At 38.7% G+C, this 121,896-nt stretch overlaps 2 protein-coding genes and 1 long non-coding RNA gene across 10 annotated transcripts; 2 read left to right on the top strand and 1 right to left on the bottom strand.

Annotated features, from left to right (window-relative positions):
* Window positions 1-1,130: 1,130 nt before the first annotated feature.
* NGLY1 (N-glycanase 1) lies at window positions 1,131-29,529 on the bottom strand. Of its 2 annotated transcripts, XR_016467719.1 has the most exons (13): window positions 29,331-29,529; window positions 28,988-29,102; window positions 26,666-26,908; window positions 21,578-21,737; window positions 18,266-18,488; window positions 17,420-17,541; window positions 16,865-17,010; window positions 16,527-16,637; window positions 13,456-13,620; window positions 12,003-12,191; window positions 9,734-9,911; window positions 8,899-9,233; window positions 1,131-2,232 (listed from the first exon to the last, which is right to left on the bottom strand). XR_016467719.1 is itself a non-coding variant. In XM_031590238.2 (12 exons), exons 1-12 carry the CDS (start codon window positions 29,456-29,458, stop codon window positions 9,058-9,060), a joined length of 1,956 nt encoding a protein of 651 aa, XP_031446098.2. In that variant the 5' UTR covers window positions 29,459-29,529; the 3' UTR covers window positions 8,426-9,057. The 2 variants fall into 2 exon arrangements, 1 of the variants encoding a protein (XP_031446098.2); XM_031590238.2 differs by lacking the exon at window positions 1,131-2,232 and having other exon boundaries at window positions 8,426-9,233.
* Window positions 29,530-29,632: 103 nt separating this feature from the next.
* On the top strand, window positions 29,633-37,638 carry OXSM (3-oxoacyl-ACP synthase, mitochondrial). Of its 6 annotated transcripts, none has more exons than XM_090142545.1 (5): window positions 29,649-29,746; window positions 29,907-29,967; window positions 30,825-30,888; window positions 32,219-33,236; window positions 36,037-37,638. In XM_090142545.1, the coding sequence occupies exons 4-5, from the start codon at window positions 32,254-32,256 to the stop codon at window positions 36,437-36,439; spliced, it is 1,386 nt and encodes a 461-aa protein (XP_089998671.1). In that variant the 5' UTR covers window positions 29,649-29,746; window positions 29,907-29,967; window positions 30,825-30,888; window positions 32,219-32,253; the 3' UTR covers window positions 36,440-37,638. The 6 variants fall into 6 exon arrangements, with proteins under 6 accessions (XP_031446099.1, XP_089998671.1, XP_089998667.1 ...); XM_090142541.1 differs by having other exon boundaries at window positions 29,907-30,032; XM_090142542.1 differs by having other exon boundaries at window positions 29,907-30,032; window positions 30,825-30,931.
* A 743-nt stretch (window positions 37,639-38,381) lies between these two features.
* Window positions 38,382-86,835, top strand: LOC149917454 (uncharacterized). Of its 2 annotated transcripts, XR_016467453.1 has the most exons (4): window positions 38,382-38,978; window positions 85,375-85,449; window positions 85,926-86,001; window positions 86,423-86,835. It is a non-coding gene; the product is annotated as an uncharacterized LOC149917454 (long non-coding RNA). The 2 variants fall into 2 exon arrangements; XR_016467452.1 differs by having other exon boundaries at window positions 85,926-86,835.
* Window positions 86,836-121,896: the final 35,061 nt, after the last annotated feature.

Here is a 121,896-nt window from a genome sequence, read left to right as displayed (position 1 = left end):
ATTTAGCAAAGATCCACTTTGTGATATACTGTGTTCTTATATAACAAGATTATTTTTTTTTTTCTTGTACTGTGTCTCATGGTAAACATGCCAAAATTGTTACCATTCTGCTATAGAATTCTAATAGCAACTCACCTTCTTCTTGAGTTAGTTGGCTTTTGCTGAGCTTTATTATTCCACATATGTCCTTCTGCTGGAACCTTTTACATCAGAAAACCTTTGAAAAGTGGGAGTAGCTCTTTAAATTTATCTGGAAGCAGTGGGGTTTCTTTTACAATTGGCTGTTACTGCTCACGTAGTTTTATTTGTTTTATTTCAAGGTAGTAAATGCTATGGACTTGTCAGATCTTCATTAGAAGACATCCTATCCATAAATTTCCAACACAGTATCAACTTCCGTTCATTCAACATTTTCCTTCTTGTAACATCTCTTTCAAAGTTAGAAAATGCAATTTATGCGTCAATGTATTTTCTAACATTTTTGGAAACTTCATTTGATGCTGAGTGTCAGAATCCTACTTACCTTGTAGCAAGTTCTAAAATGTCAGCTCTTTAACACAAAAGGACAGCTTACAGGTTCCCTGCGTACCTGTACTTTTAGAGACATACCATATACTCTGAGTATGACATTTTTTCTGCTGAGATCATCTTTTTCTTGCGAATCAGAATGGAGAAGCAAGGAAGCTCCTAACATCTTACCCATAGTTTATTGATAACGTATTTGTTAATTCCAAAGACATGCACATGAATTTCTCAGGTTTGTTGCTTTTTGTTTGTTTTCCCACTTATTATTTCCGATCACTCCTCTCAAAATGCTCTGAACCAAATTCTCTGGGACGTCCAGCATCGTTGCTTATGAGTGCACTAATATAAGGTCTGGAAAGGACAGTGAAATCACTTGAAGCCACAGAGCAGCTCAAATTCGAGAGCATATTTAGAGGTATTGTTCTTGGTGATATTAAATGCTCAAAATAGAACATAAAACATTTTTTTCATATTTCTAGTCAGAACAACTGTTTCCTGAAATAATGAGAGAGAGATATATATATCTCATTATTTCAGGAAACAGTTGTATATATATATACATATATATATATATATATATATATATATATATATATATAATGGTGAAGCACAGTATAGCATTAACAGCATCAACTCTCAGAGCACCATAAAGACAGAGTACAGTTACAAGCAATAGAGGAAGGCATGTTAACCACCCCGTGAGAATGCAGCACAAGCTAAAACGATCAAACAGAACACAAGGCACATGTTTTAGCTCTCAGTTACTTCACCAAACCAGCACGGCTGCTTTCAGCTGCAAAGCCAAATGGCTGCACGGCATGGCACAGCATGCAGTGCTCCCAAACCTCCCATTAGGATAAACACTCCCACTGAGCACACATGCAAAACACAGCACTCCCAAGCCTCTCTCCAACTTCTGCTTAATGTTGAAATCTTCCCTGCTACTTTATGATTGCTTATTAAATGCTGCATTTCACAAACAGGACGATTGCAGTATCTCTCATCCTGCCCTGATCTATGCAAGTCCCACGTTGTTCATAAGGGGCTGCCACACAATTGGCAAAGTATGTCCCCCCCCGGGGTTGCTAACTATGCCTGGGCCAGGCCTTGCTTAACAGGTTCTGTAAGACAGTAAGATGAAGATGCAAGCAAGAGAAACTACTTTCTACATTCCCTCTAAATTAGCATGTTAATATGTTGGATGCTGTGCTTTGCATTTTCCCTCCTGCAAGTCTTTGCAGATTATAAAAAGCAATAGTTAATCCTTCAAAGGAAAGAAAAAAAACATTCTTTCTAATTCCTTATGTGCTTGTATCATCCTACGGAGTTAAATTGGAAGTTTAATAACATTAAAATCCTTACAATAGAAATCTGTAGCATAGCATGTAAACAACATTTAATCCTCCATTTGGTTCTTTAGGTTTCTTTTGCAATTTCTACAGCTGTCCTTCCTGTAGTTTTTCTATGATATGCCATGAAGAATATTCCCCATACAGTCTGTTGTTTTATTCTGTTGGGAACCTCACTGCCATTTTGAATTAAATACATAAACATGCTAAAACATAAGGTTCTTACCTTGCTGATACTAACATCCTTCCCTTAGAAGGACGGCTGCTTCTCCTTCCCCTGTCCTGTGGACCCCTTACAACACCTCCCTTACCTTTCAGATTTCTGATGTTAGTCGACCTGCTGGTAACAGCAACAACACTAGGAACATGGGAGAATAAGAGAGTGAAGGGCAGTTACTGAAGGTGATATTGGAATGATACTAGCTGAAGATTCAGTTGTGAATATTCTGTGGGTACGGAAGTGCTGCAGACAAAAAGCTGGGCAGTCTCCAGCCACAAGGGTTAGCAAATTCAGGAGACATTGAAGGAAACTCACTCAGCAGACTATGTTACTCTTACCCTCATGGCTTACTTTCTCTGATTGCCTATTAGAGAATAAATAGCAGCTCTACTGAGCTCAGAATGCACGGACACATTATGGGGCTGGGGTATCAGCCTGTGATACACAAGGGAAACAAGAGAAAGATAGAACACAGTGCTGGCATCTAAACATCCTATACCTTACCTTGTGACTCAGTGAAAGTTGCCTTGAACTCTATTGCAGAAGCTGCTTCCAAGGATGAAACCCACTGATTTAGAAGGGAAATTTAGAAGGATTTTTAATTGTGAAGAAAACAGGAAGGGATGACATGGGAGATAACTGAGATATCACACATTGATCAAGGAACATCTGAAACTGTAGAAAGGCTAACAGAAGTATTTGGCTAAATTTAAGATAGTCCAAAAGATGACTACGCCGTACATTACATCTTACTACTGACGTAATGACTCCTGTGTCACAGAGCTGTTTTTCTAATGTTCTTTCTAATACGCATGAAATACAAAATCCATCAATCAGTACTGTTAGTGGTGACTCCAGCTTGACAAGTAACACTGTTACTGGAGCGCCTCTTCCATACAACCTTTTAAGTAAAATGTTCTCTAGTTATGGAATTGATGTTAAATTCTTGATGTACAACAGGTTCTAGCTGACTTCCACTGAATTCATCATCCACCAGTAATTCTGCTCTTTAAAAATAGATTCTTTTCTTTCCACATCTTTCCCAGTCTTTGCATCACTGTTTCACCAGTACACATTCCCTCCATGCTCTTTGTCTTTCTCACTGAATATTTACAAAGGGCTGAATTTCCTCGCAAGATTGGTAATGAGTACAGTATGTGAAATAAATGCAATAAAATACCAAGTTTTAAAAAAGCACATGTAATCTGGCAAGTGCTGGTTTCTCTTTAGCGTCTGTTTCCTATCACGAATTTTGACTGCATGAGCCAGAAATGCATGCAGATCTTCCTGCCTCTTCTGAAGTTTATATATTTGGACTGAATGAATGCCCATTTCTTTATATCATTTTTGTCATCCAAAAATCCATTTCAGCAATAAACTAATGTACATATATGAATTACTGGTGACTAAAATTCTGGTGACAAAACTATAAAGTTGCAGAATATAGCTAGTTGGTGTAGAATCAAATAAAATTGCAGTGTCCTTTTCACTGAATGCAAACTCTAGGTTTTCATCCCTGTTTAAAAAAAAAAAAAAAAAGAATTTGTACTAAAGCAGAAAATTCTTGGCTTCTCCCCTTTCCCTCTTCCCCCCTAAAAAAAGAAAATCACCTCAAATATTGACTTTGAGTTCAAGAAATAACTGGTATCAGTAGCAATATTGTCAGGGGCTGAGACAACTTCTTACGAAGGAAGTTCATGCTTATCTCTGACAACTGAGCAAAAATTTAATTAATTTGCATTCATAAGGCTCCATTTTAATTCTTTCTAGACTGATTTGATTTATAAAAATTGAAACAACTGACGTTGCTTGATAAGCAAACATCAAATAATGCAAATTTAGCATTCATTTCTCAGCATTAACTTGATCTTACATTTTTCTTTCCTCAGATATGAAACTTAAATCATAGCCCCCGACACTTCTTGTTTGTACTGATATTGCCACTGCAGAGTTTTTGTGGAATTCCAGTTTGTTATTTTAAAATTTTCCTTTTGCCCATTTTCCTTGAAACCATCTTTGCTAATGGAAACTGTAAGCATACTTTTCCAGGAGCTCCTTGCTTTAACAACAGAACAAAAAAAGCCACCTGAATTAGAAACAGTTTTCTGACATGTTTCTTACTACAAGAAAACAGAATACCTTCAGAATTCTTAATACAGTCCATCAAGGGACACTTTCCTTTCGGCCAATAAAATTTTACATCTTTTGGCCAGTGTTGAACTTTGTTTTGAATGTATCATGTATTTCACTGATGCTTTGGATAAAAGCAAAAGCTGCTACAGTGCAAGCATGGACATACATATTCTGTTCTATTACCTTCACAAGAGTAACCCAAGGAAGAGGCTGTAACCTCTTTCCATTCTGTACGTTGCTGCTCTTTCCATCAGCTCTAAGAGCCTGTTACCAACTGTTCCACCTACCTTACTAAGATTTTGCTTAAACGTTGATCTTGGATGCCTTCACTTTCTTACATTTGCTGGTTTCCTTATAACTACTGCACAAGGAAGTCTGTATAATGTTATCTGAAGTGTGTATCTAAAGTAAGTCTGCTATTTCCTCCTGATTGTGACAATTAAGCTGTTAGCTGATTCTCTGGGAGGGAAAGTATGATCCCCTAGGACTTCAGGGACATAGGAAACGTACATTACATTACTAAAATTCTAAAGATATGAAATAGCACACAGAATTGTGCAGTAAAAGGAACACATTAATGGAACATGCTTTGAAATATTACATTTAATGTAGAATCATAGAATGGCCTGGGTTGAAAAGGACCACAATGATCAGAGAGGCCTCAACCACCCTGCTATGCGCAGGGTCACCAACCACCAGACCAGGCTGCCCAGAGCCACATCCAGCCTGGCCTTGAATGCCTCCAGGGATGGGGCATCCACAGCCTCCTTGGGCAACCTGTTCCAGTGTCATCACCCTATATATAATATATATTCTTCCTTTCATAAGATATTCAGACAGTCATTGGCTATGCAGTGATTAGACCCAGTCCTTCCAATCTATGCCAGCACTCACTCACACTGAAATCTCACGCTCATTAAAAATAGTGTTCTCTTAAAGGTGTTTGTTACAATAGGTCACTAAATACTTTCTAAATACTTTCTTTCCCCCCAAAAAAGAAACAAAACATTTTCCAGAATAAAGAAAGGAATTAACCTACATCAAGCAGGAGGAGTCTGCTGTTAATTTTAAAATGATTGACAGCTTAGACTAATAATAAAAAAAAATTAAGAGAGTGGATGTAACTTAAATCTTTTACTGCTTCTCAGAAATGCTGTCCCCTATTCTGAGCACTTTTCTCAGTAACCTAAATATAAATGCACAAATAGGAAAATACCTCAGTGTAAAGGGTCACTAGCTTATGAGTAGTCCATTAAATTATTTTTCCTCATTAAATGTTATTAAGCCCTGCCATTTTTGTTGGTTTATGGGTATCATCAACTTTAATGACTATTGCTTTTTTTTTTTTGCTGAGTTTGAGTATCTTTATCCCTTTCGTTTCCTTGTAGAATATAAAAGTGAATAAACTAACTTAATTTTTGTCAAAGAATATTTATCATACAGTTGTAAACCTCTATATAAATAAAAGCAAATTAAGATGTATTTTAAATTAGATAGAAAATGTGTAGAAAAAAAGACAGCACTGCAGAATCTGAAGTAGGCTAACCATAAAATAAGCTAATAGCTTAACTACAAAACTTAAGTAAAAAAAGGCAAAGTGCAGGAATCAACATAAAAATCTAAACAAAGGAAAACAAACAAACCCAAAACGGTCCTCTTATTAAGACAGGAAGGTACATTTATACTCTTACATATTTCACAACACCTACGAACATAAAATACAGATAGTTGAAGCTGCTTGACCTTGGCTTGTTACTTTACCATTCCTAGGTGCCATATTGTAGGATAGGAGGTCTCAAAACTCTGCTCCAGTAGCTCCTTGCTTCTTGAAACTAGTAACTTCAGAGAAGAAGCTGTACTGAACTAGTAAGACTTCTTCTTAAGTTAAATTGCTTATAATAGGAGCAAACCAGATGTTTGAACCCGAAGTGGGAACAGGAGATTTAAACTAAATATCTCTGTTTACTAAATGCTACTATGTTGACAAATAGTAAGACGACACGCTAATTTAACTGGTACCATACTTCCATTTTTAGCTTAAGCAACTGTGGGTAAAGAGTGTGAACACAGATAAGCAGACAGAGATCCCAGTATCTGCTGGGCACAATCTCTGTCTCCCCTTGGTGTTCCTTTGTTTTGGTTTGTTTTGTTTTAAGCTGTAAGAACTCTGTAAATGGGTGTTCCCAGCTGCTGGCAGCCATATGTGCTGCCTACCATCTGTTTTCATTCCATTGTGCTATGGAGACAAACATACTTTATTTTTAGTGTTCTACATTTCCTGATGTTGCACACAGTGTGGTTTAGACATAAGACATAACCCCTATTATGTGAAAAATCTATGGAAAACTGATGAATAAAGGTGACATCACACAGGATCAGATAACTTTCTTTACCTGCATCTTAGTGCAAATACATAATTTATAATCAAGATTGTTCGCTTGATTCTTGTATGTATACCTGTGCTTTTTACCTGCACTGCCTATAAGGGGCTTCCATAATGTTTTAAACATTTTCTTCCCACCCTCCTCGCAGGTTCCTTGGATATAGAAAATTACTCCTAAAATTTCTTGTGCTACTAGCTAGCATTTGCTATTCTGCACACAGCATTCAGAGCTTAAACAGGATATGAAGAAATAAACATCTGTACGATCAACTGTAGAGAGACAACAGTACAATAAAGCACAATCGTTTAAAAGTTACATATGCCCTGATCAACATCACCCACAACTCAACTAGAATCATAGCATTGCCAGCTTAACCTAATATCCACACTTGTAGAGTACATCGCAGTACAGATGTCTCCACCACATATTATTGCAAATTCAGGATGCTCTAAGTTATTAAGCAACTATAGATGAAAGCAAGCAAAATATTAGAGTAATTACCTTTGGTTTCAAAAATTAAAATTATAATCATTTTTGATTTGCAGTGAAATAAATATTGAAAGAAGAAATACACACCTTTAAAACAGCTCACGCATGAAGAGACTGAAAATGTTCACTTTTACAGAGTACCTCAAAAGTCATCTAAGGGGATTTAATTTTTTCTTCTTCAAATTAGGTCTATTCAATCAGGTTTCTATCAATAATTAATTCCTAGAATAAGCACTTTTATTCACTGCATGCAATCTTACAAGTACAGAAAGTACTTATTGTTTAACTAGATTAGTGGAGCTTTTTTTTTTTTTTAATTCATTCAAATAGTTTAATAATGAACATTACCTGCTCTCCTGCTTGAGTGGATGACTTTAATAAGTTATCTGAAGTTATTACTCTTCCCCCAAAGGTTCCAACCAAAACTGTGAGAAAATTACTTTCATATTACTACTATTAAAATTATTCTGCCTTCTGTTTTCAAATTACAAAATGCAGTTAAGCTCCTTTACAGTTCCTGATAGTCCTCTATTTTAAGTAATAAAATAAAGGAAATAACTTGTCACAATTAAGAAACAGAAAGGTGAGGGTTTCTTTCTAACTACTTTCTTCCACTATTGCATAAAGACTAGACTGTAGTGCTTATTTGTTTGATTCCCACACAAATTCTGAGCTACCATTTAGCTGAAACTAAAAGCAGGAGGAGTTTTGAATGAAATGGCCAAATTCACTTGGCATTAGTCGAGTATAGACAACATCCTTCCATACAGCTACCTGTCCCTCAGTCGTTCTATTAAGGGAGCAAGACAGTGATTGGAAGAGTAAGATTTAAAAACAAAAAGGAAGAAAAGCAAAAGAAAGAAAAAAAGCTTTAAAATCACACTGACCTTAGGGATATCATCCCTAATTTTCATTTATTTTAAAATAAAACTATAGCTCAAACTTTATATTATAATCTTATAATAGAACTACTCTCATACGTTCCAGCCATAGCCTTCCTTGAATTCTCTGATAAAGACTATCTATGCAGAACACTCACTCCACACTTTATTCACAGCACTGCTACATCTGAAATCTCCTGGGTGGTGGTTTTATTGTATCCAATGCAAAGAAACTTAAACATTGTACACAGTAACAAAAAATTGTATGCACTTTTACACCAAATTTGGGAAGAGTATTCAAAGCACCTCAAGACAATAGCTTAAAAAATGATTTCAACACCTACACACTACATTAATCTTTTTAAAGGTGCATAGATTTGAATTTATATTGTAAAAGAGTATGTATAATAATAATCTTTTTCATAGAAAAAAATCTGATATTCATTTTTAAGTCTCAATTTCATATCAGAAGCCAGGACAAAATCTTAGGTACATAATGAACATTTCTTTCAAAATTAGTCTATTATCATACCTCCAAAGATCATTTTAAGATTGCTTCCATATTTCTCTTAATTTCAGGTAATTATTACACAAAATCAGATCTATCCTTGAAAATATTTGTCTTCTATTATTTTTAAAATATTTTAAAATCAGCACAATGCATTTGTTGTAATCAAATAATGTAATTCACATTGTTTTTGCAAGAAGTAGATTAAAAAAACAAAACAAAAACCCCAATAACCAGTAAGCCAACCACAAAACTCCAAATTAAAACTGTTCTGTGCTCCTATGATCACATTTTGGTTTCTAAAAAATGCTTTCTTTTCTTTAGAATTTAAGAAAAGAGCATTAATTTAATGGTTCAATCCTTAATTTTTGAGTTTCAAAGCAAAGAAAGCTTTCATTGTGATGGTTACCTATTCAGTACCCGTGCAGTTTCCATTTGGCAAAATGGAAGGATTGAAATAGGAATAAGCTGTCTGCAGGATAGTCAGGAACTGCCAACCAAGACTTTGTGTTGTTTCCACGTATGACGTCTTCAAGAGAACTTCTGTGGATTCCTTGACTTCAGGTTCTCAAAGGTCAGCAAGTTTTATAATCATCTCCAGGCAATTTTCTCCACATCCTGTTAAATTGTTTCTGAACAGCTGCGTGTGTTGCCACGCAGCTTTACCATCCCCTCCACTTAGAGTTGCTTCCAGTGTAACTTCTGTTGCACCACAAAAATCTGAATAGGAGGAGAGATTTCCATCTATTGGAAGAAAAAGATAAACAAGTAAGGGTCCGCTCCAAACAGCATACAGTGCTAGAACACATATTAAAAGGGTAATGTATCGTGAATGTTTAAGAATCCAAGTCAAAACTGTACAAATCAATTTATCAGCAGCAGAAATAAAACAGATGCAGAACTGCAGTTTATTTTTCATGCTCAAAGGATCTAGTCAAGATTGACCACCACACACACACACACGCATCTATTCCTCCCTGTAAAACACACAGCTTTTATTCACTGTATTTTTGCTAACCCCACTATGCTGCAAGTAGTATTTAGATTACTAAAACTTGCTTTCCTTCCTTTTTCTCTGCCAGTTTTGATTAAACACAGTGTTTTTTTGACCTTGTTAAGAAAGACTGAATTAGAAATGTCAACATATGTTTACATTTCATTTTTAATATTTGCCCAGTGGTCTCCCCATATAAACTACACATATGCAATTACACTTTTGCTGCATGATGTAATTTCACACTTACCTCCTACCAGAATAACTTCTGTTGTGGGAGAGTAAAGTCTCCACTTGATTCTTCCACTATGAAATGTCTGACTGCTTGTCTTAATTGAAATGTTATCTATTTTTAGACCAACTGATTTGCACTCAAACTTCCAGCTGATGGAAGCAGAGGATGACCCCTCCTTTCTGGCTAGATAAACCTAAATAAAAATAAGACATAGTCACATCAAAAATTGAGACCATCAACACACATTTAATTAATCCCTGTAACAAGGTTATTAAATCTTAAGAGTATACTTTCATCCTTTATTAAGCTTTAAAACTGCTCACATTACAGTTTTTTTTATATGATCTCTTTCTAAATCATTAAGTCTATTCAACAGTTAGGTAACTGTACATGATTCATAGCCCTTCACTAGGAACACTAATCTATTTCAACATGCTCATTAAAGCTCACTGTATTAAAAAAACAGACTTCTGGCTTTTATATAAAAACCATAGGTCCACACACTCAGTTTCATTTTTGTTGGTCAGTATTCTGGATTCTGCAGATGTGGCTCCTTGCCACACAGCACTTTTTCCAGGACTTCACATGACTTGATTAAGGCAAATCATACATGCCAGCCATAAATACATCCTGTACTAACACTAATCGGGCTGTTAAAAATCTGCATTTGTCCCAGTGCTGTTCTGAACATCACATGGCTGCACAGTTAAGCTCACACATCAACATTCACTGAAGAGTTACAATGAACCCCCAAAAGGGTTGCGAGTTCATAGACTCATAGAATGGCCTGGGCTGAAAAGGACCACAATGATCAGAGAGGCTTCAACCTCCCTGCTATGTGCAGAGTCGCCAACCAGCAGACCAGGCTGTCCAGAGCCACATCCAGCCTGGCCTGGAACGCCTCCAAGGTTGGGGGCATCCACAGCCTCCTTGGGAAACCTGTTCCAGTGTGTTACCACCCTCTGTGTGAAAAAACTTCCTCCTAATATCTAACCTCAACCTCCCTGTCTCAGTTTAAAACCATTCCCCCTTGTCATCATCCACCCTTGTAAACAGCCATACCCCTCCTTTTTATATGCTTCCTTCAAATATTGGAAGGCCACAATGAGGTCTTCCCAGAGCCTTCTCTTCTCCAAGTTAAACAAGCCCAGTTCCTTCAACCTTTTCTCATAGGAGAGGTGCTCCAGCCCTCTGATCATCTTAACAGTCCTCCTCTGGACCCGCTCCAAGAGTTTTATGTCTTTCTTGTGCTGGGGACCCCGGCCTGGAAACAGTACTGCAGATGGAGCCTCACAAGAGCTGAGTAGAGGGGAACAATCACCTCACTCTCCTGCTGGCCACCCCTCTTTTAATGCAACCCAGAACACAGTTGGCTTCTGGGCTGCAAGCGCACATTGCTGGCTCATGTCCAGTTTCTTGTCCACCAGGACCCCCAAGTCCTTCTCTGCAGGGCTGCTCTCAAGGGGTTCTTCTCCCAATTTGTATAAATACCTTGGATTGCCCTAGTTGTTATGTACAGATCTAGTACAGAAAATGTTAGAAGAGAATTTTGCCCTTGCTCCATTTTTCATTACTGAAAAGCAAACTATTCCTTAAGGTAGACAAACATTTGGCCAGAGATCCTTTAGACCAGCAAGATGAGAGAGGGAACAACAACATCCTACAGCAGCTGACAGGAATGCTCAGTTGCACCATTGGTAGCTGTTGCTGGAAAAGCTTGCTAGTAAGTGACCCCTTCCTATTCTACAGGCATCAATTCTTTTCTTCCTAGAGTAAGAGCATATGATTCTTCTGCTGTTCATTGTCCTGACAGATGGGAAAGAGTCTGGGCAGGGCATACAATAATCTGGCTGATAAGGTTTTTGTCTTATTGCAACCATAATGTTTAGGATGACAACTTCTTCCTTTGGCTGTGCATCAAAGAGACATGATACACATTATAAAGCTATTCCCCAAAGCCAAAAAAAAAAGGGTTTTTTTTGGAGAGAAGTACTGCTTTTCAATAAAGCAGTATCACACATTTGCCCAGAAGCATAAGAAGGAAACAAGTTTTTAAGATTTGGTGCTCTAGCAAGGATTCTAACATTCTGAAAAGCAAGCTAAATTTATCTGCAATTTCTTAAATCATCTGGCAATCTTACCTGAAACTTTCCAGTAATATTCATGAGCATCAGCTAAATTGTGTAGACACCAAGAGAGGTTTTGATGCAGAGACAAGGATTTTCTACTTTACTGGCACTGTCATACTTTCACAGTAGATTTAACACTGTTAATAAATCCTTACCATTTTCCAATCTGTTTCAACCTTTCTCCAAATAGACTCTGCCTTCCAAACACCTGTTCCCCAGCCAGTTATTTTTTCACTATTATTGGAAATCCGTGTATAACTATCTTCTACAACATTGTAGATGAGGTGGAAAAGTTTAGAAGACTTCTCTTTTTCAGAGGGAATAAAAACTACTTCTTTTCTCTCCTGAAAAAGGCATAAAGACAAGCACATTAATTTTCCAAAATATTTCAAGTGAGATGACGTTGCTTTTAATCAGTGTACCATACTTTCCCTTCTCAGTTATGTCAACTGAAAAAAGCCCCCAAAAAATCACATGGCATTTATGCAAAACAAAGACTTCTGAGCTACTTTCCTACAGCAGACTTGTCACTTTTCCAGACAGGAGCAATAATTCCATTTTTAAAATTTTCATATTATTAATTTTGCAACTAAATTATTAAAGAAATAACAACATCTGCAAATTTAAGGAAAAGAGAGTAACTTGTTAAGAGCAGAAAAAATATTGAGTATATTTCTATTTCTTGTACAATCAACAAGTAAATGGTTATCTGGAATATCAAATGTAGAGTCTGTGACTATCATATACAGGTGTTTGTACATGGTAGTTTACAAATCCATTTCAAAAAAGCTAACTTACAAACTCCACAACTTCATAGTATTTTTAAAGATTTCGCACTGTTCTTACCAATTTCAGCAAAATAAAAATTATATCTTCTAAACTGAAATAAACTTAGTTCCTCAAACGTAACGATAGGAAACATGCTAATTTCACCTAACCACTTTAGGATTGACAGTTGTTCCATATATAAAGTGATGGGGAAAGTCACTCCTTTCCACACTAGCTCAAACTAAATATGGCTGAGGTTATGGGAAACTCTCTTATAATAAAAGAATTCAAGATAACTGAAACAGTCAAAGAGATTGACAAGAAAACTGTTCAGGCTTATTATTTGAGAGGTTGTTCCATTCTCACAGTCCTATCTGTTTCTGCATATTTTTGTTAATAAAACTAATTGGTCAAAACCTGCTATTAGTCTTTAATCAACAGTACCTAACTATATAACCACATACTTCTTAAAGTTTTCCCAAAATCTTCTACCTGCCCTACAACTTACTAGTTTGTTGCATCATAACAAATCAAAATGGAATAAATACTTATTTTATTTATTTTATTTTATTTATTTTAAGTGCAAAACTTAATACTTCAGCATGACTCAGTTATTCCCAAACATTTTTTGAATCAATGGACTGCCACCAATCTTCAACTTCCTAGTGTACCATTACTCAATTCAACCAAACTTGCCCCTAATGTTTTTCCAAGTTTCAATGAACATAATGTTTAGTTCACCTACCACTGACTCACGAAGCACTATCCCTCTGCAGACCATAGTCACTGAACTTCTAATTAGCTACCTTTAGGATGGTCACCAGTGGAAAAATTAAATACCTCTGAACCAGTTTCACCTCTGGCTATTCTCCAAGCCATTGAACCCGATGTCCTTCCACCAAATTCTCCGGGTTTAGGTGTTTTAGGAGAAATGAATTCAGCAAGTTCCACAATTGTTCTTTCCAACAGCTCTTTTTTTCTGCTTTCTGACAAAGATTGTTGTTTCTGAAAATACATATAAGAAAGAAATAAAAAGTTCAGAAAGAAACGTATATTTAATACAGCCCTAGAGTGACACCAGCAGGAAAAAAAGAATTTGAAAAAACAGGCCAACACTTGAAATTCAGACTGATTCTAAGAAACATTAATCTTAATCCACATGTGCCAGTTATAACCAGTTCATAAATCAGTTATAACTGTATAATTATTTGACAAGTGTTTAGTGCTTTTTCCGTACACTTCCATGCCCTATGTGGGTTTATTTTAGAATAAGGCTTGTGCTGTATTTATATTTGCTTGGATGGTGAAATACTTAACATATTTTAGAGTTATTCATAGCTATTCTGTACCTCAGAGAGAAAACAAACATAATTATTGGGTCAAACTTTTCTTTCCTAAGGTGGAGTGATTTGGTTGGCAGCAGGCTTGCTTTTGTGATTAAATCCAAACAAAAGATTCAGCTGGTCTGTGAAAGAATTAATTCACAGTGACTGATTCCATCATAAATAAACTAATACATTCCTATTTTTGCAGGTATCAGAAAGCTGATTTAAAAATAATAATAATAATTCTTCCAGGTAAATTAAGCAAAACTTAGAGGAAAAGAAAGAATTTTATAACAGTCTTTAAGCACATTGATAACACTAGGGGTGTCTTCCTCATACACACACAAAAAAAATCATTAAGAGGCTAGGTTTCAGCTGCCACAGCTTTCATGTCAAACATACAGAGGTGATAGGTGAAGACTTTTTCCTTAACTGTGGGTACACCTGCACAGGAATGGAAAGTTTGCATTTTCCACTTCAGTGATCATACAAAGCATGCATGCTGAGCCCATTAAGACCTGAAACTTCTGGTCTATAACTATTCCAATCATCTCAAAAAGCAGTCCCGAACCTTGAAATTTTTGCTATTAGGGATCAGAAAAAATTTGATAGGCCCTTGTTCCAAAAAACAATGTAGAATTGGATGAAGAAATGGAAAGCAGATATAGAGAAATTATGAGTTGCAGAGATTCCAGCTGCCAACCAGCAATTCTAACATAACTAATGAATGATGAGCAGTGACTCCAGCACTCCTTTGTGAAATACCACATCTTCCTGAACCTGCCACTTGCCTAGGTATCTGGGTATCCACAGGTAGTACTACAGAGCTCACTCCAGCTCAAGAGGAACTCTGATATTGCTTACCCTAAGTTATTAATTCCACTCTACTATTTTCTTTCAGTCTCTTTGAGGGAAGCCCAGTGTCAGGGGTTACCACCACTGATACTGGTGATACCACAGGAAAAATTGCTGCTGCTGCTTTACAGCTGTCCTAACAGTTTCTGGAAATTGTTGACAAAGAACACTGCTTTTACACAAGCAGGGTGTTTCCAAAGGCAAGCCACAAATGACACAAGAATTTCAGGAGTCTCTAAAATGCAAAGAGTACAAGTATGCTAATTGTTGTCACCATTCCTTCCTCCCATACCTCCCAACAGACTTTTACATATAGCTGCTAATACCACTAAGATACGCATAATGCTCAGACTCAGCAGAAATGAACGCTGCATATAACTGGGAAAATCTGTAACTAAGTTTCCTATAAATGACACTGTTGGCAGTACATTTGTGAACTGAACTGGATTCCAAGAACTCCATTATTCATTATCATGGCTCAAGCTTCCTCCTTTTGTTTCTTTTATCCTGAAAAGCTACTGAGGAAAAAAAAATAAGTGGGAGGCACAGCGTGAGAATCATTTAACTTGGAGAAAGGGAGGGCAATTTATTCATCAAAATAAGAGATCATAAAAAATGATTGACAAAGGTGTTCCATTAGACCATTGAGAAAGCTCTAATATGAGACAGCAGTAGGGAAAGCGTGTGGCATAGCAAAAAAGGTCTGAGATCTCTGACGTGTGGAAAAAGATAGGAGAAATCCAGGGGTTTTGGGGAAGCATATCTATATTTCTTCCTTGTACTCAATTTTTAATGAAAATTTCATCTGAAACACAACAGGAACACTCGCTATTTCTTGTTCAAAAAAATGCTCACATCAGCTCATGAACTGCTTCCATAAAAACACAGATTGAATAATCAGACCAATAGACCAACACACATAGCAGTATCTGTTGGAGATGCCAACACACATCTTTTACTGGAATGCTCTAGACTTCTGAAAGTGAAACAGTGTGATCTTAAGAGTGACATCAAGAAGATAAGGAGGAGGCCAGGAAAACCAGCCAATGAGACATTCCAACAATACTGCATCCTTTTTTTCTTCCCCCCTCCCCACCCCAAAACTTCTGCATCAGTAACAGCCTCTAACACTTGGAATAGCACACTGCTTTCAAGATTCTCCTCAACTGATGGAGAAGAGGCAGAAGACTGATCAATGTAACCAGATTATCTGAAGAAAGGCCCCCACAGATCTGTTTTGTAGCCCCGAGGGTTTAATGATCAGAGGACTTCACCAAATTCCTGCAACCCTTTGAAGTGTATCCATTCTTCAATCTGAATTTCTGATCCTTTACTTCCCTAAATTTTGTTAATCCATGGTCACTCTTCTCAGTACTCCACTCTGCATGAGACTCATTTTTCATTACTGATGAAAGTTTTGAAGCTGGGCTTTGAAATAATCTCTTAACTCTTCACATTTTTAACAAAATTTGACTATAACCCCCAAGACAGCAGGCCTCTAAAAAGGGGTGTTTATTGAGCCATCAGCTTTACTTTATCATAGGAACTAACATTCTGATGCAAAGGAAATAGCCCAAGAAGGAAGTGAGGGACACAACTGAAACAGTAGATGACATTTATTTTCCAAAAAGCAAGGACATTCCTAACAGGTTACAGAACATTTCTTCATTCAAGGATGTCATATTCTGAAAATATACATTTCACTTGCAGTGGTCTACTTAAGCTACATACCTTTTTATTGATTGCATTAATTGTTTCACGCAGTTTAGCTTCACTGAGTGCTGTCCTTCTAGTCAGTACTTCTTGATGCTTACAGCTGTATCTCCATGTGACATCAACAACCTCAAACACAAGACGAAGAAAATAGAGCAATCAAAACTTCCTATCTTGATTTAAAGAGGTTAACTATTCAAAGTACTTTTTTAGATTTAATAATTCTGGAAATCACATTAAGATGGAATACTTCACACACTTGCCCCAGGGCAATGCATTGGGCTTTTTGTGGGGGGGAGGGAACAGGACTGGTTTGGTATGGATATTTTTTTGTTTCTTTAAATCACCATTCCTACCTCATCTTTGGAGAATGCAATTATGTAGGAAAGCTTCTTTCCCCAACCAATTTCATAGAGGAGAGGTTTATCACAGACATTTTCACAGGGATCACAGTGAAGCCATCTTTTCTGAGATGCAGAATATACTTCAGTCCATACATGATCTACATAACAAAGGCCAAAAGTAGGCAATGAATTACAGGAATAGATCCCTTCTAAAGGCCCAGAATAATGAAACTTTTCCTTACTTATGAAATAAAACGAACAGGCAAGAGAATATATTTCTGTTAATATCTATTCAGACAAATTAGCAGAGCTTTTTCTTTCTACCTTAGCATCATGTTCCCTTTGATTCAACAAAAGACTAACACTCTGAAGTCAGACATCTCTCCTTAGTTACACAACTATATTTCACTTTGTCAGACAAGAGGGGAAACAATTTATATTTCTTTGTTAGTTAAACTACATAACTTTACATGCTGCCTGATGGACTAACACAAACTTAGAACCATAACATTCTATCTCATTCTGCGTGTACTTGTATTAAAATAATATGTTCTCTTGTACTGTTACCTGTCCAATCCCTGACATATCTAGCTTCAAACCCCATAGCTCTGCAACACAGTGTAAAACAGTTAGCCCATTCGCCACAGCGTCCACATCTGGTTTCCAGAAGTTTCTCTGGGTTATTATACCTAGTGGAGAAAAAAAAAAAAAAAGAATAAAGGAAAACATATTTCATCTTTCAAAATATTTACATCATGATTGCCCTTGCAATGATTTGAACAGATTTTAGTGCCATTCAGTTCACAGAAGATAATGGGAATGATTGCTGCATTGAATAGAACAAGTATGAGCAGAATGCTACTTTCACTTTGACTCTGATGAGTCTATCACCTGTTCATAACAGTACCGAAATTAATCTGATTTTTTAGTTTTCTAGATTAACTCAGACTTCAGCTTAAAATATGACTGTTGTATGGTGGTCATTTTGATTGTTTGCAAAAGTATCTAAAAATAGGATATTTACTCTTCCGCTACAAAGTCAGCAGATCTGCTTTATCTTATCTGCAAGATCACAAAAGAAGTGAAACAGCATTTCTTGAAATACTAAAAAAAAAAGTAATAGCATGCCAATGTTAACATACTTTATTTAGAAACTGAACTTTATCAAAATAACAGTAAAAAAATATCAGGCATACATTCAGAACAAAGCCGTGTAAATGAAAGCAATATATTTTCTTTAAAAAAATTTTAAAAGAGATGTCACTGTTTCATCAACCATCCGATCACGTTACTTATAAAAGCTTCTCTAACATTTGATCCAACAACTTACCACTTGTTCATAAAATGCATAAGTGCAAAGCTGTTTCACAAAAGAAATGAAAAAAAAAGCAAAACAGATCTTTGTATGCTCACCTTGGGAATCTATTACAGAACTGACACTGGCTGCAGTAATGATTTTCCACTCTATCAGCATTCCACCTCAGATCATCATAAGTTGGTGAGAGGTAGTCTCTTTTAATTTCAGTCTGGCCACCACACCTGCTGCAAGGCAGATTATCTACCCAATGAAAGAAGTCATTCTTAAACCAGTTCAAGAGCTCCAACAACAAGAAGTCTTCTTCATTCACATGTTCACCTGTAGAATTTACACAAGGAGAGATCAAATAGTAAAACAAGAGTTTAGCTGAATTTTACAGTATCTACCCAGATCACCATTTCTTGGGCCTTTAGTACATTTTAGAAGTCTCATTAAAAAAAGGTTCATATGTTGCTTATTCACTCAAGAGAGAAAATCCAAGTGAAGACTGAATAATGGCAAACTGTATTTCAGGAACAAAAATCTGTACTCCCAGACACTACAGCTAGAGTGAGAATTAGGAAATTCTCAGAAGAACAAGTTAGACATACAGTGAAGCCAGGTGAACTTCCTCATGCCTCTCATGTTCCTCTAGGGCTATGAAAGAGATACTATACTAACTCTTCTTCTGCTCCTAAGTATTCTCTTTCTGTTCTTTGCTATTAACCTAAGAATAACAATTGCTTTTGATCTCAAATAATCAGATACCAGCAGCAGTATAGCCAGCCAGATGTAATATAAGCTGTCTGCAGGAAGTCAAGTACCACAGAACATGCATGCAGGTTAAGTAAATAAAGTTAAGCTTGTTTATAACCTCATCAAGAAACAGTTTTGTCAGCTTACTCAAAATGACACAGAATGTCTCTATTTTTCAACTCTGATTCTACCACGTCAGAACATCAGACTCTTCTGACTCTTTGTCCTGTGCTCACAACAGGTGTCTTCTCACATATCGTCAACTATTCTGCTGTTTGGAAATAATCCCGCTCCACCTGAAGTTATAAAATCCAGCCTTCTAAAAGAAGAGATCCACCTTTTAAACTCTTTATAGTCTTTAAATGTATATCCTGCTCTAATGTCCAAACATTAAAGGAAGTCTTCCTATTAACTCCACCATCTAGGTAATCACTCTGCAATCATAGGTACTAATATGTGGTTACTTTATGTACTACAGTTTGTTTATAGACACAGTGCTGACAGACTGCACTCATGAAGACAAAAAGTATTTAAGAAAAACACTGTTTAAAGGAAATTGTACCAAATTTGTGCACTCTTCTTTATCAGGATAGTGAAGGAGGAGTAGATGAGATGTATATTTTATCTAAATTCAATTCATATCTTCCTCTGAAGTACTCTGCCTGCTACAGAGCACTAGGGACTGCTAACTTCATTAAACACACACTGCCAAGAGAAGATCATCTGCTAATCAAAACCAAAAGAACTGAGACTTCAGACTGAATTTAATTAAGTAACAATGACAATTTTACTGTATTACTGCTTTCAAAATGTAGGCTTATGTGCTCAAACTTCCTTCTATGAGCAGAAGATTTTGAGCACAGGCAACATGCTCTTTTCATGGACTGCAACATGTAAACCAGAACCCTACAAAAATATAACCACTATTATATCAATATTCTTCTTCTTGTAAATAGGTCCTTCATGAAAAATTGCATGGAAAGAATGACAAAGAAGATGTACTTGAACAGAAAACAGCTCTCCGTGACGGCCAGCTATTTTCAACTGCACAATCAGTCCTTCTAATGGAAAGAGGTAAAGTGAAATAGTCAGAAATTCGTACTTCTGCTCAAATGACAATAGCCTTCCTAACACAGTCTTTAAGGACAAAATCCTAAGATGTCTGCTAAAAGAAGTCCTAAAAGCAAATGCCACCTAGCACCAAGCAGTTATTCCTGCAGGTAACAGCCTTAACCCAGCAATATACGAAAACAGAAGAAGCTGGAAGTGACAGTTAGCCATAAATCTCATAAGCAGTCCACTTCCAAAGGAAATTGTCTCTAAAGCTCTTAAAAATGGCTTCAAGTTGTTATAACTCCAGAATGGTGGAGTTCCATTCTGTGCCCCTTTATTTTTATCTAAATGAACTTCTGGAAATCATTTTGAATAGATCAGCTTGATGTCTAGGGAAGAAGCATCTGAAAATACCACCCTCCTTTCTTCCTTGCTTTCAAAATAGTGTATACAACAGAATTGAAACAGGGTCTAATATGAACATTTGTCTTTTTTTAAATAAGTGATAAATAAAAATTATTTAAATATCTGTATTTTACTTTAAATCACTGTATTTTACTAAAGTGCTGACTGAAAATGCTTTTTAATTATCTATGTAATTTACTACTCCCCAGAATACCTTTGCAAAAAAAAAAAAAAAAAAAAAGAGAAAAAAATATCAAGAAAGGTTCACTTATGTCAAAGGTATTACAGATTAATGTGGCTGTATCAGACAAAGTCATCCAGAAAAATGATGAGAAGAACTTACCTTTGGTTTGCAATCCCATTTGGTTTGCATTCCCATCAAGCTAGAATTTCTCTAAAGTCCTCTATCAAAGATTCACAGTGAAAAAGATCTTTTAAATCAAAACATAGTCTTGAACGCCCATTAAAAATATAAATAATCTTGTACAAATAAAATTTCACTATATTAATAAAATAAATCTAAACTTTAGTTAAAACGGCTTAGTGGCTTACTGGCAAACACTTGCACTTTCAAAAGAAATTAAGATTTCTTTTCTTCAATAAATAAATGACTACTGATGCTACAAATACTTATACTCATGCATAACTTTTGGTCGAAGATAATGGCATTTGAACAATCTTATTCATTTTAGCATTTGCAAGAATGGTGTTTCTTCTCATATCAGATTGTGTTTTGGAAAGGCCAAAAGCAAGATCTCACCAATAATATAATTCTAAAGAGAGAAACAATATTTTGGAATTCTTCTGAATTTGGAATTGTAGTACTGACAGAAAAGCAGTACTCTGACATTTCAAACTGATGACTATAAATAAAAATAGCTCACTTCCCTCTTGTAGTTATTTCACTCTAGATGCTCATTCAATTTGTCTGTCATAGCTTGCTGCTAATTCAGAAATTACGACTTCAAAATTTCCACATGAAAGTAGTAACAGATGGATGAATAAAAACAATCAGAAAAATAAAAATCAGTAGTAAATTAAATAGTAAAAAATATGAAAAGAATAGAAAACTTGAAAATTAGTAATGAGTAAGAGGGCAATTCTAACATAGAAACAGCACTTGGAATCTGCGTATATATGACCTAATACCCACACCTAAAGAATGGTAGATGTTTGAAAGAATATTTTTGCTTCCATATACATTGCAACATTACCTTTGTCCAGTCTTGCAGCTTGTGCTAGCTTTTTCTGAGCCTTCTCTTTCAATTGCTGGAGGGGAATCAAAGCTAGTGCTTTCCGCTGAAGAGAAGTATTCTCATAAGCTAATATAAGATGCTCACATTTGCTTTGAAGTGTTGTCAACATATCTGCAGCCTGCAAAGGATTTTCAGTTACAAAATGGCTTATAAGCCTCCTCTTTAAGCAGCAGAACCAAGCTCCTGCATCTAGCTCAAATCAGTCACAATCCTATACTCACAGTTGCATTATTTTTATCCTTAGTAAATAATGTAGAGTCAGGACAAAGAAGAATTTTTAAAAGACAATTCTGCTGACAAACTTCTGAACTTCCTTTAACCCATCCTCCTCCCCCCCCCCTTTGCAATATTTAAATATATTTAAAGTATAAAAATCACAGAACCACAGAGTTACAGGTGTTGGAAGGGATCCCAAGAGATCACTGACTCCAACCCCTTGCTAAAGCAGGTTGTCTACAATAGATCACACAGGCAGGCGCCCAGATGGGTCTTGAGTATTTCCACAGGAGACTCCACAACCTCTCTGGGCAGCCTGTTCTAGTGCCTTGCTGTAAATAAGTTACTCTGCCTTTTTATATGGAACTTCCTATGTTGAAGTTTTATGCCACTGCTTCTTGTCCTATCACTACTGAGAAGAGCCTGGCTTCATCCATTTGCCTCCAACCTCCCTGTAGATATTTATAAACATTAATCAGATCCCCACTCCCTTCCTCCCCCGTTTTCTTTTCCCCAGGCTGAACTGACCCAAGTTACTCAGCCTTTCCCATTCTCTAGCAATAGATCATGCTTCAGTTTTTAGTCTTATTAACTTTATTAACTAGCTTCTTGGCTTCATCAAAAATTCTGTTATTTCTTGAGATACGATACAATATAGCAAGACTCCCATGAATCACGGGTGCAACATATAAGAAATAAAAATGCTTTCACTAAAAAGACCATTCTAAATCTCTGATATCTAACAACACTGCATACAATAATACAACAGCTCACTGAAAAAACAAAACACCTCTTCCTGTGTGCACAAAATGGCAAAGCCAGAAGGTATCTCGCAGACTTCATTCTAATTAACACAATATATAGACCAAAATTCAATAGGTTCAGAGAGTTATTATTATAAGTCCTTGAAAAAAGAAAAATCAGAGATACAGATTTCTAATGAAGTACAACCATTGTAATATTTGTCTCTAAACTGTAGTTTTGGTCCCACCACTCATGCTGAATCACAAGAAACCTAGAAAAACGCACTGACTACAGCAAGTCTTTACAGAAGTTTCATAACCACTTCCAACAACCATTACAGAAGTGAATAAGTCAGTGAAACACAATAAGCAGACGTGAAATACCAAATGTAGAATGATTGGATGTACTTTATCTGCTTACTCACACCCATGCGGCATCATTTCCCTGACACAAATCTTTGGATAGGTAAGAAACAGCACATCTCAGTTCAGCATCCAACAACATGGGTTGCAGTGACCACGCTCTGGTCGAGTTCATGATCTCGAGGGATGTGGGCCTGGTGAAGAGTGGCGTCAGGACCCTGAACTTTGGGAGAGCAAACTTTAAGCTGTTCAATGGACTGTTGGCCGAGATCCCCTGGGATGCTGTCTTTAAAAACAAAAATGTTGAGGAGAGCTGGTTACTCTTTAAGGATGCCTTCCTAAGAGCGCAAGAACTCTCCGTCCCTCTGAACAAGAAAGCAGGCCGACGAGGGAGGAAGCCAGTGTGGCTCAGTAAGGACCTGCTGGGTGTGTTGAGGGCGAAGAAAGGTACGTACAAGCTCTGGAAACAAGGCCATGTCACCTGGGAAGAATACAGAGATGCCATCCGGACTTGCAGATGTGGATCAGGAAAGCCAAGGTGCAGGCGGAATTGAACTTGGCAAGGGATGTGAAAAACTTTCTACAGAAGACTTTCTACAGGCACATCGGCCAGAAGAGAAAGGCCAAAGCGAGTGTACCTCCTTTGGTAAATGTAAAAGGAGAACTGGCTACAACGGACAAAGAGAAGGCTGAGGTACTGAACGAGCTCTTTGCCTCAGTCTTCGCTGGCAGCCAGGATTCCAGTACTTCTCACGTCCCTGAGCCCTGCATCCCTACACCTCTGGGTGGGGATTGGGGTGGTAAATCCCCTCCCCGCTGTGAGGACAGAGCAGGTCCGAGACCGCCTCACGAGACTGAATGTGTACAAGTCTATGGGGCCGGATAGCATGCATCCCAGGGTTCTGAAGGAGCTGGCTGAGGTGGTTGCCGAGCCGCTCTCCATCATATTTGAAAAGTTGTGGCTGTCCAGTCAGGTCCCAGATGACTGGAGGAAGGGTCACGTCACTCCCATTTACAAGAAAGGGAGCAAGGAGGACCCCGGGAACTACAGGCCGGTGAGTCTCACCTCTGTGCCTGGGAAGATCATGGAACAGATCATCCTGGATGACAGGCTTGATCACATGAGGAAAGGGCCAGCATGGCTTCACCAGAGGAAGGTCATGCTTGACCAATCTGGTGGCTTTTTATGATGGAGTGACGGCATCGGTGGACAAGGGAAAGGCGACCGATGTCATTTACCTGGACTTGAGCAAGGCCTTTGACATGGTCCCCCACCACACCCTTATCTCCAAATTGGAGGGATGTGGATTTGATGGGTGGACCACTCAATGGATAAGAAACTGGTTGAAAGGCTGCAGACAGAAGGTGGTCATCAATGGCTCTATGTCCAGGTGGAGGCCGGTAACGAGCGGCATCCCCCAGGGGTCTGTCTTGGGACCGGTGCTCTTTAACATCTTTATCAGTGACATCGGTGACGGAATCGAGTGCACCCTCAGCAAGTTTGCTGACGACACCAAGCTGAGTGGTGTGGTTGACATGGTTGAAGAAAGAGATGCCATTCAGAGGGACCTTGAGAGACTAGAAAGGTGGGCCCGGGTGAACCTGATGAGGTTCAACACGGCAAAGTGCAGAGTTTTGCACTTGGGCCAGAGGAATCCCAGGCATCCATACAGACTGGAAGGAGCGGTCCTTGAGAGCAGCCCTGAGAGAAGGACCTGGGCGTCTTGATAGATGAAAAACTTAATATGAGCCAGCAGTGTGCCCTTGCAGCTTGGAAGGCAAATGCTATCTTGGGCTCCATCAAAAGAGGGGTTGGCCAGCAGGGACAGGGAGGTGATTGTTCCCCTCTACTCTGCTCTTGTGAGGCCCCATCTGGAATACTGCATCCAAGTGTGGAGCCCCCAGTACAAAAAAGACAGGGAGCTGTTGGAGAGGGTCCAGAGGAGTGCCACGAAGATGATCAGGGGACTGGAGCACCTCCCCTATGAAGACAGGCTGAGGGAGCCGGGTTTGTTCAGCCTGGAGAAAAGAAGGTTGCGGGGTGACCTCATTGCAGCATTTCAATACCTGAAGGGAGCCTACAAACAGGAGGGGAATCAACTCTTTGAAAGGGTAGATAACTGCAGGACAAGGGGAAATGGTTTTAAGTTGGAGGGGAGATTTAGGTTGGATGTCAGGGGGAAATTCTTTACAGAGAGAGTGGTGAGGTGCTGGAACAGGCTGCCCAGAGAGATTGTGGACACCCCGTCCCTGGAGGTTTCAAGGCCAGATTGGATGGGGCCCTGGGCAGCCTGGTCTAGTATTAAATGGGAAGGCTGGTGGCCCTGCATGTGGCAGGGAGGTTGGAGATTCATGATCCCCGAGGTCCCTTCCAACCCTGGCCATTCTGTGATTCTGTGAACATACAAATAATTTCATTTAAAATAGACAAATTCTGCTGAAGGATGCCTAAGAAGAAAACTTTTGGAAGAATTCATCTTGCACCAACTTATTTAAGACAATGGTTCTAAGGGAGAAAGCTTCAGAGTTAAACCAAAGCACCCTTCAACATTCTATCAAACAGTGTAACTGCTTCATTTTCCAAAGTAAGATGAGGTCTTACGAGTCTTCTCCTGCTAGACCAAGGTAACATCAGCTGAAAGGACGACTCTGCTTCTTTATCACCAGAGAACTTCATCTCAGCTTAACTAAAAATAAAATTTCTTTGCCTTGCTGAATTACCGCCTCACCCTTACAGTCTACAAATGCAGGTCACAATGTGTGAACTGAGATGTCAACAATGATAAACATATGTTGTAGTTTAACTCAGCAGGTGGCTGAGAATCACACAGCCCTCCCTTCCCAGTAGGATGGGGGTGGGAATTGAAAGGAAAAAAAAAAACAAAGCACAACTTGTGGGTTGAGATAAAGCCATTCACTAAGATAGAAAAAAAGAAAAGGATAATAATTATGACAAATGTATATATATATGCACATATAACAAGTGATTGTTCAGCACTGACTGATGCCCAGTTAGCCCCCCCAGCTGTGGAGGAGAGCAAGATGAACCCTCACCCCCTTCAAAACTCTCCTTCTTCATTATGTCACATGGCATAGAACATTCCTTTGGCCAGTTTAAGCCTGATTCTGTACCCTCCCAGTCCACTGTTTCTATGAGCTGAGAAACTGGAATGGCCTTGGCTCTGTACAACACTGCTTAACAGGAACTATAAACATCAATGTTGACAGCACATCATTTTTCTCCCAGAACCAAAACATAGCATCACATCAGGCACTCCAAAGGAAACAGTCCCAGTTAAAATGGAGACAACATACATGTCAGTTCTTTTGTTGGCTCTCAGACAAATACCGCAGTTTTAGCCTCCCTCTCTTCTTTGCTCCCCCTTGTTGCACTTTCCAATACAACTCAGCTACTTTTCATGATTACCTGATCAATAAAACACATCTATAGACATCTTCAACAAAATCCCTTGCTAATGTTCTACTTATGGCATGCTTCATGTTGAAGATCTAAAAAAACAACCAACCAACCACTACTCTAACCTCCTTCTCAAAGCAAGGCTAGCTATAAGATCAGACCAACTTGCTCAAGGCTTTATCCAGTCAGGTCACAAAAAGTCACGTTTGGAGATTAAACAACCTGAGCAATCTGTTCCAACAGTTGACTCCTTCAATCTTTATATTCAAGATTAGTGCTTCTCTAAAGTATTCAGGTAGTAATTACCATTTTGAGAGATTGCAGAAGTGACGTTTCTGGCTGCTGATGTTCAGGGGCAGGAACAGAGCCAACAGGTCTCGAAGGCTGATGTGCAATTGTCGGAGCACTGGCTACAGTTTCAGAGGATCCTGATCTGTGGACTTGATTCGACTCATTCAGCCTGCTACTCCTCTCTACAGCAATTAGATCTCTGATTTTACGTAGTTGCTCAATCGACGCCTCCTTTGGGAAAACCATGTGAGTTTCTCCCTGAAATTTGGGCAAATTAATACAGCAGTTAACACAGGTCTAAGCCAGCAATAGATACAGGCCAGTGACTAACAGCTATATCATTTATTAGAAGTTAGCCTACTAAGGCTTCACAGGACTTCACTTTCAGGTTGGGTTCCTTACAGCAGAAACTTGTAGATTTTTCAAAGCAGAAGCTATAAAATCAAGTACCTATAGTCAGCCTAGAGGAAAAGCAATCACAATAACACTTTGTTACAATAACTTTTGTAAGCAACTTATTTTGCAAACTAACACATGGAGAACAAAAGCACAGCTTGGCAGAGCAAGCAGCAGCAACAGAAACAAAAAAGAAAACAGTCAGTTCTCACAGTACATCAGTGAAATACCACACGACACAAGAGGATAGCCAGCATCTGGAGAAGAAGCCCTGTAATTATCTTCTATGCTCATATTTAAGTTTTCAGATGGGAAATGTTTTTCTTATTTAGACCTGTACCCAGCTGGAATGCTGGGTCCTATCTTTGATTGCAACATGATTACTGCTGACTACAGTAAAAAAAAAAACAACAGTAATTAGGATGGAATTAGTAGCAGTACACTTAACATACACTAACATGTTACTAAAAACATGGATACCCTGAAACATTCATAGTTTAAGTTTCAGTTTTTTAACCAAGTAATGTTTTTACCCACACTGTTACCTTAGGCACCCATCATTGTAGATGCAACACTTTACTTTTCACGTAGAGTCACCACAAAATTAAATGGATTGTACCAATCCAGAAGTCCTCTTTTTTTTTTTTTTTTTTTTTTTTAATTAAGTTAGCTCACCAGGCAGACAAAAGAAGGAACAATTGTAGCTACTATCGTTGGAGAAAAGTTTGTGAACTCCAGCCTCAGTTGGCACTATAACCAGAAGACTGAGCCAATATACTTTTAAAGCTCTGACAGAAGAGGAAGTAGCATTTTACAATAGGCCCGAAAATGACTAAGCTATTACTGCTTGAGTGCTTCACTCCCTGCTTGACTACCTCTTGGCTGAAACACATTGTTTCAAAGTAATCTCCTATGCATAAGTCTGCAAATAAACCTACAGACCATTTCTTCCTCTTAAGTCACCATTTCTTTCCACGTGCATTTATTTAGTTCCTAAAATCAGGATAAATAATGGACTTCACTGAAACAGAAGAAAGAAGTATCTCATGACAACTGGACCTACATAACAATGTATGTACCCACACAAAATTGCTGCACTAAACAGACAACATAAAGCAAAGCTAGAGCAAGATCTTTGCACCATTAAGCAAAAGTTGTTTCTTTCACCCCAGCACTGTTGTAAATACAAAGGTTGACTCTAGCTCAACAAGCGTTGGAGTTAAAATATATTAAGACAGAGACCATTTCAGCATGCAAAGCAATCTTTGAAATACATGTTTATGACTGCAACAGTATTAATATTCACTTGTTACATTGTTAAGAAGCAGTTTCATAATTATTTAACTGCATAAGTCCCACCATCTCACTACTTCAATAACCTGCTGCCCTTTTCACAGCTATCACAACAACACTAGTACTAGCAGCTGCATTGTGAACTGGCTAAAAACCAATCTCCAAGTAATGAAACAGTTTTCCATAAGATCAGCTCTCTTATATAACTTACTACAGGATCACATAAGCCATAATGGTGATGGGAACAAGCAGGAGAAAACAGGATTTTATTTATTTATTTATTTATTTATTTTTTATGATATGGAAACTAAAGCCTGAGGATACAGTTTGTTATTCATCTAATAGCAGGCTGTTAACCTGAGGGCTTTCACTTCAGTTCCCATCATTCTCACTGTGCCATACACCGCTTGCCATTACAACAGTAATCAAAATCAACTTTATTAAAGATCAGCTGAGCTCTGATTCCATCAGGATTTCTGGAGCAGCCTCACCTAAGTTTTCTGCTGGCTAACCATTGACATTTGCAAAGAAGGAGGGATAATAAACAAACCCTGGCTTAACATCTACTGTGCTGGGAAAGAAGAAAAAAAAGCAATTTAAAATCTTAGTTTGCAAAGTGATGAAGGCTCCAGAAATGATTATACCCACCTCTCGAAAGCCCATTTCAAACAAACACTCAACTGCTCCCCTGACAGGTAACAGCCTCGTGGAAAACGCCGGATTTCCATTCCGAATTGATCTGTATTTTTCTTCATAAGGATTTCTGAAGAAATCGAAAGTTTTGATTAAGTTTGCAAATTAAAGAAAACACCGAGAAGCAGGGTACCTACACTACGCGGCATCAGCCGTTTGCAAGACGCTTTTTCAAGTGTTTGGTTTCATCCACACCACATAGGCGACATTCGACACCCATCCAGAATTTGGACACCAGTCACGGCCGCGGCAGGGTGCCCATGAGGGGACGGAGGGGAGCGGACGGGACGCCGCTCACCGCAAGATGTTGTCCGCGTAGGTGAGGAGCAGCCGAGAGGCCTCCAGGAAGGTGTCCCGCGCGTTCTTGCACAGCTCCCTGACGGCGGGGGAGCTGGACGGCTGGGAGAGACCCGCAGTGCCCGCCATCGCGCCGGCTGCCAGCGTGCTGCGCCTCCAGCCCCGCGCTGCGCCAGGCGACCGCCGCAGTGCGCCTGCGCAGTCACGGCGCCGAAGTCGCGGCCCCGTGGGTGGGGAGCGCCCGTGGCGGCCGCGCAGCCGATCGCCGAATCACCGATTCGCTCTCTCCGCCGATCGTGACGTCGGGGATCGACTAGGAAGCCGTCGCATGCCCACCCCCCTGCCCGTCCCGAGTGGTGCGGCCCCGCGCCGGCGGAGCCAACCACAGCTGAGCGGGGGGGAGCGCGGCCGGCGGAGGTACCGCGGGGGCTCGGCGGGCGGGAGGGGTGCGGAGCCGGCGCGGGGTGGCTGCAGCCCGAGGGCGCCTGGGATCCCACGTCGAACATTAGGGACGTCCCGGGGTGTGCAATCGGCTGTGTTCTCTGCGAGAAACGAATCCCCCTTTGCTTTTCCGCAGATCAGCCGTTCTAATTGCTTGAAGACGAGCTGCCTTTCATCAGGAGCCGTGGCTGTTAGACGTGCGCTGGTTTCATGATTCCTGTAGTTCTCTCTCCACTCTTTACCTAAAACCCAGGCTAACTGGGTAAAGATAATTTAAACCGGCAAATTGGGATTATGATTTAAAGCAGGCTCCTGTGCACGTTATAAGCGCTGTTCTTGGCTTTTTGTTTGCCAGAAATGCTGCTACGCGCGTTTTGCTGCCAGAGAATGGAGCAGGTCGCTGCTATTTGCTAGAAGTGCATTACCCTTCTGCCGACATGTGTTCCCAGTTCAGCTCTTAGTACTGTACCAAGTGCTGTGTATTTTACCAGTGCATACCCTCTGATGGCGCAGAGCCCACGTGCCCGTGTGGGTTCCACCTTTGACCATTGTTTTGTTGCTGGAAGTGATTACTTCTGCAAAGAGTCAAATCCCTTCTGCTCCCATGTGTTGGATGCATGTAACGGGGGCTGAGGAGGGCACAGCACTGCAGCACGCTGCTCAGCCCGCTCCTTGCACCCAGTGTGTCCTGCCTGAAGTGCTGCTCGGCAGCAGCCCTCTGCCCTCACTTGGCATCATGGGGAGTTCCCATGGTGTTACATCCAGGGGAGCTGGGAGGGCTGCAGGCCCCGTGTTTCATGGCTTCTGGCAGCAGTCAGATAGTTCAGAGCCAGATCTGGTGTATCATCATATGGTGTAAGGGCCACAGCATTGTTGAAAAGCCTGCTTTCTGGCAGAACAGTGTTAGTATGTCATTTATCTGTATAATCGTTATGTTTCTATTAGACTATAAGTGTAAACATCACAATGTAGAGATGTTAGTCTGCACAACTGAAAAGTGATTGCAATCCAAAATGTGTTTGTTTTTTTTTTTTTTTTCCCTTCAATTTATAAGCCTTTTGAGGTGCTGCTGTGGTGCATCCATTGGAAGTGCTGTCCCCACCCTACTCTGAATATCCGTAAGCTGATCAGAGGGCTGGAGCACCTCTCCTGTGAGGAAAAGTTAAGGGAACTTGGATTGTTTAGCTTGGAGAAGAGAAGGCTCTGGGGAGACCTCATTGTGGCCTTCCAGTACTTGAAGGGAGCTTATAAACAGGAGGGGGAATGGCTGTTTATGAGGGTGGATGGTGATAGTACATGGGAGAATGGTTTTAAACTGAGACAGGGGAGGTTGAGGTTAGATATTAGGAGGAAGTTTTTCACACAGAGGGTGGTGATGCATTGAAACAGGTTGCCCAAGGAGATTGTGGATGTCCCATCCCTGGAGGGCTTCAGGGCCAGGCTGGATGTGGCTCTGAGCAGCCTGGTCTGGTGGTTGGCGACCCTGCACACAGCAGAGAGGTTGAAACTAGGTGATCATTGTGGTCCTTTTCAACCCAAGCCATTCTATGATTCTATGAAGAATGGGTGGAGATAGGATGGTGAGGAGACTGTCTGAGATGCCTGGTTGTGTTAGTGTCAGGAAGAGATCCAGCTCCTAACCTGTGGACTAACAGTGGTGTTACCTTGTTTTCTAGCCTGTTCTGGCTGACATAAGGGTTAATACTGTGGCATCCTTAGCATGATAATGCTAGGAAATTTTAGGTCTCTCTGAGAAGGATGAAGTTGTATATGCTTATTGTTGAGGACAGCTGGTAGTTCTGAGGCAAGTTTGCAGCAAAACCAGTGAGTGCCTTGCAGCCCACAGAGGTGACACATACTACTCCTGATGACAGACATAGAAATTACATCCCTTCCTGCAGTGTTGACACTAGGGTTTTGTGTAAAGAGCAGCTTATTAACTTGGCAAGATCAGACTTGGCGTTTGTAGAGTTAATCACACGATACTTCTCCCTCACCTTTGGAGAAGAGAAGGAAAGGAAGAGTGCAAAAATATAGGATAAACTAATTTATTAAAAGAAATGCGAACTAATGCAGAATAATTAAGAGTAATAAATCGAAATGAACAAAAAATAAGGGAGAGCGAACCTGTGCGAGTCTTTATAGACAGGCCCTCCACTGCATACGTACTGGAAAAGACAAGAGAAGTCTTCCCTTGTCACCTAGAATCAGAAAATCCTGTGGAGGCTTCTGGGAAATGCAGTACAGCCCAGTGTGTCTTCCTCTTGGAGAATCAAAACTTGTGTGAGGCTGCTAGAAAACCAGGAGACACAGCTCTGCAGTGCACTGTGCCTCTGCACCAAACACTCTCTTGCATGATGTCATGGTATGGAATACTGATAAAACCAGGACACAACGTTTCTCACACTGTCTGTTTTATTGTTTGTGTCTTTTTTCCTCTCCCTGCAGCTACAGGAATGTGCACAGATTGATTGGTTTCCACCATGTTCTCAAAGTGCTCACGGGAACTGTTAAAGGTTGCAAATCTTCATCTCCAGAGTCTGAATTTGAATCCGCTTTTAAGAAATCACAGGAGAGCTTTCAGCAAGTCACTGCCTGCGTGTCGAAGGAAAGTAGTTGTTACGGGTATTGGCTTGGTGTCTCCTCTGGGTGTGGGGACCCAGCTTGTGTGGAAGCGCCTTCTCCAAGGAGACAGTGGGATTGCATCACTAGATGGGGAAGAATATGCGGGCGTTCCATGCAGAGTGGCTGCCTGTGTGCCACGGGGAGATGAGGAGGGCCATTTCAAAGAAGAGAGCTTTGTTTCAAAGTCAGAGATCAAGTCCATGAGTTCTGCTACTGTCATGGCCATCGGTGCAGCAGAGCTGGCAATGAAGGACTCTGGCTGGTCTCCACAGTCTGAAGAGGATCGTTTAAGAGCTGGTGTGGCAATTGGAATGGGAATGGTTCCACTGGAAGAGATTTCTGATACAGCTGCTTTATTTAAAACAAAGGGTTATAACAAGGTCAGCCCATTCTTTGTCCCAAAGATTTTAGTCAATATGGCAGCAGGTCAGATCAGCATTAAATACCAACTGAAGGGGCCAAATCACGCCGTGTCAACTGCTTGTACCACTGGTGCGCATGCTATCGGAGACTCCTTTCGATTCATTGCCTTGGGTGATGCTGATGTCATGTTGGCTGGAGGGACTGAGGCTTGCATTAGTCCTTTGTCCTTGGCTGGATTTGCAAGAGCTCGAGCCCTAAGCACTGGTTTTAATGCAAGCCCTAAAATGGCATGTCGGCCATTTGATTCACAGAGAGAAGGGTTTGTAATGGGAGAGGGTGCTGCAGTGCTGGTCTTGGAAGAGTACGGACATGCTGTGCAGAGAGGTGCTAGGATCTATGCAGAAGTTTTAGGTTATGGACTGTCGGGCGATGCTTGCCACATAACAGCACCTAATCCGGAGGGAGATGGTGCATTCAGGTAAGAGCTATATGTTGATTACAACAGCTGCCTCATGTATTAATTATAAAGGCTACATATATTTGTTGCTTTGTGGGTTTCCTAGGGAAATGCTATTCAGTCTTGAATTAATATTCCAATAGCTGAGAAACTGCATTTTACCAGCTCTTAGTAAAACGTTCCACAATGTTGTTTTTTTTTTTAAAGAAATTGGATGAAGGCCAATTCTTGCTAGAATCAACCTTTTTGTTGATGAAAGTCTTCTCTATGTGAAAACATCTTATATTTTGTGCCTTCAGCTATTCACACAAATGAGTCCCAGTGGAAACCTTTTGTTTATCACAAGATCTTGTGACACTACAGAAACTTTTGAGGTTCTCCTTCACCCTTTGTTGTAGAGACTTTTCTCTAATAACAATATGATCTCTAATAATCTAATCTCTAATAACAAATGACTTGGCCTACTTTTGCAGTGAGGTTTCTTTAAACCTCACTGCAAAAGTAGGCCAAGTCATTTGTTATGTTCTTGAAAGGAAATAACATTCCTTAAGAAATACCACATGATAAGAGGCAATCTAGTTTATTATAATATGCTTGGAAGATTTTACTAGAATAATCACTATTAGCATTAATTGTGATTATTGGTATTTAGAAAAATCTGTGACTCTTTCTAGGGAAAGTATTTAGAGAGCTTGGCTCTGCTACAGTCATGATTGAATACTTAATTCTGGTTAACAGTATTGATGAAAATGCATAGCAGAAATGCACAATTTAGTAAGATTCTAAAACTTCATTATTGTTAATCTCATAAGAAATAGTTAACAAATAGTATCTATTTAATCTTTATAATTGGACTAATTATCAGTTGAATTAGATACGTATGCATTGTTTGTGAGCTTTATGTAGGCCAAATGTCTGCAGGTTTAGGAATATCCAGTAGTTTGTGTTAATCTGAATGTATGTGAATATTTGATAACAAAATTCAATCTATCACTGTGCGAATAGATCAAGATTCTGTGTGGTATTGTAAAGCTGAGCTTGTATCTTTATTAGATAAACACATTTTTCAGGAGGTGTAATATATCAGATTTCCTTCTGTGCTATGATTCATAGCTTATTGTGCTACAGACTTAGGTGGGAATTGAGTAATCATGAGTTTCTTACCTGAGATTTTCAGACTTGTGTTTACCCTTGAGATGATACAGCAATATTTTGTAATAGTTTTTGCATATTTTATGATTGCAATAGCATATAAATTGAATTCACAGTAGGAAGTAGCTGAAAGTTAATCTTACTATCTCCAAAATATTGTGCATTTCTACCCTTGAGATGAGATAATACATTTTAATACAATCTTCATACTAATATTTGGTTTTTGCAGTCGTGTGTGAATCAAATCTGAAATGTATATGCTTCTCTTACTTCTCTGTAGGAATTCTATTTGCCATGTCAGAAAATTGCAGGGGAACATATATTTTGTCCTCGTCTAATAATTGCTTCAATTGGAGATTAAAACATGTTGGAATGAACCTAACAGGAAAGGAGAAGCAAGGCCGGACTCAGAAGTGTGTCTATGAAGTGTTGTGTTCTACACAATAATCTGTTATCTCATTAAGTAATTATGTTCCTTGCAGCTTTAAATTAATGTATCTATTTCCCTCAATGTTGATCAGTAATTGTTTTTGTCTGAATGCTGGCTTGCTATCTAGTGACAGTGAGAATCACTGAACTATAACCTAAGCTAAGCTGGATGCTTCTGGGAGTAGAAAGCTGTAATGGAACATTTCAGTTTCTCCAGCAGCTTGCGCTGCCTTTTTTCTTGATCTTCCCTTTTACTTTCTTAGTTTTCATAAATGTCAGGAGTCAGTGATCTTTTGCAAGAAAGGTTGTGTGAATGGTCACCTTTCTATAAGAAATTGTGGAAAAAACCAACACTATGGAGCTGTATCTTCCGATAAAATAATAATATATAATCATATTATTAAATAAAAAATTTAATAAAATAGCATGGTTTATACAGGCATTTGTAGTAAACAGGTAATCAAGAGCCACAATGGAACACGTAGTATCAGAATGGATGAGTGTGACATTCAGTAAATTTCATTTTAATATACAGGAATTTAGACTATCATCTTGCTACTCTAGAGAAAGAAAGTGGATGATATCTTCTCACCTCTAGAAAGCATGCAAAAACAACTCACAAGGAGTATAACTTTAGAATATTTCTTGCATCTCCAAATATTTTCTTTGGATAGAGCATTTTTTATTCTGATTTCCTAATACTGTAAATGTAATGATAAATAAAAGGTAGAAACTGGGGAATCTTCTTTTCCTTTACAAAGCCAAGGGGATTTCCTGGAGCACTGTGCTGAATGTTTCATTAATATCAGCTATACTAGAGAAACTTCACTGAAAGGAATCTTCATTCTGGTAATAATTTCAGGTAGTTATTCCTCTCAAATGTTTTAAAATTTTGCTTTGAAGAGGAACTTTGACATACTAATGCCATCTGCAGAAATTATCTTCTTTCTTTCAGCTTGTATTTTTTTCAACTGTGGAATTAAACCAAGTAAGTTTTTAGTAGGAAATGTGATTCGATAGTGGACCTCACCACTGCTGTCTTTCTCGAATGACTAAATGTAGATGTTAGTTTAGTTAGATGAACACCATCTCTTCTCAAAACTAGTAAAGTATGTCGTGCAGATTTCTACATTTGCTAAACAGTTTCAGACACTCTGTGCCTTTCCTTTTGGTTTGAACACATGACGAAAATATAATGGAAAATTCAGCATTCTGGTGTTGTTTGTTTGTTTTCTCTTAGATGCATGTCTGCAGCAATAAGAGATTCTGGAATCAAGCCTGAAGATGTAACATATGTCAATGCACATGCAACTTCTACTCCTTTAGGAGATGCTGCTGAGAATCAAGCAATCAAGAAACTTTTTAAAAATCACTCACGTAATCTTGCAGTCTCCTCGACAAAAGGAGCAACAGGACATCTTTTAGGAGCTGCAGGAGCTATTGAAGCAGCTTTTACTGCGCTGTCCTGTTACCATGCAATTTTACCACCTACTTTAAACTTAGAAAAAACAGAGCCGGAGTTTGATCTCAATTATGTTCCATTAACAGCTCAGGAATGGAGAACTGGAAAGCGACGTATTGCACTTACAAATTCATTTGGCTTTGGTGGTACTAATGCAACTTTGTGCTTTGCAAGTGTTTGACTTGTGCTGTGCATGTTGTGAAAAGTGGCACTCAATGATTTTCTGTACTGCCATCTTTGTTGTATACTATAATCTTTTCTCAGCATTGAGATTTGATACATAACTTTATTTACTCCAACATTTATATCAGTAATTCTTTTAAAAAGAGAGAATTTCTTTTTCTCGTTTTAATAAAAAAATAAAGACCTACTCTTCATGTGGTAAATAAGTTTCTATTTTTGCTCAAAAAGGAGACTTGTAGCAAGTAATCTGAGTAGCATTGTTTTGTGAGAAGAGGATAAAAATGATAAATTCTGTATTTCAGTGTAATGATACATTTATGATCACTGTGTCTTCATTGGTCTCCATCATTTTTGAGGCCAAATGATTATCCTCTTGTGAACTCTGACTTGCTTATTGACTGAAAGACAGTTTTTTTCTTCATGTTTTCTCCTTCTGTTTAATCTAAATTTGTTTCCTATGATGTTCTTTCCAGTATTCAGGATGGAATGCCATCTGGCTGTGCATATGGACATGAGTTCTATGTAGTGAAAGGAAAAAATGGACATTCATGCTTTTGCTAGGCTCTTATATCTTGTCTTGTCTTAGCTTGTCCAATGTGAGCATAAATTATAAATTGATATAATGGATTAGGTAGTGCTCTTTTTTGCCATTGTGTCTATAACGCTGCTCGCTGTGCACTGGAACACTGTGTTAGGCACTGGAGTGGAAGATACTGCCTCTCAAGAACATGGATTTCTGCTAATCAGCAGCATTCTGCTTTTAGTTTTGGCACGAGTTCTGATGTTGGTATGATCTCCAAATGCCTTCCAGGCAAAAGATAATCTGAGTATTGGTGTAGGTTGATGGGATTTTCGTCTGTTTTGGCTGACAAAAAGCCTTACCCAGCACCCACTGCATTTCCACTATAATTCAACTCTAGTATGCCAGCATCTCATCTAAAGCCTAAGAGCTTAATTCTTGTCTTCTAACTTTATTTTAATTTTCTGTTGCAATTCCAAGTGGGCTTTTTTTTTATTAATCTGATTGTTTGATTTTGAATAAATTAATTGTGAATGCAGAAGTGCAGTCATGCCAGTTGTCCTTGAAGATGAGATGTTTCAGTCTTCCAGCTTCCTACTTAGTTTCCCAGTGGCTGAGAATATCACCTTAGTGCTTATACCAGTCTCAGAGTTATGATAGAGGGAAAAAAAAATGATATAAGAGTGTAAAAGTAATTGAAATGCAGGTTAAGTAGTGGAGTTTGCTAATTAAGCTGGATCAGAAAATTATCACTAGAAAACTATCACTGGTGTTTCTTAGCCAGCTTCTTTTTTGGTATTAAAAAAAACCAAAAAAAACCTAGATACTAAAGAAACATATTTTTAAACTCTTTTCTGTAATTACGCAGAATTCAAGTTATCAACAATCAATTTCTAAGTTTGAACAATTAAGGCAGAACCTACTGTATGTCAACCTGATGAAGTGTTCATTTAGAAAACAAGTAAGAAAAACTACTACTGAAATTATGAGGCTGTATAATCAATGAAAATTATATAAAGGAATATTATATAATTTAATAATATTAAGATGTTATAATAATGAAATAAGCAAGAGAGTTAGGCACAGCGAGACAAAGAGAATAAATAGGAGGCTTACCCATGTCATGGGCTTGTTCAGGAAACTCCAGTGGAGTGGATCTTCCAAAGAGAGAGAGATCCTTCTGCACTGGTAGTCAGCTCTTAAATGGGTCTAGGAGAGGTGGAGCCAGGCTCCACCCCTTCCTGCAGCACAGGTGAATTGCTCACCTCAGGTGACTAATCAGAGGTTCAGGCCGTGACTCAGCAGTTCCCATACAGAGGCACATACATGTGATGATTAAGAGGTCTCAAATAAAGAAGTTGCATTTTATTGAAAGTTTTATAAGTATACTGCAATTTACACAACTGTAGCAATCCACTGATCAACCTCTGTTTTTACTTAATTAGATTTTTTTTCCCTAAAATTTGGCACAGAAATTACTCAGAAACATTTATGCAAAAGGGATGCTGGCTAACGAGTTAGGACCATACAGCTGTGACTTGATAACTTGTATGATGTAAAAGATTTATGACATAGCTCCCATTTACCTATTGCCTTTCTAGTTCTATTTTTTTCCACCATCAAAAGGCATTTCAAATACTGTAGACTTGCACACATTCTTCCACACAGGTGATACACAGAAGATAGTAACATAGGTTGATAAGATTTCTGACAGTGAATCATTCTTTTCTGATTTTTTTTTTCATTTCCATGCATTGTATTGCTTCACTAATGACATTGAGGAACAATAACAGTGAGTGGAAATGCTAGGTCACGGCTTGAACCAGAGATTGAGCACCTAGTAGGAAGGCAGGGCCAACCCAGGCAAATTCAGGTACAAGCAGTGCACCTGAGTGACTGGAAGGGGTGGATCCTAGCTCCACCCCTTCCCAGACCTCATTTAAGGGTTGGCAGTGAGGGCAAGGGTGTTTCATCTGGAGTTCCTTGATTACCTGAGGATCTTCTAAGCCTTCAGAAGGTAAGAAGCTTTTTTTCTCTTATTTTTGTGCCTGCTGCTGTTGCATTTGAGCAGATCCTTGCTTGCTGTAGCCTGGTGTCTTGCAGCTCTGCTGTCTTGTAACGTGATGGGAGGAACAACAAGTATATGTACTGCATGGCCTGTGTATCTTCCATGCTCTATGAGGATAGAAATAATAGATGACAATGCTTTTTAGTTATAAAATTTTACATGAAGATAGTGTGGTAGATAATCAAATATTTTAGTAAGTGTAAAATATGGAAAAGATTCTTGAGCACTCTAATTGATTTACCAAAAATAGAAAAATGAGGTAACTAAAATAATAATCAAACGTACTGATAGTGACTTAGGTTTTCTTATGCAAAGAAAAAGTAAAAATGGATTCAATTGTTCCTTGTAGCATCAGTCAGTGTTTCAGCCAAGTAGTGTCTTGATGGTACATGTATATGTGAAGTTTGACATCCTTATAGCTGTTTTACTTTATTAAAAGAGTTTTCCTGAGTATTATGTTACCTTTAGCGTTTATATGTAGAGGCAGATTGGCTTGCTGGATTTGAAGTAAATGGCACATAAAGTAGCCATATCACAGGTAAATTTCATTCTGGATAGAGATTGCTAATGGGCTATTATGAGGCTTAGCTATACTCCAAAACCTCGTTATTTAAACTAATGGTCTTAATGATGTGAAACAGCATAATTTTAGCGTTTGCTGTCTTCTCTGAGTAGAAGGAGAATAATGAGAAAAATACAGAAAACAATTAAGACTTTCAGAAGCTGAGCTGGCACAGGGCAATGCAGTTCAAACCAGATTGATGTGAAATAAGCCTGAAAAAAAACATGTTACCAAAGGGAAAATGAAAAAGCATGCTGCCAGGAGAGCTGGGGAATTTGCTATGAGGAAAAATGTCTACAAATCTCTCAGCTGATGGTAATTAATAGCAGCAGTACAATGAATGAGAATCTGGATTGCATGCAATATTAAAAGGCACAATATAAAATTCAATATTACTCTCTGCAAATTACATGCAAAAAGAAATTAATTTAAGGAAGTCAGCCTCTAAAAGCAAGCTAGCAGCAGGATTGTGAATTTGGAGGAAATCATGCAGTGAGTTTCTTCTGGAGATGACTTTTTTTTCAGGCTTCTGTAAGCAGGGGTGGAATTTAGGAAGATGAAACACTGCTGCATTAGCGTGGACCTGAAGTATAGTCTAGCTAAACATCCACTCTTGCTACATAGCTATAGATCTGTAATTAATGTTGTGACAGAGAGAAATGCTTTACTCTCTTTCAGCTAGCAGAGATCATGGCCTCAGGAGCGCTAGATGCGATCTCTTGTGTACAAACCATGGAAAGACAGATGATACTACTGCTTAGAAAAATAGAAATTGGAATGACTAGAAAAATCATCTTTCACCACACTTCCTCTCATTGCAGTTTAATTATCTGCTGTTGGTAACCTTTAAAATATGAAAGCTCTGTGGTGATAGCTATCTTTGATAGCATGACTAGGGATAATTTTAAGAAGCCTGGATGCAGTAGTAGTGTGCTTTCTAAGGATTTATTAAATTAAAAAAAAAAAGAATAGTTCCAAAGTTGAACCCTGTCAGTGTGAATTTTGTTTGTACAAGTTTTGTTTTTATGTACTTCTTTAGATTAGTCAATTTTTTCCATGCATCCTGCTGAGCTGATCAGGGACTACTTACTGCTAATTACTGCGTTATTATGATAGCTACTCACATAAAAGGAAAATAGATCTGTCTCCATTGCTGAACTATGAAACAGGCAAGTTGAATAACATGATATAACAGAAAGCTTTCCCTTAAATGTACACTTAATAATAACAGGTATAGTGGCCCAGAAATTGCCTTGTAATTTTGGTGTCGATAGTAGTCAGGCCAGCAAAGCCTGGAAAAGCCAGCAGTGGCCTTGTCGTGACACCAGCCAGCTCCCTCAGAGCTTGTAGGCATGTACCACCAGGGTCTATGTCCAGTTTGTTTAAAATGTTCCTCCTGATCTTCCACTGAGGTGGAGTCTGCCTCACCTTGTACAAATCAGTGTGTTTTCCTGCCTATCTGCTAATTATTTGCCTTTCTCTAGCATGGAAGCTTTAAATGTAACTTTTTTGATAAGTCATGAATCAGCTTGCGAACTCGCAGGATGATTGTTCCTTGTTCTATGACCCATCCCACCCTACCTAACAGCCACAGATGGGACAGAATCATGTTGAAGGTTGCAGAGTATTTGGGATTTGTGTTGAGTTTTTGTTCTTTCAGAGCATTTGAGGTGGCCTGAAGTGAAACCTGCCTTTTAGCTTTGGGACCAGTTATGGAATAGGAAATCAACTGGTACAGATGGCTCCAAAAGCTGGTTCCTAGTTTTTTGTAAAGTAAATTGTCTTTCCTTTTCCTTTTATCTTCAAGTTTGCTTTCATGAAATACATTTTCTGATACAGAGGAGGAAAAAAAATTGTGATAAAAGATGGGAGAAGCTTTACTAGTTTTCATATGTGATTGGGAGTTGAAAAAATCCATTAGAAATTGATTTTTCTTTTTTTTAAACAATACAGGTAGTATTTCAGAGGTAAATGACTTATCAGGTGATGTGAAGAATGAGTGGTATAAATTTGCAAAGAGATTTATTTTGCATCTGTTGTTTAATAAAGACACTTAGTAAGGCTTTGTATTGACTGTTGATGTCAGAAAAAATGAATATGCTTATATTTGAATCTATGTTCATGTCTTTATTTTAAACAAGGTAGAGCCAAATCTGAATATAGTTAGCACAAGAGACATTTCACTATATTTTCTGAGCATTGTATTGAATATTTCTACCTTGGATTTTAAGCAGTCTTCCATACTGTGTATTTTGATCTGTCAGCAGTATGTGCTTGTCTTATTTTCAACTGGGAAATGTGTTGCCATACTACAGAGTGAAAAAGAATGAATTACTAAGTTTTTCTTTCTCTACTTTTTTTTTTTTTTTAGTTAAAATCTTCTCTTGTCTCTTTATCTAGTTTGTATATAAATAATACATTGCCACTTGATTTTACTACTTGAAAAAGGAAGAAAACCTTTTGACTGTATTTTCTCAGTTTAAGTTATGAAGGCATGCATCATTTTAAGGCAATTAAGATACCTTAAAAATAAGGGAATGTATTTTACCTTATTTTGTAAAAGCACAGGTATCTAAAAGAAGTCAAGCCCATTCTCAAATGCAGTTGAGCGTGTTAATGTTCTTATTTACTAAATGATAGAACATGCTAATCACACCGATTTGTTTAATGGCTTGTATAAAGATGGCCGTACTCTAACTTCTTCAGTAGAAGCAAAAAGGACTAAGGTGCTCTCACTGTACTTGAAACACCTAAATGAGTCCTTTTCAGTCAGAGGCTTTTTTTGTGATTTCAGTCATCCTAACGAGGTTCATGCCCTTGCATATATACTTATAAGTATTCTTACCTTCCTTTTTTTTTTTTTTAACACAGAAGTTAGGTTTCACTTGAAACAGACAGAGATTTGATCATTCAGAACCTCAGTAAGTTTGGGCTGGTCTTCCACTACTTCTGTTCATCATCTGGGTAGAATCAAATCTCCCTACCTCTTATATTGGGAGAGTAACTAGTTGTCTGGAGTAACTACTTGTGATTTGATGATAGTCTTGGCCCAAACTCACTAGTTAGCTTTCACAATGTAGGGAACTGAAAATGGATTTATCATTTTATTAACTATAGTTAATAAAGTTAATTATCGTTATTAACCACAGTTAATACTATAGTGATAATGTTCTCTCCTTCTGGATATTTCTATTGAGATCATAAGCTCTTCAGTTTGATTAGCATAGATTGGTTCATCTCAGATTATAAATAATTCTGTATGTATCACATTTTAAGAACAAACATCTATTTCCTTTTTTTTTTTTGAGAAGACAGGCTCCCATTCAATTTCTAAAGCTAGCATCAGCAACAGAAAAACTGGAAGAAGACAGTTTCATAAACTAAGCAAAACATGTAACAGTTTCTCCTTGGGCATCTCCAACTTTTGTAACAACAAAGATCAATATTAACGTGGTAGCAGAGCATTCTTCTACCTGGAGTTATTAAACTGTAAAGAAATATGCTAGTATCAATTGCTTGAAGTCAGTACCTTTGTGTAGGAGGCACAATAATTTTAATATGACAGGTAATATACATGAATATCAACTGGTACTATATAAGGTTATTGTGACAAGGCCTCTGGGAAAATATGTTAACAGCAGTGAAGTGTAGTAAAATAGTAACAAGAGGGATTTAAGAGGGGCTTGTATTCATAAGGAGCAAAAGAAAGATAAAATAGGAACTATAATTTCATAGGTCATTCCATAAGTAATGCCTCCTGTTTATTTCCAGGGGAGCTACAACAAATACAAAGAGCACAGTAACAGTATTTGATAGAGAAAATTTTCAGCTACAAAACACTATTTTTTCAGTGCAGTTACTGCTGTTATCCATGCACTTTCTCCAGTGATGAACAAGAGCCTGCATGCCATGCTTATAAAAATCTGCATCAGTGGAGGTGCTGAGCTGTCACAACTGCTGAAATGTACCACCTGTCACCTCACTGACAGGTGGCTCTCATTGACTGTTTGGCCTCCATAAACGTTCAGCAAGACTCAATGGATGTCAATGGTGACATTTTTTTTCTCTGTGGAGGAACTGAATTCTGCACTTCTGCTTCATCTAAGTTTCCATGTCAGGTGCTGCTTTGTCAGACTGCTCCTCTGCTGCTGTCTGTCATGTGGCAACAAAATGGAAGGGAATATTGGTGGGAAGGCTCCACCTACTGTCTTAACACTAATATCTGGCTCTGACTCCATTGGCCAACATCATAAAATAGGAGGCATTACTTTAGGAGCAGCCTTCATAAGATTTTTTTTTTCATGTGGGTCTTGTTTTTCTGGAGTGTGATAAAGCAGATCAGATGTTAAATAACTGAACATCCATAAGTTAATTGTTATTTTGTTGCTTTGCTTCTTTGTTATCAGGATGTTGGTGGGGGAATAGGGCTAGGAGGAGACATACATTATCAGGTATAGAAATTAAAGTAGAGAGTAAGACATGGAGCTTGGCAGACATGTAGCATGGAAGGACCTCCAGAAACAGGAGGTAAATAAGTGGTAATCAGAAAACTAGATCGATGCTTATTATCTAAATACTAAGTATAAAATCATAGAATTGTGGAATGGCTTATTTTGGAAGGACCCTTAAATATTGTCTAACTTCAACTATCCTGCTGTAGATGGGATTGCCCAGGCTGCCCAGGGCTTCATTCACCCTGCCCTTGGATGCCTCCAGGGATGCAGCATCCACAGCTTCTCTGGGCAACCTATTCCAGTGCTTTACCAGCTTCTGAGTTAGGAATTTTTTCTAACATCTAACCTAAATTTCCTCTCTTTTAGTTAAAAGCATTCCCCCTTGTCCTACCATTATGAGACTGTGTAAAATGTTGGTCCCCTTCAATCTCCCTTCAAGTACTGGAATACTGCAGTGAGGTCTCCTCAAAACCTTCTATTCTCTAAGCCCAGCTCCCTCAACCTTTCTTCACACTATGTGTACTCCAGCCCTTTGATTATCTTCATGGCCTTCCTCTGGACCTGCTCCAACAGCTCTGTATCCTTCTTGTGCTGGGAGCCCCAGGCCTGGACAATCACCTTCCTTGCTCTGCTGTCCACCCCTCTTTTGATGTAGCCCAGGATACAGTTGACCTTCTAGGCTCTGGCTCAGGTCCAGCTCTTCCTCTATCAGGACCCTCGAGTCCTTCTCTACAGGCAGCTCTCAAGGGATTCTTCTCTCAGTCTATGAACATATTTGAGATTGCACTGACCCAAGTACAGCATCTTGCATTTAGCCTTGTTGAACCTCACTAGATTTGGGTGTGCCCACATCTTGAGCCTCTCCAGGTCCCTTTGGATGTTGCCACTTCCTTCTATTGTATCAGTTGTACCACTCGTCTTGGTGTCATCTGCAAACGTGCTGAGGTTGCACTTGATCCTGTCATCTATCTCACTGATGAAGATTGTTAAAAGGTGCTGGTCCCAAAACAAACCTCTGGGGAACGCCACTTGTGACCAGGCTCCACCTGGATATGGCACTATTGATAACAACTCTCTGACTACAACCATCCTACCAATTCTTTATTCACTGAATAGTCCAGCCTTCAAATCCTTATCTCAGCTACATAGAGGTAAGGAAGAGTACACTGAAAGATATGAGGAACATGGTCATCAGAACAGGATGATGTCTGGGAGCTGCAAATTCACCAGTTGCAGGAGAATTTCAGTGCTTTTTGATGTATTCTAGTACATAATGAAGAACTAAACTCATGTTTCTTTTTCCTAACAGTCCCAGCTTAACATTATTATCTCCACTGTATAGAGGTAAGATTTGGGCGTGAGCAAGAGACTGAAAGAATTGGCTTGAATTGAGAATATAATTCCAAAAGTATTGTTCTGTAGCTCATGTGTGGTTTGTTAGGGCCCACCATCTGTCCTATCAGCTCTTCTGAATAGAAGCTCATTGCCTGGAAGTTGAAAGTGGTTTATAAGGATATACAATACATTTCTTAATTTTGATTAAATTGAGTCTGATCCTCATCTCATAAGTAAATATGGATTTTTATACTTTTATTTTGAGCGTATTCCTAATTTAACTCTTAAGTGGGGAATGTTACCAATTTGTATTGTTTGCCTCAGAACAAGAGGGAATTGTCTGTGCTTGTTCAGGAAATATGTCCTTCTGTTTGGAAAAGGAGGAGAATGAGAACCTCTGTTATAGTTACAAGTAAGTTTTTGTCTGTGCTTTTTCTGTGCTAGTGTAGGCAAATTACTCATAGTGCGTGCCCTTCCTAGCAGAGTACACGGCAGTGGAATTTGTAGATATAGCATTTGTATCTCATTTCTTTCAATAACAGAGAGGAAATGACCTTTACTTGATGGATTCAAATGAACTTAGAAGTCATTAAAAAGCCAGAATTGCCAGGAGAAGCAGATTCCTGAGAATATAAGCAAATTATAAGGGGAGTTTACCACTGCAGCAAAGTCAAGGAAAAGCAGTTTTTTCTATTCACAGCTGCTTTACAAGTATCTGTGATTCAAAAATATAAGGTAAAAGGAAAAAAGGTAAAGGGGCATCTTTGTTCTGTGTTAGGCAGCTTGGATGTGTGTGGAAGACAGTGTTCAGAATAACAATCACTCAAGCCCTTGAAAATAAGTGGAACATGCTCCCTCAGAGGCAATTTTAATATCTGACAAACTAGGTGAAGTTGCTGCTGAATGCATTTTGGATCTCCTCCAATGTCATCTTTATTGCAAGAGAGAATAATTTGGCTTCTATTCAATTAATTAATGTTTGTTCCTCCTCAGCCCAGCAGTGAGGGTGCTGGTGGTGGTGGTTGCATTTTGAATGTGAATGTCTGTCAGTTGGGAAATGGGCTGTCACAAAAGATCTCACTCCTGTGGGACATGGTGCTTGAAATAATCCTGTATTCTAAAGACCTGAGCTATATTTACTGTGTTGACCCATGAATTTTACAGGTCAGTGGATAGAACATACATGTGGTCACCATGTCACTTAGGCGTTCTCATTTCTGTATGGAATTATTTATTCCTTTTCTGGTGTCACTGTCTGATAATATGACCCTCTTCTGAAATAGGTAAAAAGGAAAGCATTGCTGTTTATGCCACACTTGACAGCTCAGAGGTTACTGGCTGACAGTTAAGTTCATTTGCCAACACACCCATCTGTACTGGTGTGCTGTGGAACCCCTGCATGGGGCTGAATCAGCCTGTACTTGGGAATGCTGTGGAGGAGGTTTTAGAAGAGGATTTCTGGAGAAGTGTACTGTCTTTCACAATTAATTAATTATGGCAGGTTTTCTGAGGAAACTTTATAAGTCCCCTGTTTAAAAATGGTGTGCTTGTTTTTCTGGCCATTCCGGAGGCATCTGTCACCACTATATGTTCTTGAAAAGATGGGCAGACCAGGGTGTTGTGTCTGAGACACCTGGAGACAAAGAACTGTGTCAGAACAACTTCAGACTACCTAAACCCTGTTCCGCATGCCATGTGATGTCTAAAGAGCCCCTCATCCTGACAGTACTGTAAGATATTCCCACTGATTTCAGTTATGGACAGTATTTAACATTTTCAATCAACTGCTCTCAATCCTGTGAGAGGAAATAGGAGACCTGTTTGAAACTGCTGCTTTTCTAAGTAGTAACATTCAGGACAGAAATAGCTTTTTGTCATTTGCAATGAACGATAATAGAAGACTGGTACAGAGCCATCAGAAACTACAGAAGAGCCCATACTGAAACTGGCCAAAAATAGTGAGTGCCTGTCTAATGAGAACAGCCACTGATGTTCTATCAGGATTAGGTTTTACCAAGAGCAGCTTTGCTTGGAAAAAGCTGTCGTCCATCTCGGGAGACAGACGCTGCGCTGGTGTTGCCTCTCGAGCAGAAAATCGTGGACGAAATGAGGGTGAACGCATGGTGGCAGCAGAATCTCAGTTATCCGAGGAGCTCTGTGTGCTCACAGTCAGCTCAATGGTTGCTCTTAGTCATCGCTTTCCTTCTCAAAACCATCAGTGTATGATCTCTTACTGAGAAAAAGAGCAGGAAAAGGAAAATATAATGCGAATACATCTCATCCAGTCTTTACTTTTTCCTTTGTAAAGCTTACCTGGCTTTCTTTCTGAGAATAAAACCAAGTTTTGACTGACTTGCTGAAGTGCAATCTTTGGCAGGACTAGTAGTAAAACCATGATATTACAACGTCTGGTAGGAGAAGGGGTGAAACAACAGCAAAGAGGGGAAATTCTATTGTTCTTGAGCAGCATACACTTGGAGCGTTTGCTTGAAGGAAGGAACTGCAGTATTCAAGAAATGAAGTAATTGAAATAAGTTTTAGTGCCTGGATGTCTTTCAGTGAGAGGGGTCAGGAGAAATCCCTGTTGAGGATCTCTCCAGCCTACCCTCCTGCCCTAAGTGAACGGTAAAATTTGGAGACGCATTCTGGGGATAGCTCAGTATTTGTTGTGACTCAGCTTTCTTATTTCAGATCTTCTTCATAAATTCTTCAGTACCACTTATTTCCCCACCATAAATTGCAAGTGAATGCAGGCAGCTGAAGTCTTCCCATGCTGAACTGTGTATTAAATGTGATTCAGCCATGATTTCTGTTTGTTTCCTTCATCCTTTGGCTCCATCTTCATGACCTGCTGCTCTGCATGGAGTGGTGCTCAAAGCTGGAACACTTCAAAAGTAATTCCTAAGCTATGTGTGTTGGCAAATGATATTTACTGCTGTGCCATATTGCCGTCAGCCCTGGGCCTGGCCATGGCCCTGGTTATCTCAGCTAACTTCTGGAACCAGAATCCAGGCTATATGACTCAGAGATATTGCCACTTGAAGTGCTGCTGACCTTGAGGGAGGTTGTTCTCCCAGAAAGGCCATGGATGATGACTGTGTCCTCACAAATTGTCTGTATATGGAAGTGCACTAAGATTGGGTGAATATCTGCAGGTTGAACAGTTCACAGGCTGTCACAAGATGGTGACAAGCAAACAGTCAGTGCTCTGCAACTCCTGCATGCAAGCTTATCAGCTGAGGAAAACTTTTGGATCTTTCTCTGTCTTCTGTGGTGAAACCCCACCTTCACTGAATTGCAAAACTGCTACTCCCTTCAGTGGAAATAAGGCTACTGGTCTGCTGAAGAGCTCCCATCCTTTCCCAGAAACCTACTTGTTGCTGTTATTGATGTGTGCAAATGTCACTGTTTGCACAGTGGTTTGCATTTTCCAGAGGAAAAAAAAAATCAATCAGCTGAGAAGGTAAACCTTTTTTTTTCCTGTGTTTTTGGAAGACATAACCCAAATAACTCATCTTTGTGCTGATACAGGCAACAGTAAAATTGGGACACAACAGCAGCTTTCTATTGACTGTAAACTATCTAATCCTTTGAATGTATATGTATGGCTATATGTCAAGGCCTGGAGGGCACTTGTAGGCTGTGATGCCGCAAGTGGCACCAGCTAGGACTACCATGCCCCTGTGTCCATGTCCCACAGAACCATTTAAGCTCTGTCCCAGCACCTAGACACGGAATCATAGAATGGCCTGGGTTGAAAAGGACCTCAAAGGTCATTTAGTTTCACCCCCCCTGCCACAGTGTTGCCAACCATTAGACCAGGCTGCCCAGAGCCACATCCTGCCTGGGTATGTGACATATGGTATGTGACTTGAGTGTATGTACATATCTGCCATTCTATCCCTGGCTCTCCCTGCAGTGCTGTTTGAGTATCCTGTGTTAGTGGGAGATCTAGCCTTTGGCTGATGATTGCTGATGGTTGATGGGATATTTTGCTGATCTGAAGAACTTTTAAATGTAATCTGAGACACAAGAAAATCCTTGCTATAGGAGAAGCTAGCTTTCTTATATGTGCAAATAAGATCAATTACAAAAATGCAATAGAATTTCATATTGTTTGCAGTTTCAAAAGATCTTAGTAAATATGGAAAGAGCTGCTAATCAGCATTCATTCTCTCTAAGTCTTTGGGTAGACTGCATCCAAGGAAGGTGTTAGCAGTTGTAGCAGTTTCTGTATTTCCTTAATAATGTAACTTATTTTTAGGATAGTGCTGAAGGATACCGATCAAGGTCAGGGTTATTGCAGTAGATGCTGAACACGTACTTTTTTTTTTTCCCAAGATCTAAGCAAGTGCCACTGTTCAAGTAGCTCTTCAAAAGCTGAGATAGTCAGTAGGACTGTTAAGGTCATCTTTTTTTTTTTTTTTTGAAGTAACCAACTCTCAAAAACAAAATACCAGCAAGCACTTTAAATTTTCTGCCTCATCCTGAAGAGTGAGGTTAAGAGAGATTAAGCTTTTTGTCTTAAAATACTGAACATTTCTCACTAATAGCATTTCAAGACATTCAAACACTTGGTTTTGCTTGTGTCTAAAGTCTAAATTAATGACAACTAAAATATATATATACATTGTATGATATCTCTGGGATTACAGTTAATTGTATGTTTTCCTGTACTATGAAATACACAGGGTTAGGGTTCGGAAGTCAACACGAAATAATTAAACTGTTCAATATTTGTTTAAACAGGAACACCATCTAAAACAGATGGAGGTTTTCAAGATTGTTTGTGATGGATTCTCTTCACTTTTTAGAGGGCAGATACTTAATTTGTTTGCCAAATACACAAATCAGGAATACTTGTTAAAGTAAACAATACTGTTCTATTCTTATTCAAAAAGCCAGGCAAATAAAGAAGGTGAATGAGCTGATACTAGTGATGAGGACTGAGATGCAAAGTACTGATTAACTTTTTAATTCCTTTAGACTGCTTTTTCTTTCATGCATTTTCTCTACAATACATCAAGTAATTGTTTTGTGATAGCTAGCCTGCTGTTGTGAGAAAACACAATAGTATGTACCCAGCTAAGATTGAAAGCTGCAGGGATAATTACAGAAAGATGCAAGTAGAGTGAAGCTTTTAAAAGCTGGTCTCCAGAGGTTTCTATCAGTTCGTATCATCCAGATCTTCAGGGCATGCAGGTGACTATACAATGTGACACAAGTTATCTCTTTCCTTTAAGTACGCTTAACATTCATCTCTAAGCTTAATACTTCTAGTTAGAACAGGCATGGGAACTACTAAAGAATGAAACAACTGGAAAACTCTACCTTTTTAAGACACTTAGGGAAATTTATCTGGAGAGTAAGTAAAATTGCTCTATTGTAAATTTATTAAATGCAGATAAAAAATAATGTTACTGAATAAGAAAGCTGGAGAAGGGATCTTTATCAGGGAGTGCAGTGCTAGTACAAGGGGTAATGACTTTAAAAGAAGCTGAATTTAGATTAGACATTAGGAAGAAATTCTTCACTATGAAGGTGGTGAGGCACTGGAACAGGTTGCCCTGAGAAGATGATGCCCCATTCCTGAATGTGTTCAAGGCCAGGTTGGATGGGGCTTTGAGCAGTCTAACCTAGTGGAAGGTGTCCCTGCCCAGCACAGAGGGATTGGAGCTTGATGATCTTTAATGTCCCTTTGATCTCAAACCATTTTACAATCCTATTGTTATGAATTCAACAAAGTTTATATAAAAGCTTGCGTGCATCTATTTTTCTATATTTATCCTTCTTAGATAAACAGGATTCTTTCAAGATACCAACACTTGTAAGGTAATTCTTCAATAGATATGTTTTCACATATATACCTCATTTGCGTGGACTACATATGTTAGAGGTGAGACCTCTTACACCTAGCCTCAATTTTTTTCATTCTGCCATTGTCCCGAAGTGCCACATCTACACTTTTCTTTAACTTCCAGAGACAAAGACTCCACCATCGTCCTGGACAACCTGTTCCAATGTCTCACCACTCTTTTTGGAGAAGAAATTTTTTCTAACATCCAACCTGAACTTCTCTTAGCACAGCTTGAGGACATTCTCTCTCATCCTATCAACATCTTATATTGAATAGTTAAAAAGTTAGAACTGGAGTCTGTGATTGTCTGGCTCCACTTAGTTTTTGTGAATTTGGCCCCAGTAAGCAAATTTCTGATCAGCATGTTCTCCCAGAGTAGAACTTCAGAGGTCACATTTTAGTTCAGCTCTTCCAAAACGTCTGATGATGGGATGCATCAAGGAGGGGAACAATAACAGTTAGAGTGGGAGCAAAGAAATTATTTGTGATCTTGTGCATCCAAACTTGCAACTTAAGGGGATAATTCAAAATAGCTGTTAATTCTAATTGACAGCCAAGCCCAGGTCTGTTTACTAGCAGAGATTACTGATTCATAGCACACTAGGCTGTTGTGAAGGCACTGCATGCTCACTGTGGTTCAAGTCCTCTTATTGTGTAGTACTAATGCTTTTTGCTCCTCCATTATCTGAGATTTGTTTTCCGTTATATCCCTAAGCATTTATTTTACAATAATGACAGCAACGAATATTTCATATTAAAGGAATCAGAAGCTATTAGAACTATCTAGTGATACTGCTATAAAAACATTAAGTGAATTAGCAGCATGTGAAATATCTACCAAATACTAGCAGACTGTAATTACTTTGTAGAATAATCCAAAGTTAATGGGTACGATTAATGTATTAGATCAACTGTGTTTACTGTCCTGATCTCTGGTCATAGCCCTTAAGCATTATCACTGCTGTTATTCTACCATTTAATAAAGATGTATCTCAAAATTAGGCATGAGGTAATACTTCTTTAAATAGCACACTCCAGCTAAGAGCTGGATACAGGAACAACAGAAAGAGAGTTCCTTGACTTGTTTCTGTCACTCTTTTAATATTTTTCTTTGTATGCAGTGTTTTCATAAATGTTTATTAATGAGGTGCAAAGTTTTCACTGTCTTGTGAAAGATGTGTTTTAACAAGGGACTTGTTGGAAGAAAATTTTTCTCAACTCCACCTTCTCAAAAGTGGATCAGACAGATGGAAGAGTAACAAAAGGCAAACCAAATATCTTGAGCAATCCCAGGGGATTCAGTGAAGAACAGTATCTGCAGATAATAGCTCAAATGCTTAATCATGACACGTCTTGCAAAGTATTTAATTTCTTGTTTTCAAAAGACAAAGAATGGCTTTTGCTTCCATAGGTATGTCTGGGAAGCTTATCCAATCCTTGATCCCCTTATGAAAAATCTTTTCTGTTCAAAACGAACAAACAAACAACATGACACCCACTTGTGAGAATCTAAAATGTCATGGCTAAATGTCATGTTGTCATGGCTGTAACATCTGGCTTTTCCTTCTTTGGAAGGGTAAGGTGAATAAAATAATGACAGTATGTGTTTAGGCAAGGGTTCTTAAGTCTTTTTCATTGCAAGTGCATGTACTTCTATTCTACAAGTAGCATAGTGTCCTTGAAAGGGTGCTTCAGAAGAGGAAGCCTACTGCTTTTCTTTTAGGGAAGAAAAAAGAACATTTATCTTGAATTGGCTGTTTTTTTTTGTTTTTGTGTTTTTTTAACTTGTTTTGTTAATTTCTTTTAATTTTGAGCAAACAAACATCCCCATTTCAGCTGTGTGTTTGGACTGGCTGGAAGGATTCTATGTGCAACAGAAAGATTTCTTGTTTTTCTTCCATAAAAGGCATTTGGATGACTCAAGATCTAGAGGGGGAAATAAAGAAACCAGAACATATGTTCTAATTAATAATTTAATTTCCAGGTCAACCTTTTATCTCCGGAATCTTCCAGAGTGAAGATAACAAGTGAGAATGGGGAGGCTAAATCTTGGAGTTTTTCTGTTGTGGAAAATGATATGTGGAATATGCAGTCTTCAGACATTAGACATGGCTAGAATATACGTGTGTTTATACACAGCCTAAGCAACCATGTACTTTTCTTAAAGCAAAAACCAGAAAGTGACATTTTGAAATGTCTTTTGTGGGAAATAACTTACGTGAGGCATGATGTTTGCACAGGGATCCTTGAAGATGTGTGTGCATAATAAAAGGATTTATTGCCAGTGAGTATTAAATGTATTTGGATGGCACAAGCTCTAGAAGCTAAATGGTTTGAAGAAAAGATGGAATACAGAAGAACACTGTGGAGATAGTTTTTCCATTTTTCAATTTTGGGGGTAAGTCAGGCCTCAGAGCTCCTCAGACCTGCTTTCGAATAGTGTGCTGCTGGAGCTAGGACTCATAGAACAGTCTAACAGAACAAACAAAAGTCTTATTTTTTTGGTGTTTTTTTTTTTGCACCACTGTATCATATGTGAGTGAAATGTAAGTTCACTTAAGTGAGTGCAAGATCTGAGTGGTTTACTAAAAGAAGTCATTGATTCAGTTTCTTCTTTGTGATAAAGTCCATAACACATTTAAACCTCTTCTGCATGCATATCAAGTTCCCTTGAACTTTAGATATTCTTAGTGGCGTTACATTCATGGCAGTGTGTCTGCATGTTATGCAACAAGTTTAAGTGTAGTATAACATGTTTGGAGGCATAAATTTCCCTCAGACCCATGCAGCATTTCTCTGCCAAAATGGCACTGATAGCTGCCGATTATTGTGCGAAGGTGTTGCTTGTTCAAAACCAAGTAGTTCATTGTAAAACAAACAAAAGAGTGAGATCTTAGACCTGCTGATATTGGTGTAAGCTTTCCTCTGAGATTTCCAAAAGCTATCAATTTTGAGCAGATAATTCAACAGATGATATTTATCTCTACCAAGATTTAATGTCAAAAGCTTAATGTTATACTTTTTTTTCTGTGTGCAGTAGATGAAATATTTTTTATTTTTTAGCAGGCTTACCTGAAAACATAAAGCAAAATCTGTTTTATATTGAATATGTTCACTTTCCATAACTTTGAGAGGAAAATAAAAATGAATTAGAGGAGAAAGATCAGAAAATCAATATAAGGCCACAGAAGATCAAAAGCTGGATCATAAAAATGATGCAAAATCAGGTGCTTTGTTGTTCCTATCTCCAATAGTACTTTTTCCTTTCTGAACCAATGATACCTTTTACCTTATTTTTTTTAATAGCTTTTATTTTGGTTTGTCAGACTAGATAAAATCCTGCTGGCATATTGAACTTACTTTAGCATCACTATACTGTTATTCATTGTATTACAATTGCTATATTTTAATCATGAATTAATTTGAACTGTTGAGTTAATTAAAAGCAATAACTACATTCTAGTATTGGTAAAAGATTGTAAGTTCAAGTGCCTGGCATTTTGTTTCTACAAAACTAAAATATTCAATAAGAAAACACTGATAGGCTGAGACATATCAATTTCACACCTGAGAAAGTATTTTGAGTGCTTTTGTTAGTCTGCCTGAAGTGCTTTTGTACACTGTGTAAGTGTATTTTCCCCTACTTCTCCATGGTCTGTGTCTCCTGTACAAAATAAGTCACAACTTGGTCCTATATTCAGCAACTACTCGCATCAGGGGAGTCACAACTGCAGCATTCCCAGAAAATAGTCTAGTCAGAAGGTCCAGGCAAGGAGGGATGTCAACTTCACCACCCAGAAGGCATCACTTTATGTGCCTTTTAGACTAGAGCTCCAGCAATGTGGTTTGACACCTTCAGTTTTGGAGGAGGGGAGAACTGGACATTCTGTAAGAGCTGGAAGTACTTCAGCATCTTACTCTGAATTGAGAGGGGAACAATTGCTGATTGATCAGATTTTCCTAGTGGAAGAGAAACTTTGGTTTTGGAATGACTATTTTATAATATTATCAAGAAAAGGAATTTTATTTTGGAAATAAAACATAGACGTAGTATCTTGACCTCCCTGTATGACTGCCATCTCATTCTGCTTTCCATTGCACAGTCTGTTTATACTCTCTGCTCAAAATTTACTAGCCATCTCTCTGCACTTGGACAAGATTTTGCTTTTGGCTCACAAATAAACATGACACAACAGACTTTATCAAAGATTTCTTGTGATATTGTGCTGGCTGAATGCTTGTGTGTCCCTTTATGCATCTAATCTTGCTGGCATTTTCAAAATCTTGGAGCAATGAGCCTTATACTTTTGTTATTTGTCTTCATTCTTTTGGCTTTTGCTATGTTAGGGTGAAAAAAAAGTAGTCTTTCAGCATATCTCCAAGAGAGCATTGAATAATTCAGTTTGCTCTTTCCACTTGCTCTGTCATAGTTTTCTTGGTCATCTGGACCATTTATTGGTTTGGGATGGTGTATTTAACAGGCTTTTTATAGAGCTGTTAGGAATTTTTAAGGCTCTGAGTAAAGAATATGCTGTTCATGCAACCTGGCAATTTTAATGAAATTGCAGCAGTTTCAATGATGTATTTTTAGGTGAGGATGAATGGCAGAGGAACAAACACAATGGTTTTCCTGGGACGTGTGGTGCTTGTTGCACTGAACTTGAATTTGGAGAAGCAGTTCAACTCCCAGCTCTTAACTGGAATTGATCTGTTGCTTCACAGAAATCCTGCTCGAATCAGGCACTGCAGAAGTTGAACTGGATTTCTATCACCTCAGACTGTGATCCCCTCCTGCAATGGTCTCACAAGCTCTCATCTTACTCTGTATAAGTTTGGTATGAATTTTGAGTTTCAGGCTTGAAGCATACCTATATACATATACCTTAAAAATGACTGTGAGGTTTTAGTATTGACTCAAGCAGAACAGAAATACATTTCTAAACCTTGGAAGCAGCTGCAGTGGAAACTGGCTGCTCCTCATGTTCCTGTTCTCACAGAATGCAGCAAGCCTTTAACAGCATTATTTCCAGTATGTGTAAAGTTAGCATATAGGTCTGAAGTATATTTGACAGAGGTCTTGTTTACATTGAATGAAATCCATGGGTTGGTGTCTGATGGGTAAATCTCACTGTGTGTGCATCAGTTCTGTTTTCAGGGAAAGGTTACTTGATCTCTGGAGTCTATCATAGAAACATAGTGCATGTCTGTGAATCTTAAATAACCAGAGATTGAAAATGTTTGGCTCGTGAACAGTGATTGGAAAATGTACTGCCTCTGTCAATTTGTTTCTATCTTTGGAAAGGTGTGAAAAATCAGACTTGTACATCACTTCAGCTTTATCAACATCATGCTGTGCTGTTCGGTTTTATTTCCAATAGAAATGTAGCAGTGTCTTGCGAACCACTGGGGTTGGAGATTAAGGATCTGGCTTTCAGGCAGCAGGGGTCTGACTGTGTGTTCATGCTCATTTTACTTGAGGTAAATGCAACTGTTTTCATAAGTTTGGCAATTTCCATTTAGAGGAAATCCAAATAAACAAATTTCCAGATTAAGTAGAACTAAGCTTCTCAGGCTGCTTTAATCACAGGTTTTTAATTCTTGTTCTCTGCGTTACTGGTAGCTAAATGTCACAACCCACTGCTTTTTCAATATCGCAGAAATCCTGACGTGGTGTGCTCAATGCAAAGAGTTGAGATTGGATAATGAGAATTGTGTTCTTCTTTATTTTTGTATGCTTTGAGGTAATCAACCTTATTTCTTATAGAAGTCTTTTTCATGTCTCAAGGTCAACTTTCACTGTTTTAAACCTGAATCAGAACTTGTTTGAACTTATTTCTGTAAATTGTACCAGAGCTTGACTATGCTCTGCTTAGATTCATGGAAATTCTTTTAAGGGCCAAACGAGCAAGAAGGCACTAAATCAGAGCTCTATGAAACTTTTCCTACCTCCACGTACAATCTGAGCAGCTCCTGAGAAATGAATAGGAATGGAGCTTTCCTAAGAGCAGCCATGGAGTGATGCTCCCTTCCAGACATAGGAAACTCGGCTAGCTCTTTCTTCCTCTTTTCAACCCTGAGGGAGAGGAGAAAGCGAATGAGTTTGGGAAGCTCCTCTTCTCCCAAGATAAAACTGTTGGGGTTCGTTGAGAGGGAAGATCTGAGAAACTTCCTTCTCTTGTTCCTGAAAGAAAAGCTTTGGCATCTGCTTAATGGTGGCAACTAAGCAGGGTTTGTTTTGATGAAATGGAGGACGGAAGCACTCTTTGCAATAAAGCTCCAAGTTAGGTGTGATGGTGGTGTGGTTGAAGCCTCTCCTTCCCTCCAGCTGTGACTTGGCAGCAATGGGAAAACCTAAAGCAGCACCTTGGAGTGAATGCTAAGGCTCAAGTTTTAGATTCAGAACAAACAGCAATGATATATCCCACAGATATGGGATGTTGTAGGCAAATGTTTTCTTCCACTAGGGATCCATTCACTTCTGGTAGAAGACAAGAAGATCAAGTAATCAGCAGTTGTGCATGAAATGCTGGCAGCTGTGTGTGGGTCTGCTATCTGGATCTGTACCACTTACACAGAGTTACTGTGCTCCAGGTGCTGCTGAAACTGATTCCACTGCATCATAAAGTAGCTGTGCTTTCTCAGAAGGGTGATAGAGATGTCTCTTTTACAAAGATTTGCCTCAATTATGTCTTTCTATTGAAGAGCAGCCACTGAATCATGTAACCCTACTTGGAATATCACTTTCCAGCTTTACTGCTAGTGCAAAGTCTAGTTTTGTTTGGATATGATATGGAGTAACTTTTTTTTTTGCAAACTGAAACATGTAAGGATATATGAATCATCAAATTTACCTGAGAAAGAATGTTTTATTTTAGGACACACATTCTTTCTTAAAATACAGACATTCAGAAAGCTAGAGAGAAGAGAGTAATTCTGCTTTCCTCTGTCTCCCAGTTGTAGAGATGGCTTGTCAGAGCAGAGCTTATCTGGAACCTGAATGCCCCTTTTCCTGTTTTATAACTTGATTCAGAAGTACAATGAGGAAATGTTCTCATCCATTCTTATAGAGGTGGTTCTAGTTCATATTAAACAAATAAATGTCCTTTAGGCGGAAGAAAAATTACAATGACTTTTGTGTTCTCATAGCTGAACCCATGATAAAGGACATATTGAGCTCTGTTTTTTGTTTCTGTGGGTGTGCAGTATTCACCACAATACAATTCATACACAGGAATATGAAAATCTCTTGGTGTAGTGCGAAAGAATGTGGAAGAAATATGAAAGATGCATGAAATAAAGTATGTATTAAAAAATGTAAGTGTCAAACACAAAACATGGAAATAGTATTTTAAATTACCTTTTGGATCAGGAAAATAATTGCCTTTTGATTTTGTTTTTATTAGAGAGCTTCTTTTTAATATAAAGATGATGAACATGATTTTTGGCTATGTCTTGTTTTTCACACCTTCCATCATTAATTCAAAATTCTGAGCTTGAATCCTTATGGGATTTTTTGCAGATGATTCACAGGATCTTGCCTTGATAGGAGATTATATAGTTTTGAACACTTGCTTGTGTTTATATTTTCTGTTAATTAGTATGCAAATACACTTGTACACTATGTTAGAAAACCCCCAGTAGGGTCTTCAAAATCAGTCTTAAGCTTAGAAGAGATCCAGAATTGAACTTTGCATTAGAAATATATAATGAAATAGTCTAATACTGTCTTTTTCCATCCTTCTGGACACAGGATAGGCAGTGCTTATTTAGGACAGATTCATTTCACTTCAATTTAGCTGCCTACCAATTAGGCATGTAGCTCAAGCCAGATGTCTAATTAACTTCAGTAGTGTGAGGAGAAAGACTATGTATGGTTATTCTTCCTGCTCATCTCAAAAGACTGTCTTCGGATGCAGGGAATCCTCTGTGGAGGTACCTTCATCTTTTCAGTGAGAACAGATAGTCTGCGTGACTACATTAAAATGTGTTTTTACATAGCTGAATTCAGGTGAGGTTTATCCTGCCCTTAATGGACAAGTTATCAGTGTTGTATTACTGTTCAGTGTTCAGTATGCAGTGCTGGTTTTTATTGCACGTTGTGTAACATCCTATTCAAACCCAGCTCTGAAGGCAGAATTATTCATTTCCTCTGACCTTTTCTACACAATTGTCAGTATATTATCTGTGTGCTTCACAGATATGAACTATTCTTACAGCCACCTTGTGTGATAAGGATATACTATTACCCCCATTTATAGGCAACCTTTATTTTGGCATTTCCTTAGATTTTGAATATCTGACCCGGCAACTTCAATAGCTTACCTTTTAATTTAGATTCTTTATGTAACAAAACAAAAGCAAAACCAAACTAAAGATAAAGCCACTATGTGGTATTTTATTGACATGGCAATCAGATGACTTCTTAGTTTGCCACTCCTTGTCAGGGAAGGCTTCTCTGCCTGTCAGAGAAAGCTTCTTTGAAACTACTGCTTATTGCAAGAATCTCTAAGGGCTACTATCAGTTTGGAAGAAGTACCTGAGCTCCCAGCAATCACTCAGCTTGGATTGCAGGCATCCCTTAAGATCTGAGTAGAAGTACTTGTGATTTTTTTCATTTTTACCCAGATTTTCTCTCGTTAATCAGCAGACTTTAGGGTACAATGTAGTATTCCAGAAAGGAAAATATTTCTGTACCCCATGATCTTCTCATCCAGATCTGACATACTTTACTCCTACTTCAAGCAGTGAGAGAGTTTCTGTTTTGGTGTTTTTGCTTGGTGGCAGTTGTTGTATTTTGGTTGCTAATCTCACTGAGGAGTCCAGAATTTCTCAAAAACTTATACTGAAGAAGATACTGCATATGGAAAACTTTATTCTGAGCAGTAGAAGCTATATGCAACTGAAAAGAGGGTCTTATAGGAAATAATGGGTAAATGTTATGTCAGACAGTGGCTGCACTTACACTGATGGTTCACTAAGAATTCTTTAAAATGTAAAAACTAAGCTTTCTGCTGCACGTATGTCATGTATTACCATCTTATTAGAAATCTCCCAAAATCTGAACAGAGAAAATGTGGAGATGTAGATTGCTAGGTGGTGCTGAGAGACTCTCGAAGGGAAGTGTGTGTAGGGAGCTTGGATGTGGGTTTCCTATTTACAACTCAGTTTATGCTTAGAGTGAGGGTTGGAAGAAGGCGAAAGTATAGACTTGCTACTTGGGGTTTCAGAGTGCTGATGTGAGAGCTGAAAGACAGACAGGAAATCTTTATTACCCTGGGCTATATGTGTGTGTATGCCTTATATAAAGCTCAGCCTGTGTTAAGGGTATGGCTGTGTTGCAATTTTAAAGCAAAACGGCACTGTGGAAGTTCAATGAGCATGGATACCACAGTGCTTCAGACTCAGATGTATGCAAATTTACACATTTCATGATGAAGAAACAGTAATAAGGTAAGGGGTGTGTGTGTGTCTGTGTCTATAGCAGTTTCCTACTGGACCTCTTCATTCCACCTTGGGGACAAATGGCATGGATCTGAAGAGAAGAGGGATGTTGTATCTACCAGATCCTGTGGTTGCTGTTACACAATCACAGAATATCCTGATCTGGAAAGAACCCACAAGGGTCATCAAGTCCAACTCCTTGCTCCACCCCAAATTAAAATCTTACATTTGAGAACATTGTCCGAACAGTTTCTGAACTCTGGTAGGCTTTGTGCTGTGAGTCCTGGGAAGACAGTTTCAATGCATGACTGCCCTCTATATGTGGTCCTCTTACTCTGTTACAAGGTTCTCTTCTGCTTCCTTGGTCTCCTGCAGGTTGGAGACATGCTTCTGGATGCTGGTGCTAGGTCACAGGCTCCCATTTTCCAAATAATCTTGGTTCATAAACTATTCTTAAATGTCAGTAGTTACAAGATTGGGAAGAGACTACCTCACAAATGAATAGTCCAGATTGTTACTGTTGTTGGCACTCATGATCTTCTTTTTCTGGATACTTCAAGATACTTTTACACTTCCCGATTAACAATAAGCTTTGAAGTTTGGCTGGCTCTGTGAGTACATCAAAACTATTCTGTTGTCAGGGGCAGGTGATTGGTCATATTTTGTTAACATCTACTAGAACAAAAAATTAACTAAAGTTCATGAACTTATGGTCAATATGCCCAACTAATGCTAACTGCTACTTGTGTGGCCCTGGGCTGTGATCCTTAGAAAAGTCTCTTGCATCTAAGTCTGATGCCTAGAAATATGGTCAGTAGTTTGGTTATGTCTTGGGATATGGATGCTCCACTGTTACTGCTCTTGGTTTCAGTTTCAAGATATCCTACTTTCAGTTAATATAAGAAGGTTGAGAGAATATGATTTTGAATCTTTTACCTGTAGTTCTTTGAAACAACAGGAAATTGTGTTTCTCATGCCTCATCAAAAATATCACAATTTTTTTCTAAGATTTATGATAAATAGTGTGCAGATTTACTTGACTTATTCAAGACCACAAGTGTTGGTGAGGTCTTTTGCTATTATGAACCATCTTTATCTGACATCCTGTGGATTGTAAAGAGGTCTGAACTGTGAGATAAAATGATGCCTGCTTTTAATTAAAACATTATTAGTTGATGTGATTGCAAAGATTCTTTCTGAAAATCAAATGTTTATTTATTAGCCTGTCCAACCTTTGATTATCAGGAAATGAATTGAGTCTTATTAATGATACATATTAAGTCTGCTAAGTCAGGTGTTTGTTTCAGAAATGCACATTGCAAGTTAATATCCATTATGAACACCATGGTTCTTTAAAAGTGTAACTTTGTGTCTGCACAGGTGAAAGCATTTCTTTATAACATCCCTACAGAGCCTGTATTGCTGATGGAACAGCAGTCTTGAAATTCACACAAAGATTGATCTTTTTCCCTGTATCTGTTTTGTAATGAATGACAATAAATGGCGAGGGTTACAAAGCTTTGTATCGTAAGGCTGTACAAACCTGGCCTCTAATTCCATCAATGAGGACATCAAAAGGAATCAGTTTTGCACCTACTTTTTTTTTTTTTTTTTTTTTTCCTGAACATAAGCTTTTGATATGGATTGATGAAACTGCTTGCTTTCTTTTGCATTCCTCTTTTCCCACAGTAATGCACACAACCTCTACTTAGAAGACAAGATGTTCTGAGTGAGGTCAGAGAAACATAATGTTCTTGTCTCCTTCAGGATGCAGTTTAATGTGTCTCTGCCTCTGGAAGATGTAGTGAGGCTTACAGTTTGTAAAATGGGTAAGTAAATATAGTCAGACAGAACACAGAATCTCTGAAAGTGAAGGGTAAGACCAGCAATTTTTCAAAAGGTGTGTATTAAGAACAAGAGGCTAAGACATTCATTTTGCACCCTGAACAGATCTAGATGAAGTTTGGAATTGCATACAGTTTTTGGAGAAAATACAGTCATTTTCACCACCTACTCTTAATGCAGGCAGTTATACTTCTCACTGGCATTATCACACCTGATTTTTCTTGTCACTCATTTGCATGCCTGGAAGACTTAGGCAATTATCTCAGGAAATAGACCAAAGAAATAGGCACTGTTTTCTTCTTATGTGAACAGACAAAGCTCTTTGATATGTAATTAGTTTTCTTTTCTATGATCAACTGCATGCCCATTTTATGTGAACACATAATCACGCATTAAATATGTATTCATTTTGCTGTTTTAGTTTCATATAATTTTATATACATTTGGATGTGCAGTGTTTGAAAATCTTCCAAATTACATTATAGATTTATTTTTTAGTGTAAGAAACATAATTATATCTGTTTAATAAAACAAAAAGACATAATGTAAAGAACTGCTGAAGATAAGATTGGTAGTCAGCCTTTCATGGAACTTATTAGTATTAGCTGCTTTGAAGTAATTAAGACACCAAGAATTAGTTGCACAAGGATCTCGGAGGAAATTGTTCTTCTGCTTCAAAAAACAGGGACAACTTTCCCCTTTTCTTTGGAAAAAAACATTTCCTTGGTCACACATTCCTTTCCCTTGCTAAAGGAGCCTAAAAAGCTGTGTAATAAACTCGGTATTGTGGATGACAGAAAAGGTGTATACTGCATTCAGTCTTTGAGCACATTTGGAGTACATCAAGGATACGTTTAAATGTGCAATTGTGCAGAAATGATGAGAGAAAGTGGGACCTTTTTCTTTCCTTACCCTTGAAATTTTATTCCTTAGTCATGAAACCCTGTAAACTCACAGGATGGGTGGAACAATCCCCTCTAGTTTATTTTGGTGTTTTATGTGTAACAGTTCAGATTATCAAATTGCATTATCAAAGCTGCCAGATTTTAGATGAACAGAATTCCACCAGTGGCTTTTTTGATCTTAGTGCTTACGAAATCAACAGTGTTTAGAATCTGAACATCATAATTACATCTTACCTGTGCTTTTATTACCATTCAAGACAGAAAAAAATCCAAATAACATCAGTTATTGAACTGAATTGCTATGAATCCAGCTATGTAAAAGAATCTGATAGGACAGGCTGCTCTGATAGTCAAAATTAATCTATTATGACCTCGATCTTTTTGTTGTTTCTTGAAGGTGCCCACCAGTACAATACAGAAATACGTATTTTGCACACAACTACAATATTATGAGCAAGCAGTTCTCACCTAGCAAAGACCAAGGTCACTGGGAATTTATGCCCCTGCAGAAGACAAGTAAGAAAGGATCTTCATAGTAACTAACATCATGACACAATGTCTGTGATTGACATTTCCACACAAATAATACTGTGTTCCAGTCAAAGCCAGTGAGGAATTTAAACATCCCATCTCATTTGCAAAGAGATGAACAAAGAATAGGGTGTATGTGAAGATTTCTATCACTATCTTGTTAAATATCATTTTCAGAAAGTGGAGTAAGTCCAGCTAAATTAGTTTAACTTTCTTCCTAAGGAAGTAAAGTTTAGAGAAACAGTGAAATTATATATGTATCCCAGCAACATTTTGGAGAAGATTTTTTTTTTTTATGTCAAGCTGGGTTTGTGAATGATGGCAACTAATACTACTGGCAAGAATAGGAAGTAGAACTTAAGAGGTGCATTTTGTGAAGATTCTTGTAGATATCCTAATCAGAAAAGAGATGAATGCTTTTGTTAGAAACTTTACTTGAGAAAAGCTGACTCTGCCAGGAATCAATAAGTACAGTATTATATATAGTGGTGATTATCAGGTGCAAAGAGAAATCTCTTCAATAATTATTTTCTTTAGAAATGGTTTTGGCTTGTATTAGAAGATAAATGGTCCTTCAATGATGCCTCTAGCATAACACACACACACACAAATCTTCCTGATGTCAGAAATATGTAAGTTACACAAGTTGTTTTGAAAACATCAAGGCTATTTGGGGTTATGTTGGAAGCAGCTTTGAGAAAATAATCACGGAAGAAAAAGAAAGTAGGTGATTTTAATGGAAGAGAGCTAGGTAGCACATCGCTTCCTACAGGAGATCAGTGGAAGGTCTGATGTTTAAATCTGGCAGTAAAGAAAAAAGACTTTGGAGAATGTTGATATGTTGCCAATCATACTTAGAAATGAATATGTGTAATTGTCTTTTTTATTTACACTTAAGTTTTTTCCTAGTGTTAAAGTAGTTATTCTGTTCTGTAGGAAATAACACAAATGGTCATTATTTCAAGTTGCAGACAGATAAACCTTTAGCTTCAGTTTAAGGTTTCTACATTACATAGCTCATCAAAACAAACCTCAGGGAAATAAGAATAAGTGCTTTAGTCTTCTAGCTTCTTCTTTATGCTCTATTTGTCGGATATTTGCCTTCCATAATCCAAGATCTTTGATACTTAGAATATGTGTTATTGTTCACCTACATCTGTCACTGAGATACTCACAGATTTTGGACTAATACATATTATTTATGTAATATGTATAGATGTGATGTGATGCCTAAAGGCTGCTGGAAAATGCAGGCAATTTTTTGTATTTTTAAGAACTTTGTATAAAAAAACAGCGTGTATCCAAGCAGCTCAACTAACATTAGAGGTAGAATTAGCATGTCTCTCTGAAGAGTTCTTGTATTCTTGTAGCTCTGACATTGGATGTTATCCTTCCTTCTTGAACCTCCTTGTAGGGTTGCTCTTTTCCACATGTTCATTACCATCCTTTCTCTTCACCTTACTTCCTTATTTATTACTTTTGTCAGTGTTATACCAATCTTATTCTTTATAATGAATTGGAAACACACCAACTGGTCACCAATCAATTTAGATGCCTGAATGTTTTAGACTTCAGAGTATAATCCAGTGTGCTCTTGTGACTGAGATTGAGTGGCTTGAATTTACTACCTATTAATTACTATGTGATCTCCCCTGCTCAGCTCAGGTACTGTAGTAGACAGCTTGGGTTTGTCTGCACTGCAATGACCAATTTATTGTATGTACTCTACAATGATCGCTATGCCCATTCTAGTGATAATGCACCTTGTATTTCACTTGTCCTTAATATCATTATTCTTGACACCTTATTTAATATCATATAAAGCAATTTTAACCCAAAAGTCATTAAATACCATAATGTAACCTTGTTGATTATATCTTGAATTCTTAAATGAATTTCTGAATGAAGAAAAATCTTTAACATTTTGAAAAGCTGCACTGTATCAGTCATTTGTTTGCTTTTCAGCATTCCTCAAGGTAATGCTATTCAGAACTTTAGGCTGAGTTTATATCTTCATGCAAATGACTGCCATAGTTATAGCTGAGAAAGGACACCTGAATTCTGTTTTTCAAAATTCCTTCCAAGCTATAGAGTATTGGATTCTAAAATTATTTTGCATTTTGATGCTTTCAAGATTCCATTTGCTATATAGCCTTATTTCTGTAAAATACTGTCAACTTACTCAAATGCAATCACCTTTCCGTCATGTGGATTTATTCTGGCAATATATTGCATTTTAATGCACAGATTGCTCTAGTATTATTGTCCCTCCTTTAAGGGGAGTATCGCTTATGCAGCGTTGCGGAACTTTCATATTTTGTCTACTCAGGATATGGAGAAGTATTTTCTCTAGTGTGCCCTTCTTGTGTAACCAACTGCTGAACTCTACTCATTGCTCTCAGCACATTCAGCAACTGCACCACTGAAGTTTTTTTCTTAAATGAAATTCATTACAGTTTTTTTTGTTTAAATGTGTTCTTTATATATATTTAAATACAATCTTTTCTGATCTCAGGTTCCAAAGTTACATAGTCAAACAAGAGCACTTTAGTATGGGGCACCTAGTTCAGGATTAGGGCCAAAATCTTCAGCATCTAATAATTTTTGCTTCTGCTTTTTGATGTCTGACTGTAACGATCGGTCAGCCTGGTTTGTTAGTTTGCTCTCAGACCATATGACAAAATGCTTAGTGTCTTCCTGACCTCAGAAAATTATAGAGGAAACAAGTGCCTGGTACTTCTAGGCAAACCCTTGGAAGTAACTGGGACAAGAACTGTTGGAAGGCCACTTGGAAGTAACTGTCATGTACAGCTTGTGCTCTTCCCTTTCTCACTTCCTTCTTCTCTCCCTGCCTTTTCTCAGGGATGTGATTCAAGAGCTGACACGAGAGAAGAATGGTAGATTTACAAAGCTAAGTGTGGATTGCTGACATTATATAAAAGCATTGCATAGCAACTTTCTTAAATCAGGTGAGGTATTGATTACTTTCCTGAAGGGCCTAATTGAATCTGATAACTCAACAGAGCATGCAGTTTTTTGAAACACTGCCCCAAGAACTGTATTATCTAAAAGAGGCATTAGATGGATGAAGTAGTCAACATTTTTGTCAATAGCTCAAAGAACTGAGAGTGTACTTAAAAGCTGCTTGTTAAATTATCTTTTTGCATTTCTGTGCAGAAAAGATGTGTTGTGTAAACATAAAAATGTTAGGTAAGCATGTTAAAAAGTGTTCTTTCGCATTTTCCTTAACTGTCTATATTTTTCTTAACTTTCTCTCTTTCAAAAATAGCCTGTTCTCTCTAACATTTGCAAAAGACTCATGTAGAAATTTATGTAAAGTCAGGACTCCTGATTTAGCAGTTGCACTTTACACCTGTGCTTAAGGCTAAGAATATTTCTGAATGCTCTACTGAATATGTCCTGGAAAAATTGGCATGGGGTAGATATAGCATCCGATTTGAAAATATGCCAACTAACTTTCCAGAGTCCTGAGGGAAATTTACATATCAAGCGTATGAAAGTAAAACAAAAACAAAAAAAAACAAAACCCAGATCTATTTTTTAAATGTGAATCTGAGCGCTGAATCCTCTTAATAGATTTCTAGACCCTTCATTAGCCAGCAGGAAGGGTTGGCTCAGAAAACAGCTTCTATTCTTCTTTTCTTACTTTGTGTCCTCCATTCTGACCATGCACATGTAGTCCCTATTGGCAGTAAGCCTGTGCAGCCACCCTTGTCCAGCCTGTCCCTTCACAGCAGCAGTGTGATTGCCTCCATTGTAGGTCTGCTCTCAGGGCATATTTGTAGTTCAAGCTCTCAGCTTTGCAAGCTCTCAGCTTTGATTTCTTGATAATCGGAACTGAGCCTTTATTAGTGGGAAGAATAGAATAGAATAGCTCAATTGGAAGGGACCTTCAAGGATCATCTGCCCAAGCACTTCAGGGCTAGCCAGATAATAATGCATGTCAATACGAGCATTATCTAAATGCCTTTTGAGCACTAACAGGCATGGGCATCAACCGCCTCTACGCCTATTCCAAGACAATTTGATATGCCTGTTACTGTTGGCTGTGACAGATCTCTATATAAAGAAGTAGCTTCTGCTCTGAGTCCAGTTTGAAGATATGGTGACTGGTTCTTGTTCCTCCAGACTATCCTAATAAATATAATGGCTTACTTGGAGAGGGAGCCCATGTGACTTTGGTTACATAGCGCCCACTAATTTCTGCAGAACACTCAAGAACTTATCCCCTTATCATAATATATCTTGTTTGAAGTAAGTTTCAAAACACTGACCTTTCAGACTTCTGCATTATGTATTTAATGTTATAAAGTTTTTTACTTTGTCTATGAATGAATCATAGAATAAAATTGGAACATAAGTTTGTTTAATAAGGTCCTGTTATCATCTTGATTAAAGATTCATAAACTGTCCTGAACCACTTCCAAATTACACGAGTCTGAAATGAAAATAATATTGTCTTTAATGTGATTTTTCTCCACCTCTGAGTTTTGTCCTTTCTCAAGGTTGTGAAGCCTAAGACAAGGCTTGTTGGAGCTCCTCATCAAAAGGGCATACAAAATATTTTCAAATATTTGTCTGTTTTTTGATTTGTGTCTTTAAAACTACTTCAGAGGAAGAAAAATAAAAAAGAAATTACCCAGTCGTACAGAACATAGCCTCTGTGTGATTTAGCAGTTCTATTACCTTTGTGATTCATGGCTAATTCATATTAAAATATTAGCTTATATATTACAATTAGGAGATTAACATTTCATGAATTTAATAAATGCCCTCATGGCTACTTTGAAATCTAATTCCCTGGCCTAAAATGTCACCAATGTCTCCTTGTTTTAGGTAAACCAATTTATTTCAATTTAGTAGTGCTGGAGGAATATGTTAGCTAAGATTCATTTTGAGTGGAGTCACTGCCTTTTTCCTTCACCCTCTGCCCCCTCGGTAGATCTAAAATACTATAATATTAGAATGATGCAGCAAAAAGCTCTGTTAACTGAATTCATATAGGAGAGAATGACAGGTTCTTAGGAATAAGCCTATTAGATATACATAGAAAAGTTAATTTATAATATTATATATCACCAGTGGTCATATTCTAATGACTTGAGTGTACACAGCCAGCGGTCATATTCTAATAACTTAAGCATATGATCATTGTACCACTTTCTATAATATAATATAATTTTCTTAAACGCCTTTGGCAGTGTTCATTTCAGACTCTGCATTGGTAATATTAGAGACTTTATTCAATTGTGGTAAATATATTATTTTCTCTCTACCTCAGATTCAAATTTATTCATTTTATGGATACAATAATAATGTCTTTAGTTGTTAAGTTGCTGCATTTGAATACAAAGCTTGTTCTCTCCGTGCATCAGAAAGTTTCTGCAGTCTGTTTTCAGCCTGAAGTAAAACTCCTTCTCCTGCAAAGGTTTGCATGGTGATGTGTTATGGACTTTTCCACGTCAAAATTCTGCTCCTGCCATTCACTGGTTTGGTTTTGGCACTGCCAAGTAGCTGCAGCCACGGCTGCACTGCGTTACAGAAATTGAGCGTGTCCCCTGCTGGGAGCCTTGGATGCCTGCTCTCAGGGTCTTTGATGTATGTATGGTTCCCACAGATGCACAACAGTGTTGCTTCCTGTTAAAAGCAGCCCTGTGGATCATTTTCTTCCTCTCTCTGAGAAAAATTAGTCTTTTTTTTTTTCCCCAACCCCTTCCCTCCAAAGCAGAGTGGTGGTAACAAAAATGAGGAAGAGGGCTTATTCTTGCAAGGCCTGTGCTTTGGTGCTTGGGGCCCTTGTAGAAGACCATAAGAGCAGGATTAATCCTTCTCAGGCAAAGGAGAAGGATGAATTGAGGCTAAAACCAAATCAGAAATATTGTAATTGCTGAACTGTTGCTTAAAGAGGGATAGAATAATTTCTTTCTTAATTTCTTTTTTACTTCTGTGCCATCCCAAAGTATGCCTTTCTCTCTGATGCTGCCTCAGTGTTTACTGTGCAAGTAACCAGAAGATTCAGAGACCACGAAGCTCGTTTATGACTCCCTAATTATCTTAAATATTATTTTGCAACTTAATTTCATGTTTATTACTTGTTCTTTTATCAGAGTAAAAGATATGCCAGCTCTAATTTTGGTCCATCGGTAGATTTGCATACATACCGGTATTTGAGCCCCCCAGAAGCATATATTTGTTAAAAATAAAATTTCCCAAATAAAAAGAGTTCTGAAAACAACCTCAATGCTCAGAAACAATCCCACCCTGGACAGTGGGATTCTGTAGTCAAACTTCTAGAAGTCTTGTAACCCTATGGTGTAAACGGCTGATTATCAAAGAGCAAGAAAGATGTTTAAGTGGTCTGAGATTGCAGTTCAGACGATAGATAACTTGAGTTCATTACTCTGTAAACACACTTTAAATGTGTCCCGTTTCAACTGGGATTTCAATGAAGTTGATAATTAGTTTCTAGACTTTGCAGACAGATTTCTACTTAATTTCTACTTAAGTTAATTTTGTTGATTTATCTTCTTCCGCAGATGACTTTTAATTCTCGATGTTGCTTTGATATTGAATTTAGCAGCATCATTGGTTTATTCTTGAGTTAATGTTGGTCATAATTAAGTTGTGGTGGTATTTTCCTATTTTATCTTATTTTTACCGTAATTGTTTCAATATTTTCAATAACATTCATGCAAAGAAATAAAATCAGATTTTTTTTCAGTAAGTAATTTCAATATTAAATCCTCTAAGACTAGCTCTGCTTTGTTAATACTTGATTCATACACGAAACCACAAGCTAATATGATTGCTAGGATTATATTGGTTTTAGATTTGATGTTTTATCTGTATGGGGAAAGGTTTAGGAATACAGTTTTAGCTGAACTACAAAGTACGGAAGGGAATACATGCACTGCACTGGTGATGTGAATGTACAGCAGATTTCTATGGGCTGTGTTTGGCAGTTGGTGAAAACACCCCTCTGCTTCAATTCCTTCTGCCTCTATTTGAAGACAGTTTTCATCTTATTAACTGCTTCCTATCCTGTTAATGTACTACTAAATAAAAGCATCAGAGTAGCAGTTGCATTCCAGCACTGGGAATATATTCACATACATTCACATTTAAAAATACATTTTTTATTATTCTGCTGTTGGTGGGATGGTTTATTAGCTGGCTGCTGTTCCAGCACCAAACAGCATGGTGGGCAGAAAGGTGCTACTGATGTAGGCTGATGAAGAGAAGCCCTTTTTTCTTCATTGCAATTTGCAATAGAAGAAATACACGATATTCATGAGTTAATTTACACCAACTTATGCTAAGGAGAGAAACTTGTTGGGGAAAAGGACTTTTACTGTGCTTGGAGAAGAGCCTTTTTGCTCAGTAGGGGAATAGCTGCACTACGTGGGGAGGGCTCTCAGCTCTCCACCAGTAGCAATACTGATTTTTAGACAGTACTTGAGACCATGCTCTGTGGAAGGTTCCTGCCTCATTGTTAACTTTTTTCTTGTATCCTCTCAGGCCTTGGCTAGGCTTGCTTTGCCTATTTTGTCTGTTTCAGGGGAATATCAATATCAGGAAAACCAACACCACAAAGCAGTTCAAGCTGCTTAGCTCTGTAGGTTAATAGAGAAGACATGAACTGTGACTGTGGTCTTGTGGTGTTTATTCTTCATTTCTTTGTGAATGCACTTTCTGCTTCCGCTGCAGCTTTTGAATAAATCATTTCCACTACTAAATACCTCTTTTGCATTTCAGTATTTTGATATTTCTTTAATTCTTTTCCCATCCCCAGTGGTGGTTTTTCTCATGTCTCTTCTGGTTTGCCATTCCGCTCCATTGGCAGGATGTTAAGACTCTTATTCAGAAATGAGAAACAACTTGCATATCCCACTGATTTTAATGAAAACACATTTAGACTCATCCAGGCTAGATGGTGCCTGGCTGCTTCTAGAAAATACTTTCTCTTTGTTATCCATCCAGAGTACTTGTTCAAATGCAATTACATTGTTGTGTGCTTTTTGGAGAGAATATCTGCTTTTCCAAAGTAGGCTTAATGTTATTGAATTTTAAAAGATATGTTTAATTTTCCAGCTGGATAGGGATTTTGTCAACTGACTAGAAATCTTGAAATCTGCAAAAGCCACGAAGGTAGAAAACAATCATGGAAAAAAAAAAAAGGTATCAAAAAACCCTGTTAATTATTTTTCTGGAGTCTATTTAATCCTAGAGATTACTCTGCCTGAACTTTAACAGTTTGAAAAGCCTTTTCATTAAACAACCCCAGGAGACTTTGCATTCTTTCTAAAACTGCAGAACCGTGAAAGAAAGATTTGTCTGCATCCTTGACTGATCTGCAGTGCTGTTCAGTTATTACATGCTAAATGTGTGCAGTTCAAGGCAGGATTACTCCTTGATAAGAAAGAAATTCAGACAGGTGGGTATGTGAATACTTATGCCTGCAGTTTCTTTACATACGCTGCTTGAAATTAACTGTGGTTTAAAAAAAAAAAAAAGCATGACATCTGCAATATCTGCTTTTTGCAATAGGGCATATTTATAAATGTTCTAATTTCTAACTCCTCAGAAACATTCTATCCTTTGCCATTGTCCTTTAGCAGCTTTCTGCTGCTTTTACTTTTTTTTTTTTAAATGGCTGCATTAGTGTTTTATAGTCTGCTTCTTTATTAGTTTCTGTTTAAAAGTGATACTTCTTGTATTACCTATTCTGTCATCTTCAGCTTGCCACTCAAGCTATTGTTCTCAAGTGGCTGTAAATTAGTCACCTCTTTTTATTTCTGTCCTTACAGCCAAGTCAGTGCCTCAGTTTTTACTTCCTACTTCAGACCATGTAAAGAGTCAGTTTCCCTCCTGCTTGTAAGATCCCCTCAAATAATATTGCCAAATAAACAATTACTGTTTTCCAGTACATATACCTATACATGTACGTATTCTGTTCATTACTTACTGACCCTTGATGAAAGTGTTATCAACACAATATTTTGTTCTGTGAGGTGAATACAGGGAACAGTGGGTATCTGAGTATCTCTTCAGAGAGGCATGGCTGTCCTGTGGCTCTGATCTCTGAGCTGGGCTTCCCCTGGCTGCACACTGGCCTGGGAAGGGCAGGCAGCTTCTGAGCTGGGAGCTTGAGGTATCTGTGTCTCTTTGCTGCAGAGTAAGGAAGAAAGTATGCTTTTAAAGCTTTCATAGTATAAAAGTGAGTGATTCCTCCTTCAACTTTGTCATCACTGTACTGATATACTTTAGATTATCTACATAATATTACTTTCTGTATTCTGAGCTCTTCTTTCTTCATAGTTCTAAGCTTTTCAAAGACAAAGTGTTGATGCACTAAACTCTATTCTTGTGACTTCATGGTTTTCTGGTTTTGAGGATTCTGTCTTGCTTTTTATTGTCTGGCTTTTAATAGGAAGGATTCTTTTTTCCTGAAGAAACAGCTGAGATCTGCAGCACTCGAAGTACAATAATACAGCAAACTGAAGGAGCTTTAGAAGTTCTTTGCATAATTGGGCACTTTTCCGGCAAAGGGCTACAAAGATGATGAAGGGCCTGGAGCATCTCCTGTGTGAGGAAAGGCTGAGTAACCTGGGTCTGTTCAGCTTGGGAAAAAGAAGGCTGAGGGGGAAATTTGATTAATGTTTGTAAATATCTAGAGGGAGGCAAATGGATGAGGCCAGGCTCTTCTCAGAGGTGTGTAGCGATAGCACAAGGATCACTGGCCTAAAACTTGAACACAGGGTGTTCCATACAAACATGCAGAATAACTTATTTAGGGTGAGGGTGACAGAACACTGAAACAGGCTGTCCAGAGAGGATGTGCAGTCTCCTTCTATGGAGATATTTAAGACCCATCTGGACGCATGCCTGTGTGACTGTCAAATGGTTTATGGACTGATTTAGCCTGGTTATGATGTGGAATATCAATAACCAAAAATCATAAAACCATGACAGTGACCTATTTTATAGAACCTGCTTTAGCAATGGGGTTGGAGTCGATGATCTCGAGGTCCCTTCCAACCCCTGCAACTCTGTGATTCTGTGATTCATTTCATCACAATCAAAAGGAAATGTGCAAGCTGTAAAGCAAAAAACTGCAAACAGGCAGTCTATGTTAATGTAAATTACAAAAGCAGTGAACTGTAGCTAATTAAGAATAGCCTTGATATCGTGACTCAGAAAGCATTTTGAATATATGATTACTTCAATTTATTAGTGGCTGCAGTTGAACCTAAGATATTTTCAAAACACTTTATATCTTGCAGTAATGAAACTGGACCTAAGGCCTTCTATGCAAATGAACCCATCCTCTGCATTGCATTTACATCTCAAAGTCAATGCAGGACTGCTCTTCTGTTACCAGGACACAGGCTTACCAAACCTCAAGTTATTTCCTTCAGAACTCATACTGTAGCATCTAAAACCATGATTCTGTCATAAGATGTGTTCAGCTGCCTTCTGCATCCATTCAAGGCGCAGTGATCACTACCAGATCTCTCACCTAATTCTTCTTATGTTTGCACATAAAAGAGAGCTCACTCTTTCTCTCTTACCCTGAAATTTTGCTGCTGCTGTTTCACTTGTGGTTTTCCTTGAAGCTGTTGTGAAATAATGTAAATGAAAGACAGAGTTAGTTGGAAAACTGTGAACAAAATATTTGCAAACATTTGCTCAAAATATGTTTGGCTTTTCCTATGTGATGATACTGGTGGGTGTGCTCAGGAGGTGAAATCACAAGGAAGGAAGAAAAAGAAGTTGGGATGCAGGTGTTTTTTAATTTTTATTTTCTGTTTCAATTTTTCCTGTGAATGAGAATTTAATCCTAGAACATATCAAAAGTAATTCATTTAGAGTAAATTAAATAATTAAAATTTCCCTCTGTTGAAAACCTGGATGAAAAGGCCTTTTTTGGAGCATCATCAAAATGCTCTGCTGGAAGTGGGATGGAGCTGTTTAGTTGGCCTGGCATATACTTACAACTATTACTTACAGCTGCCTAATATACTTACAGCTAACACCGTTCTATTGCTTCCCACATGCAATGTCTAACACTGACAAAATATAATGTTCTTCTTTTGCATATCTAAATAGCAATTTTTTTTTTAACAGCTGCAGTAAGAAACATGAGTGCACCAGTAAATTTCTACACAATTATGAGCCAGCTTTACAGCAGACACAGCTGACTGATGCCTTGAGGCTCCTTGATGCTCAAAAATAGAAAGAGAAAGAAGTGCTTAAAGAGTATGTGCATTCCACACTGCTGGAGGTACTACATGTTGTTTTAGTGTAATCAAAAGTGTTTGCCTGGGACGTGGGTATCTTAGAAACTACCCTAGTGGGACAACTGTGAAAAGAAATTTCATTCCCATTGAGTGGAGAATGGTTTCAGCTGCATTACAGAGATCATCCCGCTGCCTTCTAGTGGCAATCCTGAATACCAGCTCTGTACATCATAGATACTGCACTCAAGTGTGATCAGCTGAACAGTCCGTTTATGTACAGTATGCATGGAAAAGGTTTAGATGGTGTTGCAGTGGAATTGCCAGGTCACAGCCTGAACTGATGATTGAGCACCAGGTGAGAAGGTGTGGCTAGCCCAGGGAGCTCAGGGACAAGCAGTGCACCTGAGTGAAGGAAGGGAGGAGCCTGGATCCATCCCTCCTCATCCTCATTTAAGGGTTAGCAGCTGAGGGAGCAGTGTCTCTCTGGATAGAGATTGCACTTCTCTTGGGACATCGTTGATCTTTGGAAGGCGTCAGCCAATTTTCTTTTGTTAACCTGCTATTCCTCTGTAGGCTTTGTATCCCTCTAGAAAGCACTGTCATTGCCTTCTTTTGCCATACAAGCCTCTACTATGAGGGTTGAGTTTTTGCAGGCTGAGTTGACATCTTTGGTAGAATGACACTACTTCTGTATGAGAGAACGATATCTGTTAAGTACTGCTGCTGAGTGGACTTGTGACCTTCAGCTGCTTGGCAAAGTGTGTGCAGTGTTCATCTAATAGTAGCTAATGTTGCTTAGTTGTATTTATTTTCTTTAGAGCAATTGGGATTTCTTTTAGAATTATTGGAGGCTCTGCTTATCCAGCACACTACTTCAAGCTACAATGTATGGCTTTTGTCTATATACATTTTTTTTTCCAATTCACAAGACAAGAATTACTCTTTTTGTTGCAAAAATGTGTCATAAGGCACCTTTGTAAAACTGGATATTATAATACTCATAAAGAATGAATAAAGCATGCTTTGATGTCATTCTAATAAATCATGATGTCATATTAGGCTATTCAGCATATGCATCAGATGTTTTCTGAGAATCTGTGGGAAGAATTTCATTCTGCATTTGTATCCAGCTAGCATATGTCATAGAAGTATTTTTATTGAATTTAAATCCAGGTGTATAAGATACCTGCCTGAGTTTTCCATATATGAAATAGTCATATATATTGAAACTGCCCCCTGGGAAGAGAAAGTAAGCAGTAATATGTATCTACAAGTGATACGAATAAAATGAGTGTGAAGGGCTCTTAATGCAGATTTCCTCTCTTCTCGTTCCATTTCAGCTTCCAAACTTCTGGCTTTACAATAGCGGAGGCTGGAATTATTGTTACTGGGGTGTGAGATGAATGCTAACTATCACCTTCCTCCTGAGATACTTATTTAACAAAAGCAGACTGCAATAAGTAGTTCTGTTAGTTCAAAATGATTTTATTGATTTCATGGACTATTGCACAAGTACAATACAGTCAAATATTCTTGCACCATGCAGGCTCACCTCCACTTCTTAATTTTTTTCTTAAGCTTATTTGTCACGTTGTCCACAAATTCATTTGTCTTTGTTATTATGGGTAAAAAATCTTACACTAGCAGTTAGTTTGATCCTGTATACTGAACTCTGTGAATTTTTGTGGAAATGTGTTTTGAAACAGATTCAGGAGCACCTTAAGATGGGCTGATCAAAATGTGAAATCACAGGCTAATTGGAAAGCCAGAAGACTTCAAATTTATTTTGTTCTCTTCTAGTGGGCTTTGTTTACTTGTTTTTATTTTTAAACCTGTGCATCTGAGGCTTTGGGCTTATGTACACAAATTTAAAAAGGATTAGGACTGCAGCTTGGATAACCATAGAGATAAGGGTGGTATGGCTGTACTGAGACATTCACCTACGTGCAGTAAGACATGCTGATTTTCCATTAGACTTCAGTCAGTTTTGCAGATAAAGCTGGGGAAAAAGCATTGCAAGATTGGAAAGTCAGTGCAAAAAACTTCCTGTGGGATATAAAGTTTGCAGAGAGGAGGAGCATTTGCTGTAAGCATGCTATGTCCTAACCTGGCTCAGATACTCTGCTGGGTCAGCTGCATGCTGCTGCACATGGAAGGAAGTTGCCACTGGGATTTAGGGTGGGTAAAGTGAGGGTACCCAGTCTCCTTGGTGCTGTGTATCACTGGCAGCTGTGGCTTCTCATGAGGTCATGGTACATCTCTACTGTCACAGACTCACAGAGGTTGGAAGGGACCTCTGGGGATCATCTAGTTTAACCTCACCCTGATAAAGCAGATGCTCTCTATAGCTGTGATGCCAAACCAACACCTTCTGGACTAACTGCAGGTGCCTGTGCAGGTGGTAGACTTCAGGAACAGTAATGTCTATTACTGTAATGTATCCCATCCTCCTTTTCCTTTTCTAATTGAAAATTGCTCATAGGAGCCATCTCATTTAGGTTTACAACACTGGAAATTCGTATAAGTGAGAGGTTTAGGGGAATTATCCTAAGACCCAGCAGCTGGTCTCCTAAAGGCTTAATTTTGCAGCACAGGGACCAAAAGTTTTTTGGACTTTTGAAGTTAAGACTGCCTGCAGTGACATAATCATTAGAGGATAGAAGATGTGAGTCAAGTGCTGAAATGTGCTAAACCAAAGTGAGTGCTCCTGCTGAAGTAGAGGCCAACCTGTAGTGTCAGAAGACAAGGATTTTAGAAGATCCAGTGATTTGATGTGCAGATGTCCCATAGTCAACTCCTGAGGGTTGAATGCCTTGCCATGTATCTGAAAGCCTGTATATTGTGTAGCATTTGGGCTTTGTGTGGAAGCAAAAAGAAAGAGAATGGTGGAAAGTGTATGGAGAGGTTAGTTATCTATTTTGATATTGATATTTCTGGTATGCAATGGTGATTTGAAGTAATATATTTTGATTTCCTTTTTTTCTTTTGTGAAAAATAGACTTTTACATGTGAGGAGAAACTGAGATTTTTTTTTTGGAGTCTTGTCTAAAAACAAAGTGAACAATCTGTCCATGTACAGGTTCCTATCAGTGGTTGAATGGTTGTTCATAAAATGTGCTTTAGTTTTCTGGAGATCTGAAATCTTATGGTTTTCTTGCAAAATCTCTTCCTTCATGATCAACTTTGAGGAAATAACTGAATATTGGATGAGCCTTGTATGACTGCAGAAAGGGAAAGGATTTGTGTTTATATGGCAGTAACACAAAATTAGACCTCTTATTTTTCTGTTTGCGCTGTTCTTACAGTAAGACATATAAATAAACATGCTTTTAAGATGCAAATCAGATGACTTTATTAAGACAGAGCCTCCCAAAGGAATACGTTTGGGTTAGGAATTACACAAAGGAAGGCTGGCAAGATCTTTCTAGGGTACCTTGTTCCATTTCACCTACTCTAGCAGGTGATTCCCCAAAGTGGCAGAAACATCAAATGCTTTTGTATCTCAAAGACCCACTTTGTCTTGTCAAGGAACAACCTTACTGACACCACACTTGTGCATTTTTGCCTTGAAAATTGTGTCCTTCAGGTGAAGGTTGTGGCAACATTACTTGGCCTTCACCCCAAGAAGGAGGACAAGCACAGCTGGGCTGGAACAAAATCCAGCTACCTGCAATGCCATCCTTGGTTTGCTAGGTTCCTGGGAAGATGTGCTGTTGTCCATTCGGGCAGAACATAAACAGGCTTAATGAGTACAGAATTGGCAGGAGCCAATATTTCTTCTTCATTTGAGTTCTGTTTATGAGCAAGTACCTGAGAACTTCTAAAAACTATTTATTCACGAGTAATCTTGGAGAGAATACAGGTGAACTTCCTGGAAGCCTGCACTTAGCTGTGATTTTATTAATAAGCTTTGCTTCTTGGGTAGCTATTTCTCTTCCATGGTGAGTAGGTGAGCTATGCTGCTCAGTGCAAAAAATGCAGTCAGAATTGCTCTATGTCCCGAGCTTTGGCTTCACTGACTCTTATGGGCGAGATAGCAGAATTCTGCTTTGTCTTCCCTCCCTGCTCCTCCAGTGAGTTGAAGGAATAAAGGATGGTGAAAATCCATCTTGTCAGAGAGTTTATTGGGCTATAAATCAACTCTTCTCATCCCAGGAAAGATCTAGACAGATCTAGACATTACTACTGAGACTTGGGGTGTCAGTACAATAAATAAGCTGTTAGGAAGCACATTGCATATGACGTTGAGCAGTAAAGATGCATTCCCATGCTCCTAAAGGACTAAACAGAGTGCTCAGTTCTAGGCCAGACCTTGGTTATCCTGGATGATGCTAGCCCCTTCACCTTCACTGGAGGTTTAAGAATTGGAGTGTGTTCAGGAAATGATCCAAAGATTGGAGCAAAGAGGTCAAAGTATAACTTCAGTTTCAGTTGAGCTCAGTGGTCCTTTATAGTCCAGGCATGTCTGTGTAAGGTTGTGAGCCTAAAGCTATTTTCTTTCTAAAGAAAAGAAGGGCGGCTGTGATAATGCAGAATAAGAGGAAGGCTGGGCACATCTATCCTCTCCCTCCTATCATGAGACCAAAGAGATAATTGAAGTTTACAGAAGAGGTTCAAAGTTAAGATACTCAGAAGCATTTTTTTAGATTATTCCATTCAAATTATGAAGAAGCCACAAGGAGAGGGAAAGTAGGTACCAGACCACAAACACGCACTGAAATACTATATCAAACAAATGGAAAGAGGTGATTTTCCCTCTAGGGATACAGCAATACAGCATAACAGACCTGTTTGTAAGGAAAGATCTTGGACAGCAAGTTAGTTTCATTAGTCATAAATAATTTGAGTACAGCTCTGCTTCAGCTATCAAATGGGCAGCCTCAATAGGTTGCCACGTTATTCTATACATTTTTAAGTTATACTCTAAAACTGGTTCTACCCCTCTCTCAAGAGCTTTTTTTTTCTTCTTAAGTGACCTGTAACTTGCCACTTGTAATTTGTATTTATACTCTTACAGTCTCTAATGCCTGTACTTTCAGTATTGTTCTGTCTTGTACTCTCATGGGTCTCTGTCACCAGTCTCTGTTCTTTCTCATCAGCCTTTAAAATGTAACTTCTAAATAGCACAGCTGTTGTTTTGTTTGCTCAGCTTAGTCCCTCTACAAAAATAATGGCTTCTTAGGATATACGGTTATATGACAAAACCACTGCTTTGCTAACAAAATTGTTTTATGACAGAACACATTAGTTTGTCAGAGGATAAAATTACTGCTAAGACTAAGATGGGTAAAGAGAAGTCATATGCATATACAGATCAAGGGTATTTAGAGATGTCATTAATAATTCTAAGTTTGGAAAATCTGTCAAGTAATGTAGACGGATAACTAATTTCACTGGTTAAGCAAAAATTGGTTGGAATATGGCCTAATGTTAGAGTGGGAAGATTATCTCCTGGTAGAAGCAACTAATAGCAATCCTTGGGAAGGCTCAGTCACACTTTCTAGATGTAACTTGGCTCAGGCTCTGGTCATGTTCTGGGTGGCATCTGTAGGGCAGTTCAGCTGCAGTCCCACCAGATCATCCATTGCTTGGAGGTGGAAGGGCAAGCAGGGGGCAGGCTGACACCTGAGGACACCTGACTCCAAAAAAGGAACAGCTACAGGGAGGCTTAACTTGTACGTTACAGAACTATATGGGAAATAGAGGCTTGACAGTAGTCCCCAGTCTTGTAGAATGAGCTACAAAAAGAAAAATATGACTGTTGGATGGTACTAGACAAAAATGGAACAAAAAAAAAGGCAAAACATTCTAAAAACGACAGCAGTCAATGGAACAGTTTGTGAAATGGGTGAGTCCTCCATCTTTGCACAGAGATTAGAGTTTTTTTCTTTGAAAAGATACTTTGATTCACTCATCCATTAATTGAAAGTCTTGATTTATCTAGTTTAGACCAAAGAATTGCCATGGTCCCTTTCAAGTACGGGAGGTATGCTGTCACCACTTTGACTCCAGCTTCTCAACAAAGCTAGAACAGACAGAATCTCTCTCTTTTCTGAGTATTCTTTCAGTTCTCCTCCTGGAAGCAGGTTCTACTGACCTGTGGTGCTGGCCAGGCACAAAAGACTTAGGAAGAGGAAAGCCTTTGACTGAAATATCTTTCATGCTCTTGCAGAATTAGGCCCTTTTCAGTTGCTGCTTCACTTGCTTATCCAAAAGAGAGGCTAATTCTGCTCACAGGGAACAGTTCAACACATTTATTATAGAAATTACAACCAAAAGAAAGCCCATTGTGAATGTTGCGAGACAGGGAAGAAGGCTTAGCTTGAGTAAGGGATTTGCCCTTCTGCTTTCCATCCAGACCAAAGGGCAGTTGCAGGGGCTACATGGTGTTGCAGTGATAGTTTTATTCAGCAAATGTGTTTGCTGCAGACTTCTGCTGCTCAGTGTCTGCCTTCACATGGCACTGCAGGAAGGAGAAGGCAGCCTGCGGCGCCTGGAGAAAGTGAAACAGAGGGAAGCGGGGTCATCAGGGAACCATTTCTTTTGCTGGCAGGGATCTGTAAAAGAAAACTAGATATAGAAAAGAAACAGCATGTGAATGCTGGAATACATTTCTGGTGCCTAGGAAAAGCGTTTTGTCTCCTGTGTTTAGGGCTGGTAGATAGTTCTGTCAGACCACGGGGTGGCAATATTTAGACTCTGTGTGCAGAAGTTAGTCATTTAAGGGAAGCATAGTGTGCTCAGTATGCAGAGGAGATAGAAACAAAATGACTTCAGTTACTGTCCCAGTTACTACTTCGTGTTCCTTATCATATTTCACACAAGGCTATCACCTCCCTCTGATGAAAACTGTAGTATTTCCAAGGGTGTAAGCTGTATCCATTCTGGTCTTCTTTCTCACAAGTAAATTTATACCTGTGTTTATGTATCATATACTTTGTCTTCCCAAGAAAACTAGCCACTTTGTGTGCAAATATCATTGTGTTGGTTCCTATGGAAAAATGACTTTTGATAGCAGAGTCAAAATTTTCTGACACAGTTAAAACCTCTGTGGTTTAAAATAAACTGCTTTTTTTTTTTTTTTTCTAAATGTGAGAGCAGAGTGATTAAAAAAATGTACATTTTTGTTAATGATGTCAAATAGATAGCCTCCTGATAGTAAATAGGAGCAAGAGAAGAAATCAAATTCATCAAATTCTTCCTTTTCTTAAATTAGCTTTAAGAGTGCAGATCAAAACCTAAAATTCTCTTCAGTGTTAACCTTTGATTTTGGTGCATTAATTTCCATTGCTTAATTTTGTTTATGCAGAAAAATTGAGGATGCAGTAGGTTTAAGCCCTGTTTACATTTGTTACCCAGCCTCCATTACATTAACCTGAATGGACAGAGTGTGCCAATAGCTATAAGCACCCTGGCAGCTTTATTTCCATCCTGAAACCTGTGAATGTTTGCCTGTACTGACATACCTAAGGGAAGATCTTAGTGCTGCTTAATAAAGGCCAAAAGTTTTATTAGCTATTCAGGCTTCAAACAGTGTTTCATGCAGTGGAGAATAAAATAAATATTCTTCTGAACTAAACAGTAGAGAAGTTATTGTGTATGGTAACAAAGCTGAACCATGCTGTAAAAAAAAGCAGTATATAAACAGAGGCTCGTATATTCTTCTTTATGTGCTTGCTCTTTGTTCCCTTATGAGAAACCTTGCAACAGATCATGGGTTTTGGATGAGGATGAAAGATCAGCTCTCAGCTGGCTGGCTACTTCAGGCATCCCCCCATGTTCTGCATCCTATGAGAACAGTTCCTGTGTTGAAAAGATGGCCTGTTTTCTTTTAAAGCTGTAGGGCTGTGTCTGAGATCTAGTGAGCTAACCGAGTTTCACTGGAAATTTGCTGCCTAATTGCAATCATCCTTGTGGGGTGGATAATTGTTTTTTGTCTCCTGTGAGTTTCTATAAATTGCCTGCTGTTTTAGAGAAACATTGTATATAATGAAGTAATAAAAGGTTTTGGTATTTACTTTTCGAGGAATGCTGTTTTAAAAATGGAGGAATTGGAATTGCGGGATGTAAATGCAGTTCAGCATAATGGGGAAAGTATGTGCAGATGAGGAGTTACTCTGGATCCCTCATGTCCCATAGAAAATGACTAGCACAGCATTCCTTCAGCATCCATTACAATGACAAGGACTAATACGCTGGATTTCCATTAGAATTTATTATGTGGATTTATAGAAGAACAATGGTTGCCCTCTCTGTGCAATTTAAGTCAAATTTTTACACTACCCTGGTTTTTCTGGCTCGCTACTGAACTAGCAGAGCAGGAATTTAATAACAGAGGCTTTCAGGCTGAACTCTAAAGGTACAATGAAAACTGAATTAAGCCTTGCAATAAGGACATTCATTAGGTAGGGTGTAAGGGCATCCAGCAGGTAATATTGACTTAATTTGCTCTATTAGGAAACTCTCTCAAGGTCCCTGCTATCTGAACAGCCACAGAGGACCTTGGGTGCATTTTTGCAGTGTGGACTGTGCTATCTCTGTTCTTGGAATCTGGTGGTTCCACCAAAGGCACAGGTGCCAGAAGGGTGACTCTTGACCAAGGGGAACTCCTCTGGGTGGTACAGAGGAGTGGGTGAGTAATACAAACTCTACCGTGTCAGAGCTCTTGCTTTTGGCACAGGGAACATCTTCATTTATCACTCCTAAAAGGTGAGCTGAAGTTTGGGCATAGAATAGATGCATGTGACCCATGTCAGCTCCAGTTATGGAGCTGCTGCTCAAAACACTCAGCAGTGGGGAGATCAAGTGGCTCCATCCAGGGAGAGATGAAGGAAGAGAAACCTATCACATTAATGTGACAAGCCCAGCTGTGCTTGTCACCTGCAAGCTCTTTCGTCTGGAAGCCTCTGACAGCGGCTGATTAAAGTGACTAAAAATGCCTTCTTCAGAAGCAAGAAATTGTTATTCACCGGAGATACCTGATGTGTGCAGATGACAAGATGCGGATGTGAAGAGGAAGGAGCCAGAATACCTGCACACCCTTTGTGGGTTGGCCTGATGGAACATCTTCACAGATCCTTTCTCCTTAATCCCAGCCTTTGTTGTGTGCCTTGGTAATGCCCCCTCAGCTGAGTCACTGCAGTCTCTGGCTGGGACAAAGTTCTGCTTGCTTATTTTTCCATCCTGCTGCATCTTGGCCAGCCTCTTCCAATTGATGACTCCTCCCTCTCCTACTTCCTGAATTCATTTTATCCTTTTGTCATCTTTATGTCATCTTTATCTTCTCTACTGTTGACAGTCTGGTACTTCACAGTGCACCATTGCATGGCTCCTAGCATGCAGAAGTTCCCCATCAAACATCTCAGACTTTCTTGCATGTCTCCAGAAATGTACCTCAGGTGTCTTATTTCTACTATTGTTTTATTTCCTGTTGCAAGCAGATAAACTGCAGTGCTCAATCTTCATAAAAAAGAGCACAGCCAGTTCTGTTAACTCCCTGTATTGCTACAGTCCTGTCCTACATTGATTTCCAGCTCAGTTCTGGTCTTTGGAGTGACTGAGCAGGGCAGCCTGCTCTATTTATGTAGATAGACTTGCACACGTTATCTCTGGTACGGGAAGAATGCAAAAGGGAGGTTCTAGCTTACTGTCTTTATTACCAGTCCCAAATCCTGCTGGATCCATCAGTCGGGGGATTTGACAAGTCCTTTTGCATTGTCACAGTAAACAGCAACTTAATGTTTGTGTTGCAGAGTTGCAGGATGTCTCCATGGATCCTGCCTAGCAGGGATATTCAGTTTGTATTTCCAGCTCTCATGTCAATATGGCACATTGGTTATAAGGAATCCAAAGTAATTTGTGTTTGAATAGCAACCTGCTTTTATTTACATAAAAAACTTTTAAAGTGAAAAATACTTTGGACAGATCTGCAGCAACACTCAGATTCAGACAGGTGGTCTACAAGGACACCTAGGCAAGACTGCCAGTTCCTTGGTTTCCTCAGAGATGCCAAACTTCCCAAAGGCTTTCTTTGCTATTGAAGGAAGTGAGCTCTAGAGGAGTCAGTAAATACGTAGTTTACATTTAGGAAGAGAGAAAAATGGAATTACAAAATCAAGAGTGGTTCATGGAGTGTTTTATTTTTCAACTTGCAGCTCGCCTATAAGCAAAACCATGGTGATATTGACATGGGATTCCAGGTTAGTCCCAGGCTGATTCCACTGATCAAGGTAAGGATGCTAACATCTGTTGGAAAGCTGAACTCTTCAAGAAAGGGACAATGTTATGTTCAGCTCTCATCACAGCTGGAATCTGGATTCCTGACCAGGATTCTAGTTAGTATGTCTGACAACACAATGCAACCACAAGCAAGAAAACCCTCAGAGCCAGGAGCAACCTCATTGCTGATGCAGCTGCCAAATCAGAGCAGTGACTGGTGGTTAACTGCAATTGTATATGTTACTGAATCTCCATGACCAGTGTCCAGGAAAGAACTTTTGAGCAACTGTCCATGCTGTGCTCAGTGCCCTCGCTGCTGTTCAAATGTGCACACACCTTCTGTAAACTGAGTATTTCTTGATCTTCTGAAAAGGAAATGCTTCATTTCATCTGATATCCCATTAGTTAGGCAGCTCAGATCTCTCAGTACCAATTCCTTCCCCCATCAGTGTTAATTTAAATTTCTATTTTTCCCTTTTGGTAACAGGCAACAACCAAGATTGGTTTCTCTCATGTTCCTTTTCCTGCTGACACGGAGGCTGCACTTTGACTACCACAATTAAGTACACTTCATATGTTTTCAATTCTCTTCTTCAGTTATGCAGACTGAAATTGTGTAGAATATGAGGTGAAAACTAATGTGCTATTTCAATAATAATTTAACGGAGTGAGATGGAAACCAGTTCAAAATCTTTCCTCAGATTGTTTGTCTACTCTGATTAGGTATAGAAAGCAAAAATAATGACAAGCAGATGTGAGATAAAGGAACTACAGTTTTTTACTCCTGTAAAAAGAGAGAGGGAGTTACTGAACTGAAAAAATGTGTGAATAACATTGATCATAAGCATGGGGGATTTTTAATTTCTGAATTTTTGGGGGGGTTGAAGCCATATTTTTACTTTTTCATCACTAGTAAATAACAAGTGGAGTTTGAAATGAATAATTAATCTTCTTATCAGTATTCTCTACGTTTGTTTTCCACAGCTTTCAGACAATCCATAATGTTAATGCTAGGAAGCTTCCTCTCACTAGAGGGAATATTGCTTTCGTGGTGGAGTTCTGCTGTCTTTTTGTTGCTCCCTTTTTCTATCTGGAGGAGAAGTAATAGTGATAAAACATCTGATGCAACTTTTGATGAGTTCATTAAACCTTCTGTCATTACCAGGAGTATTTAAAACCTGATTATGTTCTCTGTGAAGACAAGAGAGCATTGCTGGAATTTGACTTGTTTTTTTAGAAGCTGGAAGCTGTGGAGGGAACTTGTCATTGGTAGTAAAAATGTACTGAATTTAACATGCATTCTGAATAGAGCGGTGCTTGCAGTTTACAGTAAATACAAAGGTAACCACCTGATTCAGAACAGTAATATGTAATAACTGTTCTACCTTTCACACACAATAATCACAATAACTGGAAATAACACATTTATAGATACTAGGAAAACTTCACATTGCATATAAAGCCACAGAAGCTCTCTGTGTTCTGAAGTTGTTGGACTTGTATCAGCCAGGGACTTCAAAGAGGTTGGATCTTCTTTAATGGAGTTCCTTGGGGAACCCTTAGAGGTTAAAGTGAAACAGCTTTTTAGGAATGCGTGCTGAAAAAAAGGCAGCAGATAAGGTGAGATCAAGATTGTATCTTTGAAATGCTGTAGAAATTACATATCACATACACTCCTCAGGTACTCATTCCTTCTTATGTTCTCCAGATATGAAATGAAAATGCAACTTTTATTCATGGTTGCTTATTTCTTTTTGCCTCCTCTAACTTTGAGAATTGTTAGATATTATACATAGTATGCTATAATTTGCTATTATTATAAAAGTTACAAGTCTGCTGAGAAAGATCATATAAACATACTAGCAATATTTCCATCTTACAGAAATAGTAGAAGAAAATAATGCATATCCATAAATCAAAATATAATTCCTATAGCACCAGAAATATTCTGCACTTTCTCCTAATGGTAAGATATAGCCTGGCTCAAATGATGCTTGCATTTCATTAAACATTGCTTTCATAACTTTAAATTTCTTAGCTTGAAGGAAGAGCTAACCTATGTGTTTTTTTTTTTTCTTCATGGAAGAAATGCAATAATAGGTAAGTCAACAACTGTAGTAAAAGTTTAGTGATACTCCAATTACTTTGTCTGTTGGCTGAAGTCAGGAATGTTGCTGTCCATAAAAGAGCATAAATTACTTTTTCATATAATGGCCAAACCAGACAGGAATTCAAAGTCTTCAGTGCAATATAGATACCACAAATAAATACTCTTACAAAAAATCTCATTAAAAATACTGTGCTTATGCAATGCCTCAAGTATATACTCTTTCAATAACTTATCACACAGATTTTTAAAAAATTATTAGAGGAATGAATTAAATCTAGAAATACTAACAAACCAGCTGCCCTTATTAGCTACTTGTTAATTTAGTTGCTTAAAACTAAAGGGGAAAAGTTCTCTAATGAAAAAATGCCATGATGATTCTGTATGTAGCTCCTCACCTTTTCCCAGAAAAGGTGAATTTTGGAGACCATGGTGCTTTTTTTATGTCATGTTTCGTGGTTTCATGTTGTACCCTACAAACTATCTGTCCTTTTCACACTGAGGCTCTATGATCATTAGTATCAGCTCTGGGGTCTGGGATGCAGCAGGATACATTTGACTCAACTGTGGGCATGTAACTGGGTTTCTTTTGCAGTAGCCGGTTTACATGACAGTTGATGTTATCCTTCTGGTTTTTCATCTGCCTCAGTGGCTTCTGGAACTGTTCTCAGCCATAAAACATCCTAAAAAACAACTGTTGTCCAGTGGAAGTCTTTGAATGCCTTTGAGCTGGGAGGTTGTGTCCCACAAATCATGGCTTTGTCTTGTAGCTGGTATACTTCTAATTTTGCATGGGGAACTTTGAAACCCAATTTTCAGTTTGGTGAATCATGTTACAATACTGCCAGCAGGTCTGTTGGTCACCTGGAAAATACCCGTTTTCAGGTAGTTCTCAGCTTCTCTTCAGTTACTATCAATTAAGCACATCAGTTGCTCTCTGAAATTTATTTGATGTCCATAAACTACCAAATGAAATTTACTCTGTGATGATGTTTATATCAATGCTTTTCATTTTATTAAGAAAGTACCAAGAATTATGGAGACATACATTACCTTCTCCAGCTTGCATCAGGAGACTCTTCCTGTTACTTACTACAAGTTTTTGAAGTTTTCATTTGAAGAATACAGTGCAAGGGGCTGAATTAAATCCCAGCAGTCATATGATCCTCTGTCTGCCTTTAAGCTAGCTGACTGCTGTTTCATTGCAGAACAACCCCTTGTTAATTTGAAATGACTGTATGAGCTATCAGATGTTATGATGGAGAACTGAATGTTTTCCAGTTTTATAAAAACCAAAAGTTAAGAGTAACTTTTAATTTGTCAAATATTATTTACATACAGTCTATACCACTTAGTGTGCATTTGCAAACAATTCCACAAGTCAGATTCATATTTGGTTTATTTGTCGAAATAGATTAACATTTTCTATTTTCTCATAAACAGTATTATTTTACAAAGGCAAAATCCAGAATAGTCAGTCATAGACTGACATCTACATCAGTCATCTACAGAAAAGAGCCAAAAATATTTTTTCTCCTTCAAGAAACTCACAGTGTAACTGCTGAAAAACAAGGAAAGATGGATGAAGAGATGAGTGATACTTTTGTTGGTGAAATTTTGGAAAATATCTGGCACTAATTTCTCATGTGCCTGGGATCGATATAGCCCCAAAGTCAAAAGACAGATTAAAATACATTACCAGACAAGATTTCAGGGCTAGCTGTGATTTAAAGGCTGTCCTGAAGTATATACAATCTAGATACAGGATAAGAGACAACGTGTCCACAAGGAAATAGAGGTAGAATTCAAAGATATCTTCTGTGAAGTACACGGTGGTTGCAGTCCTATGAAATCATTTTCCAAAATCCAGGCAAGAAGTTGATCTTTAATATGGCTTGGTGAATGTAAGCAAAGAGGGCTGAAAATTTTTTATTCTCATTTCAAATGGTTTAGAAACAAATATTATTTATATTTGACTGTTTTTTGTTGAAGTTTTCATGTAAAAGAACGCAATTTGCTGATGGGGACATGGAAAATCATACTATGAACTTGAATGCAATCGTCAAATTTTAATTATCTCTAGTGTATATAGTGCTTGTTTTATACTTATTATATTAATTGTTTGCATATAGTACTAATTTAAAAGAGATAAAGAACTTTTTTGCAATGCTCAAGGGGGTTATATATTCTGTTTGCTTAAAATGATAGTATCTATCTACCTTTGCTTATTAATTTGCATGGTATCAAATGAAGTTGATGAAAAGTTGGGGGGTTGGAGATTCATGATCCTTGAGGTCCCTTCCAACCCTGGCAATTCTGTGATTCTGTGAAAAACATGGGGAATACCACTTCCAAAACAAATTAGGAATACAGTATTTGATAACAAATTTGTAGAATAAAAGAGTTTGCAGGTAGGCATGTGGAATCACAGACATGGATTGTAGGAACCCAATCTATGAATAATACCACTGTTTGATGAATGAAAGGAATAATCAAGCAGAGTGCGTTCTACTAGGGAAATATCCACATGGTAGGTGGATATTACATATGAGAGATGAGTATTTTGGAAGAAATGGGAATAAATACCAGGCATCAGTTAAAACAAAAGGATGGTACTTGTTATGTGGACATTGAACTTGGAAGGTATTACCCCCATGGTGGTCTGGAACCCGTACCCTAAGAATAATAATGCTAAAGGTGATAAAAATAGATCTGTCAGTAGAAAGGCCTAGTAGTTTTCACTCATTCATCATCATCAGCTGGTTTATTCCCTCTCTAAAAGTTGTAGAACTAGAAAAGACTACAGTAAATATGTCAGCAATTATGGAGCATCTAGAAAATAAAACATTGCATAGTGTGTAGTACCTATGTGTATTCTTGCTTGTTGTATGATTCAATGTTGGGGATGCATCCATAAATGTGAAAATCAAAGATAGTGAGGATTAAAATAATCCTCAAAAGAAAAGGAGGTATTGATATATTGGTTTGTTTAGCAATAGGCATCAGTGTATTAGTTTAAGGACCAACATATTAGTTTAGCAAAAGAAATCAGTGAGTGCTAATTCTAAAACTTTCTATTTCAACTTTATTTGGTGTGTGAACAGCCTTGTTTTCTCTTAATTCTGCTTCACAAGAAGAACTGCTGTCATAATAGACTACATATCTTTGCATTTCACTAGGTGCAAGGATGTTGTCCTTTGATTTTCACATATATTGTTTTGGAAATTGCTCGTTATGGCCTAACAAGCAAAGGAAATTTGCCAAATTAGAGTAAAACAGCTAAAGATCAGCCAGAAGTCTCAGTGATGAAGCTGATGGCAAAAATGGGGATAAAGTGAGCATATGACCACTTTAGATACTACCGCGCAGATCCAGAGGGAAACTAGCATATATTAATGAGTTGTGGGAAAAGAAAGACTATGTATGCAAAATGTACTGCATATGTATGTCTTTTCTGTTTAATGTAGAACCTGAACTCTGAGAACAAGTGCTTGTTTGTCATTGCCTGATGCGTATTGTGAGAAGTAAAGGAATGCCACTTTCTGACACCACGTTAGAGAGTTTTCTTCCCATATTTTGGATGACAGTATGGTACTTCCTGTGTTTAAGTTTTAGGTCATTGCTCCTTTTCCTATCTCTGTGCGTTATGGAGAAAAGCCTGGCCTCATCTATTTGCCTCCCACCTCCCTTGAGATATTTATACATATCAATCAGATCTCCCTCAGTCATCTTTTCCTCAGGCTGAACAAACCCAGCTTACTCAGCCTTTCCTCATGTGGGAAATGCTCCAGGCCCTTCATCATCTTTGTAATCTCAGCCCTCTGCTGGACTTCTTGGAATGCCTGTCTTTTTTGAACACTGAGACCTGCCGCTTTGTTGCTCCATGCTCCTGACTGGGAATCCTTTTGAGAGAACTGTGTTTAATTACTTGCTGTAGAGACAGCTATAAAAAGCTGTTCTTTTTTAGTTTTGCCCTGAACTCCCTCTCCTGGCTGACAGTGGAAGATATGTGTGTGCTGAGTCAGTTTTTCTGTATGCTCAAGGATTAGGTGGATGATGTGGAGGATGGTTTACAGCTGGCTCACAATAATTCTTGCATGGCAGAGAGCGGTGGTGTTTGCAGGGGAGCTGCAGCTGGCTCTGAATAAGGTGCCCAGGCTTCCCAGTCTTTTTTTCCTGTCAATATCTTATTGAAAATGGAAATCATTATTTATTTCATTGAACTTAATTACCCTCCTCCCGTTTTCACCTGCGCCTCACCTCATGAATGTCTCCCTCACTCCAGAGGCAATGCCAAAAGCAAAGCAGTAATTTCTGTGCTGACTTTGCTAATGCAGACCTGACAGTTTTTCAGTTTTTCTGCTGGGTATCTGCACCTTGCTTATAAAATATTTGAGCCTACTTCCTTGGCTTGGAACTACTGCTACAAATAACTTTTTTTTTTTTTTTGCTATTCTGAAGAGAATCTGAAAAAGCATTCTTAATTAAAGAAAGACGGTATTAATATAATCCAGCTGATGGGTATGGACAGATAGTTGTAAGCAGTCTGACTTCTTTTCAGCTGAGCCTCACCTCCCAAGATATGTTAAGTGGAACCTCTTCTATCCATAAGGCTGGCTTAAGCCTCCAGAGCTCTAAGGCTAGGGAGCCTTAGGGACTATCACTGGGGACAACTTTGTATGGGCATTTCTCACAGCCTCTCAGCTAGGGATGTTTGCTTGAAGTCTGCATGGCAGCGCTCTGCTAAACGAGCAAGCAGACTACTCCAGAAATGCCATATTTGGTTGGCCATGGTAACCGAAGGCATAAGCCATCTTCAAGGCTCTTCTCACCAGCCCTGGTCAGGCAGAATGCATGTCTCCTAATGTCGAGTACATGTCTCCTAATAGAGCAGAATTAATGGATGGGTTATAGCTAAATCCTGGGAAGTGTTCCCAGCAGAGAAAGCATTGTGGTTATCCTAATGTTTTTATAGCTCTTGCAGTGTACACAGTAATGCTCAAATCCCTCTTAACACCAGGCTACAGGCACTCAGTGGCAACTTGGAGCAATTTTTTTTTGAATTCTCCCCTTTGCATTCACTGACGCGCAGTAGCAAAAGGCAGCTGATGGCTACCTTGAATTTCTAATCAGGTAACTAATGACTGCATCACACAGTAGCAATCGAGTGCACTGCAGACTGCTTACTCTAACTGGCTTCACAATTAGATACTCCATTTTGTTCAGGATCATCTTTTTTTTTAGTGTGTGTGTATAATCTAACTTAGTCATCGCTTAAGTTATATGAAACTCTAAAATGTACTTGAGTATTAACATATCCATTCTCAGAAATGCCTTCGAGGGGTGCTTTTTCAGATAAATTTCCTACACAGCTACCTCTGCAATTTGTGGCTCTCTGAAGTGTATTAAGAGAATTTATTCTCCTGTTCCACAGATTCAGGAACTTAATGTTAGTTCCTCACAGGATATGAGAAATGAGGGACGTGGAATAGGATTCCGATCCAGTAAATAGATTCAGATGTCTGAGCTGGTATTCAGCCACCTGTAGATCTCTAAATCCAGATCTCTTAAAAAATCCAGCTCACTTGCCACCTGTACTCCGCACAGCTTTTCTCCTTGATGAGTTTTCCAACTTTGCTATACCTAAAGCTTGTTTCCACAACCATATGCGGCGTGCTTTCCCTGTCGTGAAGGCCAGAGAGCTTGATGTCCAGTCCAGAGCTGGTTTGCAGGAAGGGGTTTGTCAGGAGTGTCTCCTGGGGACATGACCAGGCGGGTCACCTACAGGGGGGACCCATTCCTTCCATGTGGCTGTCAGAGGGTGTATGGAACTGTTAGATGAATGACTGAGCAACTGCTGAATGGGTGTAACCAGCCCTGAGAACACAAGTGGAAAAGCAATTCACCTGTGAAACTGAAGGGGTAGATACTGGCTCCACCCCTCCCTAACCTCATTTAAGGGCTGGTAGCCACAAAAGAAGCATTTCTACTTAGTGACTGCTTCTTTTGGAATGTTTGGTGAGCCCTTATCTTTGTAAGGGGTAAGCGATTCTTTATTACTGGATTGTGGCTGCTGCCTTTCTTGGGTGTATCCTTACAGAGGGTTACGTTCCCCACATCACCCTCTCCCTATTTGTATTTTAAGACAGTGCTGGGTGAAGAGGTGGACAGTCAGGGCAAGATACTGCTGCGTGCCTATGCCTTCCCCTCTGCAGGAAGCTGTTTTGTGCAAAAGGCAGTAGGGCCTTGTGACCTGGATAGGAAGAGCAAGATGCTCCACTGATGTGTCTCTTACCAGCAGGCTCTCTGGGAGGGGCCCTGGTCTGAGGATGCTCATGCACTTTGTATGATGGGGTGGAAAACAGAAAAAAGCTGTTGCTGTTCTCAACTTGTTTGTATGGTCTTTCAGAAGACTTTCTGTATTCATTTAAAAGTTAGGCCGTGTTTTTCATGAATAGCATTTACTGTTTTTCCCCTCCCACTCTATTTCAGAAAATACCCGTTTTAATGTGCATTGCTGCCAGACAAGTACCACTAATTGCTACAGGTCACAGTGTTTCAAAAACAAATCCAATACAAAAGGAAATGAACATAGAGGAGCCTTGACAGCAAAGCCCATTCTTCACTAAAATCAGCTGAAAAAGTAGTTACTACTTGTGTAGGAATGTTGTTTTTGTTGCTGGTTTTTTGTTTCGTTTGTTTACTCTTTGCTCTTATTTTCCCTTGCTCACAGTAGCAAGGAAGGAGGGGAATACTGAGACAGGATGAGCAGTTTGTATTTCCACCTTGCTCAGCTCTGGAGCCCTCCAGATGCGGGTGGGATTGATACGACATGGGTGTGTGATGAACATCTCCACCGTGAGAGCAGTGGGAGAGCTGGTGTTGGTATTCATGAGGATGGCATGAAAAATGGGAAAGAAGAAGAGGAGGGGAAAGAAGAAGAGGAGGGGAAAGATGAATTTACTTTTTGTTATCAGAGAACTTCTTTTCCCTGATCCCTATTCTCTCCTGGTAGGACAGTTACTGAATGGCAACATTTGTCTCCCTATCAATCTGCGTTTATTTCTGCATGAAACATGATGAAGAAATATTCTGGATCGTATTTTCTCTTCAAACACTCTACATAATTTACTACAGCTTTTAAAGACTTTCAAGTTCCTTGATTTACAAAATTGTAGCTTGAATGTCATTGGAAGTATATCAAGGAAGCTCTCAGAATAAAAGTACTTTAGAATGCTAGCTCGTATTTTAATTTGGACAGCAATTGTTATTTATACCAAATCTAATTTGGAAAAGACAACTAAAGCAGAATATATGCAGCCTTACAGTCATCTATCTACAAGATAGAGAATCTGATCAAAATGCACTTGTATACCACAAAGCAGAGTGAGAAAAGCCATCTCAGTCTTTACATTTTAACAGCATCCATAACAAAAATCCAGGAAAAATGTTTCCATATCACATGACCTGCGGTTTACTGCCTAAACACTTGCATCTGAAATACTTGGCTAAGGCTGTTGCAGGCTCCAACACAACAGCTGTAACCAAATATTACAAACGGGCTAGACAGCCCACAGTGCTGCAGTAGAGAACAGCCCTCCTAGGAAACCATATCTCATGTCTTACTAGAGAAGGAAATGGATAAAATATTACCATATCTCCTCTTTGGGTGCAATTCCACTCTTAGTACCAAGAAGTGAGCAAAGCTGACCGAGCTTCTATCACTCTGGCAAACCCCAGAAGAGCTTGAGGGCTGCCTCCTGCAGGCGCAGTCCGACTCTTCTCTGGCAGCACTGACAGGAAACCTGTGCCTGGACGCTGGCTAGGAGGTTCTTCATTTCAAGAGAAATGAAAACCTTTCAAAATAGAAAGTGCCACTGCTGTGTTTGTGCCATTATCACAAGGTTAAATAAAAAACTTACGAACCTTATTTCTCTGGACTTAAGAGTTAGACCAACCTTGTGGAATCTGTCCAATAATTTATTAAACACAAAACTGAGCTGAACAAATAAATATCTACTGAACCCAAACTTCTCCTGTTTACAAGTTGTCTACAAACAGGTTACAAACCTGACACCCTCTCTACCTGAAATCAATTTCCAAGTAATTTGTATGAATAATACTATTTTTTTCTTGGTGTGTACACACATGTATATATACCTAGCTTGTTATTACTATAACATATTTGGGAATATAACATAAGAGTTCAGAAGCTCTGACTGGGTCTGTGCATTAGAATACAGCTTCATGTCTGGAGAAGAATGCAGCTTTTGTGGAGATTTGTGTGAATGATCAATTAAAGACCTTCTAGAAAGTGTCAGTGAACGTTGCTGTCAGTATCTAGTTAGAGACTTTATGAAATGTATGGTTACATGGCACAGTCTTATTTTAAGTGAATTTAAAAAAGAAAAAAGTCACAATGAATATTTTCCTGGTTCCTCTAGTACAGATCTTGCATACTGTCTGCTGGCAATGAGAACAAATTGTAAATCTTTTTGAAGTTTAACATTACTGTGAATCTTGAGCATCATTAGTTGTATCCCCTTATAGCAAAGGAATTGAATTAAGGTAATGCTTTGCAAAATTCTTTGTTTTCTAATGTCTTTTCACCTGCTATGGCACGTGGATGGTGTTTTCATGTTTTTCTCTGGGGTATGAAGGACCAGAATTCTGTGATGAGTGCTGAGATTTCCATGTAATTGGATAATTCCAGAAGTGCAGTTTAAAGCCTGTGCATAGTCTCATGCTGGAAATAAAATTACAAGAGCTGGCAACATCAATCTGATGCAGGTGTTCAGGTTCTTGGGCAATGAGCTTGGCAGGAATATGCAGATAGGGCTTGATGTTCAGAGATGCCAAACACCTGCTGCTCCTGCTGATTTCTACATGGGCTATTGGTGTTCCCTAAAATCTATCCCCTAGTGTTTCTCCTAAGCTAAGGGAGGTTGAAGGTATGGAAATCTAATGGAAATTAAAATATTAGCAGTCTCATCTGAATGTATAATGTTGTTTGATTGGAGGAGGGAAAAGAAGAACAAGTATGGTCTGAAGTATAACAACCATAGGGAAACAGAGGTTAGAATTGATACAGAATGCTCTGCTAAAACAGTGTAAAAATGTTGGGGTTTCTTTGTTTGTTTATTTTGTGAGCACAGAAGAAAAGAAAGGCTGAAATATGATGTAGAACCCTGCTTATGTTCAGGAGATCACAGCCACCCTATGACTGTGTCTTGATTCTGTGTAGAACTGAGGAAAACTTGGAATTTGTCTTTTAGCTACTGTAGTGAAGAAAGTGGGAGAATGTCCAAATAAACAACAACAAAAAAAGAAATAAAAATACCGTCCCCCCAAATAATCCAATGAAAAAAAGAAAACCAACTGCTGAGGAGAAATAAAGGAAGTTTTAAAAATAGGAATCACAGAATTGCAGGGGCTTGAAGGGACCATTAAATACCATTGATTCCAGCCTGCCTGCAAAGCATACACCCTATAGCAGGCTGCACAGGATCTACATGGGAAGATAAGACAAAATCCTGTTCTAGGTTTATGCAAAGTCTATAAAAGCTGGATACCTAAAAAATATGGTTGAATGTTCTGTTGACAAATCAGCCAAGGGTGATCTATGCAGTCCAGCTGTAAAGCTTTATAAATAATGAAGCCTTCAGTGTGTTTTTAGAAGTCTCTAAGGATGTTGCAGACCTATCAGCTGTCAAAACAGCATTCCCCAGCTTGTGTGCAGCTTAAAAAAATGCACTTCCACCTGCCAAATTCAATTGCACAGAGGAACCACCAGCTGACCAGTATGAAAAGAAAGGAGGAAGCAGATCTGCAAAAACAGGTAAGCTTGATACAGATTCACATGGTGCGGAAATGGGTGGTGTAGCTTAATAGAAGGCTTAAAAAAATGACCTGCTAGTGTGTCATTCTAGTTTACAAGAGGGAGAGGAGATTCTTTGGTATATGCATACCTGGCATGAGATTAAGAAACAACGGTTCAAGTGTTGGTCTGGTCAGGTTATTACAAATCTTAACCAGCAATTAAGCTGTGGCTTATCTCTCTCTAGTTGCCCCTGGCCTGCAAGTCTTCATACAAAAGATTTTGCCAACTTTGACCAGGACTTAACTGGACTTGTCCATCTGTGTCCCTCAGCCAAAGGCTTTCTTAACCCTTGCCCAGGATTTGTCTGTCAATGTTCCTTAGCAAGCTTTGAGACAATGGTGCAGAATAATAATCTCTTACAGGTAGGTGGAATCCTCTCCTGTGCATTTATTTGTACTGATGTTGTCTCCTCACAGCATAGGAATTAAGAGGTTTAAACGCTGCATTTGAGATGAAGGTGTGATTTGACAAGACTTGTCCTGGGAAAGTTTCATATAGGGTCCTTTTGTTTGCATTGTGTGATTACACCTGAATTTTTATGAGTGATGCTAAAACACAAACAGTACTTGTTTTTCAAAAGAACTGTTGGATGCCTTCCCTTAGATAAATCTGATTTTGGCGGGAATCTTAAGAACTACTGAACGTCTGTGTCTAGTTTTGAGGTATTTGTGCTTTCTTAGACCTACTGAAGGTGGGAGTTTTCAACACAGGCTGCTTGCAAGTTGAGATTGCTTGGTCTTTGAAGGCAAGGATTGGAGCTGAGGAGCCTGGAGAGCTGCTGGTTGTAACACTTGAGTGTGCTGAGCTGTATTATCTTTGAGTTGACCAATTATGGTTTAAAGCTACTCAATTCTTCTGTCTACTAAATCTTTTTGGTTAGAATCAGAGTGAATAACTGATTGCTAAATAAGGATGCTATGTTCTGTCCAGGAGAAACCAGGTACAAATACTCAGTGGGGGCAGATGAGTGGCAAGAGATCATAGCTTGAAAAAGACAGGTAGTATTCCATAGAAGGTAAAGTGCTGTAGTTGGTAAGGGCATGTTAAAAGCTGGTGAAAAAGTGATCAAATAAGAACAGAAGACCAAATGCTAGATAAAGTACAATTAATCATTCATACTTGACATTGCAGCAATGTAAAAAGGTTTATTGTATTCTTAGAAGCTTAGTCCTGAACTGATTGCTCTCTAGAACCAGAAACTTTCACTCAGGCATCAGTAATTCAGGGGGAAAAAAAAAGTTTTTACCACATATTGTACCACATAATTGTATTACTGTGTAACCTAAGCATCAGACTTCTGCTGTGCAAAGTGTGAGGAAAGCTCAGAAAATGAGACTGGATTTGTTGGAATCATCTGACCTTCAGAGCAGAGGAAATGAGGAGGGGGGGCCCGAAGAGACAGAACAGCACAATCAATTTCAGTGTCCAAGTGAGTGGTGAAATCCATGGTTTGCAGAAATCCAGTCCGGAATACTTTCTTTAGGAACACACAATGTATATAAAGGAAGACTTGGAGCATCGCTCGTATATTGTTAATGCAAATTAATTCACTTTAGAGAGGCAGAAATACTACAATACTGCTTTTTAAATTTCTTTTTTATTTTTTAAATAAAACTCAAGAAATGCCCAACTGAGTCTGTGATTGTGGTGTTTTGTATATATTTTTTTAAGGTTCTGTTGGTAATATTGATTAACGGGATAACAAAATACTTAAAACAATGTGCTAAAGACTTATATATTCTTATACAAAATTAAGTATTTCAGGATAATTCTGCTGACTACCAAGCTATAGGCCTAGATATTTCTTGTAAGCTAAATATTCATCAAATGTTCATTTGTCTGATGATTTATCAAGTTCCTTTCAGTAGTGCTTCCTTCACACGGCAGGTGAGCCTTCCAAACTATTAAAATGTAGCTTAGTTTATGTATCTGCCAGCGTACGGCGAGTCTGAATCAACTTCCTTGCTTCCTGGCTTTACTGATACTCAGTAGTAGCAACTTTGAATTATAATCTTTGGATGTAAATATTGGAAATGCACAGACCTGGAGAAGGAAGGGGAAAAGTTATTTTTGTTATGTTCAGTTTAACATTATTTCAATATAGAGGAGTTATTCTGGAATGTGTTTTCTGAGTTTGGGCAATTTGTATTTAATTCCATCTCTAAATATAATGAGTATAAATATGAATGAGGTGTTGTGGGCACCTAACAGGCTATTAGTTTTGGGGATGTTAAAATAACTGAGCTTTCTAAGTAGCATGAAAGCCACATGTAGCTTATAATGTTTGAATAATTTGTATGAACTGCCTTTTGTGACGTTCTGATCCCTGTTTTTTTGGGGTGCCAAGTTGATTATAGTTGGTTAATACAGTATAGGATGAGATAAATGGCCTTGAACAGTAACTTTCACTTTCTGTATATAAAACCATACTGTAATTCTGTTGTTCTTAAAAGTCAATTACAAGGTCCTTTGTTCTTTTCTGTTGCCAGGAGTTTTTGGAGCATAAAATTGTGGAGGATGTTATTGTCTGGTAACAGAACATATGAAAGGCAAACTTTATATCTGAACTTCCTCAGAGCAAGGTAGAGAACTCTGAGTGAATACCTGTGGACTCTAATCACTTCTTGAAGTTCACCTCATCTATAGATTACATTGATAAATTGCCATATAAATATGCTGATGAAACTAGAAGGCGTCTGGTGGAAAATTGTATACAGTAAGAGTTTTGAGGTGGAATACATAGTGTTTGAATGCACTCATTGAACAGCACAGGCCCAAACGTTTCCTGAAGAATGAGCATCTAATAGAAACTGTTCTCCCTTTCTTATCTGATGAGCTTGTTTTCAGGGTACATTTTAGCAGCTTTTTCAGTGGGTTAGCACTGCCATCCCTTCAGTGATATATGCAAGCTTAAAATAGCTGCTCCTAAGGTGCTTTTGAAATGAAGTTTCTGAAAAGAAAATGAAAAGCTAAATACATTCTGTGAGACTCCAGAGAACAAGGCTTAAATAAGCTGCATGAATGTGAAGATTTTCTCCTGTCCATTTGTTCTGTCAAAATTATCAAAAATATTTATTTTTAGAGGTCAGCTGTGTGAAAATTATAGCGTGTTTTTTTTTTCCCTTCAGTGTTTGAGTCAGGAAGCAGAGTAACATTTTTTTTTTTTCCATACATGTTGATGATGGAATGGTTAGTACACCAGAATGATTTTTCATCCTCTCTGAACCCCAGCAACACACACAAAAAAGTGAGCTACTAATCATTTGGATAAAATGGATTCATAAACTTGGGTTATGCACTGTATATCTTCATTCAGAAACTGTGTCTGCTACTAATCTTAATTATTCCTCCTACAGTTTTAAATCATGAGTGGCTGTTATTAAATTTATTTTCCTTTATCGGTTACATGGTGAAGATGCTGATACAAAATGAAATTGAACATGGATAAATGTAGTGCTGTCTGTGATACTCCATGATACATCCCAAGATGTTTAGTCTCTGACACCATCTTGTTATTGAGTTGTGAAAAGGAAAACAGCCACAGTCAGATGGTGAGAACTTGCAGAGAGAATTTGTGTTAGAATATGAAAAGCTTTCTAATGGTTTCCAGCTTTTTCTAGAACATACCTAATGAGTCACTGAAAAAAGTATAGGGCAATCCATACATGTGATTTTTTTTTTTTTTTTCATTTACCTAATTTGCATTTGTAGAAGTCTACAAAGCTGAAAATCATAATATTCTGTAGCTGCAGTAACCCACTGTGATGAGGGCTACCAGTAGAAGAGCTGGTGTTAAGAGATTAATCATGTCTTTATAGCATATTACACCCACAGTATGCCAAGATAAGAGTGGATAAATCCACTCATGGGCACTGAAGCTCATTAACACTATTGAGATGAGTCTTGTCTTCAAGAAAGGAAAATATGGCTGCTGCTACACTGATAGCTTTCATTTATTATTCCTGGACATTTTCTGTTCTCACCTTTTGGGACCCTTCATATTTAATGTTTTTTGATGAACTGGGTGAGGGAATTGAGTGCAGCCTCAGTAAGAGGGAGAAAGGGGAAGGACCTGTAGGTGTTGGTTGATGCTCAGCTGAACATGAGACAGCAGTGTACATAGGTGGCCAAGAAGGATAACAGTGTCCTGGCTCATGTGCCAGCAGGATCAGGAAGTTGGTTGTCCCCCTGTACTCCATACTGGTGAGGCCGTACCTCAAGTATTGTGTTCCATTTTGGGACTACAAAATGGACAATGTCACTACAAAAAAGACATTGAGGCCCTGGAATGTGCCCAGAGAAGGGCAGTGAAGCTGTGAGGGATCTGGAGAACAAATCTTATGAGGAGTAGCTGAGAAACTGGGATTGTTCAGTTTAGAGAAAAGCAGGGGAGACCTTATTGCACTCTCCAACTCCTGAAATGAGCTGTAGCAAGATAGGCATTGACTTTGTCTCCCAGGTAAATGGCGATAGGATGAGAGGGAATGGTCTCAAGATGTGCTAGGGAAGGTTCAGGTCAGGTATTAGGAAAAACCTTTTCTCTGAGAGAGTGGTCAAATACTGGAATGGGCTGCCCAAGGAGGTGGTGGTGTCATTGTTCCTGAAGGTGTTCAAGAAATGTGTAGATGTGGTATGTAAGGACATAGTTTAGTGGGCAATATTGGTGGCAGGTAAACAGTTGGACTGGATGATTTCGGAGGTCTTTCCAACCTTAATTATTCTATGACTTTTCTCCATACTTCAGTGAAGATTTCCAGGGTGGTTTTTATCACTCATTTGATCAACCTCATACATAGTGAAAATTATGGCTATGTAACACTGATAAGTTCAGTATGTTAGAGATGAGCAATTTTATAAGTCTGTTTCTATTGATGCATGTAAATTGCTTTAAATTTTGTAGTCTGTCTTGCATGTTTAAGATGTAGATTAACTGGGTAGCATAGAGAATAAAAAATGTCTAAGAACATGGAGAGTATGTTAATGTGGAAATAGAAAAGACTTGAACTTAACCACTGCTCCCAGAAGGGCTTTTCTCTGAAGTGTCTGCTAGTGCTGGATGTGCAAGGCAGTATTTCTCATAGATAGAGCAACAGCCTACCCTGAAAGGTTGGAGAACAGAAACTACACGCCGAATGGCTGGAGAAAGTAGCAGAGGTAAGAAAAAGTGTAGAGACAGAAGATTAGCAGCAAAATGGGTGAGCTGGCATCATCTCTTCTGGTAAATAGATGCTCTGAGAGGCAGACACTGTAGGAGAGACTGCCTAACCTCAAACTGATGTGAAAGAAAAATATGTATATAGTCTAATGAAGATATATTCTCTCAGTTATACTTGTGTAATATGGTGGATTTACAGACCTTCTGGAAAGCCAAGATGGACTGCTGTTTGCCTTTGAAAGAAGATGTTGCCATTTCCCACCTGTGATCAGTCCATAAAAGCAAATCAAGTCAAGTGATCAATAAAGAATTAATGTAGAAAATGAGAGTAAAGAAGACTATGTCCTGATGAAGAATGACCATGCATAGAGGGTGGGATGTAAACCTCTTTGGGAGTAGGTTAATTTAATTAATCTTGGATAAAAGGCTAAGAAATGATGTGGAGCTGTTGGAGGGTCTGGAGGAGGGCCATGTAGATGATCGAGGGCTGGAGCACTTCTCCTTGAAGAAAGGCTGAGGGAGCTGGGCTTGTTCAGCTTGGAGAAAAGAAGGCTATAGAGGGACCTTGTTGCAAACTTCCAGTACGTGAAGGAAGCTTATGAACAGGAGTTTATACTTCAAACTAAAAGAGGCTTTAAACTAGAAAAGAGGTGAAATTTAGATGTTGGGAAGAAAATTTTTACTCGGAGGGCAGTGAGGCACTAGCACAGGCTGCCCACAGAAGCTGTGGGTGCCCCATCCCTGGAGGTGTTCAAGGCTGGGCTTGATGGGTTCCTGAGCAACCTCATCTGGTGGGTGGCAACAGTGCCCATAGCAGGGAGTTGGAACTAGATGGTTTTTAAGATCCCTTCCAACCTAAGCCATTTTATGACTCTTTGATTTGTTTTTTTTGGTGGTTTTTTTTTTTTTTTTTTTTTTTTTAGTAGTTGGGATCTAAAACAGAAGTTATACTGAATCCTTTTGGAAGCAACAAGTTCTTTTTAATATGAATTTTAAATACACAAATTACATCTAAGTTTATTATAATATTTTTTTTTTTGTAAACTAGATGATGTTTTTATAAATAATGAATTTTATGGGATTGTCAAATTATTAGCATATAAAAATTTATAAGCTGATTACTATTTTCTTAATAAATAATGATCCTTCTGAGATGTGTTATGCACAGACATATATACAGCATACTGTATTATGTGTTATAAAATACAAAATTTGTAGTCAGGCAAGACTTATACTTGCAGTCATGAGCAAGGAGAGCTAGACAATTGCCATGCTACAAAACCACTCTATGAGGGATTATAAAAAGCTTTTGTTTAGCTATTAGGAATAGATAATTTCTGTTTAAGGCTAAATTTATTGGATAACTGTCCTGTCCTACTTGCTAAACTATTCTAACATATTATTAGTGATGACAGAAAGACCTGTCTAATTGGCAGTGTGACTTAGCTGCTGTGTTACATCTAAGCAGTCACTTACAGCTCTTAACTAACACTCAAGTCTTTGGGAGAGTCAATGACTTAATAATATTACTGACTAACAGCAAAAATGCATCAGAAAATGTCAAATATAAAAATCAATTATTTGCAATTCAGGTAATTGTCTGAATCATTATTGCCCTTATCTTTTTTCCTTCTGGAAAAGTATGCTTTTAAGTCCATAGCTAAATATACTAAATATATATCAATGAAATATGAGCAAAGCTCTCACTGTTTGACACTGTTTCGTTTTCAGGAAATGTATGTTAAGCTCCTTTAGTACAAGCAAAAACATGTATTGAATTTACTATTGGTAAAATGCTGCAGTGCATAAAGTAGTAGAAATAGTTTTATTCCTATTTGTTTTTTTTCCCCCAAAACTGTTTGTGTTTTAGATTCTCTGACTCTCATCTTGCTCTTATAAATAGACTTCAGATCACATTTGATATGAGTTTCTTTCTCTTCTGTAAATAACTAAGAGAAGTGTCAGAATCAGTTCAAGTTTTGGTGAATGCTTATAAATTATTACTCAGTTCCTGGTAGCAAGCTGCTTTTATCTAATTACTCATTTTATTTTAAAAATATCTGAGTCAATAAAAGCAATGATGGTAAAAGGTGCAGACATTTTATAGTACATAGGTTGTTCTGAAAGTAATACCTCCTACTTATTTCCATGGAAACTACAATAGAGCACAATAACACTATTTGATAGAGAAAATTCTCAGCTATGAAAACACTACTTCTCAACATAGTCACTACCATTAGCCAATTTGCATTGATGAGCTGATCAAGATGCTGTTCATTTGGTGGTGTGACAGCTGTGCACATTCCCCCAGAATGTGAATTGTCTTTCACGTTGCTGTCACCACTGTTGAAACGCACCACCCACTGCCTCACTGTGCTACTATCCACTGTTTGGTCTCCATAAATGTTCAGCAAGTGTAGATGAATGTCAGTGGGTGCCATTGTTTCTGCATGGAGGAATTTAATTATACCCCTTGCTTCACATACACTTTGATGTCAGAGTGCCCCTCTACTGCCATCTGTCTTATGGCAACAGAATTTAATGGAATATTTTTGGGAAGGTTCAACCTCTATACCATTCCACCAACATCTACCTCTGATGTCATGAACCAACATAACACAATAGGAGGCATTTTGGAGGAGCCCTTATATTAGAAAGATAGATCAGATTCGCCACATAGGAAAAAGACTTTCTTATGTTATGATCTCTGTATTGGCAGAGATCTCCAGGGACTTCCTCAGCTGCCTCTATGCTAACTTCTTTCTATCACAGGGTAGGTGGAAATGATCTATCCAGAAAGATAATGCCACCCCAGCCCTGCACAAGAAGCCTATGTTGTGAGCACAGAGGTGAGTGTTCACTTGCAGTTGACACTAATACAAGGCACTTGGGCTGGTAACATAACTCAGTATCTGTAAGTGAGGACATGAGCTGAGTCTGCCATTTTATGGGTATGGAGGAAGATCTCTCAGCACTCCTATCTTGTTTCGTGTGCCTAAACTGCCGTAAGAAATTCATGGGACTGGACAAAGGCAGAGGTGCAGGTCTTGGCTCTGTTTTAAACATATGACATCCATAAGATGTGGAAAACACAAGTGTGTGGAGCATGCAGCAAGCAGGGCCATGCCTGTCATTGATGCCTGGATGCTTGTTCTTGACTGTGGCTGAGGGCAGCAACTGAGCAAGAAAACCTGGATCTGTTCCCACTGTACAGATTTTCATTGAGATACCACCATACAGGAAAGGGGATAAAAACTGCCATCAGTTTTATTTTCTTCAAATACAAGCTTGCTGGAGAAGATTTGTGTAGTTTTGTGCAGTTTGAGGTGGGAGTGGACTGTTTGCTCATCAGCTGCAAACTCCATAAGGCTGTCTGTCTGATGCAGGAATGAAATGCGAGCCTTGCTGATGGAAGCAGTGCTTGCAGATGATCTGACCACCAATGGAGATGCAGTGTGGGTTGGTGAACGTAAAGGCAAAAATCCATTATCTCAGTGTCGCTTGGCAATAAGTCCTTTTAGTAACTGTAAACAACACCTATGAAGCGCATAAAACCTGCATGTTTGTATCTCCCTAGTCCAGAGGGTCTCTCAGAAAAGAAATGAAGTTCTTTCTGCATAGGAGAAGTTTACCTTTCTCTCTGGAGGGATGAAAAGAGCGGATCTATAAACTATTCTATAAATTTTGCCTTCAAAATAAGTCATTTGAAAAATCTGTATTTCTGTCAAAGAAACTCACTTTCTATGAGTGGATTATATTACTCTGTAGTTTGTTATACTAAGCTTGAGTGTTACAGTACTTTTCTGTTGGATGACTTCCTTAGCTTGTGCATCTCTGAGCCTTATATACTTTTGCAGTGTTATTCCCAAAATGCATATTGGTCTTCTTAAATCTATTCCTCCAAAAGGTCCTTTTTGGTCTACAGACCTCTTAGTTTCAAACTAAAAGATTCTGACTTCAGAGATTTAGAAAAAGTTTTTACAGTAGAGTGGTGAGGCAGTGGAACAGGTTGCCTAGAGAGGTGGTGGATGCTCATCCTTGGAGACATTCAAGGTCAGGTAGGATGGGGTTGAGCAGCCTCTAGCTGTAGGTGTCCCTGTTCATTGCAGAGGGGGTTGGAATAAATGACCTTGAAAGGACCCTTTCAGCTCAAATGATTCTATGATAACCTAAATTAACTAGAAGGAATCAGCAATTTAGCTTTTCTAGAAGTAATGTCCAAATTCTGTCCTCAGGTTTTTTTGTTAGCTTGATTACTGACAAATGAAAGCAGATGTCTGTTAACATCTTTAGTTATTACTCTGTTAGGATCTAAATTCTTTCATCGTGTCTTTTATCCTAACACATGCCTGATAATTTGGGTTAGCCCTAGTTTACTTAATAATTGTGAAACTAAAACTGGAGTCCTCAAGCTCCAGACCGTGAGATTTTTATGATGGACGGTTGCACATGAATACTTGATTTTGGAGGACTGAGTTTCAGATGACTTAATTAAGTTTGATTTTGTGACCTTAAAATCACTGTTATGAAATTGAGCTTTTTTCAGTAACGAGGACAAATGTTTTGCAGCTCAGGTTATTTTGGTCACCTTTCAGCAGATGTGGGCAGGTCAGAGCAAAAGCTCCATTCACACACTACTAAGCTGCTCTGGATGTACCTGCTTCTTTGATGCACAAAGAATTTTGTTCTGAGCCACGTCACATTTGGCTTTCAGAAGCATTGAACTCATGCCTGCTCAGCTCTGTGGATCAATTTGATTATTCTTATGCCACAGTGGCTATTAAATCTGTTACCTACAGCTAACCTGATTTCTGAATGGGGGATTTAATGTTGGTATTTAATGAATATCCTGGCTATCCCATTGAGGGCCCTGCATGCTTTCCTCCACCTGGAAATCATGAGGTAATACCTTATTTGAAACCTTTGTTACAGCCATGTGAGATCAGACTTCTTTCTTTATCCTGCCTGGAAACTGTTCAGTGCCTCTAGGGAAAGGATTATGGAAACCTACAGTGGATTTGGGACAGTGATTCTTTAGTATGGGATAACGAATTCGAGGCATGAACTGCCTGGAGGAAAAAAAAGCAAACTCAAAAACCTTCCAAATTCATTCTGTTATGCACTGGAGGAGAGCCACGGGGAAAACCACCACAACAGGTAAAGCAACAGCTTGGTTTCAGAACTAAAATAGGAGGCAGTGGAGGACAAGTGGCTGCAGCCAGTCTGAGGACTGGAGAGGAAGAAGATCCATGAGTCTGTGCCAGAGGAATGGGTAGGAAAAATCAGGGAGAAAAAAATTGCAGACAAAAAGGCAGTAAAACGGATGGGCTCCTGGCCAGGACATGAGGTAAATGGCAGTGTTGGTTACAACAGCTGCAACTGCACATCCAGGAGACAACAGGGGTAGCTGACAATTGTTTAAAGGTTGTTACTAGCTATTGAGCCCTGACTGCATCTCCTTCTCTACAGAGGAAAGAAAGCTGCTTGCTAGGACTCCTTTACCTTCTCTTTACCATTCTATGGTAAAGATGCAATTTTGCTGCTAGAATTGTCAAACTTCTGGATGCCAGCAGTGTGTCATCCTGCAACAAGATCCTTAAATCCTGATAGATTTGCTGCTTCCTCTCTTCATTTCTTTTCTAAAGCAGGTAGGATGTTCACACTCCTGCATCAGGCTCTGGAGGCAGGTGATCTTCTCACTGCTACCTCAGCGGAGTGGTCGTGACTCCTCTGGTGTACTGGGGAGAGAGAAGTGGCCTTACGTGCTTGTAGAATCACGTAAGAGCCATTAAGGATGAAAAAGATCTCTAAGATCATCTAGTCCAACTGTCTGCCACAAATATTGTGTGCTAAACTATGTCCTTATGTACCACATCTACACATTTCTTGAACACTTCCAGGAACAATGACTCCACCACCTCCTTGTGCAGCAGGACCTGATGCTTGGTCTTGCTGAATTTTGTCCCATCGGCCTCATTCCATTAATCCAGTCTATCCAGCTCCTTCAATATGGCCTTCCTGCCTTCTGGCAGATGCATACTACCCTCCAACTCGGTGTGCTTTGCAAGCTTAGTGAGGATGCACTCAATTCCCTCATCCAGATCATCAATAAAAATATTAACCAGGCCTGGACACCACTCGTGACTGGTCTCCAGCTCGATTTAACTCCATTCAGCACCACTCTCTGGGTCTGGTGTCTAGCCAGTTCTCTACCCAGCTAACAGTGTACTTGTCCAAGCCACAGGCTTCCAGCTTCTTCAGGAGAATAGTGTATGAGACAGAGTCAAAGGCTTTGCTGAAATCTAGGTAGACTATGTCAACAGCCTTTCCCTCGTCCACCAGGTAAGTCACCTGATCATAGATGACGATGAGACTGGTTAGACAGGACCTGCCTTTCATGAACCCTGCTGGCTGGGCCTGATCCCCTAGCTGTCCTGCACTTGCTGTGTCTTTTCTAAATTGAGAACTGCTTCCCACTCCATTGCTTGCTCCATTTTCTTCCTGAATACAGAGCTGTCCTTTGAAACCTCTGCTATCCTCACCTCATTCTCTGTTGCTCCTGCACTCTGGTTGCCCTAGCAAACATGCTCCTTGCAAGTGTTCGGCTTGCTAAAGAAGCTGTACTCCTCTGAGACAGAAACCACAGCTTTGTGCCCACTCTTTTCTGTGCAAATAAATTTGTCTTCAGCCTCTGGTAACCCTCTTCCCGTAGGAATGGTTTATTTTTATTCACAGCTGAAAATTGGAGTGAAATCACCAGCAATTGAGATACCTGCTCTAAATGCAAGAGGCTGTTCACCCAAAGGAGTGCTCAACTAACATGCTGGATTCTGCCCACAAGCTGTTGGTAAGAGAGGCAATTTATCAAATTTCTGCTGGGTCCCCTCGCAGTTCTTAAATGGCAGATGAATGGACCAGTATCGGGCATTTATCATCTGAATCCTTGTGTGGTTTTGTTTCATCTGAAACTTAAAAAATATACTTGACTTTAGCTAGGGAGGCAAACTTTTTAATTAATTTTTATGAATATACATGTGACTGCTAGAAAGGAATGTAGCGCATGGGATAGTAACCTTTATGATTATTAGTATTGCTCTAACTGCTTATAACTGAAAGTGAAGATGACAAAATACATAGTTGAATATAAGAGCACAAAAAGATATCAGAGGACACTGTTGGGCACTGGCACTAGCAGAGGACACTGTGGTTTGCCAAGGTGAGCAACGCTAGTACAAGGTTACATTTCCTGTCATGTGCTTGCCAGGCTGAAGCCCTTAGGCTAGTGCTCTAGAATTTGTATTATTTTCTTTCTTAAGCAAAGTGAAGTGAAAACTTTGAGTGAACAAAACAGGGAAGTACACTGTGCAAATATACCAACCCATTGGTTATGACTGTGAAATATTTTGGAGCATGGGCTTGCCCATTTTCTCCATGATCAGGAGGAAACAGTTGTGTTCTCTGAACATCCTGCTTTGCTGATGTTCAGAGCATGATGTTGGAGCATTGAGGGTTCAGCTACTTGAAAGTTTATCATGGCATTACTGATGCCACGCCTCACAGGGCTCTGGAAAGCTACACACAGAAAGGAAGGACTGTTCACAGTTGAGAGTGCAGATGGGTCTAGCCCCAAAGTAACACCAGCACAACTGCATCTTACCTGTGCTACTTCTGTCACTAAAATGCATTCAGAATCACAGAGATGCAAAGGCTTATACACACTCATGGCCAGTTGTGAAAAGCCTTTGGGAAAAATTACCTTGCTAGAAGAATAAAGACTAGTATATAACATTTGTACTGCAGCAGTGCTTTGAAGCCAGGCCTTTTACTGTGCAAGACACTTCCCAAACCGCTGTGGCTGGCTGTGACACTGACAGCTGATGGCTGGCACTTAGCACGTCCTTGCTGCAGTCTGTTCAGTACAGGCTCTTCAGTATAAGCAGACCAAAATATGTTTTTGTTTGTTTTTGGAGAGGGGTTTGTATTGACCTATGAACACTGTTCTTTTCCACATGAATAACTTCTCTCAAGTCTCTTCCTTTATTCAAGAAGTATTCCTAACAGGATTTCCCTAAGTGGGACCATATCTGGCTTTCCTGCAATTATCTGATTAAGGCTGTCATGGCTTTTCTGCTTGATTATACTGCAGTGAAGTGTGAATGCAACAGGGTACTAGAATAATTTTTTTTCTTCCCCAAACGGAGGCATTTAGTGATCTGTGGCAGGTATTGGCTTCTGCATTGGGTAATTTTAGCATGCCTACAGTCCCTGTACAGATTCCATTGCGAGTGCTCTGCTTGTTTGTTGACATTTTCTTTACTATAGTTTGAAACTTCTCCTAGGAAGCAACTGGTTGGAAAAGCTCAGTTGGAACATTTTATTTTGGGTTTTATAAAAGCAAAATTATTCAAAAATTGTGGGTTTGTTGACATGTAGAAACTCAATAGACATTTTTATTGAAGATGTTGATGTCGCACAAAGTGTTTTAGAGGTCTAGTAATAACTTATAGGTATTTTGATTTGAAAACATTCTGAAAAAACATCAAAATGAATATTTCAGTGAGTAAAAGTGAGTATTTCTTGGAGTTTTGTATGGCTATTGCATCTGTTTGCAGGACATTTTCTTGGTAAGTAGCATAGCATGTTCTCAGTCTGCTTTGTTAAATTGTTGTGGTGCTAACTTGTGAGGCATTTTCAAACATTTTCATAAGGAGTGGTGGGACAAAGTCATGAATAAAAGGATATTTGTGTATGACACTCTCAGTGGCCATTCTAAGAGCTTGTCACAGCTGTGGAGTAACTCCTATATGATGGCTTCCATCATGGTTAATGCATGTCCCACAAAATTCGTTAAGTCCTGGGGCCTTTGCACTCCCATCATGTTAATGTAATTGTATATCTCCTGGAGATGCTGTGGACTGATGGTGTTCAGAGCTCCTTGTGCTGTTAGTTCACAGTAACAGGGGAACATGAGGGGCACATATTTTGTCTTATCTACTTGTGAACAAATCCACGAAACGGAAGTGCTCCTTCAGATGACTTGGACAGATCATGAGAGTTGGTCTCTCTGCACTACAGTTTCTTTTTCTCTTTCTTAGTGGGGACTGATTCTGTGGCTTTTTTCATATTTCTGCATTTGAGATTGCATTTTGGAACTGGACAGTCTGAGATTTGAAATCCACTCCTGTGTCTAGAAAAGCAACTCTGGAAGAATGTTAGTGATTCATCCATTCCTGTGTCCTGGCACATTTATCCCACAGTGTTCTGAAGAAAAAGCTGCTCGTTCACTTATTTACTTCATTTAACTTATGTGGGAATAGGCAAAACACTCTGTTGTGCTTCCAGTGGCATCTCCAATTGCTCAGGGCTTGACAAGACACTGCTGTGGAAGGGAAGTTCTTATTCCTGTTTTTACCAGGAGCTTCAGTGCTGGTTGTGTCTTTAACTAAGATGCTGTGTTTTACCTGTTGTGCAATAGCAGGGTGATCCTGGCAAATGTGGTGTTTCAGGCTTGCTGGTGGCTGAGGTAATGTGAATTACTGTGTTAGCACTTACTTAGTGGCTCCCAGTTGCAGAGATAAATTCTTTACTTGGCCACCTTAGCTGTTTCTCTTTAAAAGCAAGTTCTTGGAGTACCCAAAAGTATTTAGCATTCTTTCCCTGAACAAAGGGAAATAAAATTGACTGATGCTGTTCATCCTTTCCTTGGCACCGTAATTTTTCTGTTCCACTGATTTGGATTTATTTAGGGATGATCATGTCAATTATATGTGTATTTGTTGCTTATTTTTCTTTTCATCTTATCTATTTCTGGTCTCCACGTGAATTTGCAGCAGTGTTGCCTGGAAAGCACGGTGACACGTCCAATTTTGTTTACAATAAAAGGAAGAATAATACTGGGCAATGGAATTACTCCAGGGAGGAACTTAGCCTGCTGTCCTGCTATTGTTAAAAGCCAGCTGCTGCTGTAAAGCACTCTGTGACGACTGATCCTCACGCCTGACTGGAGAAAGCTGCTCTGCATGCAGCAACCTCCCTGAACCTTAGGGTAGAAGTGCCATAGCAGCATGTCTTCTGCTGGGGAAGCATGGGTTGTGTATTCATATTTGGTGCGAGGATGTGACCTGCCTGGTCTGGTACAGCTCCATCTGTGACTTTCCATTGCATTTACAGTGTCCTCCCACAGCTTGTTAAACATGTCACGTTGTTCTGTGGTGTGAAAATTCAGGCACCCAAACATGACAGCTATACAAGACGTTTTGCAGCTTTCCAGAGCCATGTCACTTCCGCAGTTACAGGCTAAGTGTTACACTGAAATCCTAGTTAACAAGGCTATCGCTTAACAAAGGAATGTTGCACTGAATGAATGTTGCAATTTTGGCCTTATATTAAATTTATTTACTTGGAATCACAGTTGGAAGGGATGCACAAGGATCATTATGTCCAACTCATGGTTCCACACAGGACCGCCCAAAACTCAGAGCCTGTGTCTAAGAGCATTGTTCAATGATCCTTGACCTCCAGCAGCCTGGGACAATGACCACCCACCCTTGGGAGCCTGTTCCAGTGCCTGACCACCCTCTGGTAAAGAACCATTTCCTAAAACCCAAGTTCTTGTTTTGCTAAATCTTCTACCTGGCCAAAAAAGAAGACAAAAACAGTGTACATATAGCATCATATTTTCAACCTTTTAATATATTTATTAATTTTAAGACTGTCATCTAATCTACTCCATCATAAATACTTTATTGAGCACCAAGAAGAAATTATAAAGATTGTATTCTAATGAAATACAGTACAGTCTGTTCTTTTGGATGGGGCATTGAGCAACCTGGTCTATGAGAGATGTCCCTGCCTGTAGCAGGAGGGCTGGAATGAGATGATCTTAAAGGTCGCTTCCAACCCAAACCATTCTATGATTCTCAAATGGAAATTCAGCGCAAGCAAACTTAAGAGAAAGAATGTTGGCTACAGTTGTAATTAAATTGTCTTTACAGATTTCATAATTTCAACTGATTTTATTTCTGAAAATTTGGTTTTCAGTTTGTATTCCAAATTAAATTTCAGCTGAGAATATATCCCTAAACTTTTATTGTTATAAAGAGAATTAGAATTTTTAAAGAGTTCAGCTTTTGATAAAAGTGATAATTATCACTATAAAGTATTTCACATTTGGTATATATGAGTGCAATTTTGGAAGATATTTATTTTAGAAAACAGGAATTTTATTTTGTTTTTACAAAGCTTCTTAATTTGACTGACCTGGATACATACCAGCCAAATTTTTTTATTAGAACTGAATATTTTAGTTTAATTTAAATGATTCATTTTCTGTTGTCAAAAATTAATCTTGTTTTGGTAAACAACCGTTTTTTGACGTATGTCTCATTTCTTTTTTAATTATCAGTGTGTACAATGCTATAGTTTAAATGCAAGCTATTTTTTCAAATTTTTCAACTTGAAACTTTTCACCTATGTTTAAATATAAGTGTAAAAAAAACCAAGCCAAAATATTTAAACCTTTTCTATTAAAGTAAAATAATTGAAAGTGATCATTAAGAAAAGTTTTTATTGGCTGGACCAGTGTTTTGTTGTTGGTGGTTTTTTTTTTTGTCCAATTCTATTTCTCCCTTCTGAGCTAGCAAGAATGCTGATTCTCTAAAGAACAACCTTTCTTGATCAGCTCGTTGTTCTTCTGATCTTTTAAAATCCCCTAATACTGATGAACCCCAAGTAGAGCAGTAATATTTCTCAGTATCTCACTGTAAGTAGACATAATGATTCTCAAATGATTCTCAGTAATGGTTGGGGTTTTTTGTTTGTTTGTTTTTTGGTGTTTTTTTTGGCTCTTTAAAGATTCCTTCTTGTCATAAAGTATAAAGTGATAGGAATTTCCACTTGCAAACAAATGAGTTTGCTGGTAAAAGCAATTGTTATTCTCCACAGATGTGCAAATGCCACCATGCATAGAGAACAGATTATCTCTTCTGTGGGGTTCTGTTGTCAGTACAGATCTCCACTGTCATAGGTTCTGTTGGAGTCTTAGACACAGTATAAATTCACAACTTTAGTTAAAAGTCTGGCAAACCCAGTAAGCTTGATTCTGATAATATATGAATTCTTTACAAAAGATGTATGTATCTATCTACAAAAATAAGATGGATTTTTGGAATTTTGTAAGCTTGTCTCTTTATTGGTAAAGTGAAGTCTCTCTATTAATTTAGTGAACCTCGTTTGTCTCTGCTTGCATTTGGCTTGCTGAAGTCACAGCTGATGCTTACCTGCATGACCTACTATAGGGAACGGGCCTTAGCGGGAGGTTGGACTCAGTGATCTCTGGAGGTCCCTTCTGGCCCCTACAGTTCTGTGATGCTGTGAATCTCCGTGGAATTTAAGTGGATTGGGCTTCTATATTTGGTGGCAAAGGGACAAGTGTTAAGCAGACAATTGTTACAGCAAATTTTACCTATAATAAGAGCATACAGAGTCATTACTTCCTCCCTCTCTTTCTCTCTTGGGAAGCACAATTGCTGTCATGTTCTCATCATGCCAATCACCTTATTATGGAAGGAACAGACAATGATGAGACCTTAATTTCTTCTCTTTGTGTATTTCCTTTATACTTATTTCCTACAATGGCCCTTCACGGTCTCCCAAGACAAGAGGAAGTTTTTCCTCTGGTCAACCCTTGGAAATGGTACCCTTACAAGAAAGGCAGGTGGTAAATAAGCTTTTTTTTTTTCTTTTTTTCCTCTTCTTCCTTGCTATTCATGTAATATCTGCATTGCTTTATTTGATCACCGTGAAAAGATGTTTTGACTCCAGTTCCCAAATGTACCTGTGTTACAGACAGAATGAAAACACAAAAACCAGATATTACATTTTTATTATGTATTGTGTCGAGAAATAAGCCAGAGTTATTAATGGTATTTGTTCTGGTCATAGAATTAAATCCTATTTTAATCTAAGTTGGGAGAAGGAAAATTAATACTGTTCGTTCTGAAATATGGTAGTGTTCTCAACACAGCTGGGAACAGACTGGAAGTTTTCTCTTTCTGAAAAATAGTTTTCTTACTACATATTACCAATATGAATTCAATTTGCAGAGTAGCTGTAGTCCCGGAACAGTACAATCTCAGAAATAATAGCTTTCTGCTTTCCCCTTGCCAATCTCTACTCTAGCTCGTGCTGGTGCATCACAATGTGTGGTGCAGAGATGCCTCCTCCCTGCAGCAGCACAAAGTGCTTTGTCTATAAATCATGAAGGAACAGGCTGTGCTATCTAATCTCCTCTTTGACCTGGGTATCGCTGTAACCACAAGGGACCAGCATTTGCTCTCTCAAGCAAGCGTGAAAGCGGTGTGTGTGTCACCTCCAGGCTTAACAAACTCAGACTCACTTGGATGAGTTTGTTGCGCAGATCTTCTCCATTGTTGTCCATTCCAAGACAAAGGTGATTACATGAGAGGGTCAGACACCAAGCCAGCCAGGGACCTTAGCTCAGCTCCTCCAACATGAGCTCCTGCGTCTTAAATGAGTGAATGATATTGTTTCTGCCTCACTGCTTTAATCACTGGTTCAAGTTTGGAGTAAGATGTGTGACTAGCAACCTGGAAACCTCACTTCTGAGGTATGGTGCAGCACTTTGAATTTGTGGGCTCAGTTAGAGAAGGAGCCTCTCCTAACTTGTGGTTGTTGTTTACCCACAGAGAAATCTGAACGCCACACAAGTGGGGGAGCCGGTGTCTTCTCCCTCTGCTCATGGGCTGTTCAGCTTTTCTTCTTCTCTTGCAATGCCTGCCAAGTTATGTTATGCTGAACTATTGCCAGGAAAACCTCTCCTAAGATGGCTACTTTTTTCTCTAGGTCCTAGTACCCCTTTGTGATTTCTGGGCCTTACTTACTCTTTCAGTGCATTTCACACATCAGTCAATTTTGTTGGTCTTCTCTTCATTCTTCCTAATATATTCCTAATATTCTGAGTTTTTTCCACTCCTTTTCAGTTTGCCTCTTCCACGTACACTTCATTCAGTTTTCTATCATCAAATATATCTTCACCTTATGCATTTTCCCAATTATTTATGATACCCAATTGGCTTACTTTACTGTCCCTATTCTGTGCTCAGTTCCAATCTGGAAGGAATGCTTTGTTTCTTATCAAAAATGGATAGCTTCACATTGAAAACCTCTTTGTCCATCTGTATATTTAAAAAGTTTGTGTTGCTCATTGCCTCGCATGATTTTTGTTAAAGTGATCTAAGAGATTGTTAGGAGACAAACTATTTTCTTCTGCAACATACCATTGCTGTTAGACCCACGTGATAACCAAACATCAGTGATCTGAGCAGGCTTGCTCTGAACACCTGGATTGAAAACATCATTCAGTTGTGTTACTGTTACTATGTTCAGTGATATAGGTTAGGTTAAACAAATTATGATTAAAATATTAATGTTGTTGGCCAAATCCAGCCCTAGTGGCACACCTAGTTTATGCCAAGGCTGGATTGAGTCCAATATCAATAACAGTGTACCTTCACAGATGTATTTTAATTAAGTACCATAACAAATGTATTGCTTGTTTTCTTTCCTCAACAGCATAAGAAAAGTAATTATGTTTTGAAGCTAAATCAATTGGCTGGCACATATGTTGACAGATTCAGTGCTAATTATGCAGCTTAAGTATATCCAGAATGGAAAAGGGTTGTAAACTATGTAAGTAACTCTGAAAGTAATACCTCATATTTATTTTCATGAAAGCTACAACATATACAAAGAGTACTATAACACTATTTGATAGAGAAAAATTTTAGCTACAAAGCACTGTTTTTCAACATAGTTACCACCATTAGCTGTGCTTTTTTGCCAGTGATAAGCAAGAGCCTGTGGGCCATGCCAGTGGAGGTAACACACTGTCACTGTCACCACTGCTGAAACAAACCGCCTACCAGCTCACTATACTCACATCCATTGTTTGGTCTCTATAAATGTTCAGCAAGTGTTGATGAATGTCAGTGGGTGCCATTTTTTTTTCCCGGAGGGATTCAGTTACACACCTTTGCTTCACCTGGATTTCCATGTCAGATGCCTGATGCTTTTAGTAAAGCTTCTACTTTTGGACCTTGATGCTCTCAATCCTGAAGTCGTAACAGTATGCTCGTCCATCACTCCTGTCATGGAATGGCCTGGGTTGAAAAGGACCTCAAAGATCATCTAGTTTCAACCCCCCTGCCATGGGCAGGGTTGCCAACCACTAGACCAAGCTGCTCAGAGCCACATTCAGCCTGGCCCTGACCATCAACAATTTGGTCAGCTGTTCTTGGCAGAGCAAATAGCTGTGTAGTGTTCTGTTGGGGATGTTTAGTCTACTACATGGAGTAGACTGCAGTGAATAACTTCCACATGACCCATGTGCCACAGGTAGTGAAACATTTCTTAGTCCCAGCTCTTGTTGGGCATTGTGTACTGCTTGCACTTTTCTTTTTAAAAGCTCTTTCAGAATTACACCACTGAGAGAGTTTGAAACCTTCTCTTAATTTACAGTCTGATGTAGTCAGGCTTGTTTTATATCCTTTTGTTCTTGGGCCATTACAGCCTTGCTGCTTTATTAGATGCATAATTGCTGATGTTTATTCATGCCTTATTCATCAAGCTCTTGTATCTCTGCCCAGTCTTCATTTTGCTGGTGTCTATGCCAAGTTCTTTTGGAGATTTCTTCTAACGGTCCTATTAGCTTTTCACTGCACTTCTTACAGCTCAAGTTTATCTTTGCTGTAGAGTATTTTATTGCCATGTGAGGGGTAAAGTGAAAGGTAATGCTACTGCCAGTAGATATTCAGTGTGTAGCTTTATGCGCGTAGTGTTTAGGACTGTGGTCATTGTCCTTGTCTACTTTGCAAAGTTAATGGCTTGAGAATAGGCTTTAACAAGGTGATCTATATTTCTGCTGGTTGCTTCTAGATGTCAGGTCTACTATTGCTTAGATTCAGAACAATTGTGATGTGCATAGGTTTGGGATGTTTGCATTTACATCAAATACTCTATCTTGCTGAGATCATCCAGCACACACAGTCATTCTAATGACTAGGTGTTACTAAGACACCCTCAAATGTGGTCTAGAGGGTATATCATGCTTAAAGGGAAAATCATACGTAAGTGAGACTGGATTTGAAAACAAGGGGCATACACATGCTCTAGAGGACTGCTTGCAGGCAATGTTACTCCCTTTCAGTATTGTTATCAGCACAAGGCTATGCTGGTGAGCAAAAGCAGCAAAACTTTCAAAAGCCTTTGAGGACTTGTGTGGTAGAAATCCAGGGTGAAGATTCAAAGCTCTTCCTCCCAGTGATTCGTGAGGCACTGCCACATTCTACTGTTTTGCAATCAGTTACAGTAAAGATAGTAGAAATTAGTCTCTGCAGAGAGCCATGCTGAGCATGCTAGCTGCTCTAAGTCCCTTAATAATATTTCAGGATGTTACTAACTCTGCATTGGGATGACTTTCATCTCTTGTGCACTGGAATGTGGAGAAGGAGTGCAATTGGAGAGTCTGGAGGCTCAGAAAGAGCCTGGGCTGAGTGCAAGTTCCAAAGCCCCATTGAGCAGCTGTCCTCTAAGCTGCCTGCTGCAGTTATCATTGCTGTGTATTTACCCTTGCCTGCCCTACTGCTCTTCCTTGATCCTCTGCAGACTCAAGCGAGGGTGATGCTGAGGCAGAGGAATGTCTGTCCTTCTACTGCTGATGCTGGGATTTAAAAGTGGTCTGGAAACAACAGGGTAAATTTTTAGCAGGGTGCATTCAGAGAGTTTCAATGAGCACTAAGGTCATAGGTGGGAACTGTGGGGGTTCTCAGACTCCTGATTCACAGTAGTCTCTTAATTCATCTCTGAAGGCTTTTAAAATGTGAGGGTTGAAAAAAACAACTGGTAGGACGTAATTATGGGTTTTTACAGATGCTTCATATCTCTGAGGACCACAGTAACAGTAAGGGAGGAGGAATCAGACAAAAAATAATAGTGAGCATTAAGAAGAATTTGTTGTGTTGTTGTTTTGTTTCTTTTTTCTTCAGAAGAAAGCACAAATATTAATTTAACGCATTTACTCACTCAATACCATTGCTACCTGATCTGCCTGTCTTTGCTGATATATGTGCTGCAGATACAGATTTATTTCTGCAGGTAAGTATTTTTGTATTTTGATAATAAATTTTTTTTAATGAGCGACTCCCCAGGACCTAGATCTTATGATCTGATTGATTTAAATGCTTGTATGAGACTCTGCTTTTGCTGTCTGGCAAAACAGATAACATAAATTTGACTCTGGAGCCAAATAAATTGAAGAATTGCACTAAATTTTCCTGAAGAGGGACGATGGATCTTGAAACAGTGAATAATGCACACTTAGGACATAAGATGTAAAATAAATGAAATCCTTATGAACATGGAAAGCTTGTAATAGACAGCAGAGTCCCATGTCTGAGAATTACTCACTACATATACTGCCTCATATATACCTCTGCCCCTTTGGCAGAAACTTTAAATCAGTGTGTGTGCACGACCATATTTCCTTTTGCTAGAGGAATGATAGAGAAATATAACAAATGGAAAGTATCCATTGGCGCTGTTACAGTCAACAAGCAGTAGGCTTTAGCTTTTAAGATGAGACATCCCAAATCTGACACATAGGTCCTGCAGTAAGCTTTAGAAAATTTGGCTACTGTATGTAAAATGTTGATTGAATAGGAGAGCTGCTGTCATTATTTTGTTCCTTAGGCACAAATGGTTCTGCAAGAACATCAAAGCAAATTGCCCAGTAGCATCTATGCTTGAGCAAGCTCTTTTGATGAAAGTTCTGTAATAAAGGGGTTTATTGACAGCAGTGGAGATGGGGAAAGAAGACAGATCTGAAGGATCTCATATTTTGTGTTCGTTTTACGATACTTTTCCTTTTTTTCATTCTGTGTTAGTTACGTAGGATTTTCTTTTGAACAGTCTTTTTCCTAGATTCTGTTTGTTACTGGAGAGTGTTCTTGGCTGTCATCTGCAGTTTTAGCTTAAATGTGGTGGTAATAGAAACGTTAGAACACTGCTTTATAGGCCAAGAGAGTTCTCTGAAGGTCTAAACTTTAATGCTACAGCCATTTTAAAAACTCAGTTATAGCAAAACTTATTTCTAGATTAAAAAAAAGTAGTAAACCAAGCACCACAAATTCTATGCCTTGCAAATGATATCAAGCTGTTTCTAAAAGAACATTGTTGATATTGATCAGGAAAATGACAATGCAGAAGAGCAAGAACATTTCTTGCTTTTTTTGCAATCAGTGGCAAAATTCTCTGACCTTCAATGAGACAAGGACTGGCTCAAATGTTGTAACAGTAGTGATACCAACATAGCAAATGTATAATAAAATAAAAATCCCAGTGGTTTGTTTGATTTAGTTTCATGTCACTCCAGGCATATTCAGAGTAACAACTTTTCTTTTTCCACTTTAAGCTGAAGCAGTGCGTTGTTGGAGAACAGCTAAACCAGAATAATTCTTCACAGCTCATTTTTACAGAAGAAACCCAAAACACAGGCAGATGCTCTTCAGCATTTTTTCTACTTAAAAAATAGAAGAAGAGTAATGCAAAAATATTTTTCTTTTCCTTAATTTCTAATCATTTTCCTTATTATTCTTGAGCTACTTTCTAAAAGATGTGTGGTTGCATCAGAAATACCATCATTTTTTAGCTGAGAACTGTGAAATACTTCAGTCCTGCAGCATCTTTGTGCAGCAGGGATTTGAAAAGAGAGCTAAGGTCCTGAAGTCCAGTTGCTTTGTTTAGCAAGAACTGTAGGACATGTAAGTCGTTTCTTGGACATTGAAGTGAAGAGCCTTGTAGAACATTTAATGAGAGCAGCCAAAATTGAGTGCTTTGGGCAGTGCTTGTAACCCTTTCATCCTGAGAGTTGACTCCTTAGCAAGTAGGATTGCAAAGGCTTAGAACTGTGTCTGGGTTATTCAGACACATTCAGATCCCTGGTCTGTTATTCGGACGCATTTCACTGATGCTAGATGTGAGCTTACAATTTGTCTTTGAATTAAGTGCTTTATCAGATGTGAGATGAAAGATGACCACTAGCTGGAAGCTGAAAGGGACTGTGAGCCCAGCCAAGTGTAACATTTACTTCTTTCAAAATATGAAAAAGGAAGTTAGGATAGCATATCTAGTAAGTCTAGTTTTAAAAAGTCAGAAAACCAATTCATAAACAAATTTATAGTGGTGCCTTTCAGTCTGTGTCTTCCTTGCTTTTCCCAGCAACATACAGAATACAACAACAG

The sequence above is a fragment of the Phasianus colchicus genome, chromosome 6, assembly GCF_987193195.1.
Source record: "Phasianus colchicus chromosome 6, bPhaCol1.hap1.1, whole genome shotgun sequence".
NCBI lineage: Eukaryota > Metazoa > Chordata > Aves > Galliformes > Phasianidae > Phasianus > Phasianus colchicus.
This window is presented reverse-complemented; position numbering and strand designations above follow the sequence as displayed.

What these genes read in the sequence shown, in the direction of transcription:
- NGLY1 (XM_031590238.2), bottom strand. Translation starts at nt 29,458, where the DNA reads ATGGCGGGCACTGCGGGTCTCTCCCAGCCGTCCAGCTCCCCCGCCGTC. An exon ending in TTCTGCAATCTCTCAAAATG is followed by an intron (nt 21,738 to 26,665) that starts GTAATTACTACC and finishes AATCCTTTGCAG; the next exon opens with GCTGCAGATATGTTGACAAC. An exon ending in TTAATGCAATCAATAAAAAG is followed by an intron (nt 13,621 to 16,526) that starts GTATGTAGCTTA and finishes ATGTATTTTCAG; the next exon opens with AAACAACAATCTTTGTCAGA.
- OXSM (XM_031590239.2), top strand. Translation starts at nt 32,254, where the DNA reads ATGTTCTCAAAGTGCTCACGGGAACTGTTAAAGGTTGCAAATCTTCAT. An exon ending in GAGGGAGATGGTGCATTCAG is followed by an intron (nt 33,237 to 36,036) that starts GTAAGAGCTATA and finishes GTTTTCTCTTAG; the next exon opens with ATGCATGTCTGCAGCAATAA.